This window comes from Alosa sapidissima, chromosome 9 (genome assembly GCF_018492685.1).
Source record: "Alosa sapidissima isolate fAloSap1 chromosome 9, fAloSap1.pri, whole genome shotgun sequence".
NCBI lineage: Eukaryota > Metazoa > Chordata > Actinopteri > Clupeiformes > Clupeidae > Alosa > Alosa sapidissima.
Genome location: NC_055965.1, coordinates 16334199 through 16478377, shown reverse-complemented (window position 1 = coordinate 16478377; position 144179 = coordinate 16334199). Strand labels below are relative to the sequence as shown.

General features: G+C 40.2%; 7 protein-coding genes and 2 long non-coding RNA genes across 25 annotated transcripts; 4 read left to right on the top strand and 5 right to left on the bottom strand.

Annotated features, from left to right (window-relative positions):
- The first annotated feature begins 7247 nt into the window (after positions 1-7247).
- LOC121718291 (B-cell receptor CD22-like) lies at positions 7248-14663 on the top strand. The gene is made up of 10 exons (XM_042103246.1): positions 7248-7261; positions 8059-8125; positions 8642-8974; positions 9056-9289; positions 9631-9963; positions 10161-10403; positions 11481-11574; positions 11744-11840; positions 13353-13555; positions 13969-14663. Exons 2-10 carry the CDS (start codon positions 8071-8073, stop codon positions 14060-14062), a joined length of 1686 nt encoding a protein of 561 aa, XP_041959180.1. The 5' UTR covers positions 7248-7261; positions 8059-8070; the 3' UTR covers positions 14063-14663.
- Positions 14664-15966: 1303 nt separating this feature from the next.
- On the top strand, positions 15967-31398 carry LOC121717982. The gene is made up of 17 exons (XM_042102707.1): positions 15967-16055; positions 16572-16904; positions 16986-17219; positions 17561-17893; positions 18091-18333; positions 19411-19504; positions 19674-19770; positions 21316-21514; positions 23929-24018; positions 24535-24867; positions 24949-25182; positions 25524-25856; positions 26054-26296; positions 27374-27467; positions 27643-27739; positions 30088-30290; positions 30704-31398. Exons 1-17 carry the CDS (start codon positions 16001-16003, stop codon positions 30795-30797), a joined length of 3309 nt encoding a protein of 1102 aa, XP_041958641.1. The 5' UTR covers positions 15967-16000; the 3' UTR covers positions 30798-31398.
- A 3174-nt stretch (positions 31399-34572) lies between these two features.
- On the bottom strand, positions 34573-46751 carry LOC121718355 (macrophage receptor MARCO-like). Of its 4 annotated transcripts, none has more exons than XR_006033910.1 (6): positions 46665-46751; positions 37575-37644; positions 36474-36674; positions 35286-35383; positions 34822-34936; positions 34573-34709 (listed from the first exon to the last, which is right to left on the bottom strand). XR_006033910.1 is itself a non-coding variant. In XM_042103379.1 (6 exons), exons 1-5 carry the CDS (start codon positions 42131-42133, stop codon positions 34895-34897), a joined length of 549 nt encoding a protein of 182 aa, XP_041959313.1. In that variant the 5' UTR covers positions 42134-42162; the 3' UTR covers positions 34573-34709; positions 34822-34894. The 4 variants fall into 4 exon arrangements, 3 of the variants coding, with proteins under 3 accessions (XP_041959313.1, XP_041959314.1, XP_041959315.1); XM_042103379.1 differs by lacking the exon at positions 46665-46751 and adding an exon at positions 41996-42162; XM_042103380.1 differs by lacking the exon at positions 46665-46751 and adding an exon at positions 41996-42162 and having other exon boundaries at positions 35286-35380.
- A 1247-nt stretch (positions 46752-47998) lies between these two features.
- On the bottom strand, positions 47999-63225 carry LOC121718309 (B-cell receptor CD22-like). 11 transcript variants are annotated; one of them, XM_042103308.1, is made up of 9 exons: positions 62262-62489; positions 54256-54419; positions 53265-53600; positions 52339-52593; positions 49827-50156; positions 49527-49608; positions 49309-49348; positions 48932-49010; positions 48208-48833 (listed from the first exon to the last, which is right to left on the bottom strand). In XM_042103308.1, the coding sequence occupies exons 2-8, from the start codon at positions 54308-54310 to the stop codon at positions 48948-48950; spliced, it is 1161 nt and encodes a 386-aa protein (XP_041959242.1). In that variant the 5' UTR covers positions 54311-54419; positions 62262-62489; the 3' UTR covers positions 48208-48833; positions 48932-48947. The 11 variants fall into 11 exon arrangements, with proteins under 11 accessions (XP_041959244.1, XP_041959242.1, XP_041959241.1 ...); XM_042103307.1 differs by having other exon boundaries at positions 48210-48856; XM_042103306.1 differs by lacking the exon at positions 62262-62489 and adding an exon at positions 63200-63225 and having other exon boundaries at positions 48211-49010; positions 54256-54328.
- LOC121718427 lies at positions 58308-77542 on the top strand. The gene is made up of 3 exons (XR_006033947.1): positions 58308-58318; positions 71455-71459; positions 77149-77542. It is a non-coding gene; the product is annotated as an uncharacterized LOC121718427 (long non-coding RNA).
- LOC121718343 (collagen alpha-2(IX) chain-like) lies at positions 63688-72296 on the bottom strand. 4 transcript variants are annotated; one of them, XM_042103363.1, is made up of 8 exons: positions 72184-72288; positions 71561-71689; positions 70966-71043; positions 69215-69364; positions 66692-66877; positions 65049-65148; positions 64370-64484; positions 63688-64245 (listed from the first exon to the last, which is right to left on the bottom strand). In XM_042103363.1, exons 3-8 carry the CDS (start codon positions 71033-71035, stop codon positions 64201-64203), a joined length of 666 nt encoding a protein of 221 aa, XP_041959297.1. In that variant the 5' UTR covers positions 71036-71043; positions 71561-71689; positions 72184-72288; the 3' UTR covers positions 63688-64200. The 4 variants fall into 4 exon arrangements, 3 of the variants coding, with proteins under 3 accessions (XP_041959297.1, XP_041959298.1, XP_041959299.1); XR_006033909.1 differs by having other exon boundaries at positions 66692-66919; positions 71561-72296; XM_042103364.1 differs by having other exon boundaries at positions 70966-71116; positions 71561-72289.
- A 4312-nt stretch (positions 77543-81854) lies between the features above and the next one.
- LOC121718333 (microfibril-associated glycoprotein 4-like) lies at positions 81855-86112 on the bottom strand. The gene is made up of 6 exons (XM_042103353.1): positions 85998-86112; positions 85112-85327; positions 84806-84902; positions 83149-83316; positions 82605-82881; positions 81855-82223 (listed from the first exon to the last, which is right to left on the bottom strand). The coding sequence occupies exons 1-5, from the start codon at positions 86031-86033 to the stop codon at positions 82616-82618; spliced, it is 783 nt and encodes a 260-aa protein (XP_041959287.1). The 5' UTR covers positions 86034-86112; the 3' UTR covers positions 81855-82223; positions 82605-82615.
- An 11587-nt stretch (positions 86113-97699) lies between these two features.
- On the bottom strand, positions 97700-105211 carry LOC121718428. Its single transcript, XR_006033948.1, has 3 exons — positions 105201-105211; positions 104243-104245; positions 97700-97879 (listed from the first exon to the last, which is right to left on the bottom strand). It is a non-coding gene; the product is annotated as an uncharacterized LOC121718428 (long non-coding RNA).
- Positions 105212-111577: 6366 nt separating this feature from the next.
- LOC121717981 lies at positions 111578-114628 on the top strand. Its single transcript, XM_042102706.1, has 3 exons — positions 111578-112355; positions 112657-112814; positions 112937-114628. Exons 1-3 carry the CDS (start codon positions 111578-111580, stop codon positions 114623-114625), a joined length of 2625 nt encoding a protein of 874 aa, XP_041958640.1. The 3' UTR covers positions 114626-114628.
- The last annotated feature ends 29551 nt before the right edge of the window (positions 114629-144179 follow it).

Sequence of the window (144179 nt, the reverse complement as noted above, 5' to 3'; positions counted from 1 at the left end):
GTTTACTTGAATGTTATGTTTGTCTGTGGACTTAAATTGGTAAAATGTCTTGTCTTCACCGTGGGATAGTGAGAAACGTAATTTCGATCTCTTTGTATGTCTGGAACATGTGAAGAAATTGACAATAAAGCTGACTTTGACTTTGACTTTGACTTTGACTTTGATAAGGGTAGGATGATTTTCACATGAAATGTAATTCCCATTTCTTCTTGAAGCTGAAATAAATCTGAGAATGTTTATCAGACAAGATTGGTTTTTAATGCAGGTACGTTAATCTTATACAAGTTACGTATATCAATAGCCTACGACCTAGGTAAAATAATGTTAGGCCTACGGTTAACATTGGTTGAGTGATGGAGGCCAATTTGATTAGGCTATTGGTGTATTTGTAGAAAACCATAAATGTGGTTACCAAGCAAATTGATATCAGCGCTGTAATTGACCTAATTGTATCTTTTTTGAGGATGTGAAATACCTTAACCACTGTTTTCTGCCTGTCTTTTAAAGTTATCGTACTGTCAATATAATTATTGTCTAACAGTATAACTTGTATAAGACAGTAGATACAATAGTGGAATCTAACTGTGGAGTTAATGGACTCCCTGGTCCTGCTGGACCACCTGGATTTCCTGGACCACCTGGATTTCCTGGATCTCGTGGTCTCCCTGGACTTGATGGACCACCTGGATTTCCTGGATCTCGGGGTCTCCCTGGACTTGATGGACCACCTGGATTTCCTGGATCTCGTGGTCTCCCTGGACTTGATGGATTCCCTGGTCCTGCTGGACCTCCTGGACCACGTGGTCTCCCTGGTTTTGCAGGAACTCCTGGAATCCCAAGTATACCAGGAAATGATGGAGAGCCTGGCCGTCCAGGATTGGGCACCTGTTCTGATCGAGGTTTGAATTCTGGTAGTTAAACAGAGTGTGTTTTCTACATTTGTATTATTTGCAAGAAGCTTTTTGAGTGAGGAACTCAGGAACAATCAGGCTTCAGTCAATGAGGATACCTTTAAGTAATTCTACTCGGAATGTTAATTAATTTTGATATGCTATCTGAACCTTGCTGTGTCTAGAAAAAAACGTCTTGTCTCGCACGTACAATGTTGCCCAAGCTGTCTGTTTTTTAACTTCTTCGGTGGGAATGTCCTACGGGAAAATAACATGGGGATTTTGAATTATCGCACCTGTTAAACTCTCGCGGGGATGAAAAAGTCTGAAATGCAGACGTTTTCCTGAACACACTTTTGTCGTCTGCCTTCGAGTGGATACTGTGATCTCCGGTAGGGCCTACATGAAGGCAGATTTTTGCTACCCCAGAACTAACTGTCTAACTAACTTAATGGCAAGTTGCATTGCATGTTAGGGGTAATCTGGGTACCCAGAAGTTCGCATCTGGGGTAACAAAAATCAAAGTGTGCTGCCTTCACGTAGCCTACTGGAGATCACAGTATCCACTCGAAGGCAGAGGACAAAAGTGTGTAGAGCAAAACGTTTGCATTTCTGATTTCTTCATCCCCTTGAGAGTTTAACAGGTGTGATAATTCCAAATACCCATTTTATTTTCCCATAGGAAAGATCTCAAGATACCGGATCTCCTTATATGGGCGAAGATGGTAGCTTTTTTGTCGGCGAACTTCAAAGGTCTATGGCACATGGGAATGACAAGGACCGCCCCCGTGATTATGTTGTTTTTCCCACCGCGAGTGTTCATGTGCTTTGTCGTCGGAATGTGTGAAAAACATGGATGCCACAGCAAAGGTTAAAACATACGCTCACAATAAATAAACAACTGTATTTGCTTAACAATATAGTGTAAGACGCTTGTGAAAGAAAGGTATGCAGCTTTCAAGTGACAAAAATGGCAAATTTCCTAGTTATTGGGATTTGTCCAAAGCGAACATTAAAATTGTTGGCCACATGGACCACAAACGAACTACAACATGACAACAAAAGTCATGACGAGCCCCTAACTGGGAAATATGGGAAATTGGGAAACTCTGTTAGCAAAACCTAGCCGCAATTTCCCACCTTTGATTTCCACATTAAGTGACGTGAATGATGCGGAACGATGGCGTTTTCACTGGGGAAAAGGTTTTTGCGATGCCCATGAATACACAGTTAGCCCAAGTAGCAGTGCTTCACCTGTGCTTCGCTCCAATATAGTCCCAAGTCAATACCTGCTTAGCAAACCGCCTCGTCTTAATCTACACTGCTATTTACTCTTTATAAATAAGCAGGCCACAAGAAGTAATTAGGGATTATTGTTTTTTGTTGGCTCACTTTTACTCACGACATGCTTCCGGCGACAAGAGATTCACAATGCTAAGCTTAGCTAGCGGGGGTGCTGAAACAATAAAAACATTGCATGCACAGAGACAAAAATGCTTTTAATCACTTACATCTAACTAGGGGAGACGGTGAATAAACCAATTTAATAAAACGGTGGTGTGTTCCTTTAAGAATTACCTTAGCTTAGCACACTACATTTTCTAGTTCAACACACAACATCTTGCTCAACACTGATTTTCTATGAATATAACTGTGTGATTGTGTGTGTGTCTTTGTGTGTCTTTGCATTTCTGTCTTTGTATGTGTATTTTTTGTGTACTAGATCAAAATGAACACATGGATTGCCACAGTAGGGTGTGTTCTTGCAGTTCTGGATGCTGCTGCCCTAGTTGCTGTTTTTGTTTTCATCATGATGAAGAAGTAAGTACCAGCTGCAGCATTACACAAAATACAGTTGTTTAGTTGCATAATGGAAGCATAATGGAAGCATGGCTCCAGAGGATCTGATTTTGAGTAACTTGGAAAAACTAATGTAATAAAAAGGAAAACATAATTTGACAGTTTCTCATGTAGACTAACTACCTATAGGTATAACTATTGTGTTGTATTTGTTAAGGGTACAGGCTTCCCCCACTTTGTTTGTTTCCAGTTTTCGGAGCCTGGGCTGCCTATAGAGACCAGTTCTTTTTTTACAGTATACTCACTGAATGTGCAGCTAGCGGATTGTTGCTGAATGTGACAAACATTTTTACGGGCTTAACATTGCGTACAATCACTGACACCACGTTTGCCATTTAGTAACTTCCATGATTTGTTTATTTTTACAGGGGAAATGCAGCAGCGAGAGACTCAGGAGCACAGAGCCCTGATGTGGACCCTCCTGATGACACGTACACAGCTCTGAATCCCAGGACAAGAACACCTGAATATGACACTCTTGATGTAAGTCCTCCACATAAACAGGTGGACAAGTTGAATGGATTGACATCGCTTTCACAAATTATGTCATTGTCATGTTTTTTTTCAAACTTTCAAAGCTGTATATTGATTACGTACTTCCTGTTGTAGCATTTTAGGAATCCACCCAGTGCTTGTGGCCGAAGCCCTAGATGAAACGTGCGCCTCTGCAAACTCCAGCTCATATTGAAGTGCAGTCAACTCCATACTCCTCCAGATGACAGCCGACAGGGGACAGTATTTTGCAAACACACACACTTATCACAGGCGCACATGCCCGTATGTGTGTGTGTCTGTGTGTGTGTGTGTGTGTGTGTGTGGAGAGAGAGAGAGAGAGAGAGCGAGAGAGAGAGAGAGAGAGAGAGAGAGAGAGAGAGAGAGTGTGTGTGTGTGTGTGTGTGTGTGCGTGTGTGTGTGCGAAGTGTTCTTTAAATATTTTTGTTGTTGTTAAAATTATGGATTAAGTAAAGTAAAGTATGTTTACTAGCAGGGAGATACCCTTATTTTATTATTTTTTTTCAACTTAAAATTTTATATATTTTCTTCCACTTCCATGATGGCTGATGGCACACAAAAACACAGACAGACAGACATACACACAGACACACACACACACACACACACACACACACACACAGACAAACAGACACACAGACAGACACACACACACACACAGACATACAGTACAGACAGACACACACACACACACACACACAGACATACAGTACAGACAGACACACACACACACAAAGACATACAGTACAGACAGACACACAGACAGATACACACACACAGACAGACAGACACACACACACACACACACACACACAGACATACAGCACAGACAGACACACAGACAGACACACACACACACAAAGACATACAGCACAGACAGACACACAGACAGACACACGCACACACACAGACATACAGCACAGACAGACACACAGACAGACACACGCACACACACAGACAGACACACAGACAGACACACGCACACACAAAGACATACAGCACAGACATACAGCACACACACACAGACAGACACACAGACAGATACACACACGCACACACACACTGACTGAATTTTAGTGTGCACTGCAGCATGGCTCCTCCATGCCCCAACACGTCACGCATGACTTACATTTACAGAGCAGAACACAATATCCCTTACTAATCAGTAACAGAGCAGAACACAATATCCCTTACTAATCAGTAACAGAGCAGAACACAATATCCCTTGTAGGTACAGTATTTTTTACTAATCAGTAACAGAGCAGAACACAATATCCCTTGTAGGTACAGTATTTTTTACTAATCAGTAAAAAAGCCATGTCAGTGGTTTGGAAATAATGATTTATTTTGATGTGGCTCCATGCCCGCTGCTACAGGCAATAAACCATTTTGTTAACAACGATCTAGCTCAAAACTCATCCGATTAATGTAAGTTTTTCTCTCAGCGAAAGTTTGACCTCATTATCATCCATAAATAAACAAGTTGTTTTTAACTCCGGATCTTACCTTTAAGGCTGTTTTAAGGATTAAAATCTGAAGCTCAATTTGAGTCTGGAAATGTGTAAATAATATGAATCCTAATGAAGATGACTATGACTCACCAGTGTGAAACGTATTGTATGACTTTGCAAACATGTGCCCTGATTTCATAATGCACTGGAGTAAAGATGCACTTGTAAAGAATTGTTCAATTAATGCACTTGTAAAGAATTGTTCAATTAATTAAATTTCCAACTTTTCTGGACAACGGTCATTAAAAGGTTCTCAGAAAGATGACAGTTAAGCTTTGTCTCTGATTTTGTGGACACTTCCATTGCACCATTGCATACCATTCAGTACTATTAGCATTGACTTCAGTACACGCTGAATAAAATATACGCATGAGGACTGTGTGCCCCCTTTCAGGGTTTGCACTATAGAAGATATACAACATCTCCCTCCTCTGGACAGAGGCTGAACGACCCTCCAATTGTCTCATGTCATGCTTGACCTGCTAAAAACCTCTGCTTTCTGCTTGCAGTGAACAATGAAATAATATGGAATACTCTGTATGATCTTGTAATTGTACAGTGTCCTTGGGTACCAATTGAAAGGCACTTTTCTAAATGTTTTATTTTTATAATATTTTTTATTTATTATTATTATTATTATTATTATTATTGAACACACAGGACTCTATTTTAACAGTTTAAGCTCAAAGTCTGAAGTGTGATGTGCATGATCATTTCAGGCGTGTCTGAATCAAATTATGCTGTCTTAACAACAGTGAAAACTGTCGTTGCACCAAGCGCATGGTCCAAAAGGGTTGTTCTTATTTTTCTTAATTATTCATGGCCGTTATTTGCACTTAACATCCATTAAACCAATGAGAGAGTAAATATTCTCTTTAAGAGCAAGGAATGCAAAATCAGTGTTTTCATATTTTGAATGAGTGAATCTCTGCAAAAGGAATCTGCTTGCATGTGAGAATGTGTATGCAAACACCAGGATTCCACTAAAGCTTGCTTGGCTAAAATGTGTGGCGGGAGTTTTAAACCTCTGTGGCCATGGCTACATATTTTGGTGAAACCTCTACATGTATTTTATCAGCAAGCTGAAACGTGCACTCCCTGTGAGATATATGGAACTTGAACATTGATTATACAAAAAGTAATTGCTATGTCTGTATGTATGTGTGTTTCTATGTACCCTTTTTATCTGGACTTACAGTTTCTAAATATAAAACTTCATAAAACTCTTTCTGGACAAAAAGACACCATAGTTTATATTTCCCCCAGTAGTCTCAGCTCACGTTGACCTGCTAAATCATTTTGCAGTGAACAATGCAAGAATAGAAATGATAGTGTGTACGATCTGAAGTGAACACACACCTACACACTTCAGATGGGGGTGTGAAGAAAAAATAAAGCCTATCCATAAAGCTTGTGCTATTTATATTTGTGTCACAACCAGTCATGGGTGTGTCTCAAAACAACATACAGTATAACTTTAGCATCAACCACAAGCTTCTCTATTATGACTCTTGTGTTTGTGTGAGACTGTTTTGTTTTGAATCTATGATCTTCCTTGTCAAAAAAGAAAGGCATTATTAAAGATAGACACAATTCTTTTTATTATTATGTTCCTCTTGCCCCACCTGTCATGTCTCTATTCCCCACTAGTGGGGCCCGCCCCACACTTTGAGATCCACTGGTGTAGAGGAATTAAAATGATGCATTTTGTATATAAAATGTAATTCATCATCTCAGGCTGTTCACTCCAACTAGTCCCTCCCTGTGGCCTGCTGTCTGAGCTTTGTGTAGTTTCGCTGAGAATGGAAAACATCCACAACATGTGTGATTATAAGCAGAGACTTTCTAATGAGGAGACACAGCACTCAATAAATCCTCTATAGAAATGCATGGGGCTAGTTTCTAACGCCGTTGTCTACACATATCCCACCCCTTCCTCGGCAAAACATTGACATGTGAATACATTGAGACAATCATATGGTGTGTTGTGAAGACATCGTGCCAATCATGTGTTGTGATCTCGCCGTTGGAGCAAGGTTGGTGTCGTGAAGCCTTGCGCACGAGCATTTCTGCCGAATAGGATGCCCGATGAGTACCCAAAAAAGCTTTGCAATATGGCCTCTGTGGAGGGACTTGCCTAAAAGGACTTTAGTTTAAGTAAGCATAAGTAAAGCAAAGGCCTGCAATAGAGGAATTGTCTCTATCTGCAGGGCAAATGCAATGGTTTGAAGTGCAACGGTTCAAACGTTTGAGGTGGCATCCAAATGAGACACTTTGTATAAATAGATAGAGGTTGACAAAGGGCCTAACTAATGAGTAACACATAAACGGCTAGTTAACACAGGCCTACACATAAAAAAGAGGAAGTCGTGTAGACTAGCTGACAGCACACCAACAGATCCCCCTCCTCTGTTATTGACACATCCATAATTATGGTCATGATCATTTGAAGCCACAGCAAGTCCTTACAACAGCCATATTCAGCCGGTAAGTCTAAGTGTTTTTGGACACTTACTTTTCTGTGAACATTTTTACTCTTGCAGGGCATTTCTCAGGACCTTGAATAATTGACGCTTCAGGCCTTTAACCGTTAGAAGCAGGAAGGAAACATTTAGCCAGTAAAAACACCTTTTGAGTTTTTGCATGTGTTTATAGATGCAATAAACATATATTGATGCAGTCATTTTCTTTTACGGTAACTCTTTCTTTCCATGAAATGTGGTTTTTAGGGCAATTTAAACAAGAGCTCTAATTATTTATTTACTTGTCACTAATTGATTGATGTCAAGTGTTGCTTATCATGCCCCCTGCTTTCACGACAAGTGACTCAGTGGAAAACTGTCTAGGGCCATGGCTGGGTTCAGCCAGTATGCACAACTTTTGAAAACTGAAACACATGACAGTGATTTTGAAGTTTGTGTGCTTTCTTTGGCATGTGTTTATCCCTTGTTTGATTAAATAATTTCCTTTTATAGTAGCTCTCTAAAAAGAACTGTTGCCTCGATGGTTCTTTGAAGCACTGAAAAAGGTTCTTCTATGGCATCGCTCTGAAGAACCGGTACTGGCCCCATTATTTTTTAGAGTGTAGCTCTCTAAAACATTTTCTAAATGCCATGGTCAACAAAACACCCTCTTATGAATTATTGATTTGCAATTAAGTGATTGATGACAAGATTTGCTTTCAGTATCTTATTGTAAACTTGTCTGTAAATTGTACTGTGTCGGTAACATTCATGTGCATTTTATTTGTAAAATGATTGACTTTGAATTGTCTTTGGCTGCAGGATGACACAGCCATGTATTCACATGCAGCCTGCATTGGTGTGATGGTGTTTCTACTCTTCTGTCCAGGTTAGACACATTTCATTAGACCCATCATGCACCCTGTCTTCACTTCAAGTGACCCTCAGTGGAAAACTCTGTAGGGCCGTGGTTGGGTTCAGCTTCCTCTTATTCAGTTTAGCTCATGCTTTGCACTTCACCATATCTGAAGCACAACTTTGCATATTTTCCTTGCACACATTTAGAGTAGCATGACTGGACAAATCAATTGAGTATAAAGAGATGAATAAAATGATGTTGCAGTATGTTGCCCATACCTACACTAGGAGTAACCCTCATGGATGACATTGGACACAAACATCATGTAAAATGAATGCCATCTGTAGCCATGCCCAATGCTCACGTCAGTTCACTGGTGCACATGGTTCAACTATTATGGTCAAATATCACAATTAGCTTTACAGTGGTTTCTGTTTCAGATCCAAGAGCAGCACTGATAGAGAATTGTCTCCTCACATAAATATTACAAATGTGGACTCCATACAGTTTGTGTTGCCTGAACGAAGCCATTTCCATTGTGCACAGGTGCTTCTGGAGTGCCTGTCTGGAGGGTCGACTTTACCACTGAAGGAAAATGTGTCCCTCTGGGTTCATCAGTAGATATAGGATGCTCCTACACATATCCCAGTGATAACAAAGTTGAAACAACTCTCTGGTTGATACAAGACACATTAGTGGATTTCAGCAGCGCTCCTCATCAGGGACGTCTGATGTATCTGGGTGATAATCATAACAACTGCACCCTGAGAATAACAGATGTGAGACACAGTGATGCTGGAGAATATAAGTTCAGATTTATTACTAATACACCAGTTGGGAAATGGACTTCTAAATCAGCCTTTACTCTCTCTGTTGCAGGTAATGCAATAATTCCACTGAAAAGAGGAAATAATTGAATATTTGTGAAACCTGAATAATTAACAGTCTCATTCTTTTCAGCTCTGCAGGTAGCTATGAGTCCTGCCTGGGTGACAAAGGGACAGACATTGACACTGACCTGCAGCACCACCTGCCCTCTGAGTACCAACCCCACCTTCACCTGGTCCAAACCTCTTTCCAGCCAACCTATTATCAGGGGCAACACCCTGACTCTGACCTCAGTGAGTGAGATAGATGCAGGCAGTTACTCCTGTGCTATAAAAGGACTTGAGGATCATCCCTCTTATTCAGTGTGTAAGTAAACTCCATAACTATTTCACTCACTGTACACCCCTATGGATATTACCTAGTGCCTCATTACATTGGATTTCTACTTACTATCTGGTATAGCTGTTTGTACAGTAAGTCTGATAGATAAAATATGCTTCAACTGAGACAATTTTACTTGAATTGCCTGGAGAGGGAAATTTAGGCTTAAGGCTTTAGCTCACAAATATTCACCAATATTAATAAAGTATACAAGATATATAAGAATGTCAAGATTACTCTTCATAGCACTTCATTATACCAACAAATATCTAAATTAAAAAATAATTATGGAGGACTAGTCATCTCAATGTTCACTTTCATTTCAGGTGTTCTGGGTTGCTGGAGTGTGACCTATAATACTCCTCAGAGTATCTGTGCTGTGGAGGGGTCATCAGTGGACATGAGCTGCTCCTACTCGTATCCAAATAATGTGACAGTGACTAAAACTTTCTGGCATAAACAAGGGTCTGTGGAGGATTTAAAGAATACGGGGGCATATAAGAATCGTGTCACATATCTTGGGAACACCAGGAATGAGTGTGGACTGAAAATAGAAAGTGTGAGAGAGAGTGACTCAGGAGAATATCAGTTCCAGTTTATAACAAATGATCCCAGAGGAAACATGTCTGGAAGTCCTGGTGTTACTCTTTTGGTTTCATGTAAGTTCCTATAATCTAATGTGTTCATAAACTCATGTTGGTGTTGATGAGAAATAAATAATGTTCTGTTCCTGAGGAAACATGTCTGGAAGCCCTGGTGTTACTCTGTTGGTTTCATGTAAGTTACGGCTTTTCTAACTCATGGATGAATAAACTCATGTTGGTGTTGATGAGAAATAATGTTCTGTTCCCTTCAGCTCTGCAGGTCATGATGAGTTCTGCTGCAGTAACAGAAGGAGGAACTGTATCCCTGACCTGCAACTCCACCTGTCCTGCAAACAACATCACCTACACCTGGTTCCAGAACAGAGCACCTCTTACCCAACACACATCCAGAGATCTGATCCTAGACCCAGTCAACAGTGATGATGCAGGCAATTACTCCTGTGCTGAAGGAAATGAAAAATACCCCTCACCTGAAGTGACCCTCAGTGTCCAGTGTAAGTATACAAGATACACTCATGACTTCTCGTATCTTCTGATAGCACTGCTCTCTGTTTTTCATTACTTTTCCTTTTATGACTATATGACAATAATCTACTTGAACATGAACTTGCATCTGAACAGAAGTGCTTTTCATGTTGCTTTCTGTTTTGTAATAAAAAAATAACGGCAAACTCAGAATTACTCAATAGTGTGTAATAAAGTTTTTATTGTTGATACAAATGCCCCAAGAAACACCGCAGCATGGGTCAGTCCCTCTGGTAACATAGCGGAGGACAGTTCAGTGAATCTCACCTGCAGCAGTGATGTGAAACCACCTGTGTCTAAATACACCTGGTACAAGAGCAATGGGAACAAATCCTTATTCTAAAACGGGTAGTTCCGGTCCTTGATTATGATTGCTGATTCGCGTTCGATGCCATTGTAAAATGCAGCATAAACATACACCTTGACCGCATTTCATTCTATATTACTACGCTACCATAACTTCATACAAAAGTTAAAGTAGCTGCATCTCGACGTTGCTTGGCAACCATTCAGATAGACAGTTTTTTTGGCGGAAGAACGATTATCTATAAATAAATCGTTATATTTATCGTTGCTGTGCCTTTATTTTATGAAATCTTGCCAGATAGTAACTGTTTAAAAAAAGCAATAAGCCACTCGAGTCAGTACAGTAGGTTTCACTGATTTTAGAACACCTACGCCCCTTATCTGTTCTAAAATCAGCGTAACCTAGGCTACGGCCGCTTAATTTAGAAGCAAAGGGGCACATCTGACCCTCACAGTAACGTTAGCCTCTGGTAATGGTGGAGTTTACTGTCAGGTACACAATGAAGTGAGCTCCCAGAACTCTACTGGGCTAGAAGTCAATGTGATAGGTATGGTGTAACAAAGCGCTTTTTAATTGTAAATTGTTTTGTTTTACATACATAACAATGTTTTCAAAAATGTAGTCTGTGTACTGTACACATAGTGTCAGTAAACACTGTTTTTTGATAGAGTAGTTGATCAGTTGATTTGTGATGATTGATTGATTTGACCTTTTGTCTTTGTGTTTGTATTTCCTGCAGCTGGTGCAACACCACTGAATAGATTTCTTCTCATAGCGGTGGGAGTTGTACTGGCTGTGACTTTTACCATGGTGACTGGGATTGTTTGTTTTAGGTGCAACTCAGTGTTTTAAACTCCTAAACATTCATAATAACACATTTCACACTGTGGTTAACATTTAGTACAGAATGTTGTCCATTAATGTGTGTGTGTGTGTGTGTGTGTGTGTGTGTGTGTGTGTGTGTGTGTGTGTGTGTGTGTGTTGGGTGATGTAACTTCATAGAAGGAAGAGGAAGACATCCACGGAGGGCACAGGAAGACAGACATCAGATGACAGAGGGATGAGCATGCAGAGAGAAGGAATGCAGGACACTGAGCAGGTTAGTCAGTCGTGCACAGAAAAGGCTTCCTGTTGTGAGGACTGTCCAGAGGACTGTCATTAATATGTGTTATGATATCAGTGATGTTTAATCTTCTATGTGATAATATCAGTGATGTTTAATCTTCTATGTGATGATATCAGTCATGTTTAATCTTCTATGTGATAATATCAGTGATGTTTAATCTTGTCTATGTGATAATATCAGTCATGTTTAATCTTCTATGTGATAATATCAGTGATGTTTAATCTTGTCTATGTGATAATATCAGTGATGTTTAATCTTGTCTATGTGATAATATCAGTGATGTTTAATCTTGTCTATGTGATGATATCAGTCATGTTTAATCTTCTATGTGATAATATCAGTCATGTTTAATCTTCTATGTGATGATATCAGTCATGTTTAATCTTGTCTATGTGTTATGATATCAGTCATGTTTAATCTTCTATGTAATAATATCAGTCATGTTTAATCTTCTATGTGATGATATCAGTCATGTTTAATCTTGTCTATGTGATAATATCAGTGATGTTTAATCTTGTCTATGTGATAATATCAGTCATGTTTAATCTTCTATGTGATAATATCAGTCATGTTTAATCTTGTCTATGTGATAATATCAGTCATGTTTAATCTTCTATGTGATAATATCAGTCATGTTTAATCTTGTCTATGTGATGATATCAGTCATGTTTAATCTTCTATGTGATAATATCAGTGATGTTTAATCTTGTCTATGTGATGATATCAGTCATGTTTAATCTTCTATGTGATGATATCAGTCATGTTTAATCTTCTATGTGATGATATCAGTCATGTTTAATCTTGTCTATGTGATAATATCAGTCATGTTTAATCTTGTCTATGTGATAATATCAGTCATGTTTAATCTTCTATATGATAATATCAGTCATGTTTAATCTTGTCTATGTGATAATATCAGTGATGTTTAATCTTGTCTATGTGATAATATCAGTGATGTTTAATCTTCTATGTGATGATATCAGTGATGTTTAATCTTCTATGTGATGATATCAGTCATGTTTAATCTTCTATGTGATAATATCAGTGATGTTTAATCTTGTCTATGTGATAATATCAGTGATGTTTAATCTTGTCTATGTGATAATATCAGTCATGTTTAATCTTGTCTATGTGATGATATCAGTGATGTTTAATCTTGTCTATGTGATAATATCAGTCATGTTTAATCTTCTATGTGATAATATCAGTCATGTTTAATCTTCTATGTGATAATATCAGTCATGTTTAATCTTGTCTATGTGATAATATCAGTCATGTTTAATCTTCTATGTGATAATATCAGTCATGTTTAATCTTGTCTATGTGATAATATCAGTCATGTTTAATCTTCTATGTGATAATATCAGTCATGTTTAATCTTGTCTATGTGGCATCTGCCTTCCTATGTGATGATATCAGTCATGTTTAATCTTGTCTATGTCACATCAACCTTTCCTCAGCACTCTAGTTTCTCTCCACACTCAGCAGGGAGACTCCAGTCTCGTCTACAACGTCTCTGCAGTGACCAGGACCTCTGACCAACAACACAGAGTGGACTCAGTAGATCAAGATGACGTAGCCTACGCCAGTGTCCAGTTCAAGACCAAAAACAAGGATGGCGTCCCGGACTCTACAGCTGGGGAGGAGGCTTCAGTGAACGTCCTTAGTCCCTCTAGTGGTGCCAGTATGTAAGTACACTTCTGCTGAACCCACACTACAGCGTTTAGCACAGAGCTACTCACTGCCACCTGCTGGCTGTGGAGAATGGAGGAACATTATAGAAACACTGAATTTGGTTTATGCACGGAACACTCTTTAGCCAGCTTATATGTCTCTGGTGAAGTGTCAGCTGTGTTTTTTTGTTGTTGTTGTTTTCCATCTTCCATGCATACATTGTTTTTTGCCTTTATTGGTGATAACCGTGCTCTTTGGGTATAGCTGCAAGGCATATTTGTTTATAATGAGCTCATCCCTAAAACAGGATCACAGCAAGACTATGGCTGCTTTTAATCCTGAAGGCTAAATCCACTGTGTGTGTTCTCTCTCTCTCTCTCTCTCTTTCTCTCTCTCTCTCTCTCTCTCTCTCTTTCTTACAGAGCAGAGGAGGATGCTGTGATCTACAGCACCGTAAACAAACCCAGACGCTGAACACAAAGGACCACAGTCAGTGCCTGATGACCTCATTAGTGACCTGACCATCTGTGCATCTGCAGTGCCAACACAGGGCCAACCTGCAGCTATAGAACTAGAAGGAATATTTCATGTATAACATTGCATGCATTCATGAGTTTGGATGAACGGGTGAATAGGGATCATTATTTTTAGCTGTTTGCATTAGATTTGATGTACTTGCAATCCTTTATGTTGCCTTTTGTATTCAGTTGCCATGTAAATACAGTGAATTCAATATGATGTATGTAACAGTGCGTTATATATTGTGGAAATTATTGTAATATTGTTATTGTATTTAATGATCATGTTTTCTTCTATCTTTTCAGTAATATTCAGATATTGCAAATGTACTTCAGTGTGTGTAATAGACATTTATTGAATACATGCAATATTATTTCATATGTTTTCTTTGTGCTTATATTTGTGTAGTGTATGGAGATACTGACACAATCAAAATGTGTTTTAATTTTGTATTAACATATATGTTTTATATTAGATTTCATGTGATGTAATGATTGGCTATGGAAATTGTGTAAACTCCAGAAGTGTTGTGAAGAGTGATGCTGTGAAGAGTGAAGTTTGGTGAATCATAAGTGATGTATGTTACCTTGGTTAGCTAATTAAAGAGGATATCTAAAAGAACCTTGCTCAGTATATTGCATTTTTTGTATATACAAGACAAGTTTTGGCGATCAGGATGGGATTTCCTCTTTATTTTTTATGTGCAGCAGGTTGATCCCATTTTGACCAGGTAATACTAGTTAACTTTTGAAATGTGCTAGCAGCTAACATACAATATGGCACTGTAGGAAACGGCAAAAACATTTGAAAACTATAACGAAAGGCTCATGCAATTTGTTTAGAGCAAGACCGGCAAAGAGCTGTATTTTGTCTGTGGTCGAACCAAATACTTTTACCTCATGTAAAGAATTGATATCACTGAAGATATTTAGCCAATTTGCAAGTCTGCTAGAAGTGTAGCACAGTGTCAGAGCACTTGCGAGGAGACCACATTGGACAATGAGAGCCCAGGGCCAGTGGGTAAGAGTTATTTGCGGCGCATATGGGCGCAGCACCAAAGCAATGGTAAAAATAATAATTAAAAAAATAAATAAATAATAAATAATTATTTTTTTGGTATTTTCTATATGTCGCTGCTGTTGTGCGTTTCTAAATAATTTCTGCATTTCCTCAATGTTATATAACATTTTAGAGGATGAACAGGCTAGAGTAGGCGCCCTATCTCATAGATTCCACCATATAATTTTGACATAGAAGAGGGAGCCGGGGCGCTGTGAGCGCTGAGTGAGCAGGTATGAGTAGTGAGTTGTTGTCTAAAAGATGGATAAAGCAAAAAGCTGTCGAGGGCTAAAAAAAGAAACAGAAAGAGGAAAAAGGAGATGGCATGTCAAGGGATGCGACAGCAGTTAAATAAGTGGATGGTGAAAGGCAACAGGTAAGATGGATTTAGGGCCCTATTATCGTGTCAGTCTAAAACACATGGTCACTAGTCAAAAGCTTATTTAAAGCTGCAGTTGGCAAGTCTGACAGATTGAGGGGATTTAGCCAAAATTTTGAATGTTCATGCATGTCCCTCCCCCACTACCACCGAGCACCATAGATATATATAATAAAGGCTAGATGTCTCGTCCACGTTGCTGGCCAATGGAGGTCGACGTCCGTACCTCGCGGCATCTTGCCACAGTCAGCTCACTAACTCATAACATTGTGTTTCAATGGTGCATAAATAACAATAACTTGCTCAATTTTCTACCTATTTTCAGACGGTTTGGTTTGTTATAAACATCGGAGATGTAGTTATGACACTGCATACTAATAAAAAATTAGTCTTAGTAATAGTAATAGAGTCTGTAAATTGTACTGTGTCGGTAACATTCATGTGCATTTTATTTGTAAAATGATTGACTTTGAATTGTCTTTGGCTGCAGGATGACACAGCCATGTATTCACATGCAGCCTGCATTGGTGTGATGGTGTTTCTACTCTTCTGTCCAGGTTAGACACATTTCATTAGACCCATCATGCACCCTGTCTTCACTTCAAGTGACCCTCAGTGGAAAACTCTGTAGGGCCGTGGTTGGGTTCAGCTTCCTCTTATTCAGTTTAGCTCATGCTTTGCACTTCACCATATCTGAAGCACAACTTTGCATATTTTCCTTGCACACATTTAGAGTAGCATGACTGGACAAATCAATTGAGTATAAAGAGATGAATAAAATGATGTTGCAGTATGTTGCCCATACCTACACTAGGAGTAACCCTCATGGATGACATTGGACACAAACATCATGTAAAATGAATGCCATCTGTAGCCATGCCCAATGCTCACGTCAGTTCACTGGTGCACATGGTTCAACTATTATGGTCAAATATCACAATTAGCTTTACAGTGGTTTCTGTTTCAGATCCAAGAGCAGCACTGATAGAGAATTGTCTCCTCACATAAATATTACAAATGTGGACTCCATACAGTTTGTGTTGCCTGAACGAAGCCATTTCCATTGTGCACAGGTGCTTCTGGAGTGCCTGTCTGGAGGGTCGACTTTACCACTGAAGGAAAATGTGTCCCTCTGGGTTCATCAGTAGATATAGGATGCTCCTACACATATCCCAGTGATAACAAAGTTGAAACAACTCTCTGGTTGATACAAGACACATTAGTGGATTTCAGCAGCGCTCCTCATCAGGGACGTCTGATGTATCTGGGTGATAATCATAACAACTGCACCCTGAGAATAACAGATGTGAGACACAGTGATGCTGGAGAATATAAGTTCAGATTTATTACTAATACACCAGTTGGGAAATGGACTTCTAAATCAGCCTTTACTCTCTCTGTTGCAGGTAATGCAATAATTCCACTGAAAAGAGGAAATAATTGAATATTTGTGAAACCTGAATAATTAACAGTCTCATTCTTTTCAGCTCTGCAGGTAGCTATGAGTCCTGCCTGGGTGACAAAGGGACAGACATTGACACTGACCTGCAGCACCACCTGCCCTCTGAGTACCAACCCCACCTTCACCTGGTCCAAACCTCTTTCCAGCCAACCTATTATCAGGGGCAACACCCTGACTCTGACCTCAGTGAGTGAGATAGATGCAGGCAGTTACTCCTGTGCTATAAAAGGACTTGAGGATCATCCCTCTTATTCAGTGTGTAAGTAAACTCCATAACTATTTCACTCACTGTACACCCCTATGGATATTACCTAGTGCCTCATTACATTGGATTTCTACTTACTATCTGGTATAGCTGTTTGTACAGTAAGTCTGATAGATAAAATATGCTTCAACTGAGACAATTTTACTTGAATTGCCTGGAGAGGGAAATTTAGGCTTAAGGCTTTAGCTCACAAATATTCACCAATATTAATAAAGTATACAAGATATATAAGAATGTCAAGATTACTCTTCATAGCACTTCATTATACCAACAAATATCTAAATTAAAAAATAATTATGGAGGACTAGTCATCTCAATGTTCACTTTCATTTCAGGTGTTCTGGGTTGCTGGAGTGTGACCTATAATACTCCTCAGAGTATCTGTGCTGTGGAGGGGTCATCAGTGGACATGAGCTGCTCCTACTCGTATCCAAATAATGTGACAGTGACTAAAACTTTCTGGCATAAACAAGGGTCTGTGGAGGATTTAAAGAATACGGGGGCATATAAGAATCGTGTCACATATCTTGGGAACACCAGGAATGAGTGTGGACTGAAAATAGAAAGTGTGAGAGAGAGTGACTCAGGAGAATATCAGTTCCAGTTTATAACAAATGATCCCAGAGGAAACATGTCTGGAAGTCCTGGTGTTACTCTTTTGGTTTCATGTAAGTTCCTATAATCTAATGTGTTCATAAACTCATGTTGGTGTTGATGAGAAATAAATAATGTTCTGTTCCTGAGGAAACATGTCTGGAAGCCCTGGTGTTACTCTGTTGGTTTCATGTAAGTTACGGCTTTTCTAACTCATGGATGAATAAACTCATGTTGGTGTTGATGAGAAATAATGTTCTGTTCCCTTCAGCTCTGCAGGTCATGATGAGTTCTGCTGCAGTAACAGAAGGAGGAACTGTATCCCTGACCTGCAACTCCACCTGTCCTGCAAACAACATCACCTACACCTGGTTCCAGAACAGAGCACCTCTTACCCAACACACATCCAGAGATCTGATCCTAGACCCAGTCAACAGTGATGATGCAGGCAATTACTCCTGTGCTGAAGGAAATGAAAAATACCCCTCACCTGAAGTGACCCTCAGTGTCCAGTGTAAGTATACAAGATACACTCATGACTTCTCGTATCTTCTGATAGCACTGCTCTCTGTTTTTCATTACTTTTCCTTTTATGACTATATGACAATAATCTACTTGAACATGAACTTGCATCTGAACAGAAGTGCTTTTCATGTTGCTTTCTGTTTTGTAATAAAAAAATAACGGCAAACTCAGAATTACTCAATAGTGTGTAATAAAGTTTTTATTGTTGATACAAATGCCCCAAGAAACACCGCAGCATGGGTCAGTCCCTCTGGTAACATAGCGGAGGACAGTTCAGTGAATCTCACCTGCAGCAGTGATGTGAAACCACCTGTGTCTAAATACACCTGGTACAAGAGCAATGGGAACAAATCCTTATTCTAAAACGGGTAGTTCCGGTCCTTGATTATGATTGCTGATTCGCGTTCGATGCCATTGTAAAATGCAGCATAAACATACACCTTGACCGCATTTCATTCTATATTACTACGCTACCATAACTTCATACAAAAGTTAAAGTAGCTGCATCTCGACGTTGCTTGGCAACCATTCAGATAGACAGTTTTTTTGGCGGAAGAACGATTATCTATAAATAAATCGTTATATTTATCGTTGCTGTGCCTTTATTTTATGAAATCTTGCCAGATAGTAACTGTTTAAAAAAAGCAATAAGCCACTCGAGTCAGTACAGTAGGTTTCACTGATTTTAGAACACCTACGCCCCTTATCTGTTCTAAAATCAGCGTAACCTAGGCTACGGCCGCTTAATTTAGAAGCAAAGGGGCACATCTGACCCTCACAGTAACGTTAGCCTCTGGTAATGGTGGAGTTTACTGTCAGGTACACAATGAAGTGAGCTCCCAGAACTCTACTGGGCTAGAAGTCAATGTGATAGGTATGGTGTAACAAAGCGCTTTTTAATTGTAAATTGTTTTGTTTTACATACATAACAATGTTTTCAAAAATGTAGTCTGTGTACTGTACACATAGTGTCAGTAAACACTGTTTTTTGATAGAGTAGTTGATCAGTTGATTTGTGATGATTGATTGATTTGACCTTTTGTCTTTGTGTTTGTATTTCCTGCAGCTGGTGCAACACCACTGAATAGATTTCTTCTCATAGCGGTGGGAGTTGTACTGGCTGTGACTTTTACCATGGTGACTGGGATTGTTTGTTTTAGGTGCAACTCAGTGTTTTAAACTCCTAAACATTCATAATAACACATTTCACACTGTGGTTAACATTTAGTACAGAATGTTGTCCATTAATGTGTGTGTGTGTGTGTGTGTGTGTGTGTGTGTGTGTGTGTGTGTGTGTGTGTGTGTGTGTTGGGTGATGTAACTTCATAGAAGGAAGAGGAAGACATCCACGGAGGGCACAGGAAGACAGACATCAGATGACAGAGGGATGAGCATGCAGAGAGAAGGAATGCAGGACACTGAGCAGGTTAGTCAGTCGTGCACAGAAAAGGCTTCCTGTTGTGAGGACTGTCCAGAGGACTGTCATTAATATGTGTTATGATATCAGTGATGTTTAATCTTCTATGTGATAATATCAGTGATGTTTAATCTTCTATGTGATGATATCAGTCATGTTTAATCTTCTATGTGATAATATCAGTGATGTTTAATCTTGTCTATGTGATAATATCAGTCATGTTTAATCTTCTATGTGATAATATCAGTGATGTTTAATCTTGTCTATGTGATAATATCAGTGATGTTTAATCTTGTCTATGTGATAATATCAGTGATGTTTAATCTTGTCTATGTGATGATATCAGTCATGTTTAATCTTCTATGTGATAATATCAGTCATGTTTAATCTTCTATGTGATGATATCAGTCATGTTTAATCTTGTCTATGTGTTATGATATCAGTCATGTTTAATCTTCTATGTAATAATATCAGTCATGTTTAATCTTCTATGTGATGATATCAGTCATGTTTAATCTTGTCTATGTGATAATATCAGTGATGTTTAATCTTGTCTATGTGATAATATCAGTCATGTTTAATCTTCTATGTGATAATATCAGTCATGTTTAATCTTGTCTATGTGATAATATCAGTCATGTTTAATCTTCTATGTGATAATATCAGTCATGTTTAATCTTGTCTATGTGATGATATCAGTCATGTTTAATCTTCTATGTGATAATATCAGTGATGTTTAATCTTGTCTATGTGATGATATCAGTCATGTTTAATCTTCTATGTGATGATATCAGTCATGTTTAATCTTCTATGTGATGATATCAGTCATGTTTAATCTTGTCTATGTGATAATATCAGTCATGTTTAATCTTGTCTATGTGATAATATCAGTCATGTTTAATCTTCTATATGATAATATCAGTCATGTTTAATCTTGTCTATGTGATAATATCAGTGATGTTTAATCTTGTCTATGTGATAATATCAGTGATGTTTAATCTTCTATGTGATGATATCAGTGATGTTTAATCTTCTATGTGATGATATCAGTCATGTTTAATCTTCTATGTGATAATATCAGTGATGTTTAATCTTGTCTATGTGATAATATCAGTGATGTTTAATCTTGTCTATGTGATAATATCAGTCATGTTTAATCTTGTCTATGTGATGATATCAGTGATGTTTAATCTTGTCTATGTGATAATATCAGTCATGTTTAATCTTCTATGTGATAATATCAGTCATGTTTAATCTTCTATGTGATAATATCAGTCATGTTTAATCTTGTCTATGTGATAATATCAGTCATGTTTAATCTTCTATGTGATAATATCAGTCATGTTTAATCTTGTCTATGTGATAATATCAGTCATGTTTAATCTTGTCTATGTGATAATATCAGTCATGTTTAATCTTCTATGTGATAATATCAGTCATGTTTAATCTTGTCTATGTGGCATCTGCCTTCCTATGTGATGATATCAGTCATGTTTAATCTTGTCTATGTCACATCAACCTTTCCTCAGCACTCTAGTTTCTCTCCACACTCAGCAGGGAGACTCCAGTCTCGTCTACAACGTCTCTGCAGTGACCAGGACCTCTGACCAACAACACAGAGTGGACTCAGTAGATCAAGATGACGTAGCCTACGCCAGTGTCCAGTTCAAGACCAAAAACAAGGATGGCGTCCCGGACTCTACAGCTGGGGAGGAGGCTTCAGTGAACGTCCTTAGTCCCTCTAGTGGTGCCAGTATGTAAGTACACTTCTGCTGAACCCACACTACAGCGTTTAGCACAGAGCTACTCACTGCCACCTGCTGGCTGTGGAGAATGGAGGAACATTATAGAAACACTGAATTTGGTTTATGCACGGAACACTCTTTAGCCAGCTTATATGTCTCTGGTGAAGTGTCAGCTGTGTTTTTTTGTTGTTGTTGTTTTCCATCTTCCATGCATACATTGTTTTTTGCCTTTATTGGTGATAACCGTGCTCTTTGGGTATAGCTGCAAGGCATATTTGTTTATAATGAGCTCATCCCTAAAACAGGATCACAGCAAGACTATGGCTGCTTTTAATCCTGAAGGCTAAATCCACTGTGTGTGTTCTCTCTCTCTCTCTCTCTCTTTCTCTCTCTCTCTCTCTCTCTCTCTCTTTCTTACAGAGCAGAGGAGGATGCTGTGATCTACAGCACCGTAAACAAACCCAGACGCTGAACACAAAGGACCACAGTCAGTGCCTGATGACCTCATTAGTGACCTGACCATCTGTGCATCTGCAGTGCCAACACAGGGCCAACCTGCAGCTATAGAACTAGAAGGAATATTTCATGTATAACATTGCATGCATTCATGAGTTTGGATGAACGGGTGAATAGGGATCATTATTTTTAGCTGTTTGCATTAGATTTGATGTACTTGCAATCCTTTATGTTGCCTTTTGTATTCAGTTGCCATGTAAATACAGTGAATTCAATATGATGTATGTAACAGTGCGTTATATATTGTGGAAATTATTGTAATATTGTTATTGTATTTAATGATCATGTTTTCTTCTATCTTTTCAGTAATATTCAGATATTGCAAATGTACTTCAGTGTGTGTAATAGACATTTATTGAATACATGCAATATTATTTCATATGTTTTCTTTGTGCTTATATTTGTGTAGTGTATGGAGATACTGACACAATCAAAATGTGTTTTAATTTTGTATTAACATATATGTTTTATATTAGATTTCATGTGATGTAATGATTGGCTATGGAAATTGTGTAAACTCCAGAAGTGTTGTGAAGAGTGATGCTGTGAAGAGTGAAGTTTGGTGAATCATAAGTGATGTATGTTACCTTGGTTAGCTAATTAAAGAGGATATCTAAAAGAACCTTGCTCAGTATATTGCATTTTTTGTATATACAAGACAAGTTTTGGCGATCAGGATGGGATTTCCTCTTTATTTTTTATGTGCAGCAGGTTGATCCCATTTTGACCAGGTAATACTAGTTAACTTTTGAAATGTGCTAGCAGCTAACATACAATATGGCACTGTAGGAAACGGCAAAAACATTTGAAAACTATAACGAAAGGCTCATGCAATTTGTTTAGAGCAAGACCGGCAAAGAGCTGTATTTTGTCTGTGGTCGAACCAAATACTTTTACCTCATGTAAAGAATTGATATCACTGAAGATATTTAGCCAATTTGCAAGTCTGCTAGAAGTGTAGCACAGTGTCAGAGCACTTGCGAGGAGACCACATTGGACAATGAGAGCCCAGGGCCAGTGGGTAAGAGTTATTTGCGGCGCATATGGGCGCAGCACCAAAGCAATGGTAAAAATAATAATTAAAAAAATAAATAAATAATAAATAATTATTTTTTTGGTATTTTCTATATGTCGCTGCTGTTGTGCGTTTCTAAATAATTTCTGCATTTCCTCAATGTTATATAACATTTTAGAGGATGAACAGGCTAGAGTAGGCGCCCTATCTCATAGATTCCACCATATAATTTTGACATAGAAGAGGGAGCCGGGGCGCTGTGAGCGCTGAGTGAGCAGGTATGAGTAGTGAGTTGTTGTCTAAAAGATGGATAAAGCAAAAAGCTGTCGAGGGCTAAAAAAAGAAACAGAAAGAGGAAAAAGGAGATGGCATGTCAAGGGATGCGACAGCAGTTAAATAAGTGGATGGTGAAAGGCAACAGGTAAGATGGATTTAGGGCCCTATTATCGTGTCAGTCTAAAACACATGGTCACTAGTCAAAAGCTTATTTAAAGCTGCAGTTGGCAAGTCTGACAGATTGAGGGGATTTAGCCAAAATTTTGAATGTTCATGCATGTCCCTCCCCCACTACCACCGAGCACCATAGATATATATAATAAAGGCTAGATGTCTCGTCCACGTTGCTGGCCAATGGAGGTCGACGTCCGTACCTCGCGGCATCTTGCCACAGTCAGCTCACTAACTCATAACATTGTGTTTCAATGGTGCATAAATAACAATAACTTGCTCAATTTTCTACCTATTTTCAGACGGTTTGGTTTGTTATAAACATCGGAGATGTAGTTATGACACTGCATACTAATAAAAAATTAGTCTTAGTAATAGTAATAGAGTCTGTAAATTGTACTGTGTCGGTAACATTCATGTGCATTTTATTTGTAAAATGATTGACTTTGAATTGTCTTTGGCTGCAGGATGACACAGCCATGTATTCACATGCAGCCTGCATTGGTGTGATGGTGTTTCTACTCTTCTGTCCAGGTTAGACACATTTCATTAGACCCATCATGCACCCTGTCTTCACTTCAAGTGACCCTCAGTGGAAAACTCTGTAGGGCCGTGGTTGGGTTCAGCTTCCTCTTATTCAGTTTAGCTCATGCTTTGCACTTCACCATATCTGAAGCACAACTTTGCATATTTTCCTTGCACACATTTAGAGTAGCATGACTGGACAAATCAATTGAGTATAAAGAGATGAATAAAATGATGTTGCAGTATGTTGCCCATACCTACACTAGGAGTAACCCTCATGGATGACATTGGACACAAACATCATGTAAAATGAATGCCATCTGTAGCCATGCCCAATGCTCACGTCAGTTCACTGGTGCACATGGTTCAACTATTATGGTCAAATATCACAATTAGCTTTACAGTGGTTTCTGTTTCAGATCCAAGAGCAGCACTGATAGAGAATTGTCTCCTCACATAAATATTACAAATGTGGACTCCATACAGTTTGTGTTGCCTGAACGAAGCCATTTCCATTGTGCACAGGTGCTTCTGGAGTGCCTGTCTGGAGGGTCGACTTTACCACTGAAGGAAAATGTGTCCCTCTGGGTTCATCAGTAGATATAGGATGCTCCTACACATATCCCAGTGATAACAAAGTTGAAACAACTCTCTGGTTGATACAAGACACATTAGTGGATTTCAGCAGCGCTCCTCATCAGGGACGTCTGATGTATCTGGGTGATAATCATAACAACTGCACCCTGAGAATAACAGATGTGAGACACAGTGATGCTGGAGAATATAAGTTCAGATTTATTACTAATACACCAGTTGGGAAATGGACTTCTAAATCAGCCTTTACTCTCTCTGTTGCAGGTAATGCAATAATTCCACTGAAAAGAGGAAATAATTGAATATTTGTGAAACCTGAATAATTAACAGTCTCATTCTTTTCAGCTCTGCAGGTAGCTATGAGTCCTGCCTGGGTGACAAAGGGACAGACATTGACACTGACCTGCAGCACCACCTGCCCTCTGAGTACCAACCCCACTTTCACCTGGTCCAAACCTCTTTCCAGCCAACCTATTATCAGGGGCAACACCCTGACTCTGACCTCAGTGAGTGAGATAGATGCAGGCAGTTACTCCTGTGCTATAAAAGGACTTGAGGATCATCCCTCTTATTCAGTGTGTAAGTAAACTCCATAACTATTTCACTCACTGTACACCCCTATGGATATTACCTAGTGCCTCATTACATTGGATTTCTACTTACTATCTGGTATAGCTGTTTGTACAGTAAGTCTGATAGATAAAATATGCTTCAACTGAGACAATTTTACTTGAATTGCCTGGAGAGGGAAATTTAGGCTTAAGGCTTTAGCTCACAAATATTCACCAATATTAATAAAGTATACAAGATATATAAGAATGTCAAGATTACTCTTCATAGCACTTCATTATACCAACAAATATCTAAATTAAAAAATAATTATGGAGGACTAGTCATCTCAATGTTCACTTTCATTTCAGGTGTTCTGGGTTGCTGGAGTGTGACCTATAATACTCCTCAGAGTATCTGTGCTGTGGAGGGGTCATCAGTGGACATGAGCTGCTCCTACTCGTATCCAAATAATGTGACAGTGACTAAAACTTTCTGGCATAAACAAGGGTCTGTGGAGGATTTAAAGAATACGGGGGCATATAAGAATCGTGTCACATATCTTGGGAACACCAGGAATGAGTGTGGACTGAAAATAGAAAGTGTGAGAGAGAGTGACTCAGGAGAATATCAGTTCCAGTTTATAACAAATGATCCCAGAGGAAACATGTCTGGAAGTCCTGGTGTTACTCTTTTGGTTTCATGTAAGTTCCTATAATCTAATGTGTTCATAAACTCATGTTGGTGTTGATGAGAAATAAATAATGTTCTGTTCCTGAGGAAACATGTCTGGAAGCCCTGGTGTTACTCTGTTGGTTTCATGTAAGTTACGGCTTTTCTAACTCATGGATGAATAAACTCATGTTGGTGTTGATGAGAAATAATGTTCTGTTCCCTTCAGCTCTGCAGGTCATGATGAGTTCTGCTGCAGTAACAGAAGGAGGAACTGTATCCCTGACCTGCAACTCCACCTGTCCTGCAAACAACATCACCTACACCTGGTTCCAGAACAGAGCACCTCTTACCCAACACACATCCAGAGATCTGATCCTAGACCCAGTCAACAGTGATGATGCAGGCAATTACTCCTGTGCTGAAGGAAATGAAAAATACCCCTCACCTGAAGTGACCCTCAGTGTCCAGTGTAAGTATACAAGATACACTCATGACTTCTCGTATCTTCTGATAGCACTGCTCTCTGTTTTTCATTACTTTTCCTTTTATGACTATATGACAATAATCTACTTGAACATGAACTTGCATCTGAACAGAAGTGCTTTTCATGTTGCTTTCTGTTTTGTAATAAAAAAATAACGGCAAACTCAGAATTACTCAATAGTGTGTAATAAAGTTTTTATTGTTGATACAAATGCCCCAAGAAACACCGCAGCATGGGTCAGTCCCTCTGGTAACATAGCGGAGGACAGTTCAGTGAATCTCACCTGCAGCAGTGATGTGAAACCACCTGTGTCTAAATACACCTGGTACAAGAGCAATGGGAACAAATCCTTATTCTAAAACGGGTAGTTCCGGTCCTTGATTATGATTGCTGATTCGCGTTCGATGCCATTGTAAAATGCAGCATAAACATACACCTTGACCGCATTTCATTCTATATTACTGCGCTACCATAACTTCATACAAAAGTTAAAGTAGCTGCATCTCGACGTTGCTTGGCAACCATTCAGATAGACAGTTTTTTTGGCGGAAGAACGATTATCTATAAATAAATCGTTATATTTATCGTTGCTGTGCCTTTATTTTATGAAATCTTGCCAGATAGTAACTGTTTAAAAAAAGCAATAAGCCACTCGAGTCAGTACAGTAGGTTTCACTGATTTTAGAACACCTACGCCCCTTATCTGTTCTAAAATCAGCGTAACCTAGGCTACGGCCGCTTAATTTAGAAGCAAAGGGGCACATCTGACCCTCACAGTAACGTTAGCCTCTGGTAATGGTGGAGTTTACTGTCAGGTACACAATGAAGTGAGCTCCCAGAACTCTACTGGGCTAGAAGTCAATGTGATAGGTATGGTGTAACAAAGCGCTTTTTAATTGTAAATTGTTTTGTTTTACATACATAACAATGTTTTCAAAAATGTAGTCTGTGTACTGTACACATAGTGTCAGTAAACACTGTTTTTTGATAGAGTAGTTGATCAGTTGATTTGTGATGATTGATTGATTTGACCTTTTGTCTTTGTGTTTGTATTTCCTGCAGCTGGTGCAACACCACTGAATAGATTTCTTCTCATAGCGGTGGGAGTTGTACTGGCTGTGACTTTTACCATGGTGACTGGGATTGTTTGTTTTAGGTGCAACTCAGTGTTTTAAACTCCTAAACATTCATAATAACACATTTCACACTGTGGTTAACATTTAGTACAGAATGTTGTCCATTAATGTGTGTGTGTGTGTGTGTGTGTGTGTGTGTGTGTGTGTGTGTGTGTGTGTGTGTGTGTGTGTGTGTTGGGTGATGTAACTTCATAGAAGGAAGAGGAAGACATCCACGGAGGGCACAGGAAGACAGACATCAGATGACAGAGGGATGAGCATGCAGAGAGAAGGAATGCAGGACACTGAGCAGGTTAGTCAGTCGTGCACAGAAAAGGCTTCCTGTTGTGAGGACTGTCCAGAGGACTGTCATTAATATGTGTTATGATATCAGTGATGTTTAATCTTCTATGTGATAATATCAGTGATGTTTAATCTTCTATGTGATGATATCAGTCATGTTTAATCTTCTATGTGATAATATCAGTGATGTTTAATCTTGTCTATGTGATAATATCAGTCATGTTTAATCTTCTATGTGATAATATCAGTGATGTTTAATCTTGTCTATGTGATAATATCAGTGATGTTTAATCTTGTCTATGTGATAATATCAGTGATGTTTAATCTTGTCTATGTGATGATATCAGTCATGTTTAATCTTCTATGTGATAATATCAGTCATGTTTAATCTTCTATGTGATGATATCAGTCATGTTTAATCTTGTCTATGTGATGATATCAGTCATGTTTAATCTTGTCTATGTGATAATATCAGTGATGTTTAATCTTGTCTATGTGATAATATCAGTGATGTTTAATCTTCTATGTGATGATATCAGTCATGTTTAATCTTGTCTATGTGATAATATCAGTGATGTTTAATCTTGTCTATGTGATAATATCAGTCATGTTTAATCTTCTATGTGATAATATCAGTCATGTTTAATCTTGTCTATGTGATAATATCAGTCATGTTTAATCTTCTATGTGATAATATCAGTGATGTTTAATCTTGTCTATGTGATGATATCAGTCATGTTTAATCTTCTATGTGATAATATCAGTGATGTTTAATCTTGTCTATGTGATGATATCAGTCATGTTTAATCTTCTATGTGATAATATCAGTCATGTTTAATCTTCTATGTGATGATATCAGTCATGTTTAATCTTGTCTATGTGATAATATCAGTCATGTTTAATCTTGTCTATGTGATAATATCAGTCATGTTTAATCTTCTATGTGATAATATCAGTCATGTTTAATCTTGCCTATGTGATAATATCAGTGATGTTTAATCTTGTCTATGTGATAATATCAGTGATGTTTAATCTTCTATGTGATAATATCAGTGATGTTTAATCTTCTATGTGATGATATCAGTCATGTTTAATCTTGTCTATGTGTTATGATATCAGTCATGTTTAATCTTCTATGTGATAATATCAGTCATGTTTAATCTTCTATGTGATGATATCAGTCATGTTTAATCTTGTCTATGTGATAATATCTGTGATGTTTAATCTTGTCTATGTGATAATATCAGTCATGTTTAATCTTGTCTATGTGTTATGATATCAGTCATGTTTAATCTTCTATGTAATAATATCAGTCATGTTTAATCTTCTATGTGATGATATCAGTCATGTTTAATCTTGTCTATGTGATAATATCAGTCATGTTTAATCTTCTATGTGATAATATCAGTCATGTTTAATCTTGTCTATGTGATAATATCAGTCATGTTTAATCTTCTATGTGATAATATCAGTCATGTTTAATCTTGTCTATGTGATGATATCAGTCATGTTTAATCTTCTATGTGATAATATCAGTGATGTTTAATCTTGTCTATGTGATGATATCAGTCATGTTTAATCTTCTATGTGATGATATCAGTCATGTTTAATCTTCTATGTGATAATATCAGTGATGTTTAATCTTGTCTATGTGATAATATCAGTCATGTTTAATCTTGTCTATGTGATAATATCAGTCATGTTTAATCTTCTATGTGATAATATCAGTCATGTTTAATCTTGTCTATGTGATAATATCAGTGATGTTTAATCTTGTCTATGTGATAATATCAGTGATGTTTAATCTTCTATGTGATGATATCAGTGATGTTTAATCTTCTATGTGATGATATCAGTCATGTTTAATCTTCTATGTGATAATATCAGTGATGTTTAATCTTGTCTATGTGATAATATCAGTGATGTTTAATCTTGTCTATGTGATAATATCAGTCATGTTTAATCTTGTCTATGTGATGATATCAGTGATGTTTAATCTTGTCTATGTGATAATATCAGTCATGTTTAATCTTCTATGTGATAATATCAGTCATGTTTAATCTTCTATGTGATAATATCAGTCATGTTTAATCTTGTCTATGTGATAATATCAGTCATGTTTAATCTTCTATGTGATAATATCAGTCATGTTTAATCTTGTCTATGTGATAATATCAGTCATGTTTAATCTTCTATGTGATAATATCAGTCATGTTTAATCTTCTATGTGATAATATCAGTCATGTTTAATCTTGTCTATGTGGCATCTGCCTTCCTATGTGATGATATCAGTCATGTTTAATCTTGTCTATGTCACATCAACCTTTCCTCAGCACTCTAGTTTCTCTCCACACTCAGCAGGGAGACTCCAGTCTCGTCTACAACGTCTCTGCAGTGACCAGGACCTCTGACCAACAACACAGAGTGGACTCAGTAGATCAAGATGACGTAGCCTACGCCAGTGTCCAGTTCAAGACCAAAAACAAGGATGGCGTCCCGGACTCTACAGCTGGGGAGGAGGCTTCAGTGAACGTCCTTAGTCCCTCTAGTGGTGCCAGTATGTAAGTACACTTCTGCTGAACCCACACTACAGCGTTTAGCACAGAGCTACTCACTGCCACCTGCTGGCTGTGGAGAATGGAGGAACATTATAGAAACACTGAATTTGGTTTATGCACGGAACACTCTTTAGCCAGCTTATATGTCTCTGGTGAAGTGTCAGCTGTGTTTTTTTGTTGTTGTTGTTTTCCATCTTCCATGCATACATTGTTTTTTGCCTTTATTGGTGATAACCGTGCTCTTTGGGTATAGCTGCAAGGCATATTTGTTTATAATGAGCTCATCCCTAAAACAGGATCACAGCAAGACTATGGCTGCTTTTAATCCTGAAGGCTAAATCCACTGTGTGTGTTCTCTCTCTCTCTCTCTCTCTTTCTCTCTCTCTCTCTCTCTCTCTCTCTTTCTTACAGAGCAGAGGAGGATGCTGTGATCTACAGCACCGTAAACAAACCCAGACGCTGAACACAAAGGACCACAGTCAGTGCCTGATGACCTCATTAGTGACCTGACCATCTGTGCATCTGCAGTGCCAACACAGGGCCAACCTGCAGCTATAGAACTAGAAGGAATATTTCATGTATAACATTGCATGCATTCATGAGTTTGGATGAACGGGTGAATAGGGATCATTATTTTTAGCTGTTTGCATTAGATTTGATGTACTTGCAATCCTTTATGTTGCCTTTTGTATTCAGTTGCCATGTAAATACAGTGAATTCAATATGATGTATGTAACAGTGCGTTATATATTGTGGAAATTATTGTAATATTGTTATTGTATTTAATGATCATGTTTTCTTCTATCTTTTCAGTAATATTCAGATATTGCAAATGTACTTCAGTGTGTGTAATAGACATTTATTGAATACATGCAATATTATTTCATATGTTTTCTTTGTGCTTATATTTGTGTAGTGTATGGAGATACTGACACAATCAAAATGTGTTTTAATTTTGTATTAACATATATGTTTTATATTAGATTTCATGTGATGTAATGATTGGCTATGGAAATTGTGTAAACTCCAGAAGTGTTGTGAAGAGTGATGCTGTGAAGAGTGAAGTTTGGTGAATCATAAGTGATGTATGTTACCTTGGTTAGCTAATTAAAGAGGATATCTAAAAGAACCTTGCTCAGTATATTGCATTTTTTGTATATACAAGACAAGTTTTGGCGATCAGGATGGGATTTCCTCTTTATTTTTTATGTGCAGCAGGTTGATCCCATTTTGACCAGGTAATACTAGTTAACTTTTGAAATGTGCTAGCAGCTAACATACAATATGGCACTGTAGGAAACGGCAAAAACATTTGAAAACTATAACGAAAGGCTCATGCAATTTGTTTAGAGCAAGACCGGCAAAGAGCTGTATTTTGTCTGTGGTCGAACCAAATACTTTTACCTCATGTAAAGAATTGATATCACTGAAGATATTTAGCCAATTTGCAAGTCTGCTAGAAGTGTAGCACAGTGTCAGAGCACTTGCGAGGAGACCACATTGGACAATGAGAGCCCAGGGCCAGTGGGTAAGAGTTATTTGCGGCGCATATGGGCGCAGCACCAAAGCAATGGTAAAAATAATAATTAAAAAAATAAATAAATAATAAATAATTATTTTTTTGGTATTTTCTATATGTCGCTGCTGTTGTGCGTTTCTAAATAATTTCTGCATTTCCTCAATGTTATATAACATTTTAGAGGATGAACAGGCTAGAGTAGGCGCCCTATCTCATAGATTCCACCATATAATTTTGACATAGAAGAGGGAGCCGGGGCGCTGTGAGCGCTGAGTGAGCAGGTATGAGTAGTGAGTTGTTGTCTAAAAGATGGATAAAGCAAAAAGCTGTCGAGGGCTAAAAAAAGAAACAGAAAGAGGAAAAAGGAGATGGCATGTCAAGGGATGCGACAGCAGTTAAATAAGTGGATGGTGAAAGGCAACAGGTAAGATGGATTTAGGGCCCTATTATCGTGTCAGTCTAAAACACATGGTCACTAGTCAAAAGCTTATTTAAAGCTGCAGTTGGCAAGTCTGACAGATTGAGGGGATTTAGCCAAAATTTTGAATGTTCATGCATGTCCCTCCCCCACTACCACCGAGCACCATAGATATATATAATAAAGGCTAGATGTCTCGTCCACGTTGCTGGCCAATGGAGGTCGACGTCCGTACCTCGCGGCATCTTGCCACAGTCAGCTCACTAACTCATAACATTGTGTTTCAATGGTGCATAAATAACAATAACTTGCTCAATTTTCTACCTATTTTCAGACGGTTTGGTTTGTTATAAACATCGGAGATGTAGTTATGACACTGCATACTAATAAAAAATTATAACTTAGAAATGTTCAAGCATCTAGATTATAGCTACGTTAATAGTGTTTGTAAGAAACCAAACCGTTTGTAAATCCGTCAAGATTTCAGCGAGATAAGAGTATTTGTGTTCGTGCAGATCACTCACCTTACATCAGATTACCTTACATTACCACAGAGCCCACCAGATAGCTTGCCTGTGACAAGATGGTCGCCGGTGATGCCGTTAGACTTCGCCATAAGACATCTAGCCTTTATTATGTATATCTATGCCGAGCACCCTCTTATCGAGTTTGTGCTCTTCAGTGCGCACCAGACTGCACCAGACTGTAATTGGCAGTCAGATCTCACACAGCCCTGCTCTGGTTGGTCCAGAAGAACTGGGAGCTGTGGATTTTTGCAAAACAAATAACAGGCTCTAGGTGGAGGTAGAAGTGCGGGTTATTTTCTAAAACCGGCTGATTTATGCTGTTCTGTTGGAGCATAGTGTTTGTTTCAGTGAATATGATCAAAAAAATCTTGCCAACTGCAGTTTTAAGTTAGTTTCAGATGGCCTCTACTATGGTGGACCCTCCACATGAACGTGCAAATGGAGTGAAAAGGAACGATAGTAACTCAGAAAGGGCTTACATTTCCCAGAGTGCAGTGTGCATGTACTAGAGATATAAAAATAACATGGATGTAGATGATGAAGTCAGGTTTTTCTGCATAACTTAATATGCATCTTAAACATGGTCCCCGAAGACCAGCGTAGAAACTTTGAAATTATTCAATTAATAACATTATATAGGCCTACAATGGTAGAACTTAGATATAACCTTTTTTTTAACAGGTCTGTGGGGAGGGGCCACTGGGAGTGAGAGTTGGCCTCTCCATGTAGTGATCTTGCACTGTATTTTATTTCATGTACTGGTCCTTGTCCATCTGTGTTGTAATGCTGTTCAAATAATGGCCATAATAATCTATGATATGACCTAATATGCTGAGGAATTTTTTTTTTTTCACATACAGGGCATTTCAGGCCACAGATATAACCTAGGGGACACAATGAAAATAAATTAACACTCCCCTCAATGTCAACACTATTTCTTTGCATTGATGTGCGACTTTAGAGTTGACGAACTCTGGTGATATGCAAATTCCTTGCTGCAGACATTGCAGAGGACTTTATTTTTATCAACACCATCAGGCCGTTTTTTAAAAGTAAATTTTCTTCTGTCTTCTTCATTTTACAGTCTAATGATTACTGACTAGAACGGCTCGGGGTCAAAGATCATACGGAGTCGATTAATATGCGCTATTTTTTTTAATCAGTTATTTTTTCTCAAATTAAAGCAACACCAAAGAGTTTTTTTATACCTTAAAATAATGTTTCCAAAATCGTTTCAGTGGTTCATCAACTCATAACAGGGTGAACGGCAATTCTGCATTCGCTTCGCGGCCCTCAATCGGCTATAACCACACTATGTACGTTTGCTAGATCGGGTAGCGGATCTGTAGTTCGATGGAATGAGACATAAGAAACTACAAATTTGACTTGCATCTGATGTCGCAATACATCGTATTTTTATAAGTCATGCAAAATATTCTACCTTGTCTGTGGACATTGTTATTTGCAAAGCCGGTGCTGGATAAACAAATAGCATGCGTGCGACAGAGGGAAAGCTTTTTTGGTGTTGCTTTAATTAATTGAAATTAATCACTTATTTTGACAGCCCTAATGCAGAGTGTTTCTCAGCAGCTTATATACACCAAGTTTGGGAGAAGGAAAATGCCTCAGACTAGTTTTCTTTTACTTTCACTTTGAATTGTTTGAACATGAACATAAAATAAACATGAACATTTCAACATGTAAGAAAAGTTTACATTTTTACAGCAGAAGAAAATTGAAGCAAAGATACAAGTGAATGCAACACTGCTTGGACCCTTCACACACACACACACACACACACACAGACATGTGTGCCTATGTCTGTGTTTTTAAAACACTGTCCCCTGTCGGTTGCTATCTGGAGGAGTATGGAGTTGGTTCAACATGAGCTGGAGTTTGCAGAGGCGCACGTTTCATCTAGGTCTTCGGCCAGGGGCACTGGGTAAATTCCTAAAATGCTACAAAAACAGGAAACCTAATTAATATACCAGCTTTAGTAAAGAAAATTACATACAGTAATGTGAAAGTGATGTCAACCCATCAGTCCGCCTGCTTATGTGATGGACTTACATCAATATTTTCATAATCAGATGTTGTTATCCTGGGATTCAGAGCTGTGTATGTATCATCAGGAGGGTCCACGTCAGGCCTCTTTGCTCCTGAGTCTCTGGCTGCTGCATTTCCCCTGTAAAAATAAACAAATCATGGAAGTTATCAAATGGTAAATGTCTGTGGTTAACCTCTTTGTTAAAACTACAGTTATATACCTACTGTATACAGCTCTGGACAATAATTAAGAGACCACTGCACATTTTTCTGATGTCATGTTGAATGACAGTCATATTCAAAATTAAGAGACCGCAATCCTCTTAATTTTTTTCCAGAGCTGTAGTAGTTAGTCTTTATGAGAAACTGACCAATTTTTTTTTCTTTTTTCATTAAATGTATAAATTCAATCCACTTTATGTAAAATTACTCAAATCAATTAAAACCTTTCGCAAGCTACAGTATGCAAAGCTGTAGCCGGCACTTACATATTCCTCATTATGAACAAAACAACGGCAGCCAGGATAACACCATCCAGAATTGCAAGAACACACCCTCCCGTGGCAATCAATGCCAGTTTGATCTACTACACAGAAAAATACACATACAAAGACACAGAAATACACCGACAGTTACACACGGCCACACACTTTTAAGTTATGGTAAGTTATGACATGCTCTTCCTAAGGTTTCCACACAGTGAAACACTTTGCAAATTCCGCCAAATTTCGCCTCAGGACCAGTAGCGCAGCCAGAAATGTTCAAATAGGTGGGCACAGAAAATAACGGGTGGTAAAAGCCAATTTGATTGAACAAAAGAGAGGCTTATGAGATAGCCTACACCATACAAACAGTAATCATAGGCATGTTATATTTATGGCATAATTTTGGAATTTATTGAACGTATTTGATCACAGCTGAGAAATTACGCAGGAACATTTTCAACTGGAGCAAAACAACGCATGAATGTAGCTTCACGCGTCACATGAAACACAATTTACACAATAGATTGACCATATTGGACAACTGCAAAGCCTTATCATAGGCAGGTTACATTCATGACATGAAAAGTGGAATTTATTGAACAAAAACGACAAATTAAGCAGTCGGCTAAACATTTTAAACGTGCGCTAAACTGCATGAACTCAGCATTGGTGTGTCGCATAAATTAAAACACAAATTGAAACAACAGCTTGACCATTGGACAATCCTACTGCAAAGCCTGCATGCAACATTTATGACATAAAAAGTGGAATATGATTGCATTTCATCACACCTGACTATTAATGCTTATACTTAAACAGAGCTGCCGGCTGTTCGTGATATGACTGATTCTTGAGCTCTCAACACAGTGTTGACTTGCAGTGTTGACTCGTCTTTTTCAGATGGTGAACGTAAACTAAGGAAAGCCCTCTAATTGGACGGGCAAGACTGACAAGTAGACGGGCCTAGGCCCATCCAGACCCGCCCGTGGCTACGCGTATGCTCGGGGCATGGACGGCAAGCCGTTTGGCTGTAGTGCCTGGCAAGCAAGCTAATTGGGCTAATCAGCTAGTTCAAAAGTTGAATTATTTAATGAAGATATCCAGGGGTCTTTATGTCTCAACTAGGTTGATTTTGCATATAAACAACAATTCATGTTCATAGAAAACAACTCAAGTAAAGATATTGTTCACCAGAACAAGGTACACCAGGAGGTCCATCTGCTCCAGGTGCTCCAGGATATCCATGTGGTCCAGTCATTCCAGGAGGTCCGATTGGTCCATCCTTTCCATGCATTCCAGGAGCTCCAGATGGTCCAGAAGGTCCACGTGGTCCAGGAAATCCAGGAAGTCCAGCAGGTCCACGTGGTCCAGGAGGCCCAGACTGACAAGCAGCTGTTGAAGATCCAGCTGACACTTACATCACACTCACACGACCCATAAATAGAAACAGTGACACATACAAAGATATCATGGTACTATCAACAGGATACATTAAGATTCAGGATTACGACCAGCCTTCACTTTTATGTGAATCATTGGTGTACAGTATATATATATATATATATATATATATATATATATATATATATATATATAGGACTGATTATTATTGGGTGACACTTTTTCATATACATTTGATGTCATTGTCCTTAAATTTTCTAATATTGTCTTTGATCATTCCTGTTTCATTAGTATTGCAATCTGATTCCATTGTTTTCAGGGATAGGCTATAGCAGCCTATAGTAACTACTTCAATATTGTAAACATATAACTATAGCCTATCAACACTATAGGCTATGATATACAATTCATGGCTAAATACAATTCATTCCATTATGTATTATTCGGTTAAAAAAATCTAATTGTGGATTTGAGGTAGGCATTAATTCTTTAATTCTTTGTCTTGACATTTTACCAGGTTTAACCAACCTTATGTATATCCTAACACTACCAATTCATTTTCTCACATTTCCAGTACAGATGTGGTCACTTAAAGGTACAGAAATTAACTGATTGTTGCCAACTGTTAATTTAATTGACAATTATTGTGGTTATTGGGTAATCCGTTTTTGTCCATCCATTTTTAGGGAAAACACCTCAAAATTATTTGATTGTAGCTTCTTAAATATCTTTCAAAACAAGCCATTTGAGGACATAGTCTTGGGCTTTTGGGAAATTTCAAAATGTTCTGGCATTTTATCAAAAACAACTAATCTATTAATCAAGAAAACAGACAACAGATTAATCAACTATGAGAATAATCATTAGTTAAAGCCCTACTGTATTACTTACAGTGAGGCAGGATCATCAGTAAAATGACAATAGGCATGTGTCTTCCTCTGCAATGCATGTCGGCAGTACTCTGTAATTCCAAAGCAGTTTTAAAGCATTATTACCCTTAACAAATGACACAAACTTATTCCTTATTTGGGGCAGCTGTGGCCTACCTACTGGTTAGGGCTTTGGGCTTGGAACCGAAGGGTTGCCAGTTCAATCCCCGACCAGTAGGAAAAATGTGGGCGGGGGAAGTGATTGAGCACTGCTCTCCCATGCCCACATCCATGGCTGAAGTGTATGAAGGTATATTGGGTGCAAAAGTGGCGAGCACATTTAACTGCAGATTTTGCATGTGCACACTAAAGTCATAAATGTGTAACAGTAAAGTTGAAGTTGTACATATTTTTTCTATATCTTGTTAAAAATAGGGGCTACGGGTTCACAAATCCTTTTTACAGGTACACAAATCCTATCCTGTGAGTCACAACTTTCAAGAGTCATGCACTCGACACTTTTGCTCCAATCGTTGCAGCGCAGTTGGTGCGAAACACATTTGCACATCTGTGTTTCATAATCTGAGAACATGCACAACATTCGTGCATTTGTAAACCCAAATGTGAACTAATGCATCCGAAGTTGTGCATCTGTGAAATAATTTCTCATTAATAAAATTCTACAGATCGCTTTGATTTTCTTGCACGACTACAAGTCAATTGATACAAGTGCTCGAATCTGCTTCTACGAGTACGATACTTTTGCTCCTGGCTAGGTGATATAATAGGAGCAAAAAGATTTGTATAGTGCACGTCGAGCGAAACGATCGAGAAAACAAGCGGCCGGATCTGGATCGCGCTCAGACTACCATTGCCTGTTCATAAAGTAAGTAACCTCAGCATGTTTCCTTATCAATGAAGGACACACGATTTATAGTTTTTCTTTGCACAAAGCGAGGAAAACATATTTGGTGCGGTGTTAAGTTTTACGACCTTATTATTCATAATGTCTGCAAAGCAAACAATTGCTAACTTGCCTAGCACTATCCAATAGTCTTCGTGCAAGATACAAGTCAGCTGTTCGAAAATTGCAGAACGATTGTGTCATATTGTGTGTCCTAACGATTTTGGACGGGCAGTGTTATATTTCTGTACTTCTAAACTAGTTATTATGACCGCCGCGCAGCGAAGCGGCGGTCATATAGGTTTAGTCAGATTTTTTTCTTTTTTTTTTTTTCTTTTTCGCATGCCCAAATTTCCGTCAATGATTCCCGGGACACTGAAAGACCGGGGTACACGAAACTTGGTGGACATGTAACCCCACATGGATAGCATGGAACCATCATTTTTCGTTTTGATCTGTAGCCCCCCCGCTGAATTGGACCCCCCGAAAGGAGGGTAGGGCAGACACAGTTTTCTGTGAATATCTCGAAAACCGTAGGGTTTAGGAGGACCATTTTTTTTTTGTATGTTGATCTCAAGGGGCCATGTCAACCCATTCCATAACCACTCATTTCATGTATAGCGCCACCTAGTTAAACACAAAAAAGTAAAAATGAGGTGGTGTAATTGAAGGTATCTGTGACCTAACATAGTCAAAACTGCACGAAATTGGAAGTGTAGGATCATTATGACACCCTCTGTATGCACGCCAAGTTTTGTAGAATTCCGTTCATGGGGGGCCACACAATAAATTAATTTATGTTACTATACACCAACTGGCCTGTAGGTGGCCGGAGACAGTTTTCTGTGAATATCTCGAGAACCGTAGGGCCTAGGAGGTCCACCTTTTTTTTTGTATGTTGGTCTTAAGGGGGCATGTCAACCCATCCCATTACCACTTATTTCATGTATAGCGCCACCTAGTTAAAAATTAAAAAGCAAAAAATTAGGTGTTTTCATCTCAATATCTCTGGCTGACAAGGTCAAAACTGCACGAAATTAAAAGTGTAGGATCATTATGACACCGTCTGAATGCATGCCAAGTTTTGTGTACTTTCGTTCATGGGGGGACTTACAATAAAATAATGTATGTGTACATTTAGTGACGTACACCAACAAGGATTCCCGGGACACTGAAAGACCGGGGTACACAAAACTTGGTGGGCATGTACCCCCACATGGATAGCATGGAACCGTCATTTTTCGTTTTCATCTGCAGCCCCCCCGCTGGACTGGACCCCCCGAAAGGAGGGTAGGGCAGACACAGTTCTCTGTGAATCTTTTATGGTATGTTGGTCTCAAGGGCCCACATCAACCTGGCTCATAATCACTAATTTGTGATTTGCCCCCCCCCCGGTAAAAAATGAAAATCAGTAGGATTAAAAGAAAGCCAAAATAAATATTCATCATCATCATCATGGCTGCATTTTCAGTATTGGCGAGAAGTAGTCGTTTGTCCACTAGATGGCGCATCGTTGCAGTGAGACGTAATTTTGTTGGAAGTTAAAAGTGGGTTGGAAAAAACAATGGACGCTTCATACAAGGACTGTAATTTACCGCAGCGAACATCTAATAAGGATAGGACGATGTTCACATGAAGTGTAATTCCCATTTCTTCTTGAAGCCGAAATAAATCTGAGGATGTTTATCGGACATGCTTGGTTTTTACTGCAGGTACGTTAATCTTGTAATATCAATAAGGACCTAGGTAATGTTACCGTTAGCGTTGGTTGAGTGATGGAGGCATTTGATTTATTGCATTTGTAGAAAACTATAAATGCGGTTATACCAAGCAAATGTATAGCAGCACTGTTTCTATCTTTCGACTGTCATTTATTGCACGTGCTACAAAATCATTCTGTGCAACGTTACACCGGTCTGATACAGTTTTGCCTATACATGCGTGAGACTGAGACGCCTGTTTATTTTGTTTTAAGAGCGTGCAGGGTGTGAGAGGGGAATCGATGTGCTTTGATTACAGCTTGGTAGTTGTAGTCTGTGAAATTAAAAAGCACGTGTGTGTGAAGTATCCAAACAATGACACCTTCATTTCATTATGGCTGCTTTAGCAAAACACCTTAAGCTACTGTGTAGTGGGTCCCATTTAGAAGTGGCTACTTCATTCGCGCTTTCCTTGACTCATGGAGCTGCGTGAATGTTATTACAACTTTTCGCCACGATATGACAGTTTAAGTCCGCTTGATACTGTAAGGCGTAAGCCATTGGTTTCCAAAGGAGATTTTATTTGTGTCGCCAGCATAGCCTATTGACAATTTATGTTGTAAATAGGCCTACCTTATAATCCTACCTGTAGCTTAGGGAAGCTAACAGCTTTCTATTAGGATCTAGTTTGTTAGTTACCGTTTTGTCATAACTCCCTGATGCATTTTTGCATTTAGAATAGCCAGAGCGTGTATATCTCAATCGGAAAATTAAACAATATCGGGTGCCTATGGACTAGGCTGGGTGAACCCAGCCTGATCTGCCCGCTATTTATTTTTTGATTTCTTAAAAGATTGAGCTTGGTCTGATGAAAGCCAGACTAGCCATGGACCTCAGTTAAACAATGCAAGGGAACATGAATCAGCCTATATTTGCACTAACAATAACGGACAAAAGCTCTTCAACTTTGGCCCGTTAAAATGTGTATGAACAGTCTAGCGACGCATTTCATCAAGGCCCATTTGGACATGTCAGTTATTTGCACCACTGGTTAGATGTAAAACAGCATTTCGTTTCAGACTAGGCTACTGTTACTTAATTTGTGCATTAACAATAACGTTTCAGACTACTGTTACTTAATTTGTGCATTGACAATAAAGTATTACATGAACTAAAGATGACTAAAATCTTATGTAGAAGAAGAAACATTCACAAAAAATCCATCCATCCAAAAATGACCTTTGTTTTTGATAGCTGTTGAAAACGGCATGGAACTGACAGAGATGTTTTTGTTTAAAAATACATAAAAAATAAATAAATAACATTATGCTGATACCTTTTGCTTTTCCCAAATACAATGTAGCTTACAGGTGTAAGTGACCTTTCATCAATCCAGTTGCAATGGATGAACTGTGATGAACTGCCCTACTTGTGATTGTTTAGAGATTTTAAAGGTTTTATAACAATTCTACATCTTCTTTGGCTATTCTACAATCTATTCACCTTTTCAGCACCAGTAGGGTACTTTCTGTGCAGCCGCACACACACACTCAGGCATGCCAAACAAGCATACACAAAAGTTTCAAGAGTGGGGGATGGAGTAAAATATGGAGACAAATTGAAGTGTGATTTATTTTCGCGGAACGGATGTACAGGACTGAGCGGCGGTCATATTTTGTACCGCTATGCGGTACATCTAGTTTATCTAGCGATAGCTAGCTAGCTTGATCTGGCACTGGAGGATTTAGCAAGCAGGTAAGCTAAGCTAAACGTAGCTGTCATGATAATGTAAACCAAGAAACAAGATAACTTTCTTCATATTATTATCATGTTACTTACCTTATGAGCAGGCAATGGTAGTCTGAGCGCGATCCAGGATCCAGATCTGGCCGCCTTGTTTTCTCGATCGATTCGCTCGACGTGCACACATACAAATCTTTTTGCTCCTATAGAGTGTCCCAGTGACGCCACTTCCATTTGCCTCCATGGGACCTATCTTTCAAAAAATTTTGAACGCCAGTCAATGGCGAAAAATAAATTATTTTCTGGTCCCGGTTGACTTGTGCCTTGAATTACCCATATGATGTTTGTCAATTTTAAAGACAAATTTTCATGTAAAGACATTTGCAGTTTGTTTCGTAACTATTGAATTACAACATTGTGAAAGATCGTAATTCCCACGACTACAAAACCATCAGTCGCGCTAGTGACGTTAGCTCATACACAGCCACACTAGATTGTACAAGCATACCAGCAACAGGTCTTAATTGGGCTTTCCTTGCCGATGAAAATACCATGAGTCAGAGGATTAAACACATCAGGTAAGTTGTATTCGTCCATAGACTGTGCATTAGATACTGTTAAGTGATATTGCAGGCAGCAAGATGCAACCATTAACTAGCATAACAGCTAATCATATCATATCGAGACGAGAGATGTAGTCCACTGAGCGGATTCGCACAAAACCAACATAACTTTTGAAGTCTATCGAACAACAGTACTTTCTTGACGTGAAAAATTATATTTTAAATTCACACACATCATATGTGAAATTCGTGGCACAATTCAAACTGGACCAAAAAATAATTGTTATCTCTCCATTAACTCCCGTTCATATTTTTTTGAAAGATAGGTCCCTTGTAGCGGAAGTAAAACGGAAGTCACTGGGACACTATTATATCCATAGACAGTAAAAGAAATGGACGAACAGACTCCGTCGTTTTCAATGGGAGGGCACTGAGTCAAATAGAACGATTTTTCAGTTGGTCCCCCCAGTACTGCGCAGACTCACACTTAACTTCATGACGTTAGCCATCGAACTGAATCTTGTAACTCATATGATAGATACACAGAAATTCTTCTCACACTTCCTTCGCCTTCAAAGTCATCAAAGTTAAACATTTATTTATGTATTATTATTAATATCATCCTCACCAAGTCGTGTTAATGTTGAAGCTACCATACATGATCATCTTCAAAAACAGTCAACAAAACAAAAAAGTTATAGCCTTGAAGCTAATCTTCTTTCCACTTTTCCGACCTACGGTCAATCCATCGAAAACCTCTGTAATGATTAGTGCCGTTTTAAAAAAAATTAGGTTTACTTTTTTATTATTATTAGGTTGTCTCTGTGTAATGCTTTACCTTAACATACGGTCGTGTATGCTAGGGTTTGCTTATGAGTTACCGTCATAGTAAGGTGGACTGAGCTTCTTATCCAAACAATACGGTTATCTCCCTACGGCGCGAAAGAGAGATTACGTCAAAGCTAGCTTCCCTCCAACCGAACAAGCTAACCATTCTTCTTACGGGTAACCAACGTTACGGACGAGGTAGTGGAGTCTGTTTTGCCTTTGTAGTGTTTATGTGGATTACACAGAAGCTACAATATCGGCACAGGATATATGTTATATGAAGTTATGGTATTTCAAAAAAATCCTAGAATGAATGGACTTCTATGGGAGTTAGCAGAGAGGTGGTCCCTCCAGCCTACGTCGATTCTTCTACTTCCGGGAATTCGCCTGCCCCCTTGATTATATCACCTAGCCAGGAGCAAAAGTATCGTCACTCATAGAAGCAGATTCGAGCACTTGTATCAATTGACTTGTAGTCGTGCAAGAAAATCAAAGCGATCTGTAGAATTTTATTAATGAGAAATTATTTCACAGATGCACAACTTCGGATGCATTAGTTCACATTTGGGTTTACAAATGCACGAATGTTGTGCATGTTCTCAGATTATGAAACACGGATGTGCAAATGTGTTTCGCACCAACTGCGCTGCAACAGAGACTTTCTAATGAGGAGACACAGCACTTAAAAAATCCTCCATAGAAATGCATGGGGTTAGTTTGTAACGCCAATATGGCCGTTGTCTACACATATCCCACCCCTTCCTCGGCAAAACGTCGACATGTGAATACATTGAGCCAATCATGTGGTGTGAAGTGAATACATTGAGCCAATCATATGTGGTGTTGTGAGGACATCTTCCCAATTATGTGTTGTGAACTCGCCGCAGGAGCAAGATTGGTGTCGTGAAGCCTTGCGCACGCGCATTTCTGCTGAATAGGGTGCCCGATGAGTGCCCAAAAATCGTTGCTATATGGCCGCTGAGTGGAGGGACTTGCCTAAAAGGACTTTGGCTGCAACGATTGGAGCAAAAGTGTCGAGTGCATGACTCTTGAAAGTTGTGACTCACAGGATAGGATTTGTGTACCTGTAAAAAGGATTTGTGAACCCGTAGCCCCTATTTTGTGTTAACAAGATATAGAAAAAATATGTGTCACGGGGATGATTGTCTGTGTTTGTTTGTTATGTCTGCTTGTGGCTTGTGGTATGACATGCTCTGCTCACCTGTCTTGGGTTATTATATGAGATAAGCACAGGCGTGGTGAATTGGATAATTATTGACAGCGTTTTTAAGCGACCGATAGGCATATTGCTGTTTGTTGACTGAACCAGCGCTGCTGCTACAGGCCTCTGTGTTGCCTATTGACCTACACCGGAGGTGCGACTTCTCGTCGCTCCTCTGCCAAGTTAAGTACATGCTCCTTAAATCTACACTAGATGGGCTGTGGTACAAGAGGGGACTGTTAACCTACTGCTGTCTGGATTGGGCTACTTCAAGATCACGTTAGAGTTGGACATTTAGAAAGAATATTCCCAGTATTATGGACTCAATTGCATCGTAATTGTGTGTGTTGCCGTGTAAAGCTTTATTGTTTTTTTTTTGGACACTGACGTGAAGATTTGCTGTGCGTGTGCTGTGCTGACCTCTCCTACTCTCTCACATTGAATTGTTGTTGAATTGTTGTGAATTGGAACATTGAACAATATTGGAGGCTTCCCTGTAAATGTCCTGTCTCCTATGCCCTCCGACTCGCATTAGTTTCTCTCCCTCTCTCTTCCTCCGCCAGTGTGCGTGCATCTGCTGTCTGCCGGACCCTGGTACCTGACGTCAGTCACGGTGTGACCCAGCCCCCTCACGAATCTGCCTGCGTTTGCTGCTGCGTCCTAGCTGGCTTCTTCAAAGTCCTTTTAGGCAAGTCCCTCCACTTGGCGGCCATATACCAACGTTTTATGGGTACTCATCGGGCACAGTCTTTGGGTCGAACTGCGCGTGCGCAAGGCTTCACGACACCAATCTTGCTCCAGCAGCGAGATCACAACACATGATTGGCACGATGTCTTCACATCACACTATATGATTGGCTCAATGTATTCACATCACACCACATGATTGGCTCAGTGTATTCACATGTCGACGTTTTGCCGAGGAAGGGGTGGGATATGTGTAGACAACGGCCATATTGGCGTGACAAACTAACCCCATGCATTTCTATGGAGTATTTTTTGAGTGCTGTGTCTCCACATTAGAAAGTCTCTGGCTTCTTCTCCCTCCTCTGTGGATCTATGGACTGTTGGATTCCTTCTCAATTAACTGAGTCATTTTTTTAGAAGAAACTTAAGTGACTGTATTTAAAATAAATCCTATATTTTTATATCGCAATTCCCTCTGACTCTGCTGTGTTGTGTGGTTACAGTAACTCTCCAGAAAAAGTTATTTACACATTGGTTACATATGTACAACTTCAACTTTACTGTTACACATTTATGACTTTAGTGTGCACATGCAAAATATGCAGTTAAATGTGCTCGCCACTTTTGCACCCAATATACCTTCATAGAAGTGCCCTTGAGCAAGGCACCTCACTGCTCCAAGTTAGTGTGTGCTTCACCTCACTGTGTGTTCACTGTGTGTCTCACTAATTCACAGATTGGATAATTGCAGAGGCCAAATTCCTTGTTTGGCCTATAGACCCTTTCAACAATAAAAACAAAAACAATGCTTGAATGTTCTATTTGGGCCCCAATCCACTTCCTCTACATTAAGATAACATATGGAATGTTAAAAAGGAAGTCTTGTGGGGCCAACTATGATGCTGATAATGGAACTCTCCATAGACCTGATTTACACATCAGACAGAAGACAATAAGCATGCCACCTGAACCAACATGTGCGATATTCTCAAATGTGAAACAGACTTTTCATTTATATGCACGAATCATAACTTTGCACAAACTTTTTTTTTTCTTTGTTTATCTACAAAAAATTATGATAAACACATGTCATTCCCACTAGTCCAGGTTATGCACTATGCAGAAACCCCTCCCAAATATAAAAGCTTTAACAGCTTTATCATCAATTACAGTATCAATAAAGACACAAGAAAGGTTGTTATATGGGGGCGTGTGACGAGGTTGATTTTTGCATGGCATAATCTTATGAAACAAAATACATAATGTGCAGGTTAGCGTCCTGCATGACAGCCTCTGCCATCAGTGAATGGGTGAATGTGAGGCATGACATTGTAAAGCGCTTTGAGTGCTCGGAGGTGTTGAATGACGCCATATAAATGCAGTGTATTTACTATTTACCATCAGTACATTATCATTATATTATCAGCGTTCACAGTAAGAATTCAATGATGACATTGTTTCTTACCTTAGATAAAACCCAGTAAAACCCCTCTTGTTTGGTATAATTAAATCTACTCCCTTGAGCAACTTCACTTGAGAATGGAATTGCATAATATATTAACTTGCACAACTGGTCAGCAAATTTCAGTGTACAGCGTTGAGTAAAGGGGAAGTTGTTCAGCGCCACACCTCCCTGCCTTACTACACACATACAAGTTTTTCCTGCTGTCCTCTTCAAACATATACTTCAGTACACTGACTGTAGTGACATAATCCAAAAACAAAAACCAGTTCATGTCCATAGGTTGTGTTTGTTTAGGCCAACTTGGAGCAACTTGTATTTGTTGTTAGGCCAACGGTCCCTACTCATAAATAAATGATAAATGTTTATCATTCTCTAACTTTCGAGGGCAGTTTAAAGAGTTGTGAGTCTTGGTAGCTTTAGAGTATATTGTACTGTTACGGATATTACTGTGGCCTGAGGGAGAGCAGCGGGCGGCACCATGACAACGTGCTTCCTCTTCACCCTTAGTAAGGTCATGGACAGGATGTTGCATCAGCATCAGCCATGATAGTACAAAGAATTCAACTTCAGTCCTGTCCTACACCCCTATAGTATAGTTTTTTTTTACCTTAAAGTATACCCTTTCAAAAATCATTTTGATGGCACATAAACTCTTAATAGGGCGAATGGCACTCTGAGCAGGTCTTATCGCTTGTAAAATAGGAACACAACACTGGGTATAGGTAGGAACAGTGACCTTTAGGTGTTCCTAAACAGTAAACAAATCTCCTAAAGGTTTTCCTAAACAGTAAATAAATCTCCTATAGGTGTTTCTAAACAGTAAACAAATCTCCTATAAACCCACACTCCCTGATCCTGTTGTGATTGATTGCCCTGGTAGGCCTTACTGTAAGTGTGCTCAAAGTGGGCAAAAACTTGGTGTGTTTTAGAACTGTTTTTTGTGTGTGTGTTTGCTTATGATTAATAAATGACTTTTGCTCAAAACTTCATTTTCATGTTGCAGTCTATGAGCTGGCTGTAGCATTCTGCTACTGAATTCACTCCAGAGGCGCCACCTACAGTGCATATACTGTATGATAGCACATAATGGAATCCATGTTTACATGTATTTCTAAAGCATAGTTCTGGTCCTTGATTATGAATGGCTGAATCACGTTCGATGCCTTTGAAAAATCCAGCACAAACAACCTTGACCGCATTTCATTCTTTGTTACTGTGAATAACTTGATAGAAAGGTGACTAGACGTTGCTTGGCAACCATTCAAGATAGAGGAAATATATTTATGAATGATTATGTATGAATAAATTGTTAAATTTCTCGTTGCTGTGCCCTTATTTTCTGAAATCTTGCCAGATATATATAGTAACTGTTCTGGAAAAGCAATAAGCCACTCGAGTTACACTGGTTACACTGATAAGAACAGCTAACAACTTTGCTAACCCGTTGTGCCCAGCTGATCTAAAATCAGCGTAAACCTACGGCCTCTCGGGGCTTATTTCCTAAGCATGTGACTGCATGCTTTTGTTTTAATGAGTTAAGTCAATGGGAAAGTTTGTAATGTACCATTTTTTTTATTTATGTTGGAAAACACATGCTTTAATTATGTAGGCCTATTGTTATAAAACAATATTAGCAAAACAATCATAACCTATGAACATGATTGTACATAGCCTATTAACATAAACAGTTAACAACACCATAGACTCAAAATAGTTGACTATATACATAATCATAACACACTGGCTTTGAAAACAAACAGCAGAATACAGAATATGATACAAATAGCACAACATAAACAATACTAAAACTGCAGTGAGCTAAATTATCACAGGCAATAGAAAAAAATAAAATAATATTTTTTCATTTTATCATGATGAATTGAAAAAAAATGAATGATAATGGAATTTCATACATCAATACATGATCACTTAAGTATGCATGTTATTTCTTGTGTTTACTTACAAAATTGAACTTGTATATGTCCACTTTATGCACGCACGCACACACGCACACACACACACACACACACACACACTATTCATGTGTATCTGTAAAATCCTTCTGCCTGTTGGTTAAGGAGTATGGAAGTGAGTAGGTTCAGCATGAGCTTGTGTCTACAGTGGCTTCCGTATTCATCATTGGACACAATGACTGGCTGGGATCCTGAACTGCTAGCAACAGGACACACAAACTATACGCAAATTAAAATGTAAAGAATAATATATTTCATTTACAATTCGTCTGCCTGTTTATGTCAAGGACATACATCAAGAGTGTCCTTCTCAGATGATCTTGCTCTGGGATTCGGAGCTATGCATGTGCCATAAGGAGGTTGCATCAGGCCCCTGCAGAAACAGAAATAAAACAGGACCGCAGTGTTACCCCGACCACAGTGTTAGGGTTAGAAACAACACTGTGCCTAAAAATACCAGAAGAGCATTTAGCTGAAGCCATTAAACCTATATCATGTCAGGTCAACAATATCATATGTAGTCAAGTTTGTTGTCATGACCACAGTGCCCCTAGCCTGGATACCAGACTCTCTGCCCCACTAGCCACAGCCCTTTATCACTTGTGCCCTAAAGGCAGCACTGTATGAAATTCAACACAGAAAGACAGAAAAGACAGTGTGGACTACAGCACCTGGGAATGCACTCCAGAGGCTCGCTCTGCTGTCCTTCTCCTAAAGAAACAATCAGAGTGAGTTATGCACTGAAGTAGTGAAGTGCAAACGCACCATTTGAGCCACAGAAACATCTGTCTGAACTGAAGTGTTTGTGTGTGTGTACAGTATGTGTGTGTGTGTGTGTGTGTGTGTGTGTCTGAGTGTGTCCATGTGTATGTAATGCTATTCCATTTACCACCAACACACGAAGCTCACTGCAATGGCCACAACAATGATGGCTGGGACTAGCACAGCTGATCGCAGTCCTGTGGTGACCTCTAGGGGGCGAAAAATGTCACATCGGTATTATTTTTTTTTTTGTTTTTACAAAAAAAAACACAATACAGGACGTCCACCATTCTTAGTGTCTCTATAAATGTCATGTGTATGACAGGTTGTGATCATTCTCATCGTCATTACTTGAGCTCAAATAAATTATAGAAATATGAAAACCAAGATACATTTCGTTGAGTACGCTGAATTTAAATGTACTCACTGTATACATTTAAAGGAAGAGTTGAAGATTCCGTCACTCCCACTATGTTTTCTGCCTTACAGTAATACTGGCCACTGTCGGCCACCTTGGCATCCGTGATGCTGTAATTCTGCCCAAATACCATCAGGGAGGATTTGGCTCCGATCTTCTTATACCAGGAGTAGTGGCGAACAGAGGGCTTGGCATCACTGCTGCAGGTCAAAGTCACTGAAGTGTGTTCCTTAATGGAGAGACTGAGCAATGCGGGGGCGTCCTTGCTGCAGATTACTGCCACTGAAGTACCTTCATTTATGTACAAGCTCAGCAATGCTGTGGTGTTTCTGGGAGCGTCTGTGTTAGAAATAAACAATGTCAATCATGTGTCTGGCCAACCTTGTTTCTGTTCACTTGTTTTGGATCCCCAAGACCTCTCTTAAGCGTACAGTACTGTGATTTTTTCCCATTGTGGTACATTGATAGCCTGGCCTTGGCCTGTCTACGTACTTCCGGTCGATTTCTTTTCCCTACAGTACTCCGTCTGAAATAGGTTGATTCACGCTCGTTTATTTCGGCAGTTGGGCAGCCGACCAACCAGCGAACAGAGGGCGTCCCTGAGAGTGATTACGTACCCAGGCATGGTGTTTCAATTACTACGTTTTGGAATACATCAACGTAGGGAGCGAAAAGGACTTATACTTATGAAATCTTTGAGCAAATGTAAATAATAGTTTAGCCTATTAACAGGAGTGTCATGAACAAAGTCACAGTGGAGTAGGATGTTATATCGTCAGCTAAACTTTAGTCATAGATTTTGTCACTTGAAATAGGCTACGAACGTACCCGAGTCAAACTGTAGTTTAGAAGGCTACATGGTCGGGTCAAAATCGCTTTTTGTCAAACACTAAGAAGACTCGACATAACTTGAAACTTTGATCGAAGCATCATCAGTGTCTCTACATATGAACTCGAGCATTAAGAACATTGTTCGTGTACACATAGTTTACTAAAAAGAAAGATTTTGGACAACTCACTCCTTGCAAGATGGCAAGATGGCAGCGAGCAGAAAAAACAAGTGAGTTGTTCAAAACCTCTCTTTTAGTAAACTCTGTGTACACCAACAATGTTCTCAATGCTCGAGTTCATGTGTAGAGACACTGATGATACTTCGATCAAAGTTTCATGTTGTGTCGAGCCTTCATAGTATTTGAAAAATAGCAATTTTGACGCATTTTGTATCAAAAAAGTAGTAGCCCTATAGGAATCCTATTCAAAAGGTAATTTCACCCGAAAACGACAACGCATACAAGCTTAAAAGTGGCGCTTTGGACGTACTTATGCATATGAAAGTTTGACTTGGGTACATTCACAAAACACTATATGATGCATTTTGGCGAGAGTTACGCAGATGAAACGTGTGATTGTTTGCTGATAAGATGCACCCGTGCTTGTTATGGGCGTGCTGCGTGCTGCAGAGAAACTTCTCTGTATGACGAAACGCCGGTTGTTAGTGATTGGTTCAAAGGAACTCCAAAGATTTTAAACCTCAAACTGTGCCCTCCCACCTGGAAATAAACGAACGCCTATGGATCTAGGCCAGACTCTCTGCGAAGTCAGAGAGTCTGGTTTCCAGGCTAGTACATTGATACATGGCAATTGTTTTTACTGTTTGTTACATTCTTTATGAACCAGTTCCATATTTATACAGTGCATCTACAGTTCTTTAGTAAATTTTTACATTTCAAAGTGAGGAATTATATATTATTTAAATGTATAAATGTATAATAAACATATAATTGGTTTTACAAGTTTTTGTTCTATAGCATTTTGAATTCATCTCCCCAGTGTTAGACTATGCTGTGTATGTATGTTTTGTGTTATGTCTGAAGAGTCTGTCTACAGAGAGCCAGACTTCCCTCTACCCCGACCTGGATAATCACAAATTACTTCACAGCAATTGTTGAATGGTCTATTTGTATGAAATCGTGTAATATTACTTTGCCAGCCTACATGGCTCTTCATACAGTAGATTATATTTGCTGGTTTATAAAAAAAAATTAACATGTGTTGTGTCCAGGGAGATGAGTGCAAGCCATGAGTGGCATTTCCGACAGTTGTGTAAAATAGAAATCCTATGCAACAGGGGGGAGCCCAGCAGCAAAAAGAAAGCCTGAAACGGCTACCAATTGCTTTAATGTATTTTGAATTCAATTTGACACTGATTAAAATGAATGATGATGATCACAACAATGTCCATCTGTGCTCACATTTAATGTGCACCAGCTATGACAAGTAAGGGATAACAGTTGCCAAGGTATTCCGATATACTGTATACCAAATTAATGGAGGAGTTGGAGGGCAAAAAGAATGGGTTTTCCTCCATCAAGTTCATTCATTCTGTAAATAAAATATAGGTTAATAACCTGATCTGGAACAGTGTGCCGTACACGGGCACAGTTCCTCTCGATAGGGGCGCTATAACCTCCACTCATTTAACTTCGTTAAAAGTTTTAAGCATTAACAAGTTCATACTTACATCTAACACTGAGGATCACAAAGTCGGACGGATGATCATCATGTCCCGTCACAGCACAGGAGTATCTGCCTTCATCTGTGACGCGGATCTTGTTGATGGAGAACGTGTTGTCTGGTGTGTGTGTGGTTGACACAGGTAGGCCGTTCTTGTACCAGATGTAGGTGGTGGAGTTGCCTAGACTGCAGGTGGTGCTGCAGGTCAGTGTAACACTCCGCCCTTCTGTCACTGTTTTTGGACTCATCATCACCCGCAGAGCTGAAGGGTATAAACAGCCATGTGATTAAATATTAATTTTGGATTCCATTTCCCATACTTTGAAATAAATCATTTGAAATAAAAAAAAAAAGTTCAGATGCGAAACCCTCTAAATCCGTCCGACCACTTTTCTTTTAAATGAGCATTTTTTTTATCAGGCTCCTATAGATTTTTGCCTATAAATTGATATTTCAGACCAGAAAGAGAGTGATATCTAGCGGGCTTTGAAGCAAAATGATTTGATTAATGTATACTATGTGTGGAGAGCATTCGCTCACCATCATTATATAATTTTTGACGGAAGTGGCGTTTAGAGGCTTTTGCATCTGAACTCCTCAAATATTCCACATGTATCCAACTATGATGAATAAACGGAGAGCGAAGCAGCAGAGCAGTGTTGGGCACATGACGGCGATGATGAGTTACCCATAGTAACGTCATTTTCTATATTTTTGATATGTTGCTGAGTATATCATAAACAGCAAAGAAAAGTGATTGATAATGACTGACTGACTATTATTGTGTTACATGCTTCAAATGTAAAGCACTTTGAGCTGCATTCTGTGTATGAAAGGTGCTATACAAATAAAGCTTTATTATTATTATAGTAACAAAATCCTGACATGAACCTTTTGGAGACAAAGCTATAAGTTAGACAAATCTGACATTACCTGTGACGGATAAAGTAACACCTGCCCCAGAAAATTCACTGCTATTTGTTCTAAACCAGAACTTGTATTTTTCTTTGGAATCGCTTTCCCTCAGACCATTAATTCTCAGTGAGCAGTTATTCTTTTTATCCCCAAGAAATTGGCCTCTGTTTTTGAAACGTTCACTTTCAGTCAGGCGTTTATCTTTGTCGCTGTACCAAGACACATCTGTCACAGTGTGTTCTTGGGGATATCTGTAAGTGCAGAAAATGGTTGCTGATGATCCAGTTAAAGCACATAATCTTGAAGGGGAGGAGACATTCCATGATCCTGCAGTGTTAGTACTGATGATGACACCTGAAATGGAAACAGAAATACATGTTAAATTGTTATGTATAAAAGAGAGGGGAGAGCATTTAAATTGTTATGTATAAAAGAGAGTGGAGAGCATTTAAATTGTTATGTATAAAAGAGAGTCGAGAGCATTTAAATTGTTATGTATGAAAGAGAGTCGAGAGCATTTAAATTGTTATGTATAAAAGAGAGTCGAGAGCATTTAAATTGTTATGTATAAAAGAGAGTCGAGAGCATTTAAATTGTTATGTATAAAAGAGAGTCGAGAGCAGTTAAATGGTGTTCGGGCAACAGAAGTTAATGCAATACAGTTGTAATGCAGCCATTACACGGACGGAACAGACCTGACAAAGCCTTGAAAAAAGGAAGAAAAGCCTGATGCTACCAATGAGATGAGTGTGTTCATTTACCTAATTGTTAAACAAAAAGGTATGAAAATTATATACCAGAATCCTGTCACATGGTCAAAATCGACAAAAAAAAAATCAAAGAATTCCACCTGCAGAAATGGACAAGCAATCCTCACATGTGCATCAGGGTTACAACAACCAACCATGAACCTAACTCTACTCTCTCTGAATTAACTCCTTTACAATGCTTGTTACCATATTCTCAGGGGAGGTGAGATGAATGACTGTGAAACTAATAAAATGTATACCTGGTAAAATCAGCAGGGAAAAGGCCAAAGATATGTGGTCTCCATTGTAGAACATTTTGGTTGTAGCCTACCCCTGTAATTCAAAAGCAAGTGTAGAGGTTGGGCCTATGCTATCTCCTCATACAGACTGCAGCAGTGGTGCCAGGTGAGCCCAATTGGATTCTCTAATTGGAGAAAGTAAAACAAAAAAGTCAAATTTATTTTACAGAGAACACCCAAAATGAGTCTCAAAGAGGGAGAATAGAAGCACTTTGATTTTCAAAGTCACTAAAGCAGTGGGTCTTTTACGCAGCACATGCTTAGTAGCAGGGCGAAAATACATCAACATGTATTTTAAAATAAAAAAAAAAAATATCTTAATTTTAAGTGTATCAAAATAAACTACAACATACAGTAGCCGCATGCATTAAAATACAATACTATTTTTGTGTTTTTTGTGGAAAATACTAAAAGTACTCTGTAACACTTTACTTGACAGTATCAACATAAGAGTGACATGACACTGTCATGACACATGAACCCCAACCCTAATCTCTAACCCTAATCCTAACCCTAACCCTAAACCTAATCCTAACTTGTTATGACAAAAACCGAATGTCACTTAACCACATGAATTCCAATACAAATGTCAAGTTTTTGCCTGAAATTGCACTGTGCCTACTTATGAGAGCATTGTTCCCACCTATTTTGGGGCCTACCATCAAATGTTTGACCTCTATAGAAAGCTGAACTTGTAGTTTTCGTAGGATACAGTCAAAAGAACTGTGTGATGTACTTTCACAGAGTTACAGGGGTAGAATATAGTTTTTTCTTTCTGTCGGATTACAAGCATCTCTGAACTGACCACATTTCAGCCCTCTAGGTCAGTTGATATCACTTTGAAACACAACTTAGCCCTAGCACTAGGTCTTGTGAAGCTGTGTGCAAAAGTAGATCAATATAGAATGAAAATATGAGTGCTTTAGATCATTATTTGCCAAGGTATGTTCATGTGTTTTGTAAAATGCCTATGGAAACTCCCCATAGGACTTTTGGTTATCCAAAATGCATACTGACAATCAAATGCTTACTGCACATGAACCCCTTTGTGTAGAATCATAATCCTGGTCTCCAATGAAAGGCAATAATAGAAGTGTTATGTCATATGCCACACAGTGTCATGTCACTCTATATGTCGATACCAGGGGCGTAGATTTGCGTGGGGACCGAAGGACGTGTCCACACCAATGTCAGATTACGACCCCACCAATGTCCCCACCAATATTCAGGTTGAAATGGGGGGGAAAGCGCTCACATGCGCTACACAAAGAGTTAAATACTTTCTCACTTTGCTGCGGATCATCTCGTACAGATCGTGTAATGTGCAGTAGCCTATAAGGGTAAATCGCGCTGATTTGAAGTTCCCTATAATAACTACCAGTGAGCCGCAGTCTCCTGCGCTGCGCTTCAGCTTCACTTCACTACAAGGCATATGAAGTGCGTCCAAATTCACCCATTCTTCAGGGCTTAAAATTCATTTTTCAAAATGGGGGGGAATTCCCCCCTTAGGTTATTCATGTAGGGGGGGATTTACACAATTTGGGGGGGAGGGGGGGTCGATTCTGATACCAAGTCAAGAATTGCGATTTCAATACTTCGATACTTTTTTTAAAAAAGTGTTTGATTTTGGGGCCCCCACCACCCTGACGTCATCAGTAATATATACTGTAGTGGGATCATTCACAACAGTGGACATCCTAGATTCTGCTTGACTCTCTCCACACACACAAACACACACTGAAAATGATAGCTTATGTGATATGTTTTTATCATATATTTTTGAATTCATATAGAGTGTATTTATTTAATAATGCATTTAGCATTTTACTAGTAATTACTAGTAGCTAAACATATTTAGTAATTTGAATGCCTCATATTGACGTTTAACCTATAACACTTAGGCATATCTTTAATGTGGTGTGTAGGTCCAATTGAGTGCACAATTAATTGAGTGCCTGTCACTTTAAGAAAATACGTGAGAGTAATTCTATAGAGTAATTAGCCCCCCTTCAACCTGACGGTTTTAGGCTATAGTCGCTAGTGAATAAAAGTTGTGCATAGTGCGGTATGTGTATGCAAATTATTATGTTTTCTATGTCATTATATACAATAAATGTTCAAAAAACTAACATGTCGAAGACAATCTTTCTGGGATCAAGTGTTGACGTGACCTGAGCTAGCAGGATCGTTACCAAGGAGCTCTTTCCAGATGTAAAAGTTTGCCATGGTAGCGTAGCCTATTTGCGTAAGCGCAAAGTGGTTCTCTCTCTCTCTCTCCGTGTGTGTGTGCGTCTGCATGAGGCTATGTTCAATTCAACTCGGTAGTTGATCAGTCCGGTCAATACGTTAGACCGGCACATCCGGGAACTTGACTTGTGACAAACGTTCCCGCCCCTTTCGGGGGGAAAACAAACAACCCCTCTCATTAACTCCAACGCAAATTAGGGTCAATAAACGTAATTCGTACAGAAATCGCAGGAGTAAATAATAACAAAAAATACCACAAATCAATATGACCACTCAATACATAACCACTTTGCCGGTCGTTGACCGTGAAAGATAACTACAAAAGCTTAATTCAATTAATATAAAAACATGTCCCTTCAGTCTCCCGAGTACGAAGTGGTGCAACAACCCCACTCAGTGACCAGAAGTGTCATACGGTCTTCTCTTCTTATGGCTTGTAGCCATAATTTTCTTCTGTCAGGATTTTTTTTGAGGACATGGCAGGCAAAAGAAACTCAGGGAGGGGTTCTTAGCTGTGTGGTTGGTACATGTCTACCGGTTCACTCTGGCTTGTTCTGAGGGAATGTTTTCCCCTCAAAAGGGGCATGGCGCAAACAATCTGCTCTGTGTGACGCGGGTCCGGTTGTAAGTATAGCACCGCATTCACGCCACTTAATGATTAGGCTATATTAACGTCATCAGACAGGCTGTAAAAGTGTATGCGGGAATTTCTCGCATTATGATGGCTAGAGTTGCGGGACTTGAACAAATTATGCGCAATGCCCGCAATCCCGCAGTGAAATTTAAGCCCTGCATTCTTATCTGTTGAACTCCTTGACCTCGAGTAGGCTACTCATCACACATGTGTCACATGAAAGAGCCTTTTCTCAGCTTTTAAACGGTGCTATAGCCACTATTTGCTGTGATAAACAGTTCGCGAGATTTAAACTTCAAGAGATTTAATAATTATTCTCTGTGCCCATCTCCACATCCATTCGTCTCGGTGGAATATCGTAGGCCTACACACTCTTCACGCAACACATGACAACCCATATATCAGAATAAACAGCAGACCTTACCGAACACAAAGGGTGTAATGCATTCCCGTGTATAGTTAGCTGTTCCAGAGTAATCCGGTTTTGAAATAAATTGTAGAAAAATTCAACATGGTCTTTCGGCTTTAAGCATTTCTTAAAACTGAGCTGTGCTTACATCGTCTAGATATCTGTAAATATTAGAATCAGAGAATATACAGGCAGCTATGGTTAAGAGTTGTCAATTTAGCCTTAATGATTCTTTTCACAAAATGCTAAGCATGCATGTATTTAAGTTTCTTAAAACTGAGCTGTGCTTAAATGGGTCAATGCATGATTTCATAACAGACCAAATAGAAAATAAATGTTAAATATAGCCCACATATGTATACATATTAAAATCAGATTATGTGCTACACAGTATAGATCAAGTTGGACAGTAGCACATTTTAATCATGGGTAGTTGGACAGTAGCACATTTTAATCATTTTATATATCTATAGTGGCTGGTGAAAGAGTTGAGTGGCTTTTCCTTTTTTTCCCCGGGGGATTAGTGGGTAGAGTCCCCACCAAAGCTCAGACCAAACCTACGCCCTTAGTCGATACTGTCAAGTAAAGGGAGCATGTAATCACTTGGAAAGCCTTCCATCTGTCTATTAAACCACTTTTTTGCCTGCAAGACATGCCATAAACCTTCAAACAGTTACATCTAAAAAACAACAAATTTATTAGACAGTGAACGCCCAAAATGAGTTTCAAAGACAGTACGTTAGCTTCAAGTAGTAAATACTGTATCAGAGACGCACTCAAAAAGTCACAACTGAACTTGTCAAGTGATAGGCCTACACCGTGTTGTTGTCAGAGACTTTCTAATGAGGAGACACAGCACTTAAAAAATCCTCCATAGAAATGCATGGGGTTAGTTTGTAACGCCAATATGGCCGTTGTCTACACATATCCCACCCCTTCCTCGGCAAAACGTCGACATGTGAATACATTGAGCCAATCATGTGGTGTGAAGTGAATACATTGAGCCAATCATATGTGGTGTTGTGAAGACATCTTCCCAATTATGTGTTGTGAACTCGCCGCAGGAGCAAGATTGGTGTCGTGAAGCCTTGCGCATGCGCATTTCTGCTGAATAGGGTGCCCGATGAGTGCCCAAAAAACGTTGCTATATGGCCGCTGAGTGGAGGGACTTGCCTAAAAGGACTTTGTTGTTGTTTCTAAATGTCTGTCACTTGCTGGTAATAAACTGGTAGCCTAGACAGCCAATCAACGGTTCATGCGTGTTCAGGGGCGGATCTAGAGATTTTTTCCTGGGGTGGCGAAGGGGTGGCATGAGGTTCCAGGAGGGGGCCATGGACATTATTCAAAACTTAAAATTCTACGGATTTCATTGAATATGTTTTGTTCTCTACATTACATTACACGAGGTGGGAGGCAAATCGGAGATGTAGCTGGCGTTTTGGATGATGTGGGTCTTAATATGTGAATTTCTTTCTCTGTGTAATCACTATACAGTCTGTGTAGTCTGTACTTAAATTATACAGTGTCAAAAAGCAATTCTAGGGTGGTTTGGAGGTATGTTCCCCCAGAGAATTCTTTTAAGAAATGACCCCTCAAATGATTTCTTCTAGTTAGTTTTGAGGGAATATGGATACATTTATAAAATAAGCCATCAATAGATTTAGGTTATACCTACCTAACCTAGATTTAGGTTAAATGGATTGAAACAAGATTCTGATGATTTGGGGGTATTTTTAAAACATGACCCCTCAAATGATGTCTTCTAGTGAGTTTTGAGGGAATATGGACAAATTCAGTCATACAAAATAAGCCATCAGTAGATTTAGGTATCTGAATTGAAACAAGATTCTAATGCAGGATTGTTGCAATGATAACCATGACTGTGACTTTCAAAAAATTTCCATCTGATTCAATAAAGACTAAGTAAGTACCTTCTTAGTCAAAACATTCTTTTTGGATTCATTATAATACAACAATTTAAAATGTACATAACAAGAATGTAATTATTAATCTACCACCTCACTAATAAACATGCAAACACACACACTGGTGGACAGTAACTAAGTACTGGGTATGGGTATCTAATTAAATTATTTAATTCTTTGGAAGGTTTTTACTTCAACCCCCACTACAATTAAAGGCCAAATATCTTTAGCAGGGATTAGAAACGGTTCAAAGAATGAAAATGAAAACCGGAAACGAACACAGTTTTTGGAAGGACGTAACTGAAAACGGGAGCAAAACCAATTGTTCCGGAGTGAAAACGTAATTTTCAATTTTAGATAACCGGTTAATAATGATATTTATCATTCTGATTAACCTTTGTTTGAATATTATTCAAAACTCCATAGGCTTGGAAAGTCACCTGCCCACACAGTGTTCCCCAGACCCCTTATAAGATGAATTTAGTCAGATGTTATGAATCGGTATCTCCCCTGCATAATTGGCTAGAAGTACTAGTTGATATCAATATCCAACACTATGTATGTAGTCTAAAGTACTGAAACAATTTGTGAAATAAGATACCAGAGACATTAGGCAAATATTTAGGCCTGTCATGCTGGTAGCACCATATATAGGTTAGGCTATTGCAAGGCTTAAAGCTATTATTAGGTCTTATAATATTATATAATATTATAAGACCTAATATTATATAGGTATTATAATATTATGATATCAAATAATGTTTTTGCTCAGAACGAACCTAAATGGAAATCAGTTCCCCTCAGTCCCTGATCTTTAGTGCCAAATTATGTTTTGCCATTCACAATTTAGGCTACTCACTCACTCACAAAGTGGTGAATAATGAAGTACATGTATACTGTATTAAAGTACCTTTATAAATATCCTATTAAGAAACGACCTCAAACACGAGTGAACAAGCAACATGTTCATTTCTTGAGGATACAAACTTCTGTGCTGGCCTCAGCTTGTTGGTTCATCTACCAGCAAATGATTGAAATCTATCACCCAATGGAACTGGACGATTTAACTGGAATCTAAGCAATTCACTCATGCACAAAGCTTCATATGTGATGTGCTTTGACATCATCAAACGTCTAGTCTAGCCTACTCTGAGTAGGGTTTGTTTGAAAATAGTAGGCTACTTTTACTTATTGTGATTGAGTAGAATTTCAGTCATGTAACTGTACTTTTACTTGTGTAGATTGATTTACACCGTCTATGAAAAGAAAGGAAAAAGAAAAACGCAACCGCCACCAGCTTGACACCGATTAGATATTCTAGTTTGATTTGACATGGGCCTATCGACCAAATTTAGATAGTCATCGATGCAGGGAGAGTGGATGCATGACAATTTTGAGAACCGTGTTGAATTATCACGTGTATTAATGGGTTGACATCGACAGCAGTATTTACAATCAAAGGTTATAAACTAGCGAAACACACAAATAGACTTTAGACTTCAAACGTTAAACGTTAAGTTACGCATGAGCATGCCCTTATTATCTGACCTGACCATCATCGAAAAATTCGATGAGACAGTCTTGCGGATGTAAATGACGTAGACTAACAGTGAGGTTGTTGCCGGGTTAACTGATTTATGGACTGACTATGGGTCTGATTATGGACTTTTTCGACTTGGTGGTCAAACTTACCACTTCGTTGTAGGCCTACAGACAGTTGACACATAGTTGCATGCACTGTGCAATCTGCTGCCAATGGTGAAATTTCGCGGGGGTCACTGCGCTGATGGTGATGGCATGGGTGAAACCATTGTGAGGGAGCGGGGGATTCTAAATCGGCGATTTCTGTTTGAGAGGAGTTTGGTGCAGGTTTCACACCTTCTCACAGTCCAACATGTATGAACATAAAATATACTTAAAAAAATATTATCTGATTTATAAATGGGGTGGCAACAGGGGTGGCAAGACTGGGTCCCAGGGGTGGCAGTTGCCACCCTTTGCCACCATGTAGATCCGCGCATGGCTGCGTGTTCATTTGACACTAACGTCACAGTATTTTAAGCTAGGCTACTCTCCATTCCTGAAGGGAGGCCATTTGGACAACATAATGTACAATAGAACAGCGAATCTGTGTTTCAATCTGAATTTAATAATGCAAAGTTCCCCCGTAAATCGCTAAAATAAGGCTAAAAGCGATACAAATGCGGTTGAGGCTACTTACAGGAAAGGGTGCGTCCGGATGTTTTAACAAGTGCCATACTGTCGTTACGAACTAACCCCATACATTTATATGGAGGATTCTTTGAGTGCTGTGTCTCCTCATTAGAAAATATATCCTACTAACGTGCCAATGTGAAGTTGGCATTAAACATTACATGCTCAGAATCATGCTGTAGGCTAGGTCTACTGTGATGGGAAAATTTGAGGATGCGCGTGCCTCTAGAAGTTGCCCAAAAAAGTTTAATTTGGGTTTCACCACTTTCGTGGACGACCAAAATGACTATTTTCTGGAAAACAAATGGGTTGTAATGAAAAAATCGTATCGTATCATATCATTCATTCCTCCAAAATACATTTCATTACGAAAACGCACAGTAGCCTAACGTTTGAGCCTTCCACTTTTACTGCACAAAATAAGCCTACTGGCGCAAGTGTCTGACAACATGGAAGGATCTTCTGTAGTCCGTACAGATAGTCATGTTTCTCTTTACCTCAATAACCTTAAACAATCAGTAGAAAGTTATTATTTTACCGTGTCCGAGCCTTTGTTGAAGTTCAGTTTCACTTTCCGTCTCTGTAGGCAGCAGTTTCTTAGTCTGTTTTTTAAGTTGTTTTTATTTTTGGTTTGTTAAGCAAACAACGTAGGCTAACCTAATAAGGAGATACCATTACGCAATAAATGAAGTCATTGGAGTTAGTGTTGTTTATAGGCTAATATGTAAGGAACAGTAGGCCTAGCCTACCAATTGTGTATTAGTAAGCTAACCTAACTTTAAATCAAATTCTAATTTCGTTTACTGTTAGAAAATAGACATGTTCTTACCTTCAAGAAAAACACTGCTGTTTTTTTTCTTCAGGTATACTTTTGGTAAAGTTAAAGTTAGATATTGCACTTATCACCTAGATTGGCTCTTTGTGCAGCTTCTCTTGAGAGTGGCCTTGCTCAACAGGAGAACCACAAAGGAAGATAAAACATTGGCCTACAACTTGTGCAACACATCATCCTCTTCATAAAGAACCGTACATGTGATTCAAGACACTGCACTTATACGTTAGAATTCAAGTTTTACTTATAAATTCCTCATATCTAACATCACAGAACACACATAATGATTTAGAGTGGATGTTAGAGAATAATATGTAGGACAGGGGTGGGCAAACTGCGGCCCGCGGGCCGGATCCGGCCCGCCAAGCACTTTCATCCGGCCCGCCGAGCATTTCATTTAGTTATCAGGCTGCTCGCTATTTTTTTCCTGCGATAGAGACGACGTTGGTTAGCTTTATGCCTACTGCAAACTACTTTTCACAATGTCAATGTCAAAACTACTTTTCACAATGTCAATGTCAAAACATCATGTTAAATAGTTTAACATGATGTTATCTCTAAGTTAACTCTTAGTTATCTCCTTTGCGGCAGATCTAACGTGAACATTATGCATTCCATTTAATTGGGAACGCGTCTGCACTCACGAGAGGGAGAGAGAGCCGCAGGTTCCAGCTGGCTTGTGATTGTTGATAATTGATATCTCCTTCTTATAAGAAAGGTTTAAAAGGAAATCATGAAGGCAACAGTAGTTCCCACTACTGACCATTTAAAAACTGTGAGAGGGCCCAGCCGTAGGTACAGCACTAGCCAAAGCGGAGCAGGCAGAAGATCATTGAGAAATAAACGTGAATTAAAGCGACTGTCTTAAAGCGACATCTTAAAGTGCACAATAAAAATCTTAAAGTGCACAATTTATACATTTGTTAAACAGCATAAAATTAACAGTATTTTTAAAACAAATTAGCAGTACTTTAAAACAAATACTTTTCATACTAAATTATAGGCTATAAAAAAAAAGTATTTTTTTATGCGTGTGTCGTGGCCAATGTGGCCCTTGAGCCAAAAAGTTTGCCCACCCCTGATGTAGGATCATTGAAATATGAGACATAGGTAATTACATGACACAAAGGTATATTTTCTGACCCTACAGAGGGGAGTTTAATCAAAGGTTTTTGGTGTCAGTATATTTTACTGTAACATTGCCACCAATAGGGGTACCAGTATACTTTTACTGTAACACTTGGGGTAACACTAACAGCCAGTGGAATGAGAGAGATCACAGGAAATGAAACGCGCACTTCCTCCTCACCATTTGTGTGGTCATAGACAGGATGTTGCATCAGTGTCAGTCAAAGAAGGGAATTCAACTTCAGGCCTGCCTTAAAGGCACAGACAGTACAGATACAGTACAGTGGTACAGTATAGGATTTTAATTAAATGTAAAATAATAATAATAAATTAAAAACATCTAATGTGTAATGTAGTTGTTAGTCTCCGGGAGTACACACACACACACACGCACACGCACACACACACACACACACACACGTGTGCCTGTGATCAGTGTCTGTGTTTGTAAAACACTGTCCCCTGTCGGTTGCCATCTGGAGGAGTACAGAGTTATGGTTTAACATGAGCTGGAGTTTCATCTAGGGCTTCGGCCACGAGCACTGGGTGGATTCCTAAAATGCTACAACAGGAAGTACGTAATCAATATACAGCTTTGAAAGTTTGAAAAAACATGACAATGACATAATTTGTGAAAGCGATGTCAATCCATCCAACTTGTCCACCTGTTTATGTGGAGGACTTACATCAAGAGTGTCATATTCAGGTGTTCTTGTCCTGGGATTCAGAGCTGTGTACGTGTCATCAGGAGGGTCCACATCAGGGCTCTGTGCTCCTGAGTCTCTCGCTGCTGCATTTCCCCTGTAAAAATAAACAAATCATGGAAGTTACTAAATGGCAAACGTCTGTAGTGTATCTGAGATAAGACTAAGATACAGTCATATACCTACATAAGTAGTTAGTCTGCATGAGACACTGACAAATTATGTTTTTTTTCTTCATTTATTATTTAAATTCATGAAAGACTTATGTAAAGTTCCTGTTCCTCTGGAGGGGCAGCCGTGGCCTACTGGTTAGCACTTCGGACCTGTAACCGGAGGGATGCCGGTTCGAACCCCGAGTAGGCACGGCTGAAGTTGGTGAAGTGTCCTTGAGCAACCCCTCACTGCTCCTCGAAGCGTTGATGCAGGCAGCTCACTGCGCCGGGATTAGTGTGTGCTTCACCTCACTGTGTGTACACTGTGTGCTATGTGTGTTTCACTAATTCACGGATTGAGATAAATGCAGAGACCAAATTTCCCTCACGGGATCAAAAGAGTATATATACTTATATATATGTATATATATATATATCCTCTGGAGCCATGCTTCCGTTATGCAACTAAAAGATTTCACAAGCTATAAAATGCTGCAGTTGGTACTCACTTCTTCCTCATGATGAAAACAACAACAGCAACTAGGGCAGCAGCATCCAGAACTGCAAGAACACATCCAACTGTGGCAATCAGTGTAGGTCCAGTATGATCTAGTACACATAGAAAGACAGACACACAGGCATGCACACACGTGTGAACACACACACACACACACACACACACACACATTTATGTTAAGTGATGCTTTAGACTGAAACACCTATACTTTATACTATAGCCTATTCAAAGTCCATTAATTTAGGTTCTATTTACAATGGATAGACACATACATTTTCAATAAAACAACCCTATAAAACAGAAAAGATAACAGACAAGCTTATTACTACATTAGACGTTGTGAGCAGAAATCACACCTGGATGGATGAATTCTGACCAAGACTTGAAGATATAGACAAGAGTGGAAAGTGGGAGGAAAATGTTAGTGGAATATCATCGGCGCCGAAATGAAAACGGACTGGTAACGCAGCTGACATGTCACGGGGAAACCCGTGCCTGTGTTTATCTGTCTGTGTCTGTGTCTGTGTGGTGGTGGCTGCGAGATTGGGAGGTGGGTGTGTCGTGTGACGTAAGAACTTACCTGGAGTCTGTTGTATGATCATTGGGATGCATTGAGGTAATTAGTCCACGCAGGTGTGGTGATTTAGGGGTGATGGGCCAAGTAGCATTTGAGTAGTCATGAGTCACTGGTGTGGGGTGTAGTGAGTGAGAGGGTGTCTGCACGTTCTGTGAACACTGTGGATGAGAGCTACAGTAGGCACAGCGCATAGTGGAGCCAGTTTTGGGTTGGTGACGACTAAAGTTTTGGACGCTTGACCCGAAGGGACGTTGCTGTGATCGAACCATTGGAAAGCAGTGACAACGCCTGTTCATTCACTGCAGGGGTGCGGCTTACAGTCGCCCTCTGCCAAGTTAAGTGCTATTGACTTCGTCATAATTGTTATAGGAGTGCAGCTTGCCCTTGCGAGGTTGTTGCCTGCTGATCGTGCTTCTACTATACTCTAGCGAAGGAGTGTCGTCCTGGTATCCTGTCCTGTCCAACGTGAGCCGGCCGCCGCTACGAACCAGCCTGCTGTGGAAATACTAACACGCCTGACTATTCACCTCGGGGGTGCGGTTTACATAAGCCGCCCTCTGCCAAGTTAAGTGCCGCTTTATCATAACCTTCCGACTCAAGTTTTTATACTTCATGTTTCATTCACACACACACACTAACATATTTATTTAGGAATTACATACATACACTGTGTAACTTATATGAACTTAGCTATTCCGTTTTCTGCTTTTGATTAAGTTGTCTGAGAGTTTCAGCTGTTACAAATGATGATGTGATGACAGCTTCTTTGAAGTCAGGTAAAGCACCATTGTCACTTACTGACCTATTGGTATTGCTAGTTGTAGGCTAAATAATGAAATCTGTATAGCCTAAGGTTGGACAATATGGCCCACAGCAGATACAGTATGGTTCTAGTTTGTTGGGTGTATTGTTTTAATAATAACATTTGTTTACGATTAGAAATGGTTAACTGGTGTCCACTGTTGAGACCAAACCTACACCTCTGAAACCCCATAGATGGATTTCCACAGTACAACTGGGCAGTATTTTTGGAGATCCCATTCAGGGGGTTCCCATACCTAAAGAGTGTCTCCAATCTTCAGAAAAGGCACAGTCTCCTGGTGCCCCTGGAGGTCCCTTTTGCCCAGGCTCACCAGAAGGGCCAGGAATCCCAGGAGGTCCTCTTTCTCCAGGTTTTCCAGGAGACCCAGTTGGTCCTCTATTTCCAGGAATCCCTGGACGGCCAGGGAGACCACAAAGTCTATCTGACGTTTGAGACACACACATTCACACACACACATATATGTCTATAAATACATACGCACAAATGCACGTGCACACACTCACACAAACAGAGAGAGATATGTTTAAACAGGTAAGTAATTTTGATATTGTACCATCCAATTCATTCCCACTATCTGTTCAGGCTGTGGACTATGGTCCGGGACAGAGCACCAGTTAGCAAGCAATCTTTTTTTATCTATGTCAGATTGGCTGGTGTTGTTTACAGTGGTTTTGCATGTAATTTACAGTAGGTAGAGCACTCAATGAATCCTCCATAGAAATGTATAGGGTATGTATGTAAATGTATGTAACACCAGTATGGCCATTGTCTACACATAATGCGTTACCAAGATGGCTGTGGAGTGGTAAGACTTGCGTAAAGGACTTGATGAATGCAATCTCTGCAATGCCTTCACAGACCGCCAGGGGCTGCGGACCACTTACTGAAAACCCTGATATCTCCATTTTTAAAGAATTTTCAGAATAAATGTTAATAGTTTATAACAATTCTACAGTTGTTTCATTGAAATGGAAGATATCTAGTTTTGGAACTAAACTTCTATTTTGTTTATTAGAATAAGTACATAGGGCTGGATGTACAGAGAAAGCGCTACACGGCCATGGCACCCTTGACAGGGACAACAAAGAAGCGATCATCCTCAGCTGCACACTGAATTACAGGCTCAGTCCCTGCCCTGTCATGCTTGATCATCCTTAAGCACACTATGTTGATATTTGATTTAGTTTATATAGTATATTAGTATTTACTGTAGTATTTTAGTATCATGTTTATCTTCTACTGTCTCTATTGTACAGTGGTGGTGTTTTTCTATATGTATATTACTTTTTCTGCTGTGTATGTGATGTCTATCTATCTATCTATCTATCTATCTATCTATCTAATACTGAGTTTTTCTATGTGCAGAAAGCAAACGCTGTGCTTTACTAAGCTGTCACTTCATTACGTAAACAGCACTCATCACTTGTCTGTCCCTGCCCCCTCTACAATGCTAATTGCACAGGCTGAACCACAAGCGCAGTTGAATAGAGTTAACCAATTGCGACATTAAAAAGAATCAAAGTTTAGCGTCGTTCATACATGATAATAAGATGTCAACGAACAGCGACATACAGAGTAGGCCTAGTAGTTCTACTAATCCACTTACAAATACTTGAACTATTTACTGCACGTAGACTAGGGGCTATGACTTAATACCCCAGTCAAGCAGATTGGGAAGTGTAGGCCTATATTGTGAACGTGAACATATGGTATTAGAAAGGCAAACAAAAGGTTACTTTTGACATAGTACAATGAAGAAAACCGATGTTCTGAATACTGATTCAGCTGCCTCTAAAAGTTTCTCTAATTGACGCATTTAACCGCAATGTGGATTACACCTGCTTTTAACAGGCACAAGTTTTTCACCACAAGATAAGACGTGCGCTGTTTTCATACATATGGCTGAATACCTAATCAATTGCTAGTAGCACTTCTCCTCCCCTGTGTTTGCTCGATACTCCCACTTTCCCCTGACCCTCCTATGGATGTATGACACGGAAAAGCACAAATACCCATTCTCAGCTCCAGCAACAGGCAGCCTGCGTTTTTTCCTCAGTGCGGCCTGTTTGTGCTAACCTGCCTCCGCCTGATGGATTGCTTTGCTCGACATATATATGGAAACTTTCCATTGGAGAACTTTTGGGAAGGGGCAAAAATACTGGTTAGCTGATTGGATAAATCATCTGTCTATCACCACCTACGCTGATTGGCGGTTCAAAACCAACGCTGATCAGCGGTTCGTTTGGCAAACAGCTCCTGATCTGCGAGTGGAAAAACGGAGCTTGCGAGATCAGGATGGTCTCATGAGGCTATGTTTGTCTAGCCTGGCTAGCGCCACCACTTCTCAATGAGACGTGGTCTGGGAACCAAACGTTCATTTTCTCGTATTTGAAAAAAATGCCCAGATCCGTTAATTGGGTGCCACGGATGTCTATCAAATGCGTCTGTGCATAGCTCATCATCGTCTTGCTTTCCCCCCTGTTCTGTGATTGGTTCCCTATCTCAGGCGAAAATTTGCTCCATGGTCTCCAGGCTGCCTTAGCAGCGTGAATCAAATCGCGCGCAAGGCAGCATGGGAACACCCAGGCTAATGTTTGTCCATACCTTGCCATGTTTTTATGTGCATGTTGTGAATCAAATGTGCCTGAAGTGGGCACAATAACTTTAGTACATCTGGCCCAGTGCTTAGCGCTCTTAATTGACTGAAGTCTGATTGCTTCTTGCTATGAAAATACAAATGTAGAAGAGAGTTACCTACCAACATCCAAACTTTTATCAGAGAAGGTGCACAATCCTGGACGCCCAGGTTCCCCAGGAAAACCATGGGGTCCAGCAGGTCCAGGAGGTCCAGGAGGACCAAGTGGTCCAGGAGGGCCAGGTAGTCCAGGATTTGAAGATCCACCAGACACTTAAATCACACACACACACACAATTTAGGGCTGATTATTAAAAAAAAAAATGTCATGGTTTCTTTTTCATTTCATAAAAAAAATATATATATATTATACAAACGCTATGATCGAACATGATAAGCTGAATTTGCCAGTGTATTGTATTTAATTAGCTTGGAAACCAGCCCGAATTTGTATCGCCTACAAAATTTGACGACCGGACAAATGGTCTGGAATCGCTCCATTGAGAATTCTCTGGACACGTCAGTACAGTTTGCCGGATATGATGTCAGACAAGGCTGCCCAAAGGTCAAACCCTGCCCTCTTTTTCTTCCTTATACTGCTGTAGACTGACAAGGACTTTGACAGTGACATTACAGTATATCAAGAAAGGTATAGGTACCTTCCAATACTATTGGACACAACGTATAAGCCCTGTTAAGATGTGTTCATGTGGGCTTTATATGATGATGAACAGTACAACATGTCAGTCATCAATGCCACCTGATCGTTTTTGAGTTGACTTTATTCATAACAAGATCGCTGCTGCTGGAGAAGCAAAATGAAAAGCAGACAACAGTGATAAAGGTATTTGACATACTCAAATTTTGTGGGTAGGGTACATTCTGGCTGGCTTTCAGGCTGGTTTGAAACAGGCCCTGTTATTCTGATAAGGATCTTTGAAACAAAAAGCTGCTTAAGAAAGTAAGCTCCATCTTGTCCGACTGTTCTCATCCTCTGCAACAACAGTTTCAGTTTCTACCATCAGGTTCACTGCTCAGACTCACTTGCTAAAACTAATACAAACACTCCTTTGTTCCTTCTGCTGTCTCTCTTCTAAACGCCAGGAGGAAAAGGTAGTTTACCCATTATTGATCAGGATGTGCATTAACGGTATGTTATTTATTATGACCACCGAGCAGCGAAGCTTTTTTTTTTTTTCTTTTTTCTTTTTCGCATGTCCAAATTTCCGTAAAAGAAACCCATTCCATATGCACACATGTGCATAAACAGATACACACGCACACACATACATTCACAGTAATCCTACGTATCACACATACTCACACAGTAGACATATATACGCATGCATGCACATACACACACAGGCACATAAACAGGCAAACACACATGCACATGCACGCACACACACCCACCCACACACACATAAACATAAACATGTACACGCACACATGCACACAATTCAAGAATTTCTCAGAATTATGAACAGGCAAGATGGGGGTGGGGTTTTATAAAATGTATATTACATGTGAAATCTATGAACTAATCATGTTTTGGTACTTGTTGTCTAGCAGATACCATTGAGAATTGAGTGTGCATAATGCAATACAGTGAGACAGTTAGAATCATATATGCCTTTCAGCGTGACTTATTTTTGTGGTAAACATGGACTTGGCGGCGGTCATATTTTGTACCGTTCTGCGGTACATCTAGTTATATGTATTTGTGTATTTTTGTAATTCTGTGTGCTCCTACTGCTGTGAAAACAATTTGCCCCACTGGGGGATAAATGCATTGATTGATTGATAAACTAATAGCCTGTCAACACTGTTTGGAATCAAGGAAGATAAAAATTTAAAGATAATACATTTCTTACCTGTGGAATACATTACAAGCAGAAATAAAACGATTACAGCTGCTTTTTGGTTTGCATGGACCTGGACCATCTTGAATGCTAAACAACAAGGGTCGCTTTTTAAAACCAAAGATTAAGATCATTGTGCACTTAAAAGCTGCATTGGAGCTTTCTGTTGTAAGACAAAATAATAACAATACAGCATTATGCTGATGCCATTGGCAACTGGAAACAACAAAACAACAAAAAGGTACTAACATAGACAGAACGGGTTATCAATGGTTCCTACAGGCTCAATAATAAGTAGCCTCAATCTACAAGTATGAGGAACATTCAAGAAAATGCTCAAAATGATTAAGGACGGATCAAAATGAACTGAATATCCATTTTGTAAACCTTGTCCTGAACATCTGTTGTGAACATCACATTCTATTTTTCACTGAAAAAAAAATCACCTCTTCACCACAATCACATCTTCTGGCTGTGATTAGGTTTTAAAAACATGAGTAGTAAAAGTGGCCCACTTTGTCATATTGACTGAATTACTGGGGATATTCTAAAACCGAAACAATAGATGTAATGTACCGTAATGTAATTTACGTATGGCCGTACTTACCACTGTGAAATCCAAGGATCAAAGAAGTTGTAAAACGAATGAGGACTGAAAGATTGTGTCGATCCAGCTTGTCATTTCCTTCCCCTTTTCCTTTGCTAGCTTGAGGTTTGCGGTTATATGATGAAATTACTGCAATTTCAGCACATATGTTTGGTCAAGATGCTCTTCCCTCCTGTGAACGTCCTCAACATAAACTGAACTCGGCTATTTGGTAATCAGAGAGGACTTGAGAAAACACACCAGAGATCTCACAATACACTTAACAAAATAATGTGGTAACTTTTGGGGACATCTGTTGTTGCACAAGGAGGGAATGCAAAAGCAAAATATAAGACACAACCCATCTCCCAAATTGTACTTATTATAACACGCATATATGTAGTCTGAAAATAGCTTGATTAGTGTGAAAGAGCTTGAGATTTATCAAAGTTCTTGCACAGGCTCATTGAAGGGCATAAGCAAGTGATGGCACCAAGATGTCCATGGAACCCTGTCATCATTTGCCTCAGTTGTGAACTTGTGTGAGTTGTGAGTTGTGAACTCACATAAATTCTACATAAAAAATATAAAATATTATAGGCTATATGTGGCCTGATGAAAATGGACAGCTAAGAGATACTGACCAGGCTATCAAAGTGGAAGATCTGTTCTAGTGAAATCCTTGTAAAAGATGGATAGACAGCCAAAAGACAGATAGACAGGCTGGAAAATACGTTGGATATGTTGAAGTACGTTCTATGACTCTATGGGCGTCATTTTAATAAACTCAGGTGTCGTCACAGACGCTGGCTACCGTGGGAATCCTTTGGCGCTGATCCTAAAATAATATAATAATAATAATAATATTTATTTATATAGCACTTTTCAAGCATTGAGCACAAAGTGCTTACAGACAAACATGAAGAGCATTTTTCTATGCACAAAGTGCAACAAAAGTGCTTCACACACAAGATCCAAACAAACAAATAACAAAAATTCCTAACGGAGCGGCGTAATCGCCAGCGTACCCGTCACACGTGAAACATACAGCATGTGAAACATTCAAGACGGATAACAAACAAACAAACAAAAACAAATAATACAATAAATAATGAAGACATTTCAAAAAGAAAACTCATGTTAACTTAGTCCAGTTGGTTGCATCTAGTTAACCGGCTGAATAGTCCAAGGGCAATGATGAAGGCACACCGCTGTGTCCAACCCGGAGAATTTAACGTTTTCCTGGCAGTCTGGAGAGCACTGGAAGCAATGAACAGTCTGAAGTCGTAGGTGATCCTACAGATCAGCAACTCGGTGAACATTGACAGCGACCGTTTGTTGTTCAGTGAGATCGCTGTCGTCAGAGTTCTTCAAACTTCCTTCTAACGTTAACGTTAGCCTACTCAATCCAGACTCCAGGCAGCAGAACATGGCAGCTCGCAGGTCAATCCAGTGGTCGCGGCAGCGGAGAAATCTCTTTCCGAAGCGCAGCGCCGTTCACGGATGGAGTACACCAGAGGCCCAGGACAAAAGCCAACGCCAACATTAGCCATGGCTAGGTCCTCAGCCCAATGGACTTTAACGTTAAGTTAACTGAACGTCACAGCATCAACAGACTTGTCAGCAAATAAAGGACTAAGAATAACACAAAAACTACCCAAAAATAACGCAAATAAAGAGAGAATACATTTAACTAGACAAAAAAAAAAAAAAAAAAAAAACAGAACATTACATAAAATTACGAACATTACATAAAAACAAACAAAAACATGATGCCAGACGGAGCGGCGTGTCTCGCCCTATCGTAAAATGTTATTAATATTTGTTCTGTAAAGTTGTAGGCTATGTTGAAATTACGAGAAACCCAATAGACCACACCATGTCTAGACCAATATATTGTATAAAGACAATGTCGAATTATTTCCGAGGGTAGCCTAGGCCTAAATTAGGCTAGGGCACTATCTGTCCATCATCCACCAAAACGAAGTTCAATAGGCCTATGTTGGGGATAGCGTTACTGTAATTTCGTTACTTTATTGGGAAACGAAGTAGTCTAAAGGTAAATTTAAATTTCAGTATTCTTTTTTTTTTCCTTTTTCGCATGTCCACATTTCCGTCAAGGATTCCCGGGACACTATAAGACCGGGGTACACGAAACTTGGTTAGCATGTAACCCCACATGGATAGCATGGAACCTCCTTTTTTCGTTTTGATCTGTAGCCCCCCCCGCTGGACTGGACCCCCCGAAAGGAGTGTAGGGCAGACACAGTTTTCTGTGAATATTTCGAGAACCGTAGGGTTTAGGAGGACCATTTTTGTTTTGTATGTTGATCTCAAAGGGCCATTCCATAACCACTCATTTCATGTATAGCGCCACCTAGTTAAACACAAAAAAGTAAAAATGAGGTGTTGTAATCGCAGATATCTGTGACCTAACATAGTCAAAACTGCACGAAATTGGAAGTGTAGGATCATTATGACACCCTCCGAATGCATGCCAAGTTTCGTGGACTTTCGTTCATGGGGGGCCTTACAATAAAATAATTGATGTGTACATTTAGTGACCGTACACCAACAAGGATTCCCGGGACACTGAAAGACCGGGGTACACGAAACTTGGTGGGCATGTAACCCCACATGGATAGCATGGAACCATCGTTTTTCGTTTTGATCTGTAGCCCCCCCGCTGGACTGGACCCCCCGAAAGGAGGGTAGGGCAGACACAGTTATCTGTGAATATCTTGAGAACTGTAGGGCCTAGGATGACCAATTTTTTGCGTATGTTTGCCTCCAGGGGTCATGTAAACCCATTCCATATGCACACATGTGCATAAACAGATACACACGCACACACATACATTCACAGTAATCCTACGTATGACACATACTCACACAGTAGACATATATACGCATGTATGCACATGCACACACACAGGCACATAAACAGGCAAACACACATGCACATGCACGCACACACACCCACCCACACACCCACACACACATAAACATAAACATGTACACGCACACATGCACACAATTCAAGAATTTCTCAGAATTATGAACAGGCAAGATGGGGGTGGGTTGTATAAAATGTATATTACATGTGAAATCAATGAACTAATCATGTTTTGGTACTTGTTGTCTAGCAGATACCATTGAGAATTGAGTGTGCATAATGCAATACAGTGAGACAGTTAGAATCATATATGCCTTTCAGCGTGATATGCCTTATTTTTGTGGAAAACGTGCTGGACTGAGCGGCGGTCATATTTTGTACCGCTCTGTGGTACATCTAGTTAAAATATGGATTAGCCCTAATGTAGGCTACATTATTTCATAGAGATGTGCGTAGTATGGACCCTTTCAAGAGAGTTCCATTATCAGCATCATAGTTGGCCCCACAAGACTTCCTTTTTAACATTCCATATGTTATCTTAATGTAGAGGAAGTGGATTGGGGCCCAAATAGAACGTTCAAGCATTGTTTTTGTTTTTATTGATGAAAGGGTCTATAGCCTACAGCACGCATTCTCTCTCTGCACCTCTCTCCCTCAAACGGGTTCAGCCTGCATCTCCTAAGAGGTACAAACTTTTGACAAAACCTAAGCAAATCAAAACGGTGGCTTGTGCAATAACTGTTCATGCAGACTTCAACTGGCGCGGTAGCCTACACAACTTTGTTCAAAATTGATACAAGTTGACTTTGCAAAGTTAGTATTATAGCCTATTTATTCAAACGGCTAAGGAATTAACTGTAGCTTAATTTGTGGAGGTCGAAGAGAAAGCACCTGTTTGACATAGGCCAACGGTAGCCACGGACGGGCATAGGCCCGTGTACTTGTCAGTCTTGCCCGTCCGATTAGAGGGCTTTCCTTCGTTTACACTCACCATCTTAAAAAGACGCGCAAATAAACACTGCGCTGAAAGCTCGAGAATCAGTCAAATCGCGAACAGCCACACAACGTGAGTTTTACAACGCGTTTAATTGTCAGGTGTGATGAAATGCGTTCATATTCCACTTCTTACGTCATAAACGTTGCATGCCTATGGAAAGGTTTTGTGGTAGGATTGTCCAATGGTCAAGCTGTTGCTTTAATTTGTGTTTTAATTTATGCGACACACCGATGCTCATTAGTTTTGCGCAAGTTTAAAACGTTTAGCCGACTGCGTAATTTGTCATTTTCGTTCTATAAGTTCCACTTTTCATGTCATGAATGTATGAATGAATGTAACATGCCTATGATAAGGCTTTGCAGTTGTAAAATATGGTCTATTGTCTCAATTGTGATCAAGGGCGTAGGTTTGGTCTCAGCTTTGGTAGGGACACATCCACAACTCCTGTTGTCACAATACCAACATTATTGTTTCAATACCAATAGCAAGTGAAGAATCTCGATTTCGATACTATTGCGATTTTTTAAAATTTGATTTGGTTGGTGTGATTTGTGAGATCATTCACATCAGTGGCAATCAGAATTTGATTGACCCTCCACACACACACACACACACACACATAGAAAGTGATGGTTGTCATAGGTTTCTTTTTCATATTTTGGAATTCATATAAACTATACATTTATATTGATAATTATTTATAGTAATTTATGATCTACATGATTACTAATAGCTAAACATAATTTAGTAATTTGATTACATCATGATATTAAAATTATTAGGCTACACTTGTCTATATCATCACATTTGGTGTGTAAATCTAATTGAGTGCCTGTCACTTTAAGAGGAACGTGAATGCTGAAAAATAGTTTCGCAAGTGCAAGGATATGTGGATTCAATTCAGCATGTTTGCTATGTCATTAGATAAAATAAATGTAAAAAAAAAACTAACAAGATTACAGAAGCTAGGCCTACTGTAGGCCTACTGTAGCGTGTATGTCAGATAACCCTCCCCCTCCCCCCCTCTGTTTTTCAGCAAATCATATGACGACGTTCCTTGTACTGTTGTGCTGGCTGTCGGAATGATCAGCAGCACAAATAAGTTCGCTAAAATATTGGTGGGGACAATTTTGTCATCTTAAAATATTGATTAGGACTAGTCCTTAGCGTCCCACCCTAAATCTACGCCCATGATTGTGATTCATGTGACGCGCGCACCGATGCTGGGTTCATGCACTTGGTCAGCCTAGAACAGGAACATTTTGGAGAGGGAATGAGAGAATGAACGCACGCAAAAAAACACTTTTTAATTAAACGTAAATAACAGGACTATAGCTAATTTATAACTCAAGAAAATTGTTTTCAATTAACATATCATTGCACAAATTAAGTTCAACGGTTAGATTTATCTGGACGTGTTTTAAGTTGGCTGCAGGCTGTAAATAGGCTAATGATTTTTGAAAACAAACTTCTGTGGTCATATGCATTTTACATAGGCAAGCAGGACAATTTGGGAGTTTTTGACTGCATGGAAACGATACAAATTAGTGTCAAGCACGGTTGTGTTTAGCCTAGGCCTACCATTTGCACTTATTTAAGTTATGAACATCAGACGCTTGAGTGAAATCTCGACCTTATTAGTGATTGATAGCCTATCTTATGCGCTGTACAGGCCGTGAACAAAGGGTTAACTTATAGCCTACAGGTAGAAAAAAGAAAAATGGTGATAATATAACGTTAGCTAAGTTAGTTTGCCTGCTAGCTAGCTTATCAGTATGCTATAAAGTCTCTCAATGGGAATTTATGTGATCTATTTACCAGTGCAATAGCTACTTCTGTCTAAATTATAGGCTATTTACCTCTCCTTATTCAGTGTAAACTTGGAAAAAGATCAATCGGGCCTTTCACACTGTCAGTTCTTGCAGTTCATTACCAAGTAAAAAAAAAAAAAACAGCTGGCAACGTTAAAAACAGCTGTTCAGGTGGGCTCATAGAATTGGAACTGTATATGAAATTTTGCGCTGAGCTTATTAAAATGGCGCCCTGTCAGGCTCAGAGCGTACTTCATGCGCATGACGTAACTGATCTATCTTGCTCCGCTCTAGAATCTTTGCTACTACTGTATCTCTATCCTTACGAGCCAGGGCCCAGTTCCCTGAAAGCATCTTAAGCCTAAGAGCGTCGTAAAGTCCCTCTTACGAACGTCTTAAGATTTGCCGACTGTTTCCCGAAACCATCGTAGCTTAAGAGCGTCGTGAAAACACTCGTAGATCTACGAGTGCTCCAGAGTAGGCCTACTCGTTACCGGCTAAGAGCGTCTTAACAGTACTTCTCACTGAGCTCACCAACAGGACATACAGAGGAATTACAACTTACAATACATAATCCAATTTATGTTCCCATTCTTTATTGTGTTTACCTGTGATGAATCAGATTTTAGCGTGCAAAATAGCCTACATTTAATGGTCATAATAATGTGATGAAAAGCGGACAAAAATGCAATCAAGTTATGAAATCTAAGCCTACACATGTCCTCTCTTTCTTACTCGACTTCTTTCTTATCTTCAAACGTGTTCTTAAGTGACACCACGAAAAATTATCGTAAGAGGGACTTTACGACACTCTTAGGCTTAAGATGCTTTCGAGGAACTGGGCCCAGACCCACATCAAGATGTAGGGTCTGGGAACTTACGATTGGCAGCGCTCAATCCGATAGGCGGGATGAACGCTTGTTTTTCAAATTTCCTCTGCAAGCAATAGGATAGCACTACAACTCATGAGTCCCATTAATTTTCCCACCAGCATAGCTAGTTGGCTAGTTGATCAAACTTTTGCCAATTTAAAAATGCTTAACTTGAGTGATTAAAAGACTGCTGTTCGCCAGCGGCAGCATCCATCTTCTTTGTTTTCAAGTAGCAGGAAATTCATGCGTAACCATCGCCTACTCTACATGATGTGATTGGCCTGATAGAATTTCATTTTCCAGCTCGCAAGCCAATGGAGAGACTACCCTGGCTGCAAATTACATTTGCTGACGTGAGGGTGCGTCTAGATTTCTAGGCTAGGACTCATACTCATACTGAGCACATGGACATGGTCCCTGGGTGCCTTCTATTAGCTGCCTACCTGAGTGTCACTGCTTGGATGGGGAAAAACAATACCTTTGCCATACGACTATTAGTTACATTTACATTACATTAGGTTGACGCATTTTTAACCAAAGCGACTAACAACATGGTTAACAGTTTTTAAAGCAATTCTCTCAACAATTATAGGACAATTTAAAAAAAGCTCTAGTGCAATAAGAATAAGTGCATCAGTGAGTGCTGTTTTTTAAACAATCGAGTGTCAGTTCTAGTCAGGTGGTAAGTGCTAGGATCAGCAAGACTAGTTATTACTACTAACTAGTTACTAACCCCTAACCCTAAATAAGTGAGAGAGCAGTTGTGTTAGGATGGAATTAATATAGTGATATGTCAATTAAATATAATTTGTGTTACAACCTGGTACATTAATAAAGTCAAACAGCACCATAGACCACCATCTACAGTTCTACATTTCTGCCTTGACATTAAATAATTATAACTTGTGCAGCATTGCACTGTCTCTCCCTACAAGCTTTAAACTTGGCTTGACTCATTCCCATAGATAGGGGTACTGATTGATTTTAGGTTTTGGGATACTATGTTATGTTTCCAAGCTGATATTCACTTTGAAAACTGGTTCTCTTTAGGTGAAGATTGTTTTTTCCATGTTCTAGTTCTGTTGTCTTTTACACTGTAAAATACATGTTCATTCTGACACTTCAATAGACATCCCATGTTGGCTTTCATTTGATACCATTTCTATGTATATGGTCTTTGTGGCTGTGGAGATATTCAACATTTATTGTTGGCATGTCGTGTTGAGCAGGAAACCAACAAATTGGCCTGACATTGCTTTAAGTCATACACACACACACACACACACACACACACACACACACACACACACAAAATCACCTTGACAACCACCCTAATGATCATGCTTGTACATAAATTGGATTATATTGCACATTTGCCCAAAATTACAGTAGGTAACATGGAAGAAAATGAAAGCACTTGCTTTTACCACTTATAAGAATATAGTGTTAAAATGGACAAAAAAACATTTTCTAAGATGACAACCTGGCTAGAACCCATGTTGAGGGGTTAAATATTAATACTGGATAGGTTGTATGCTTGTACCAAAAAGTGTCCGACAAAGTTTTAATATCAGTTTTGGCCCCCTGACTAAACTAGCCAACTAGCTCCACTGGTGGAAAAATGCATGGGACTCATGAGTTGCAGCGCTATCCTATTGTGTGCAGAGGGAATTTGAAAGGCAACCGATTATCCCGCCCCTCGGACTGAGCACTGCGAAAGGTGAGTCCCCAGACCCTACATGTTGATGTGGGTCTGGCTCGTCAGGCTATCTGAGTCCTGGTCAGGGACACAAAAGAAGAGTTTACTGTTTTGGTAATGAATACCTTCCCAATACAAAGCATGCATGCATGCATCCAAGGGCATAATATAAATCTAATCTACAAAACATGCATGCATGCATCCAAGGGCATAATATAAATCTAATCTACAAAACAGGAAAAACAATATCATGCCAAATAATCTGAAACAATATAGTTGCATATAATGTGGCAAAACTCAATAATAATGATGTGAGTACCTAAGTATTCTTGCACCAAGCTGCACAGGCACATCCACATGCCCCACTACAAAATATTCCACTTTTTTCACCTGAGTTGGTGGTAAAGTATTTACATTGGCTTTCACTTTCCAAAACAGGGCACAGCGAACATCATGGATTGAAGTGCTGGTCGTTTTGGGATCATACAGTTTGCAGACAAACTGCTCTGCTGAGGATAGAATAGCTGGACTTGGTACTTCATCCTCACCAAAGTTGTGGAGAAGATGAAGGCACAACGTCATGATGCCACAACCAAAGGGTATGAGAGGCTCATCATTCAATGCAGTGACACAGCCCAGGAATTTGGATGAAAGCAGGAAGAAGATAAACCTGCCAAGAAACCACACTACATTAAAGTGCATGATATTAAAATGTCAAATGAGATTCTGGATGGTCTGTTGGCATTTCATGCCATCACTGGATGTGACACTACCAGTCAGTTCACTGGAATAGGAAAAAGGATTCTGTGGAAAGTGTTCCAGCAGTGCCCTCATCTTCTCCACAACTTTGGTGAGGATTAAGTACCAAGTCCATCTATTCTATCCTCAGCAGAACAGTTTGTCTGCAAACTGTATGATCCAAAAACGACCAGCACTTCAATCCATGATGTTCGTAACATCCTTTAAACCATTGGTTCTCAAAGTGGGGTCCGCAGCACATTGTCAGGGGGTCCCTGACAAAGTTTGCTGCAAAATATGAAATTGTTTTATATGGCGAAAAATGACACAATAGGCCTACATTTGACAAAGAAACAACAATCCTTTAAAAAAATCCTACATGTCAAAGTTTGCTAACATGACTATTGTGGTATTAGCACTCTATGCTTTTAAAATACATAAAACATAAGCATCTAACAGAAAAAAAGACTATACAGCTACATGATTAACTTAAGTTTTATGTGTTGCGATTATGAGGGGTCCTTGGAGAATTTTCCACTCCATGAGGGCCCAAAAGTTTGAGAACCCCTGCTTTAAACCAATGAGAATGACATATGTCATTCCCTTTATATTTAACAGCAAACAGTGCATCGGTATTCAGCGGCACATTTGAAGAAATCTGCTTGCATGCGAGACTGCATGTAACAGGGATTCAACTAAACCTTGTTTTTCTAAAACCTGTTTGTGACTAGCAGAGTACTGTAACAGTACATGCATCTGCACTCGCTTATTATTTGAACACATAGGCAAAGTGAAACTAACTTGACCGTTGTCTCGTGGTCAAAACAGTTCTACAGTTAATTACTTTCACTATTGACTGAGGGGTTACCATCGAAAACATAGCCTGAAAAAAGAAACACTTACCCCAATAATGTTCAAATGACTGAATAAAAATCCTAAGGATATTTATCCTGTAGAGGAGTTGCTGCTTACATCTCATGACAGTGCATCTTCAGCTGTGCTTTATATGTGCCTTTCGCAATAAACCTTAGTCAGTGGTCTAATGATTTTCAGAGGGTGTAAGATAGCAATTTTTAGATAATGCGCCTGACCACAGCTTATGACATTATTTGCCACACCCCTGGGCACAACCTTTAATAAAAGTGTAGCGCAAGGCGAAAAATTCCTCACTTTATATCCTGACTATTGAGTGCAAGATAAGAATAGGCCTTGTGTCACGCTTTGCACCACCTTGCGCCAGGTGCACGATATGGCTCGTTGTGGTTGAAGTAATACAGTTGGCAAACAAAATAACAAGTGGAATTTAAGAGAAAGTATCACCTTTAATGTCTTTCATTTTGCCATAGTCTCACAATCTGAAAAAGAAAAATCACATTGATGCTAACAGAAGGCAAGGCAAGGTAAATTTATTTGTATAGCACATTTCTTACACGGTGGCAATGCAATGTGCTTCACACAAAAACAATGATAACAAATGAAAAATAAAAATATGAGAAAGAGAGAGAGAGATTCCATGACCAATTATGCTTCAGATAGAAACACCCTCTTGATTTCATGTTGGACACACAAACAAACAAGTGGAATTGAAGAGAAAGCAGCACATTTAAAGGAACCATATAATATTGTGGCCAAAACTGGTATTACAATCACTTTCAAATTACTGTAGAGCGGAGTATCCCCTCCCCCCTGACTCGAGGTTGCCAACCCGGATGCCGAAACACTACTGACTTTGTGATTAGTAGATAGGTGGAGGGTGCCACATCAGGCCAAAAGACAACATGACATGACAAAACACAACATTAACATCAGTTTTTAAATGACAAATATCCTGGCCGGACTACTGTTGTCAGTGATATAAGTATTTGAAATGAACATGATTTCTTAATGTCTAGTGACATATCAGGGCCATTTTATGATTAATTGAAATACATTTTTTACATATGGTTCCTTTAATGCCTTTCATTTTGTCATTGTGTCATAGTTAAGTCAAGTTTATGCTAACACAACATTTTGATCTGAGAGAAAGAGACAGAGAGAGAAAGAGAGAGAGATTAGATTGTTAATTACGCCTCAGATAGAGCCACCTTCTTGATTTTCATCCTGATGGACTTTAGAGAGTAATAAGGGCCTTTCCAGAAGGTCCAATTGATTCCGGTACCATACTCCACACTCTCCTTCCCCTTGTACAACCCGTTGGGGTTGGCGTAATATGGGCAGCTATTGAACCAAAAGCCTCCATCATAGTCGTCTGCACAGTTGGAGTTTCTGTTGTCTTGGTCTTTGTCATAGGTTGAGAACTTCCATCCATTCGCATAATATAGACTATCACCTAAAAGACACATTTACAAAACTGTTTTTTTTTTTCATGACAAGACAAACTGAATGGATGTGCAAAGCTACCTAATTGAGCTATGTGATTCATTGAAATGAGTGAAATTGCATAGCCTGCCCCATATTAAAAGACATTTAATAGGAAAAAATGTAGCCTACTTGTCAACCAATGACAATCACACTGCGACATAAAAATAAAGTGCTCAGAAGATATGTCATGTTGATGAGACAATACTTTTGATCATCCTGAAAACCCCAAACTCACCCGCTCCACCATTGATGTATCCGTCCAAGTGAATCGCGTAGCCATCGCCCTCTGAGTCAATGGAGAAGGACAAGTATCGGGCGTAGGCGCTGCCCCCCTCCCAGTCCTCCATGTCCACCCTCAGCTCGTACTTACCCCTCCAGGTGAGGCTGAAAATAGTCTCCAGACCTGCAAATGTGACGACATTCATGTGTGTCAGGGATTCAGAACTGCTGACTGGATTTTAGAACTCTTCCTGTTTCATGAAGGCCTGTAACAATTGACTGTAATGTGTCCAAAACAACGAAAATTATATTTTAACCCTTCGAAGTCATCATGTCGCCTACGACATGAAAACGCACCGTCCGAATCAACACGAATATCTCCGCGAAAAGAGCAGGGATAGCACTTTCAAATGATAGGCCTACCATGGTTGGGTGTGTAACCTGTCGGGATCGCAAAATAAACTGTTTCTTAAAAATACAGAAAAGTAATGTGTATTTTTGGAACATTCCATTGTAATCGACCAGGTTTTTATCATGATGTCTAACATAAACTCAACTAACATAAGTAAAACATTGCCATGAATCTACTACCCACAAAATACCACAACACTTTGCTTACAAGGCAGTAATCTTGACCAATCAGAGCATGTAAACAACCAGGTCAAGACGGAAGTAGGCCTAAGTTCCACTCGGCAGCGCTCGGGTTCATCCGTGAAGGCGGGAATAGACAAACAACAGCGATTTACGGCGAAATCAAACGAAGCAGATAACATGGACAAAAAATGTGCTGATACAAAAATAACACAATTTTAAACTGTACTCACTTATCTGCTCAGAAGAACATACAGTCTGTTGATTGACACATGCATTGCCATATAAACTCATCTAATGGGTGTCTAGTTTTTTGGCCCTTTTAGATGTCTTCTCTGGTAGGCCTATTTGAGATGTTTTCTTTGTTTATTTTAGTTTGGTATGCATGTGAATGAATAATATAATGATCAGAAAACAGTTCATTGACAATATTTTGTTGCTCTACTTCAAGATTGAACTTTTAAAATAAAAAAAAAACGCTTTTTGTATTTTTGGGGTGGTTTTAGATAGGGTATGTCTACACATTATATATTTCTAAAAAAAAAAAGAAGAATAAAATGATACCAAACACTTAGGGCAGAAATATGTATGGCAGTGATAAAAATGACTAAAACCGAGGGTATGCTAAAATGGTCAAAATGGGCTGCGACTCCCGTTAAGCAAGGACCAAATGAAACACACCAGAGAGGTAGCTCCCAGAGAAACTCCACACAGAGTGTCTTTTCTGTTTCGGGGAATGGCTGCCCCCACTTAGTTTGTTTCCAGTTTTCGGAGCCTAGGCTGCCTACAGAGACCTGTTCTTTTTTACAGTATACTCAAGGGCATCTAGCAAATCCTGAAGAGATGTTTTTGTTATTGGCTTGAAATTGTCACTGACTGCACCTTTAATGTGGCTAACATGTGATTGAATGCATGTATTTGAGATGTTACATGGCACTCCAGAGATTGATGTCAGTGCAATTATATAAATCTCTTGATTTACTCAGTTCACTTCAGTTAATGAATATGAAGATATAGAAAACAGAGTGTAACTGAGAAGTCTGTTTTACTTAGGTGAAAGTGTCAAGCTGCAGTGTGCTTACCCAGCCAGTACTCTCCGTTCTTGTTCCCAAAGCCCTCCTTGTAGTGATCCCAGGGCTGGTAGAAGTTTACAGTGCCATCCATTCTTCTCTGGATCACCTGAAGAGGCCCACCATAAAAGTGTGTCAATCTTGTTTTTCACATTTAGTGTAGCCTACATATACAATAGGCTAAGAGATAATAACCAGGAGTTTATTTTTAAGCTACTGTATACAACCTTTAAGCTCTTCCATTTTGCATTTTCCATTTCACACCTCCTTTTCAATCCAGTCAATTGATATTGCTACTGATTGTTTTGAAAGTTTTACCGTCCACTGTCCATCTTTGTGATTCTCATCCTCTGTACACCCCATGTCACAGTACACCTCCACAGGCTTGTCGGCTGTCGTTGGGTAGATGGTGTAAACCCCGTTGTGCACGGACCCATTTTGGTAGATGTCCTCACAGTCCAAGGGCAACAGGCTTCGACCGACAGGGTGGGAGTTCACCACCAGGGGGAGCAAGAGAGCTAAGAAGGAGCAGAGCTGCACGGAAAGACAATAACAAGCAAGAAGCGGTTGGGGAAATTAAGCTGGTTTTTAGTGTTATGATGTCATGATCCACAGATTCATATATTTGTGTTATATTTCCAGTCAGGTTTATTTGGCAATAGCCAATTTAACATTTTACCAAACTATAATTAACTAACAAACTAACAAAATAACTAAATAGCACACCCAATCAGTAACACTTTATGATAACTTCGCACTATTCAGCATTTAAAGTATTAAATACTTATGTGTCCCTTATTTGTAAAACATTGTTCCTATATTAAGTCTCTTAGTTAAGGATCAGACAGTCATTAATGGTTTGGATAAAAATGTCTGCTAAATGAATAATTGTAAATGTAACCTTTACACATCATGGAAAGTTGATGTGTAGTCAACAAATGCTTAATAAATGCTTAACAATAGGCCTCTCAATCGCTTACTGGTGGTTTCCCGTTGTAAGCTGATTTTTTTGTAATTAACTATTTATTATAGTATGTTGCCCGTTTTTAAAAATCTAATGTTTTTACAATATTTCTTGAAGTAATATTGGTGTTACACTGTTGTGAAAACTATGTCCTAATGCTGTGGTAGCCTACCCTTGCCATTTTAAACTTGAATAAATGAATTTTGAATCTAACTGCTGATAACAAAAGATGACACTCACCATGTTAGATGTAAGTTTCTGATCACTGAAAAACATGTACTATCTAATGCCTCGGTTCTGGTCACTGAAAAACATGTACTATCTAATGCCTCGGTAGAAGATCTTACTTGTTTCCTAACTGCAGAATGAGTGATGGATTTCCCTTTAAATAGAAGCTAGAGCAAGTGAAAAAAAAAAAGAAAATCTGGAAAAAAAAACTGAAAAAACAAGATAAACTAGTGATGATGATATTATGTCATGTATAATGTATGTGTTTGTATGAGAGAGGAGGGAGGAGTTCAAATGATTTGTAATTACACCGTTGAAGGAGAAATTTTGGATTACTAACATTTTTATGAAATAGAAGTGATTATTAATAATTTTACATGTATTCGAAGTGAATACTAATCTACATGTATTACATAGAAGTGATTAACATTTTATTTTCTTATATTCTTTGTATGCTTTCTATACATTCAATACTGTGCATCAACTTTGTCTGTCATTTGCTCTCTCCATGTCATGATTTCTAATAAAGGTCATGCGACCCCCTTTGTCACGAGTTAAGGGTATTCTGCCTTAAGCAGTAATATTAGGAATATCCCGGCAGGAACTAGACTATGGCAAGAGAATGCTGAAGGATGTATATGTATTGTATTGACCAATTATCTACTTACTTGGAGTAGCCACATGACTTGTGTATGGTGCATGGATCACATGCTATGTCCAAGAAGTGTATATGTATTGTTGTATTTCTGCATGTATGAGGATTTTTTGGAAAAGACCATTGTACTCATGTGATTTGTATTACCAATGTAATTAACATGTATAAGATGGGGCTTCGCCCTAGAGAACTTTGAGTAGTGTTACTGGAACATGCTGTTGCTAGTGACCTGCTCCCGGTATCGTGAATAAACCTGCAGTGCTTCCTCACACCTGAGTGTTGCTTGGATATTTTTGACCTCACCGTTGCATCTTATTTGCTGTAATGATGTAATGTTTTCTTTGTGTACACTTTGAAACACATACTTTGAACCCCTTCAGCCAAATAATGATATTGTATTTTTAAATGCATTCCAAGGCAGGATAAAATGATTTTCAATGCAATGAACATTTAGGCCTCTGAAAGTAGGCTATATAGGCTACAGTAGGCTAACAATAACCCAGAAACATTACATTACCTTGCAATGATACAAGGATTTACACTTTTTCATAGAATTATTCTTAAAGGAAAACACTACCATTTTATGAAATTTGGATATTCACTGTCTCCCCTAGAGTTAGATAAGTGAGCAAAAGCATTGTTGTCTCCGTGCATGCATTGTCTTAGTCCTGCAGTACCCCCCGCTAGCTTAGCTTAGCATAGTGAATAGAATCTCTCCTCGCCAAATAGCATGTCTTGAGTAAAAGTGAGGCAACAAACAAAATCCCTAAATACTTCTTGTGGCTTGCGTATTCACGATGAGTACAAATTGCAATGCAGATTAAGACGAGGCAATTTCCTAGGCAGGTATTGACTATATTGGGCCGAAGCACAGGCAAAGCACTTCTTCTTGGGTGCAGAAGTCGAGGAGTAATCTATAACCATGGATGCCTCTCAACTGTCATGCTTGCTGCTGCAGGCTGGACAAGACAACAGTTTGTGACAAAATACGAATAGTAAATACATCTTAACTCACCAAACCGAAGGGCTATGTTTTCGTTGTTTCGCTCAGACCTTATTTGAACCACTGACTTGTAGCTCGTAGGCCTACTTACCCCTCCAGGTGAGGCTACATAATATTTTAAGCAAGGACCAAACAAAGCACACCACAGATGTAGCTCACCTCCCTTCAGTATTCCCAGAGTACCCCCACTTGCTGCTTACAGAGACGAGGGACATGGTTCTCAGTACCAATTTCAAGTTTTTGTCTGAAATTGCACAGCCAAAGGTCAAACATTTGATGATAGGCCAAACTAAAAACCAGACTGAGACCAGGGCTCTCAAGTTTTGAGGACAGGCAAGAGTGAGATTTTGAGGCCAATTAAGATTATGCTTATAAGGGGTTCATATGCAGTAAGCATTTGATTGCCAGTATGCTTTTTGGATAACCCAAAGTCCTATGGGGAGTTTTCATAGGGCATTTTACAAAATGCATGAGCATATCTTGGCAAATAATGGTCTAAAGTACTCATGTTGTCATTCTATATTGATCTACTTTTGCACACAGCATGACAAAACCTAATGCTAGGACTCAAGTCATGTCATATCAAGTCAAGACCTAGAGGGCTGAAATGTGGTCAGTTCGAAGGTGCTTGTTATCCGGTAGAAAAAGAAAAGAATAATCTAGCCTTTGTAACTTTGTGTCAGTACATCACACAGTTATTCTAATTGTTTTCCAACAGTGCCTCAGCTTTCCAGGCATTTGATTATTGGCTAAAGTATGTAGGAGCAATGACCTCCTAAGTCAAAATGAGGCAAAAGTATAATTTATAATTGCTCAGATTTGCAAAAGAAAAGATTTGACACATGGCACTAACAATTCAATAATGGGCCTTTTCACCACCTCTGAGCATCCACTAACCTGGACCTTTTAGGGGGCTTTCCTCTCAGGGTGAATGAGAGGATGCTTAATTGCTTTTTACCCGACATTTTTGAATACAGATGCAGTGGTTAATGCATCCATGGCCAGGATATAATTATATAATATGACATGATTTTAAAAGTGACCTATAACAATAGGCTATATGCAATAAGCTGCTATTCAAACGAACACTTAAATTATATTGTTCTTAAACAACGAGTAGGAAAACTATAGTAACTAATGAGAGATTGAAATTAATTAAGTTATTACCTGATTATCCTGTTCTCTTCCACCTCTAGTTGGTTCTCTTCCAACTCCACCTCGTTTACCACCTCCGCTATGCATTCACCGAAGGCCGAGACTGCTCACGAAACTGAAACTCAAAGTTCGCCCGGCAACAAAACAAAACTATTTCCTGATTGGTTGAGAAACCCTATTTTCTGATTGGCCGATAGGTTAGTAACTGAACAGCGCACAGTGAATGAGCGCACAGACAACAACGTTGTGTGACACGTTTGTAAAATATAGCCCTTAGGAATTTCTGTGCGGGCAAGTTAAGTTTCTCGGAGTGAGAAATGCCATGTGTGGCGTGTGAGCGTGTGAAGTCATTGAAATGCGTGTGTCTCACGCTCAATGCGTCTTGGGTAATTATGAGAATAACTATGTAATACACTGACACAGAGTTACACAGGCCTGTGTAACTCTGTGTCAGTGTATTACATAGTTATGATGTTAATTACATAGTTTTATCATGTTAATATTTACTATAGAATATTGTTTTTTTCTTTCTGCCAGATTACAAGCATCTCTAAACTGACTGCATTTCAGCCCTCTAGGTCAGTGTTTCCCAAACTTTTTTTCTGGGGACCCACTTTTTAAAAATGACAGACAGACAGACAGACAGACCATCGCGACCCATTTCACTTCAAATCTACCCTGCAACCACCAATATTGTTTTAGGCCACAGGTTCTCCAACTTTTCTATGCCTTCCCCAACCATACATTGATATCTGATAGATCCTGCTTTGAACACGGTTGTGTTGCATTTTGAGCACCATCAGCGTGAAAAGTTGGAAACGACTACTGAAAAGATTGGGGAAATTCTCGGATGTTGCGCAGTCGTCATTCGTCAGCATCTAAGCTGTTCCTGTATTTCTAAAAAAAAAAAATTGTACGTTGCGTTGCAGACAAATGGGTCCATAACACTGTGGACGTCAATTCCGATGTAAACAGCAAATAACTCAAGTCGTTATATTGTATTGTTGTATTATATATATATATATATATATATATATATATATATATATATATATATATATTATATTGTATAGTCGTTATATCAGAACAAGAGGCTTTTGCGCAATAGCCGGAAGAATGCGCCTTTACTTTGGAGTTAGCGAGGTAGAAAACGAGAGGAATAGTGTTTAAAATGTCCATTTAAATTGTAGCCTAATATAATGCACTGTTGTGCATTTTAAATCAGAAATAAGAATGTGAGGAGGTTGCTAACTTTAAAGATTGCATCTACAATCGAAACTATCTACATGCAAATTGAATGGTCTTATGTCCGGTCTATGGTTGTCTGCTTTAGTTGACAGCATGGTCACTAGATTTTAATCGGTAAAGTTGAGGAGCTGGTATCTGTTAATGTTCGTGCAAATAGGCGGATTCATGTCCCTTGTAGTTTGCAACTGCGAGGTACATGGCAGGCGCCCCACAGAACAGTTTCATTTTGAGAGGTAGATCCATGCTCTGGCACCCCCTCTGCGATGCATTCGTCCCCCAGTTTCATGCGCCAGTTTCATGAGCTTTTATGATAAAACCGTGACTGTGGTAGTTAACATCCTAATAGAAAACTGTTAGCTTTCCTGGTATCAAATGACAAATGGTATCAGTTAGGCCTATAACACAACATACATTGTGCTGGCGACCCAAATAAAATCTCCCGCGACCCAGACTTTGGGAAACACTGCTCTAGGTAACTTCACATGACTTAAAAACACAACTGAGCCCTAGCACCAGGTCTTGTGAAGCTGTGTGTAAATGTAGATCAATATAGAATCAACATATGAGTATTTTAGACCATTATTTGCAAAGGTATGCTCATGCGTTTTGTAAACCCAAATGGTAACCCAAAATGCATACTGACAATCAAAGGCTTACTGCATATGAACCCCTTTGTGTAGAGGCATAATCTTGGTCTCAAATGAAAGGTAACACTCTGAATTTTCATGCTTGTATTGGGATTGTATTTCAGGGTCTCTGATATGGAATGACTACACTAAATATTGAAGAATTACACAAAAATATAAATCTTTGCCATTTATATTTCAATTCAATTGCTGTGTTTAAGATGGACTATACATCTACACAACTATTGGATGAAACAGCATGGATATTCCATTGCTATGGTTTCTTGTGGACATTTCAAGACTCAATATGCTGCATCTACTTATTGCTAAGATTATATGCAACTTCACTTAAACTATACAACTACAGGATACTTTGGGATAAGATTATACAATACTGCAGCTAGAAGGTAGGGAAGCAGAGGAGGGGGAGTAGGGCATTTTTGATTAATTTTCAAGGTCATTGTGAGACAGGAAAGATTTGAGGTGGGAGATTGTTCTGAGCTGATAAATATTTTTGACAACAGAGCTAATCTGTTTGTCAAAGCAGAGGTCGGAGTCGAGGATGACACCCAGGTGTCTGGCATGGGGTTTGACAGATGGGGTGAGGTGGCCTAAATTTTGCACTACATCATTATATATATATATATATATATATATACACATTAACTCCCTTCAAGTTGGTACTTAGAGATGCAACTTCACTTAAACTATACAACTACAGGATACTTTGGGAGTAGGGCATTTTTGATTCAATTTAATCCTGATGTGACTGAGTGCCATCACTACGGTTGAGTATGCGCTCTGACTGTCATACCAATGGGCCTGGCTTTTTGGCGTTGTGGTCAAGCTCCACATTTAGTACTACGGAGACCTGGGTTCATGACCAGGAGGGGTCACTGCTCTCTCCTTTCGCCACACTGACCATAATCTGAAAATCCCCTACAGGGCTGAGGCAACATGATCTGAGAAGGTTAGTTGGTTGTCGAGAACAACTCCTACATTTCTTGCAGTCCTAATGCTATTACAATAAAACAATTTATGTACAGTATGGGGAGGGGGACATTTTGAGCATTATTGAATATTGGTTGGGGCTTACCCTGCTCAAAGTGTATTATGATTACAGCTACATGGAGAAGCTTTTTTGAGTATCTTTGTGTAGTGTTCGTTGCATGAGCGTTGCACAGTGCTACTCTGCCCCAATTCTGTCACTCACCTCAGTGACAGACTTGTTTGCCCTGTTTGGCTTCACTTGTTTGCCCTCTAGTTGCTCTCTAGCACGGGAAAGCCCCAGAGGACAATTACTCAAATATTGTTCTTGTTCTTGTATGTTGCTAATGAGGAATACCTTCTCCTTACCATGCACAATACATAGTTTTATATTGTATATCGGTGAACCAAGTATATGGCTGATACATTGAGGGAAAGGTAATTCAACCACCTAAACTACATATTCTAAAAGCCTACACTCTAGATGTGACTTAAAACATAGCATATAAGTATATAAGTATATATACTCTTTTGATCCCGTGAGGGAAATTTGGTCTCTGCATTTATCCCAATCCGTGAATTAGTGAAACACACTCAGCACACAGTGAGCACACAGTGAGGTGAAGCACACACTAATCCCGACGCAGTGAGCTGCCTGCTACAGCGGCGCTCGGGGAGCAGTGAGGGGTTAGGTGCCTTTCTCAAGGACACTTCAGCCGTTCCTACTGGTCGGTGTTCGAACCGGCAACCCTCCGGCGTCTCACCTTCATCCATAACATACTCGATACATAATCAAATTCACTCTTTAACATTGTAAGTAAGTAAGTTTAAAGCTACATTGTGTACTTTTTTGAGTTAATTCTTAGCAAAAACCCATTTGTTCTTTCAAAAATATGTGCTTATTCATGTGTAATTATTTCCACCTACTAATCAAAGTATTCTCGTAAGTGTAGAATCTGCTATTCCAAATACATACGCACGAGTCGCGCGAATGGCTGAATCCATGTTGCGCCTCCATCTTTGAAATACATTCGCCAACGAGGGACATTCCTGGAAATTCAGCTCCGCCTTTCGCGCTTGTAGGCAACACTCATTGCCTGATTAACGTTCCACATACTCGACGCACCCGACATGTAGCGTGACAATGTGACGTCACAGAAGCGCCGTAACGATTTATACTCGCGCGTCGTGGTCACGACACTAGTTGCAATATTCTCCTCAACAGAGGTGTCGCTGTTGTGAAAAGATTAATGCTAACTACGTTACACAGCAGAAGAAGCTGCATTAAGAAACACTAGTAGCAGAGAATGTAAACGGGCTCTGCTATTAGCTAGCCTCTGTGATGGTACTTCAGACTTTGGTTGCTACTATTCACAACTACCACCATCATTATCATTTAGTTTCCAAGGTGTGCGCACAGGTAGATAGATAGATAGATAGATAGATAGATACTTTAGTCATCCCGAGGGAAATTTTAATAATTTAAACAGTTTAGTTAGTTGGCTAGCTAGCTAGCAGCTGGCTGAGTTTGTGTAATTTCCTGAAGTGGAAAGAGATTTTGTTCAGGCCTTAATAGATATCCTTTGTTTGAAAATAAATCGTTTCTATTCTTTCCTCTTAATTCCATGTGTTGCAACTCTCGCTGGTAACTTTATTAACTTATCCAGCAAACTATTACAAATTCACGACTGTAACAAAACACTGCAACTCTCGCTTGCCCTCGAACTAGTCCATCTTCCTGTTTCCGCTTTGTCGCGCTCGTCTGAAAAAAAATGAGTGGTGCGCTACCTCGCGCTACCTGGCTAAAATCCTGGCGCGCCATTAAGATCTACGTCATTTTGACGTCACGGTGTCGCGCTACCGATCGGGTGCGTCGAGTATGTAGAACGCCTACTTACGGTACCGATCCACTTGCACGACACTTCATTTTGTCGTGTCGCATTCCACTCTAGTCCTATGGGTGACGTCAAGCGACTTTAACGCGCCCGCAAAGCATTCCGGGAAGGCAGCGCTGCATTTGAAAATATGTCGCGCGTCAAAAAGCTGGGCGAAGCCCATCTTTATGCAAATGAATCCGTTGAACGCGAGGCGACTCTCCAATGAAAGGACGAGGTTGTAGGTCCTTTGTTCTACCACAACGGTGCATGTGAAACTTTGGTTCCGCTTACAAGACAAATAATGTTTTAACGATCTCTTCCACGACCACCTAGTAGTCCATAAAACAAACGAAACTAGGATTTGGATGAATATATTGACTGTTGGTGTTTCTGTCGTCACGGTAACGATCCACTTGCACGACACTTCATTTTGTCGTGTCGCATAGATGTCGCGCTGCCTCCCCACGTTCAGTCGTGTGTGGGCGTTTTGTTTAAAATGTCAGTTACCAGCTCATACTCTGTTCGTTTTAACGTATCTTAAGTGTTTTTCCACAAATGGACCACAATTTTAAGCATGTACTTAACAGTATACAACACATTAATAGCCTAAACAAACTATGCAAGCCATTTGGAAATCTTGTTTTATTTAAACTACTCAATGCAATCTCAAATCCTCACCAGAAACACCAACAGTCAATATATTCATCCAAATCCTAGTTTCGTTTGTTTTATGGACTACTAGGTGGTCGTGGAAGAGATTGTTAAAACATTATTTGTTTACAGGCACCGTTGTGGTAGAACAAAGGACCTACAACCTCGTCCTTTCATTGGAGAGTCGCCTCGCGTTCAACGGATTCATTTGCATAAAGATGGGCTTCGTCCATCTTTTTGACGCACAACATATTTTCAAATGCAGCGCTGCCTTCCCGGAATGCTTTGCGGGCGCGTTAAAGTTGCTTGACGTCACCCATAGGACTAGAGTGGAATGCGACACGACAAAAAGAAGTGTCGTGCAAGTGGATCGGTACCGTGACCATGGCCTAATTCTGTGATGTACTGCCTGTGAATCTGGAGAAAACCTTCATCTAGGCAGTACTGTGTGAAGTGAGGCAGAAGGCTCACACAGGTGGCAGGGAGATATTTTCAACACAACATTACAACATTATAGTTAGGTGATATAAATTCCAGAGATGTCCCTGAGGGTCAGGGAATTTATCCCTTATCCTACACACACAGCTTGGGATCACTCTTCTATTACCCTGTCCTAGAGACCCATGCTGCCAGAAAATGAAATGTCTGTAGGTAGCATATCTGAACTCTATTGTCATCACCTGGCTCTCTTACATGGCCTAATTCTGTAATGTACTGCCTGTGAATCTGGAGAAAACCTTCATCTAGGCAGTACTGTGTGAAGTGAGGCAGAAGGCTCACACAGGTGGCAGGGTTTTGTCCACAGCATTTTCTCTCCCGATCGGTTGGCATGTCTCAAGGCATCCCTGGCACAGGTGGGGGGACGACATGTCTGCACTGATGCATCAAACACCAGACCTGGCTGCCTCACTAGCAACTGTGTGGTGAGGTTCCTGTGCTCTTGCAGGCTCATTCCATCCACAAGTCTCTGAAGAAATAAGACACAAGAAATAAGATCAGATAGTCTTGTTTAGGTAGCAAAGTTAGATTATTAGCAGAATAGTAGTAATAGTACTCTGTGTCATTTTTCAAGTGTTCACACAAAATGATGAAGAATACTATGTGTATGGACAATGAAAAGGTGGAAATGTTGTTGTGTAACATTTTCTATAGACCATAATGTAATCATATGTGTCGTGATTTCACTGGCAGACAACTCGCATCATGCAGTTGACTGGCAACAGCTAGAAATTGCTACATATAAATGGAGATACAAACAGGCAGGGAAGCTACACCAAGCGCGTAACTGAAACGTTCCGTTCACAACGTGTAAAATCAATTTTAGAAGAATGGTCTATTTCTTTTCTGGTGTAGTGGCAGCAGACGCAACGCAAACGAACGTGCCTGGTGCAGCTTCCGAGCTAATTTCGGTGTCATTGACATTGATACTGTTCAGAGAAATATTAAAAACACAAACCTCCGTTGCTTCTTTCCTTTCTCATCTTTGGATAGTCTTACTTTTTCTTTGCCTAGGAGGTCTCACCGATCCTCTGCCACCGGCTCTTGGCTTTTCTTTACCTTTCCCTCTTCCTTTACCTTTCCCTCGCACCTCCTTTGCATCGACTGATCTCTGACTCTGCTCACTGAGAAAAATAGTAGGCTACGCTGTAAACATGGCCTTTACACTATTAATCTCGCACATACAGAATAACGATAGCACTGATACTAACATTAGCATGCATTCGTTTGGGAACCTGATAGCTGATGCTAGCAATGAAATAGTAACCTACCAAAATAACGAAGGGACATTCCAGAATTAGAGGACATTTGGTGTCCCCCCCCCTGATATTTCAAATACTCAAGTCCAAAATAACAAAAATGTTCACATAACCTGCAAGTGAAACTGTCATAAAGCAAAACATAATAATCTGCTGGGGAAAAGTGGTTCCTTTACATGATTAAAAATACTGATTAGTTCTGGAACACCCCTTAAAATGGGTTTTTTATCCTGTCCCCGGCTCCTGATGACCAACTTTTAAATCAAATTGAACAGCTAAAATAAGTCTTTAATATATTATCTTTTGCAGTATTTTGTGGATACGCATCTATTGTATCTGTAAAAAAGAATTGATTTGAATATAACATATTTTGAATACTATTTATTGTGCCATGAAGTTGTGTCCCCGAATGTGCACGCAACCCTGTTACCAATATCATTTTTGCCTGGCTAATAAAGGGTTAAAATATTATGTCATATTACAAACAAGAAATGACATCATCCAATCATTTTCAAAAAACATGGGTAGACAAAAGGTGAGTGTCCTCTTCCAATTTTAATATATTTTCAAACTTTTCTGGGATAATTGAGTACGTAAAGCTTAACCACGCAACCCTGTTACTCATGTTTTCAGATTAATGTTGAATAATTTCAATTTTTATTTTCTGTATTTGTATAACCACATTGGTCCTTGACCTTGGTAAAATAGCTAAATTTTACAGCTAGCTTCTGTTCATAAGGTAGATGCTATATTAGCATTAATTCGCAACCCTGTTACTCGCAACCCTGTTACTCTAATTAAAGTAACATGTTTATTATCATAGTTATCAGGGTATTTTTTGTTAACTCTGACATATTTATGATTAAATATGCTGAGTTAAATTATAAAAATGAATTTATTTGTATAATTAAACATTATTTACATATTTTAAATAAATTGCCAGATTTTCTTCTGTTAGTACAGCTTCATTGCAGCATAGTGGGCTAAAATACATGTTGAGATTCAATTACAGCTGAAAATAAACACATTTTGGTTAGATATTTGTGATTATTTGCAATAGATAGGCCTAATATCAGAATTTGTAATGGATTTCTACAGATTTATGATGTTATGACTCAATTTGAAACCCTGTTACAAAAACATTTTTATTAAAACAAGGATAAATAATGGTAAGTAATTTTGCTATCACACAAAAAATTACATCAATAGTCCTTAGAACAGATTTTACAATAGATACTGGAATTATTAAAAACAACTGTATGTCACTGTTCAAATGGAAGATAATTAATTTGATAGTCTAATTAACATATATAATATATATTAACAATCTTACCTGAAATCATATGACTATTCAGTGTAAAATGACTTCCTTTATTGGATGAAAAAGGATTTACTGAAAAATATTTAAAAATGTTACTTTTTTCATGCTATTTTGTATTTGTAACAGGGTTGCGTAACTACATGTACACAGCAAATAAAACATATGAGGTGGAAAAAGTACCGTTGATGCCTTAGCTTGACAAATCATATAATTTAGAAGTTTATGACCTATATTTCTTAAATATTCAACATAAAATGTTAAAATAGAAAATAATTATTTAAGAAGTGTAAATGCCAAAATGTCCTCTAATTCTGGAATGTCCCCGAAAACGTAAAACTATTATTCACTTTACATAGAGGTCATAACCAACATGTTTACTGGCTATATACAGTAACTAAATGCAACGTGTAATTGTTTTCTAAAGTATCACTGGAAGGAACACTGGACGAAGTCGTAGGCCTAGTACTGGAAGCCATGTTAACCTTGGCATGAAACGGCCACCGTAGGAGTTAAAATGCGCTCGGAATGGGAGGGGCTAGAAAGTAATATTCTGTTGGTTGTCATATAGAATTTCACCGCTAGATGGGAGAAGTTCTTACACAAGGTAGCTTTAACTAATAAAGCACATTTAAACACAGCATAAACTGATCAAAGTGCTGTACAGCGAATAACTAAAGTTAAAGACTAAGACAAATAATACAGAAAAACACATTAGACCAATAGTCATAAGAACATAAAAACATAAATAAATGGAAACCTTCAATATCAGGGCACACAACAAAGACATACATATGATGAGCAGGAGTACAGGGTTAGGGAGCAAGGAAGGCCAGGGAGTAAAGGTGGGTTTTTAGCTGGGCCCAGCAGTTATAATATCATTAATAATAATAATAATAATAATGATGATGACAATACTTACAGTATTACAACAATAGGCAGTAATTTCAATAGGCCCTAGGCTATGTATGCTTTTTAAATATATATATATATATATATATATATATATATATATATATATGTCATGAGCCCTCTCACTCCACCGGGTTACCACCTTAATTGGTTTCCATTATCTTCCACTCTGCTCACCACTCTCTCTACTCAGCCTAACTAGCTCCACCTGTCCCTGCTCTGCTCTGCTCTAATTACTCTGCCAGCTGCGCTGCATTACCCACTAACCTCTCCCAGTATTTAAAGCCCTGTCTTTCAGCTCTCCTTTGTCAGATCGTCTGCAAAGCTCACACCCGGAACCTGTTTGTTCGCGCTTTTGGCTGACTCTTGTTTTGTAACCCCGGACCTGCCTGAATCTTGGCTACTCTTCTGCCCCAGAGAACCAGACCTGCTTTCTGCCGTAACGACCCCTGACTACTCTTTGATCCCGGTAACTCTGACCAGCCTTCTGCCTTGCTACTACGAATTCGGATTTCCCTTAAACGGTACTTCTGCCTCGTTTCATCTGCCTGTTGTGTCTGTGTGCCCCCCCCAGGACTTCCGGACCACCCACCACCGGCGTCATAGGACGCATCGCTGCCTCTGGGGGGGATACAGACACAGACACAGCACATTGGACAGAACCCCTGTAATCCCTGTTATTCCCGGTAACCCCAGGAGCCTTCACTCACTCCCTACTTCACTTTTCCCTTAAGTTTAATAAACTTTCTGGTGTGACGCAATTGTGGTCCTCTGGTCGTCTGTCCGAACCCTGACAATATATTAGGCTATTAATAATAATAATAATAGGCATAATGATAATTTTAATAATAACGTCTATTGAACGTAGCCTACTAATTAGCCTAATCAGTGAAGCATAAATCGCCAACCGAGCAAATGTGAACAAATAAGTTACACATTTAATGAAACACACCAAATAGCCTACATATAGGCTAAATACTGGCCAATATTTTCATTTGTTGTAGCGTGACAAGGTGGTGTGAAAGGATAGACCTCTGCACTTTGGATCTTGTAGTCGTAGGTTCGAGCCTGGATAATAATCAATTAACAATGGTGTTGGAATCTTGGATAGGCTCAATCACTAAATATTCCTATGATCGTTTAGAACCTGTAGTCCTAGTTTTAACTACTGATTGGAGACCATATGCTTACTAGCCTAGGCTTAGGATAGATGTATATTATGTTCTATGAAAATTGGCATGGTAAGATTAGATTCAACTTTATTGTCATTGTGCAGAGCACAAGTACAAATACAACCAAATACAGTTTGCATCTAACCAGAAGTGCCAAAAAGGCAGAAAAGTGCAATGTGATATATAAAGTATAGACAGGTGGTGCATAGACAGGACAAGACATATAGTGCAGTGTAGACAGTAGTATACAGTTGGTTTGCAGAAGGTGGTTTAGAGTAATATAAATGAAATATAAATATGTGCAGTATCTTAGCAGTTACCTTACAGTAAGAGCAGAATAAATATGGATATGTAATATGAACAATGAACAACATGTTGTTGTGTAAGTGCTTTGGGTTTCACTCTGTTCTAAAAGCGCTATACAAATGAATACTTTATTTTATGATTGCCCTTCATTTCACTGGAATATTTTCATGCCTTTATGCAGCATTTTTCCAATGTTGCCCTTGTTATGTGTTTTCATTGTGACACTGAAAACTGAACACTGTTTTTTTTACCATTACTTTTCATCCATTGTAGTTATGAAGTTGTGTGTTGAATCACAACCACAAAATGACAGTTCACATAGCACAAATGTTTCAATGTTCAAATGGTTGAAGGATCTACGCCAGCTGTACCAACATACACACACACACACACACACACACACACACACACACACACACACACACACAGTGTTACTGTAGGTGCTGCTCATGTTGTTGCCTTCTGCTGCTGAAATAGTAGAAAAGTCTATACTGTTGTTTTCAAATGCATGTCTATATTCCCTGAGTGCACTGACATTTCAAGACCTACTTTATTCCATCAACCCCCTATGATAATACAAGCATGTCAACTGCTCCATCTAGGAGCCCAACAGCGCGGCAGAGGTGCGGTACAACAACGCCCATAGCCGGACCCGCGTTGTTGTGGAGAGGGCCCTGGGCATGTGGAAAGGTGTGTGAGCAAATCCGCTGGTGGCCTGAAGCTCCATCCTGCAAAGGCGTGCAGTGTAGTTTTGGTGGCGGCGCTTCTGCAACATGGCCCTTCAGGATCACATCCCACTGCCGGCTGATGAGGAGCTGTTAGTGGAGGAGGTGGAAGAGGTCATTCCAGTGGCTGCTCACACCTTCCTACTGGCCTGGAAGCACACTGGGAATTAGTTGCACATATGTTTGGCCCCTAAACACCCAAACCCCACAATTCCCTGCCACATTGCCCTTTTGTTTATGTTTTTTACATTTCTTTTAGTTTGGTGGGGGTGAGGGGGTAAATGTACTTCACTTTCCCACCATCACTTTCTCCCCATGATCCCTCCCACACACACACACACACACACACACACACGTTTCCTATGAGCCATGACACAGAAAATATACAAAATACAAAATACACAGATTGAAAGGTCACAAAGCAAATGCATCTTACAATTTTTCCGCCTCCAATGACAGGCCTACCCATACCTGGGCCATGAAGGACAAGTTAAATCAGTGAAAATCATGTCACATTTTGACACTGACCACAGCACTCTGCATGCTCACTTAAGTCCCAGAGGTCTTATGTTCAAAATTCTCCAAGCGAGAGGCTACTCAACTTCACAGCAGCATTCTCCAATGTCACTGTACCAACATAATTCAGCTATGTGTTCAAATATCAAGATCATATAATAACTAAGAGTAGCCTAACTTCTACACCCGCTAAACATAGCTTGTGATCAGACAAGATACAACACAAAACCCACACCACAGGCATACTCACCTCACGCCCATCGACTCAGTCTTGAACCCGACCTCTCTCATGTAAAGCACACGCTACATCTCTGCCACAGCACAGTCACTTCACCACATCATAATGGGCTGTAGAGTCCATATACCGTTAGCTATGTGTATGATAAGCAGATGCTTCATCCAAACACACTTAACATACGACTACAATGTAACGTTATCCTTTTATAACAATTACAATGCTAGCCTCACGTAACAATACCGTTGGCATTCAAAAGCTTTATCACCAGATAACTTAACGGGTGTTCAAAAGAATCTGTGCTGACACATTAGCATTAGGCTACATGTAAATTCACGAATAATAACAACACATGATTGCGGTCACCATAACACTTCACCACAGGCCGCTCTGTTGTAGGCTAACGTCACAACACTTCACTTTCGACTGTACCACATAACGTTGTCCAGTAATGTGCAATTGTAGCCTCCAGCAATGCTATGGTATGGTATCCCACAGCAATGTTATGGGATCGTTTAATGGCTACCTCTCATCCATCTGTCCGCTGCGTGTTCCGTCATCAGGGTTACGTCGTCTCCAGCAACTATGGTTCTTACTACATAGGCTACTACAGGTCGAGAGGTGTAGCTGTAACTACACAACTTTACGATAGTGGTTGCGAACGTTAGTTGCTTCTATGGTTTTGGGAAACACTGACGCAGTGTCACGATGCATCGTACTACTTACGAACTGTAAGTTCCACCACCATAGTTCACACTATCGTTTTGGGGAACAGTTGTGCCGTACTTACATAGTTGCAACCATGTTAGTTGCTACCGTAGTTAGCAACGATGCTTTTGGGAAACGCACCCCAGAATGGGGGTGATATGTTCATGCCTCCTGTTGCCAGTTAGAACATGTGCAGCTGCATTTTGGACCAGCTGCAAACATCTAAGTGAGGATTAGGGGAGGCCAAGGTAGAGGGAAAAATCCAGCCGTGATGTAATAATGCATGGATAACTTTTTCAAGGTCATTGTGACACAGGAAAGATTTGAGGTGGGAGATTGTTCTGAGCTGATAAATATTTTTGACAACAGAGCTAATCTGTTTGTCAAAGCAGAGGTCGGAGTTGAGGATGACACCCAGGTGTCTGGCATGGGGTTTGACAGATGGGGTGAGGTGGCCTAAATTTTGCACTACATCATTATATATATATATATATATATATATATATATATATATATATATATACACATTAACTCCCTTCAAGTTGGTACTTAGAGATGCAACTTCACTTAAACTATACAACTACAGGATACTTTGGGAGTAGGGCATTTTTGATTCAATTTAATCCTGATGTGACTGAGTGCCATCACTACGGTTGAGTATGCTCTCTGACTGCCATACCAATGGGCCTGGCTTTTTGGCGTTGCCGTCAAGCTGCACATTTAGTACCCCCGAGACCCCCGGGTTCACGACCGGGAGGGGTCACTGCTCTTTCCCTTCGATGCACTGACCATAATCTGAAAATCCCATGCGGTCAATTTGCTTCTTCTACCTTGACAACATATTGAGCCACAATAAATATTTAAGAGAAAAAATTAACATTATCATAAGAAAGTAACATTTAGCCATAATGCCTACCCAAGTTACCTTGCAACACTGGTGAGTGTTGTTGATTAATACCAAAAATGTGCAGTGTGGTTATTATTCTGTTTTTCTTTTTTTATTATTTAGTCTATAATATACTGTAATATTGGTATTATAATATTGGCTAAATGACTTGACTTTAAACTGTTCATTTTAATGTTAATGTAATGTTTATCGATGTCATTCATTGTAAGTTGCTTTGGACAAAAGTGTCGTCTGAGAACCATTGAACAATTCTGAACAAATCATCATGCCCATAGCGGAACTATATATTTTCAAAATTGTTTTCTCTTAAACTACGTGTCCTATCTAGATTGTTTCATATAAACATATTACAGTGAAAAGATCAAATGGTCAAGATCCAATTTAAACATTTGAAAAGCTTTGTGTAGTGTTTGGTGCATGAGGATTTAGACGGCACAGCGCCACTCTGCCCCAATTCTGTCACTCAGCTGTGCGGCAGACTTGTTTGCCCTGTTTGCGTGTTTGCCCTCTCCAGCAGCTCACTGGAAACACATCACTGGAAAGCCCCACACTGTCAAATGTTGCTGAAGTGTTGTTCTTGTTCTTGTTCCAGTTCATTCCTTTAATCTGTAGCGATATCCCTATACACAATTCAGGGCAGTCTCATCCACATACTTAAAATATGTGCGTGTGGGGGGACTGTAAATCAAGAGAATAATGCGGAAGATGGTACTCAAGATTTACGTGAAAATGAAGACAATCTAAGAGATGAGGAAGCAACCAATGGTGTCTGTGCAGCAACTGCTTGCCAATGACAACTGAGAACGATAGTTTTTGTTGTAAAGAGCTCCAGGGTAGATCAAACTATCATAGTGTATGATATAAAACGTAGGCTATTCGGTATAATTGATTTCATAATCATCTACCATTGTAATTTGCTTCATGAGAATATACAGTAAAACGCTATGCTTTGATATATTATATTTACAATTTCTGATGATTCATGAGATATTAAGGAATGAAGTAATACATAAATCATGAAATATTGAATTCATGATAATTCATGGACCCTTCATAAAGTGTTACCAGAAGTTATTTCAGTTCTGGTGTGACCCAGTGTTTAAAGTTTCACTGTCTTCTTGGGGATAATGAGCCCTCTCAAAAACAAACATATCCTGCTTCTGCAAGCGCAGCATTGTTGATGTCTTGCAACAAGATAATTATCGTATGACCTTTCCTCTATCTCATGTTCTTCATTCTCATCTCACAACTGCACTCTCATGTCTGCTCTGTATTTTGGGAAACACTGACGCAGTGTCACGATGCATCGTACTATGTAAGTTCCACCACCAGTTCACACTATCGTTTTGGGGAACAGTTGTGTCGTACTTACATAGTTGCAACCATGTTAGTTGCTACCGTAGTTAGCAACGATGCTTTTGGGAAACGCACCCCAGAATGGGGGTGATATGTTCATGCCTCCTGTTGCCAGTTAGAACATGTGCAGCTGCATTTTGGACCAGCTGCAAACATCTAAGTGAGGATTAGGGGAGGCCAAGGTAGAGGGAAAAATCCAGCCGTGATGTAATAATGCATGGATAACTTTTTCAAGGTCATTGTGACACAGGAAAGATTTGAGGTGGGAGATTGTTCTGAGCTGATAAATATTTTTGACAACAGAGCTAATCTGTTTGTCAAAGCAGAGGTCGGAGTCGAGGATGACACCCAGGTGTCTGGCATGGGGTTTGACAGATGGGGTGAGGTGGCCTAAATTTTGCACTACATCATTATATATATATATATATATATATATATATATATATATATATATATACACATTAACTCCCTTCAAGTTGGTACTTAGAGATGCAACTTCACTTAAACTATACAACTACAGGATACTTTGGGAGTAGGGCATTTTTGATTCAATTTAATCCTGATGTGACTGAGTGCCATCACTACGGATGAGTATGCGCTCTGACTGTCATACCAATGGGCCTGGCTTTTTGGCGTTGTGGTCAAGCTCCACATTTAGTACTACGGAGACCTGGGTTCATGACCAGGAGGGGTCACTGCTCTCTCCTTTCGCCACACTGACCATAATCTGAAAATCCCCTACAGGGCTGAGGCAACATGATCTGAGAAGGTTAGCTGGTTGTCGAGAACAACTCCTACATTTCTTGCAGTCCTAATGCTATTGCAATAAAACAATTTATGTACAGTATGGGGAGGGGGACATTTTGAGCATTATTGAATATTGGTTGGGGCTTACCCTGCTCAAAGTGTATTATGATTACAGCTACATGGAGAAGCTTTTTTGAGCATCTTTGTGTAGTGTTCGTTGCATGAGCGTTGCACAGTGCTACTCTGCCCCAATTCTGTCACTCACCTCAGTGACAGACTTGTTTGCCCTGTTTGGCTTCACTTGTTTGCCCTCTAGTTGCTCTCTAGCACGGGAAAGCCCCAGAGGACAATTACTCAAATATTGTTCTTGTTCTTGTATGTTGCTAATGAGGAATACCTTCTCCTTACCATGCACAATACATAGTTTTATATTGTATATCGGTGAACCAAGTATATGGCTGATACATTGAGGGAAAGGTAATTCAACCACCTAAACTACATATTCTAAAAGCCTACACTCTAGATGTGACTTAAAACATAGCATATAAGTATATAAGTATATATACTCTTTTGATCCCGTGAGGGAAATTTGGTCTCTGCATTTATCCCAATCCGTGAATTAGTGAAACACACTCAGCACACAGTGAGCACACAGTGAGGTGAAGCACACACTAATCCCGACGCAGTGAGCTGCCTGCTACAGCGGCGCTCGGGGAGCAGTGAGGGGTTAGGTGCCTTTCTCAAGGACACTTCAGCCGTTCCTACTGGTCGGTGTTCGAACCGGCAACCCTCCGGCGTCTCACCTTCATCCATAACATACTCGATACATAATCAAATTCACTCTTTAACATTGTAAGTAAGTAAGTTTAAAGCTACATTGTGTACTTTTTTGAGTTAATTCTTAGCAAAAACCCATTTGTTCTTTCAAAAATATGTGCTTATTCATGTGTAATTATTTCCACCTACTAATCAAAGTATTCTCGTAAGTGTAGAATCTGCTATTCCAAATACATACGCACGAGTCGCGCGAATGGCTGAATCCATGTTGCGCCTCCATCTTTGAAATACATTCGCCAACGAGGGACATTCCTGGAAATTCAGCTCCGCCTTTCGCGCTTGTAGGCAACACTCATTGCCTGATTAACGTTCCACATACTCGACGCACCCGACATGTAGCGTGACAATGTGACGTCACAGAAGCGCCGTAACGATTTATACTCGCGCGTCGTGGTCACGACACTAGTTGCAATATTCTCCTCAACAGAGGTGTCGCTGTTGTGAAAAGATTAATGCTAACTACGTTACACAGCAGAAGAAGCTGCATTAAGAAACACTAGTAGCAGAGAATGTAAACGGGCTCTGCTATTAGCTAGCCTCTGTGATGGTACTTCAGACTTTGGTTGCTACTATTCACAACTACCACCATCATTATCATCTAGTTTCCAAGGTGTGCGCACAGGTAGATAGATAGATAGATAGATAGATAGATACTTTAGTCATCCCGAGGGAAATTTTAATAATTTAAACAGTTTAGTTAGTTGGCTAGCTAGCTAGCATCTGGCTGAGTTTGTGTAATTTCCTGAAGTGGAAAGAGATTTTGTTCAGGCCTTAATAGATATCCTTTGTTTGAAAATAAATCGTTTCTATTCTTTCCTCTTAATTCCATGTGTTGCAACTCTCGCTGGTAACTTTATTAACTTATCCAGCAAACTATTACAAATTCACGACTGTAACAAAACACTGCAACTCTCGCTTGCCCTCGAACTAGTCCATCTTCCTGTTTCCGCTTTGTCGCGCTCGTCTGAAAAAAAATGAGTGGTGCGCTACCTCGCGCTACCTGGCTAAAATCCTGGCGCGCCAGCAAGATCTACGTCATTTTGACGTCACGGTGTCACGCTACCGATCGGGTGCGTCGAGTATGTAGAACGCCTACTTACGGTACCGATCCACTTGCACGACACTTCATTTTGTCGTGTCGCATTCCACTCTAGTCCTATGGGTGACGTCAAGCGACTTTAACGCGCCCGCAAAGCATTCCGGGAAGGCAGCGCTGCATTTGAAAATATGTCGCGCGTCAAAAAGCTGGGCGAAGCCCATCTTTATGCAAATGAATCCGTTGAACGCGAGGCGACTCTCCAATGAAAGGACGAGGTTGTAGGTCCTTTGTTCTACCACAACGGTGCATGTGAAACTTTGGTTCCGCTTACAAGACAAATAATGTTTTAACGATCTCTTCCACGACCACCTAGTAGTCCATAAAACAAACGAAACTAGGATTTGGATGAATATATTGACTGTTGGTGTTTCTGTCGTCACGGTACTGATCCACTTGCACGACACTTCATTTTGTCGTGTCGCATAGATGTCGCGCTGCCTCCCCACGTTCAGTCGTGTGTGGGCGTTTTGTTTAAAATGTCAGTTACCAGCTCATACTCTGTTCGTTTTAATGTATCTTAAGTGTTTTTCCACAAATGGACCACAATTTTAAGCATGTACTTAACAATATACAACACATTAATAGCCTAAACAAACTATGCAAGCCATTTGGAAATCTTGTTTTATTTAAACTACTCAATGCAATCTCAAATCCTCACCAGAAACACCAACAGCCAATATATTCATCCAAATCCTAGTTTCGTTTGTTTTATGGACTACTAGGTGGTCGTGGAAGAGATCGTTAAAACATTATTTGTTTACAGGCACCGCTGTGGTAGAACAAAGGACCTACAACCTCGTCCTTTCATTGGAGAGTCGCCTCGCGTTCAACGGATTCATTTGCATAAAGATGGGCTTCGTCCATCTTTTTGACGCACGACATATTTTCAAATGCAGCGCTGCCTTCCCGGAATGCTTTGCGGGCGCGTTAAAGTTGCTTGACGTCACCCATAGGACTAGAGTGGAATGCGACACGACAAAAAGAAGTGTCGTGCAAGTGGATTGGTACCGTGACCATGGCCTAATTCTGTGATGTACTGCCTGTGAATCTGGAGAAAACCTTCATCTAGGCAGTACTGTGTGAAGTGAGGCAGAAGGCTCACACAGGTGGCAGGGAGATATTTTCAACACAACATTACAACATTATAGTTAGGTGATATAAATTCCAGAGATGTCCCTGAGGGTCAGGGAATTTATCCCTTATCCTACACACACAGCTTGGGATCACTCTTCTATTACCCTGTCCTAGAGACCCATGCTGCCAGAAAATGAAATGTCTGTAGGTAGCATATCTGAACTCTATTGTCATCACCTGGCTCTCTTACATGGCCTAATTCTGTAATGTACTGCCTGTGAATCTGGAGAAAACCTTCATCTAGGCAGTACTGTGTGAAGTGAGGCAGAAGGCTCACACAGGTGGCAGGGTTTTGTCCACAGCATTTTCTCTCCCGATCGGTTGGCATGTCTCAAGGCATCCCTGGCACAGGTGGGGGGACGACATGTCTGCACTGATGCATCAAACACCAGACCTGGCTGCCTCACTAGCAACTGTGTGGTGAGGTTCCTGTGCTCTTGCAGGCTCATTCCATCCACAAGTCTCTGAAGAAATAAGACACAAGAAATAAGATCAGATAGTCTTGTTTAGGTAGCAAAGTTAGATTATTAGCAGAATAGTAGTAATAGTACTCTGTGTCATTTTTCAAGTGTTCACACAAAATGATGAAGAATACTATGTGTATGGACAATGAAAAGGTGGAAATGTTGTTGTGTAACATTTTCTATAGACCATAATGTAATCATATGTGTCGTGATTTCACTGGCAGACAACTCGCATCATGCAGTTGACTGGCAACAGCTAGAAATTGCTACATATAAATGGAGATACAAACAGGCAGGGAAGCTACACCAAGCGCGTAACTGAAACGTTCCGTTCACAACGTGTAAAATCAATTTTAGAAGAATGGTCTATTTATTTTCTGGTGTAGTGGCAGCATACGCAACGCTAACGAACGTGCCTGGTGCAGCTTCCGAGCTAATTTCGGTGTCATTGACATTGATACTGTTCAGAGAAATATTAAAAACAACCTCCGTTGCTTCTTTCCTTTCTCATCTTTGGATAGTCTTACTTTTTCTTTGCCTAGGAGGTCTCGATCCTCTGCCACCGGCTCTTGGCTTTTCTTTACCTTTCCCTCTTCCTTTACCTTTCCCTCGCACCTCCTTTGCATCGACTGATCTCTGACTCTGCTCACTGAGAAAAATAGTAGGCTACGCTGTAAACATGGCCTTTACACTATTAATCTCGCACATACAGAATAACGATAGCACTGATACTAACATTAGCATGCATTCGTTTGGGAACCTGATAGCTGATGCTAGCAATGAAATAGTAGCCTACCAAAATAACGAAGGGACATTCCAGAATTAGAGGACATTTGGTGTCCCCCCCCCCCCCCCCCCCCCGATATTTCAAATACTCAAGTCCAAAATAACAAAAATGTTCACATAACCTGCAAGTGAAACTGTCATAAAGCAAAACATAATAATCTGCTGGGGAAAAGTGGTTCCTTTACATGATTAAAAATACTGATTAGTTCTGGAACACCCCTTAAAATGGGGTTTTTATCCTGTCCCCGGCTCCTGATGACCAACTTTTAAATCAAATTGAACAGCTAAAATAAGTCTTTAATATATTATCTTTTGCAGTATTTTGTGGATACGCATCTATTGTATCTGTAAAAAAGAATTGATTTGAATATAACATATTTTGAATACTATTTATTGTGCCATGAAGTTGTGTCCCCGAATGTGCACGCAACCCTGTTACCAATACCATTTTTGCCTGGCTAATAAAGGGTTAAAATATTATGTCATATTACAAACAAGAAATGACATCATCCAATCATTTTCAAAAAACATGGGTAGACAAAAGGTGAGTGTCCTCTTCCAATTTTAATATATTTTCAAACTTTTCTGGGATAATTGAGTACGTAAAGCTTAACCACGCAACCCTGTTACTCATGTTTTAAGATTAATGTTGAATAATTTCAATTTTTATTTTCTGTATTTGTATAACCACATTGGTCCTTGACCTTGGTAAAATAGCTACATTTTACAGCTAGCTTCTGTTCATAAGGTAGATGCTATATTAGCATTAATTCGCAACTCTAATTAAAGTAACATGTTTATTATCATAGTTATCATGGTATTTTTTGTTAACTATGACATATTTATGATTAAATATGCTGAGTTAAATTATAAAAATGAATTTATTTGTATAATTAAACATTATTTACATATTTTGAATAAATTGCCAGATTTTCTTCTGTTAGTACAGCTTCATTGCAGCATAGTGTGCTAAAATACATGTTGAGATTCAATTACAGCTGAAAATAAACACATTTTGGTTAGATATTTGTGATTATTTGCAATAGATAGGCCTAATATCAGAATTTGTAATGGATTTCTACAGATTTATGATGTTATGACTCAATTTGCAACCCTGTTACAAAAACATTTTTATTAAAACAAGGATAAATAATGGTAAGTAATTTTGCTATCACACAAAAAATTACATCAATAGTCCTTAGAACAGCTTATATGCAAATTTTAGAACAGATACTGGAATTATTAAAAACAACTGTATGTCACTGTTCAAATGGAAGATAATTAAGCCTTTGATAGTTAGTCTAATTAACATATATAATATATATTAACAATCTTACCTGAAATCATATGACTATTCAGTGTAAAATGACTTCCTTTATTGGATGAAAAAGGATTTACTGAAAAATATTTAAAAATGTTACTTTTTTCATGCTATTTTGTATTTGTAACAGGGTTGCGTAACTACATGTACACAGCAAATAAAACATATGAGGTGGAAAAAGTACCGTTGATGCCTTAGCTTGACAAATCATATAATTTAGAAGTTTATGACCTATATTTCTTAAATATTCAACATAAAATGTTAAAATAGAAAATAATTATTTAAGAAGTGTAAATGCCAAAATGTCCTCTAATTCTGGAATGTCCCTGAAAACGTAAAACTATTATTCACTTTACATAGAGGTCATAACCAACATGTTTACTGGCTATATAACTAAATGCAACGTGTAATTGTTTTCTAAAGTAACCTCATCACTGGAAGGAACACTGGACGAAGTCGTAGGCCTAGTACTAGAAGCCATGTTAACCTTGGCATGAAACGGCCACCGTAGGAGTTAAAATGCGCTCGGAATGGGAGGGGCTAGAAAGTAATATTCAGTTGGTTGTCATATAGAATTTCACCGCTAGATGGGAGAAGTTCTTACACAAGGTAGCTTTAACTAATAAAGCACATTTAAACACAGCATAAACTGATCAAATCCACACTATGGTGGTGGAACTTAATGGCAAGCAGTTGCTGCACAGACACCATTGGTTGCTTCCTCATCTCTTAGATTGTCTTCATTTTCATGTAAATCTTGAGTACCATCTTCCGCATTATTCTATGGTAGCTTCAGCGAAAGTTCTACTAGGAAGACTCGTAGTGTAGCCTTACTCCTCCCATGCTTACAGTACACGGAGCCAATCTTAACTGCCTACTTTCGGGAAAGCCCCGCAATCTGATCATTCACTCATTTAATCAGCGCTAGCCTATAGGAATTCAGTGGGCACTTTAAATATGTACCACCTAACACTGCTTCTACTTCTCAGTACGCTGACCTTGACGTCCTATTGCAGTCGTCTTTGTTGCTCTGAACGAATCACGAAGTTTCAACCTTACCTTGCCAATCTAGGGGCCAAACTCACGGACCATGTCTGTCGGTTCTCCTCTGCTCCAAATCGAGTCGTCTGACTCGGACGAAGACGTCGTTCCTCCAACCCAGCCCAAGAGGAGCGTCAGGTCGATCCAGGCCAAGTCCGACTGGGCCCGTTTCTCCGCTGTCGATATCGCGGCGGCGTTGACGGAGGCGGGGATTCCCTTCGACGCCGGCCTGCGGAAGGGTGACCTCGTGCTTCTCGCACACAATGCCATCGGCAGTCCCGCTGTCCCCGTTGCGGCTGGTCCGTCGGGTCCCGCTCCTGCTCCCGCCGCTGAACCCGCGGCCGACCCGGAGGAGCCTGAGCGGCCTCCGAGGAAACGCCGTGCCAAGGCCAGACACGTCGCCCCGGCGCCGCGTGGGCGGCCACCTGCCGCTCGGCCCCCGGCCACTCCAGCCCCGGCTACCCCTGCCCTGGTCGCTCCGGCCACGCCTCAGCCCATCCTGGATGCTGTTCTCTCCCTCGCTGCTTCGGTGAGGGCCATCGATTCCAGGATTCAGGCGCTGGAGACCCGGCGCCCGGCCCCTTCGTCGTCCTCGCCTCCCACGGCGCCTCCGGCTCTCGCCTCTCTCCAGTGGCCGGCCTCCCTCCCGGCCCCGAGCTGCAGCGCAGCTATTCCGCCTGCAGCGTCTGCCGCTGTTTCCCTCGGCGCTCCGGCCGTGCCTGTCTTCAGCCTGGCATCGGCTATCCCTGCTCCTCCGCTGGGTAGGGGCTTCGTTGCTCCCTCCGCGGTCTCAATCTCTCCGCAACTCCGGCAGAACATCATTCAAGGTAAAGACGTTAATCTCACTTCCTTGTTATTGCCATCTCCACTTCCTTGTTATTGCCATCCTCAAAAATTCCGACCCGAGGCTTTCAAAGAGCCTGTTGTTCTGTGACTTCGTGATTGCCTTCGGCATGTACCGCGATGTCCTCTGCAGTGCCTTCCCTGATCGCCGACTGGAACTGGACACGTATCTCGCCATGATGGCCGATTTTAATCAGCGTTATGGGGGTGCGCTGTTCTATCAATATCACAACTCGTTCTCCGCAAAGTCTGCTTCCTACATTTCCCTCTACAATTCCCGTTTAGACTGGTCCGTCGTCGACACGGAGCTGCTGGTGAGGCACTTCAGCGGTCAGCGATCGCTCAGCTGCAATATTTGTAGCTCCCACGGCCACTCGGCCAGTCTGTGTCCTCAGACAGTCTTCAGCGCACCTTCCGTTCCGGCCACTGCCCGGGGCGACGGCGTAAGGGCTCCTCTCGATAGGCAAGGGCGGCCCGTTTCCTATTTTAACGGGCTCGCTATCTGCAACAATTTTAACGAGGGCGTCTGCTCCCATACTAACTGTCTTTTCTCCCATGTCTGTAGCCAGTGCAAGGACCCTCATCCAAAGTCCGTCTGCCCCCGTCGCGTAAGGCCTCCGCGGGGAGGAAAGGTGGTTTCTGCAAAGAAATTCTAGCGTCTCCCCCGTCCACGCCTATTAATGTATCCGTTTTGTCATATTATCTCTCTGCCCATCCTGACTCTGTGTTTGTTGATTTTTTGCTCACTGGTCTCTCTCAGGGGTTTAGGGTTGGTGTCCTGTCCCCCGTCTCTGACTCGTACGTGGCTAGGAACCTGCAATCTGCCCTGGCCGAACCTTCTGTCGTGTCCGAACTCCTGTCCAAGGAACTTAATAAAGGCCCTTTCTCTGTCCCTCCTTTCTGCCCCTTCCGCGTTAATTCCCTCGGCGTGGCCACTCGGAAGTACTCCGGTAAGAAAAGGCTGATTTTTGACATGTCCTCGCCTCACTCCGACATCTGGTCCAGCGTTAATGAAATGATTCCCCTCGATTCCCCGTTTTCACTCCACTACGCTTCCGTCGACAATGCCATTTGCCTTATTAAAATCGCCGGCAGGGGCGCTCTCCTGGCTAAGGCCGACATCACAGACGCGTTCAAGGTTATGCCGATTCATCCCGCTGATTGGCCGTTGTTCTGCGTTAAGTGGCAGTCCAACTTTTATTTCGCCGTGCGGCTCACGTTCGGCTGCAGGAGTAGTCCCCACATTTTCAATTGTCTGTCGGAAGCGCTGTGCAGGATTTTGCTCAACGTCTGCCGCCTCCCGTTCGTCCTCCACCTCCTGGACGATTTCCTGCTAATTGATTTCCCCGCGGGGTCTAGTTCAGGTCTGGACGTCCTTCGCGCTGTATTCTTGGAGCTCGGTGTCCCTCTGTCGGCGGAGAAGACCCTGGGCCCCGTTCACTCTCTCGAATTTCTGGGCATTATCCTCGACTCGGTTGCAATGCGGGCCTCTCTCCCGGGGGAAAAATTAGCTAGGATTCGCGAAGTGTCCGCCTCATTTCTCTCCGTGGGCACGGTGGCCAAGCGAGACCTTCTCTCTCTCTTGGGTCATCTCAATTTTGCCATGCGCATCATTCCGCAGGGTCGCTCCTTTATTTCTCGCCTGTTAATTCTGGCCCACTCCGTTGTCAATTTATCCGACCCCGTCGTGCTCGACCTGGGTTGTCAGTCGGATCTTGGTTTCTGGTCTAAATTGCTTGCTGAATGGAACAGCATCTCATTTTTCTATAATGATCACTCTGATTCGTCTGTCTCTCTTGAGCTGTTCACGGATGCCGCTCCGTCTCTCGGTTTTGGGGGATTGTATAAAGACGCGTGGTTCGCAGAAAGATGGTCGGACGAATTTATGGCATTCGCCTCCGATGCTGCCTCGTCCGCCCTCTTCGAGCTGTATCCCATCGTGGTAGCCTGCGTACTCTGGGGTACCCACTGGTCAAGAAAGCGCATCACTTTCTTCTGTGACAACGAGGCAGTAGTGGCCATCGTAAACAAAGGTCGCTCTCGCTGCCCTAAAATAATGTCCCTTTTAAGGAGGCTCACCTGGCACTCTGTTATACACAATTTCATCGCAAATGCCATTCATGTCCCCGGATATTTTAACGTTCAAGCTGACGCCCTCTCTCGTCTCCGTTTGCAGGAATTCCACCGGCTCTGCCCTTCAGCCAACAAAGTGTCCACACCGTGTCCTCGTTTCGCCGAGCTGATCCTGGATTAAATCCTCTTTGCCTCAGTTCACTATTAGAGAAAGCCAAAACGTATATGTTAAAAGGCGTTGCTAAGTCCACAATCAAAGCCTATAATTCAGCCTGGTCCTGGTTCTCCATATTTTGTCAGCACCATCACACACCCATCCTCCCAGTTCTCATTTCTACCGTCTGCGCTTTCCTGGTCTACTGCCTTGATTACCGCGGCCTCAAACTTGCGTCAATTCGCAAAACAGTCGCCGGTTTACAATTCCACGCCAGGCTTCACGACCCCGGTTTCCCTAGTCTGTTCTCCAACCCACAAATACGCCTTCTCCTCAAAGGCTTCCAAAATTCTTCCCCGCGCTCCATTGACACTCGCCTCCCCATTACGGCGGATATTCTAAACATCATGGTGGCGGTGCTTAAACGCGGCTACCACTCAGAGTACGTTGATAGCCTGCTGGAGGCCGTCTTCCTCTCGGCTTTCTATGGCTTCATGCGGTGCGGAGAATTCACTACAAATTCTCTGTACGACCCCACACGTAATCTCTCTCTCTCTGATCTTTCCTTTTTCCCCACTTATTTCACCATTTGTCTGAAATATTCTAAAACCGATACTTCTGGTCGTGGTACTACTATTTCAATTGTAAAAATAAACAATGCATTATGCCCGTTCGCCTCCATGGTTCATTACCTTAAATTACGGCCTCATACTTCACCAGTTTTCCCCCTATTTATCACACCAGACGGTCAGGCCATGACTCGTCGCTGGTTCAGCAGCCATCTAGCTAACGTGCTGCTCAAATGTAACCTCTCTCCAAAGAGGTTCACTTCACACTCATTCCGCATTGGCGCAGCCACGACTGCCGCCCAAAAAGGGCTGTCCACGTCATCCATCAAAACGCTAGGAAGGTGGTCATCCGACGCCTACACATCATACATCAGACTAACGCCTCATGATGTTTTCGATGCTCAGAAATTACTCTCTCACGCTAACTCAGGTACCTCTTTACCTTCTCAAATTCTGGTGGCAGTGGTTAAATTCTGGCATTCGCCTGCACTAATCGCCGTAACGTATCGGGGCCCAGCATGCCGGTAGCTCGCGGTGATTTAGTCTCAGCCACGGGCCTGTTGCCCTCTTCACTGGTTGCTCGTTCGACGCTTATGGTTCAGGTCAATACTCGCCGGTTGCCCGGCTCGTGATGCTCGTCTAGGTTGCCCGAGACGCTGGTTGCCCAGTTTGGTCCAGGTTGCCCTGGATGCCGGTTGCCCGGCCATCACTTGGTCTAGGTTGCCCTAGACGCTGGTTGCCCAGCTCACTGTCCAGGTTGCCTTGGACGCCGGTTGTCCGGCTTGTGACGCTCGTCTAGGTTGCCCTAGACGCTGGTTGCCCAGCTCATGGTTCAGGTTGCGCCGTACGCCGGTTGCCCGGCTCGTGACGCTCGTCTAGGTTGCCCTAGACGCTGGTTGCCCAGTTCGGTCCAGGTGGCCCTGGATGCCGGTCGCCCGGCCGTCACGTTGGTCTAGGTTGCCCTAGACGCTGGTTGCCCAGCTAATGGTCCAGGTTGCCTTGGACGCCGGTAGCCCGGCACGTCTCGTGGTCTAGGTTGCCCTAGACGCTGGTTGCCCAGCTCGCATAAGCACTAAAGTCCAAGTTGCTCTGGATGCCGGTGGCCTGGCTCGTCACGATGTACTAGCTCGCTAGTCACTGGGCGCCCAGATCGTGAAGTGCTTATGGTCCAGGTTGCCCTGGACGCCGGTTGCCCGGCCGCCGCATTGGTCTAGGTTGCCCTAGATGCTGGTTGCCCAGCTCGTCAAGCTTCTAAATCCCACTAAAGCGAAAGCATGCTGCGGGCCCCACTACAACCATAGGTTATGGTTAACACCTAGCTACCTTAAAATTCTGTCGGCGTCCTGGCACGTCATCACCCCGGCCCAGTCATGCCGTTTAATTCATCTTGTATGTATACTAATGTCTCTGCTCCTCTCAGAACCAGATTACTGAGTCACCGCCCCGGCGGTCATCGCTCATCCTTTTGGGGGTAGACTCCCCGCCCCTGCCTTCATCCATCGGCAGGAGACGAGATCCGCTCATCGCTGGACGGATCCGAGACGGGGCCTACGCCAAAGACTGTTACCTACCTATTCAGGACTCTATCATGCTTGTATCCAAGCTGTTCCGTTACTCATTAAATTGTTAACTGATTCTATTCTGTCTACTGAGTCTTTCTGGTAGAAATGGTAGCTTCAGCGAAAGTTCTACTAGGAAGACTCGTAGTGTAGCCTTACTCCTCCCATGCTTACACGGAGCCAATCTTAACTGCCTACTTTCGGGAAAGCCCCGCAATCTGATCATTCACTCATTTAATCAGCGCTAGCCTATAGGAATTCAGTGGGCACTTTAAATATGTACCACCTAACACTGCTTCTACTTCTCAGTACGCTGACCTTGACGTCCCCTCCACCTCCCCTCCAGCCACCTCTGCCAGCAGTCCACGTCAATCGGGCATGGTCTGCCTGCCACACCATCTTCTTTCAGCCACCGCCACCAGTTGGTCCCCGTCTCGTCGTGGGGTGTAGGCTCCCCGCCCCTGCCTTCATCCATCGGCAGGAGACGAGATCCGCTCATCGCTGGACGGATCCGAGACGGGGCCTACGCCAAAGACTGTTACCTATTCAGGACTCTATCATGCTTGTATCCAAGCTGTTCCGTTACTCATTAAATTGTTAACTGATTCTATTCTGTCTACTGAGTCTTTCTGGTAGAACTTGATTTACAGTCCCCCCACACGCACATATTTTAAGTATGCGGATGAGACTGCCCTAAACTGTGTATAGGGATATCGCTACAGATTAAAGGAATGAACTGGAACAAGAACAAGAACAACACTTCAGCAACATTTGACAGTGTGGGGCTTTCCAGTGATGTGTTTCCAGTGAGCTGCTGCAGAGGGCAAACACGCAAACAGGGCAAACTAGTCTGCCGCACAGCTGAGTGACAGAATTGGGGCAGAGTGGCACTGTGCCGTCTAAATCCTCATGAACCAAACACTACACAAAGCTTTTCAAATGTTTAAATTGGATCTTGGCCATTTGATCTTTTCACTGTAATATGTTTATATGAAACAATCTAGATAGGACACGTAGTTTAAGAGAAAACAATTTTGAAAATATATAGTTCCGCTATGGGCATGATGATTTGTTCAGAATTGTTCAATGGTTCTCAGACGACACTTTTGTCCAAAGCAACTTACAATGAATGACATCGATAAACATTACATTAACATTAAAATGAACAGTTTAAAGTCAAGTCATTTAGCCAATATTATAATACCAATATTACAGTATATTATAGACTAAATAATAAAAAAGGAAAAACAGAATAATAACCACACTGCACATTTTTGGTATTAATCAACAACACTCACCAGTGTTGCAAGGTAACTTGGGTAGGCATTATGGCTAAATGTTACTTTCTTGTGATAATGTTAATTTTTTCTCTTAAATATTTATTGTGGCTCAATATGTTGTCAAGGTAGAAGAAGCAAATTGACCGCATGGGATTTTCAGATTATGGTCAGTGCATCGAAGGGAAAGAGCAGTGACCCCTCCCGGTCGTGAACCCGGGGGTCTCGGGGGTACTAAATGTGCAGCTTGACCGCAACGCCAAAAAGCCAGGCCCATTGGTATAGCAGTCAGAGAGCATACTCAACCGTAGTGATGGCACTCAGTCACATCAGGATTAAATTGAATCAAAAATGCCCTACTCCCAAAGTATCCTGTAGTTGTATAGTTTAAGTGAAGTTGCATCTCTAAGTACCAACTTGAAGGGAGTTAATGTGTATATATATAATGATGTAGTGCAAAATTTAGGTCACCTCACCCCATCTGTCAAACCCCATGCCAGACACCTGGGTGTCATCCTCGACTCCGACCTCTGCTTTGACAAACAGATTAGCTCTGTTGTCAAAAATATTTATCAGCTCAGAACAATCTCCCGCCTCAAATCTTTCCTGTCTCACAATGACCTTGAAAAAGTTATCCATGCATTATTACATCACGGCTGGATTTTTGCCTCTACCTTGGCCTCCCCTAATCCTCACTTAGACGTTTGCAGCTGGTCCAAAATGCAGCTGCACATGTTCTAACTGGCACCAGGAGGCATGAACATATCACCCCCATTCTGGGGTGCGTTTCCCAAAAGCATCGTTGCTAACTACGGTAGCAACTAACATGGTTGCAACTATTTAAGTACGACACAACTGTTCCCCAAAACGATAGTGTGAACTATGGTGGTGGAACTTACATAGTACGATGCATCGTGACACTGCGTCAGTGTTTCCCAAAACCATAGAAGCAACTAACGTTCGCAACCACTTTCGTAAAGTTGTGTAGTTACAGCTACACCTCTCGACCTGTAGTAGCCTATGTAGTAAGAACCATAGTTGCTGGAGACGACGTAACCCTGATGACGGAACACGCAGAGGACAGATGGATGAGAGGTAGCCATTAAACGATCCCATAACATTGCTGTGGGATACCATACCATAGCATTGCTGGAGGCTACAATTGCACATTACTGGACAACGTTATGTGGTACAGTCGAAAGTGAAGTGTTGTGAAGTTAGCCTACAACAGAGCGGCCTGTGGTGAAGTGTTATGGTGACCGCAATCATCTTTGTTATTATTCGTGAATTTACATGTAGCCTAATGCTAATGTGTCAGCACAGATTTTTTCGAACACCCGTTAAGTTATCTGGTGATAAAGCTTTTGAATGCCAACGGTAGTTATGTGAGGCTAGCATTGTAATTGTTATAAAAGGATAACGTTACATTGTAGTCGTATGTTAAGTGTGTTTGGATGAAGCATCTGCTAATCATACACATAGCTAACGGTTTATGGACTCTACAGCTCATTATGATGTGGTGAAGTGACTGTGCTGTGGCAGAGATGTAGCGCGTGTGCTTTACATGAGAGAGGTCAGGGGTTCAAGACTGAGTCGATGGGTGTGAGGTGAGTATGCCTGTGGTGTGGGGTTTGTGTTGTATCTTGTCTGATCACAAGCTATGTTTAGCGGGTGTAGAAGTTAGGCTACTCTTAGTTATTATATGATCTTGATATTTGAACACATAGCTGAATTATGTTGGTACAGTGACATTGGAGAATGCTGCTGTGAAGTTGAGTAGCCTCTCGCTTGGAGAACTTTGAACATAAGACCTCTGGGACTTAAGTGAGCATGCAGAGTGCTGTGGTCAGTGTCAAAATGTGACACGATTTTCACTGATTTAACTTGTCCTTCATGGCCCAGGTATGGGTAGGCCTGTCATTGGAGGCGGAAAAATGGTAAGATGCCTTTGCTTTGTGACCTTTCAATCTGTGTATGTATTTTGATGTCATGGCTCATAGGAAACGTGTGTCTGTGTGTGTGTGTGTGTGGGAGGGATCATGGGGAGAAAGTGATGGTGGGAAAGTGAAGTACATTTACCCCCTCACCCCCACCAAACTAAAAGAAATGTAAAAAACATACAAAAAAGGGGAATGTGGCAGGGAATTGTGGGGTTTGGGTGTTTAGGGGCCAAACATATGTGCAACTAATTCCCAGTGTGCTTCCAGGCCAGCAGCCTGATGTAATAATGCATGGATAACTTTTTCAAGGTCATTGTGAGACAGGAAATATTTGAGGTGGGAGATTGTTCTGAGCTGATAAATATTTTTGACAACAGAGCTAATCTGTTTGTCAAAGCAGAGGTCGGAGTCGAGGATGACACCCAGGTGTCTGGCATGGGGTTTGACAGATGGGGTGAGGTGGCCTAAATTTTGCACTACATCATTATATATATATATATATATATACACATTAACTCCCTTCAAGTTGGTACTTAGAGATGCAACTTCACTTAAACTATACAACTACAGGATACTTTGGGAGTAGGGCATTTTTGATTCAATTTAATCCTGATGTGACTGAGTGCCATCACTACGGTTGAGTATGCTCTCTGACTGCCATACCAATGGGCCTGGCTTTTTGGCGTTGCGGTCAAGCTGCACATTTAGTACCCCCGAGACCCCCGGGTTCACGACCGGGAGGGGTCACTCCTCTTTCCCTTCGATGCACTGACCATAATCTGAAAATCCCATGCGGTCAATTTGCTTCTTCTACCTTGACAACATATTGAGCCACAATAAATATTTAAGAGAAAAAATTAACATTATCACAAGAAAGTAACATTTAGCCATAATGCCTACCCAAGTTACCTTGCAACACTGGTGAGTGTTGTTGATTAATACCATAAATGTGCAGTGTGGTTATTATTCTGTTTTTCTTTTTTTATGATTTAGTCTATAATATACTGTAATATTGGTATTATAATATTGGCTAAATGACTTGACTTTAAACTATTCATTTTAATGTTAATGTAATGTTTATTGATGTCATTCATTGTAAGTTGCTTTGGACAAAAGTGTCGTCTGAGAACCATTGAACAATTCTGAACAAATCATCATGCCCATAGCGGAACTATATATTTTCAAAAAAAATGTATCTTAAACTACGTGTCCTATCTAGATTGTTTCATATAAACATATTACAGTGAAAAGATCAAATGGTCAAGATCCAATTTAAACATTTGAAAAGCTTTGTGTAGTGTTTGGTGCATGAGGATTTAGACAGCACAGTGCCACTCTGCCCCAATTCTGTCACTCAGCTGTGCGGCAAACTTGTTTGCCCTGTTTGCGTGTTTGCCCTCTCCAGCAGCTCACTGGAAACACATCACTGGAAAGCCCCACACTGTCAAATGTTGCTGGTGTTGTTCTTGTTCTTGTTCCAGTTCATTCCTTTAATCTGTAGCGATATCCCTATACACAATTTAGGGCAGTCTCATCCGCATACTTAAAATATGTGCGTGTGGGGGGACTGTAAATCAAGAGAATAATGCGGAAGATGGTACTCAAGATTTACGTGAAAATGAAGACAATCTAAGAGATGAGGAAGCAACCAATGGTGTCTGTGCAGCAACTGCTTGCCAATGACAACTGAGAACGAGAGTTTTTGTTGTAAAGAGCTCCAGGGTAGATCAAACTATCATAGTGTATGATATAAAACGTAGGCTATTCGGTATAATTGATTTCATAATCATCTACCATTGTAATTTGCTTCATGAGAATATACAGTAAAACGCTATGCTTTGATATATTATATTTACAATTTCTGTCAATTTCTGATGATTCATGAGATATTAAGGAATGAAGTAATACATAAATCATGAAAGATTGAATTCATGATAATTCATGTACCCTTCATAAAGTGTTACCAGAAGTTATTTCAGTTCTGGTGTGACCCAATGTTTAAAGTTTCACTGTCTTCTTGGGGATAATGAGCCCTCTCAAAAACAAACATATCCTGCTTCTGCAAGCGCAGCATTGTTGATGTCTTGCAACAAGATGTTGTTCTTGTTGTTGTACGTTTCTAAAGAGGAATTAGAATTGTTTATAAGACAAGGTGAACTTTAGTCCATGGGCCAGACCATATCTTGGTATTGGTTCATGTTCAACACATATTTCATTTTTTTATATTATTGTGTTTGGTATATTTTCTAAGGTTACACCGAAGCCTTTCATTCAAGCCCTTTTGTAAATACATATGACAAGGGCAATTCCATGGAAAATTATGTTTTTTGTAACATCCATAACGCCAATAAAATGTGATGGTATTGTATGATATGAATGATTACATGAAATTTGAGCATTTGCTATTTGCTATGTACATGACAAAAAATGCACACAAGATTAATTTTATCACATCATACAAATGCCAAGGCATTTCACTGGCGTTATGGATATCACAAAAAGTCCATTTTCCGTGGAATTGCCCTACAGTAGACAATGGAGCTCTTCAAACTTTAAACACACACACAATTTCCGCCTTAATCATATTTTATTTTTGTCTTGGTGCATTAAGAAACATCAGAGAAACCTGGAATACTGACACGACGATTCAGGAAATGTATAATTTATGAGTAAGGCTATTTGCACCCCTGGTACAAGAAGACATATATTCCGGGATATTGAACATATTTAACATTCTCTAACCATATGATTTCGAATTTGTGCAGTTTTCAGCACAAAAACTCATTTTTTCGTTTGCTCTTTTGCATTGCTCTATGCTGTTCTATGGTGCTTTCTGCCTCTTGGTTGCGCACGCCTGTTTTTGTGACGTTGCATAGAAATATGTATTCGTACCCTGGTGCAATTAGAAGTGAATTCTATTTGTACCCCGGTGCACACAGCAATGTGTCCTATTAGTAGCCTAGCCCGTCTGGCAGGGGCGCAGGAGATATTTTGAAAGTGAGGGGGACCAAATTGTGAACACAAACCCATAGTGAGATCAGATTTCCAGATATCGGATCGCTACCTCTGGTCCACTTTCGACCATAAACTTGCCAGAATATTAAGATAATACCATTGATTGTTTTCAAAATATTTTTTGAAAAAATGGTCAAAACTGTGAGATGAGCACAACGCCAGATCTGCCCTCAGACCAGCTTCTTGCTATGTGCAATTCTACTTTTATTTATTTATTTTAGATTTATTTCTATTTGGGCCAATGGTAGAAAACTCTAAAAGCAACATGGGATGTTGATATTTTATCAAGCCATGAATGAATCATCATGCCTATCCAAACATAGACTACATGATCAAATAGCCTAGTTAGGCCTATACTTAAATTGTCTGGTATAAACCAAATCAACTCTCCACTATGTGTTTGCAGTTAATATTTATGCAACGTTAGAACATGTTGGCTTAACAAGTTACCAGTCCAGAACACACAGAATTGCAAAATTGCAACAGAAAGTTTACTTTATAATAATCAACTACTATTTGTTTCAACAGCATTTAAACAAAGCTATAATAAAATTAAATATAATTTATAAAATTAAAAAATAAATACTGTTACTGTAGTAACTGTACCACATTATCCCAAGCTTCAAAGAGCTCCCCACGTCTGTGACAGGCAGACGTGATGCCACTAAATTCTCACCTTGTTTATACACACTGAACGCGTAAGAACGCTAGGTCCATCACTCTGGGGTGTAGCCTGCTCTGGATGTATGCACCAAGGTAACTGACATATCCAATTTGTGTCTTGAAATTATGTTTGAAATAAATGTCTTAGAACAACAACGTTTGGTATAGACTTGTATTTTATAGGCTAGTTAGGGTAGTAAAACGAGTTGATCAGTAGGCTAGTTGAGTTTGTTATCAATAAACATAACAGCTAATGTCATGTTGAGCAGGAGACTAGGCTACCATAAATCCTCAAATTATGCCCGGGATTGATTCTATATAGTTGGACAAATAATGGCAGGTTCCCATATAGGCCTACAAGACGGGGTAACAATTGCCATCAGTCCACCAGCACTAGAAGACATTGTTTCGATTTAAGTCAATGAAATAACACCTCTTCTAAAAATTTTATTATATTGTTGGTTGGATTAATAGCCTACGGTTGGCAAAGAAAAATCGTTTTCCTACCATGGGTCTCCAACACACATTATCAAGCTCACTCTCTTGCCGCCCCTTTCGAGGTAATTGCCGGCTGAAGCCTAGCCTACTACATTTAAACACAATTGTTTCGCGACTCAAGGCATAAATAAAAAGTACTAGAGAGATATAACATCCACCTTCTGTCAAGATGATGGATGGGGGGCCCCCTAATTAAGGTCAGAGGTCAAATTATAAATTCGCTGATTCAAGGGGGCGTTACCTTCCAGATCATTCTTGATCACGTGAGGTAGGCGTATCTTATGACGTCATGATGGGGAGGTCTTATTTTCTGCAGGCGTGTCTTATGACATCATACAAAGGGGCGGGACCGTTCTTGTTTTTCTGGAACTTTCAGCAACATCGGCGTAACTTTGCTTTGTGCCTTGAAACCGTAAAAAGTGTAGAGTTTTTTTTTTAAAAATGTATAAAAGAAGTAATTTTTTTAGTTTTTAAAATGTATTAATGTATAAGAAGTTTTTAAAATGTATTATTGAAAAATAAAAAGAAATTAAAATAAAAGTCTGTAAAGCACAACCAGAGAGTGTGTGAGAGGGACAACCGTGTTGAACAGTTAATTTTTGTTGCCGGGGGCCTGTGCGGCGTGCGTGGCTTGCGAGGGCTCTGAACTCGGGGGAGCTTGGGATTCCTTAGGATTCCTTAGGATTACCCGGACCTAGTAGCGGGCAGAGGCAGGCAGGCAGGCAGGCAGACAGAGTCCCTGGGATGGGACTCTGCGCGCGCGAGAGAGAGAGAGAGAGCCTGAAGTCTGGAGCTCTTAGTCGCACGTCTTCTCCCTCCGACGGTTTGGCTGAAAGTGACTGAAAAAGCGGGAAGGATTAGGGGCGTGATCAAACAAATGGGGAGGAATCAAAAATGCCTGTGGGCCGGGCTAGAGGCTGACTGTACAGGCACAGCAGGGGGTAGAGGTTGACCTTGCACATGCACATGTATGTTGCAAACGTAGGGGCATTCCTTAACCATCGAGTCACGCTACGTCATCAAGCACGAGGTTCGCAAACACAGAGAGGATAAAAGGAGCAGATGCAATCGAGCCCCGGTAACCTTTTTAAAATTCTCCTTCTCTGCAGCATCAGCGCGCATAAGAGGTGAAACCTAGGCTAGCCATTGTGTGAAAATGGCTGAGCAGATGCAAACGGGCACTGGGTAACCTTTTTAAAATTCAGCTTTAAGCCTTATGCCCTGCGATTGAAAGTTCAAGCACAATAGAGGGTGGTGTAGGATTACATACATGTAGCCTATGTTGCAAACACAGACATTCCTTAAGCATTAAGACACGCTGCGCCATCAAGGACGAGGGTCGTAAAAACAGAGAGGATAAAAGAAGCAGATGCAAACGGGCACTGGGTAACCTTTTTAAAATTCAGCTTTAAGCCTTATGCCCTGCGATTGAAAAGTTCAAGCACAATAGGGGTAGTAGGATTACATACATGTAGCCTATGTTGCAAACGTAGGTATTCTTTAAGCATTAAGACACGCTAGGCCAAGCGCAGAGGCTCGTAAACACAAAGAGGATAAAAGAGCTAGAGAGAAAGAGCGGCAGTGCTAGCGGCAGTGAGGAAGAGGCGCTCACTATTGATATGGATGCTGTTGCGGGGCCGTCTAGCGAAGCAGTCACTCCTCAAAACAGGATTTCTAAACCTGACGAAGACCTGGCGAACGCTCCGGCAAGGAAAAAACCGAAGCCCATTTTTACCTCCAGATATCAAGATCCTCCTCCCAACGAGTTAGGAGGAAAAGAGAGATGGTGTAATATCATTTTAGGCTACGACTTTTATTTTCAATTGGGGCAACTGAGTCTGTAGACCTATAGTCTACTGTGACGGGACAGATCGAGGGAGCTCCTCCAAAGGACCCCATCATTTTGAGATCTTATGACTTTAAAACGTGTCAAGGAATCATCGGTAACTGTTTGAAAGGTAAAACGGAGGGAGAAGAGAGTATCTCTGCGGTGTGGTGCTCTGTACCTACAAATGATGAGAACGTTGTCTATCAGGTGTTTTTGTTGCCTGAAGAATGAAGCTCCGCCGTCTTTCTTTACACTCTCTCGTCAAGTGGGTGAGGATGAGGAAAAGGCTACAGTGTAAATTGTGATTAGTTCGCTTTACTTAAAAAACTGTGAAAACCTGTTGCCTTAGAAAAAGTAAGTAAATTAACTTGGTAAAGTTTGTTGTACTGTATATTGTATAATATTCTGAGTTGTAAATTCATACGAAAGTTGTTGTTACTCACACACTCACAAACAAACACACACACACACATCCATATGAACATGTAGACACACACACAACAAAATGTAGTCATTCAAACTAACTTGAGCTTCAAACTAACTTGCTTGCTTAGGCTACTTAAAGATTATTAAGTAATTATTCCAGTTGTTAATACACCTTATATAGCACATTAACTTCCACAATTTTGCATTGACATAGAATGTAATGCTAAACTGTTTTCATTCATATAATGACAAGATTTACCACAAACATTACAGAGTGTGCACCCTGCATGTATGAAACTCAGGCTTTTAATACACATTTTTAGTTTGTGCAGAAGGTGATGTTGGAGTTAGCCTTAAGGGGTTGCATGAGAAATGTATGTTAGATTGTGTAAAATACCCTATAGGGTTTATAGGCATATTAAGGCCTGCATCTGCATAATCTATCTTTAATAATCAATTTTTCTGATTTTTCATAAAGCCAGATTGTATTTGAGTATATACTGTAGACATATCAGCCTCACTACTTTAACTAAAGCAAACATTTTATATTCAACAGTTAATATTGAGATTGGATGTCAGTTGTCAATAAAAGACTGCGTCGTTACATTCCTTGTGTCACTGATTCCTTGTGTCCTTGTCTTCTGCCTCACACATTCTTTATACATAGCGCCGAACCCTCATTATAGCCCCAAAATGAACACGGAATTCCACTAAACGTAGCATTCTACCTTGTTTTGAAGGGACTGGTTGTTTTTTGAATGGTCTGGCACTTGCCTAAAGCTAGCCTCTAGTGTGAATTTGGTGAGGTTTCACGTGTACTCTTCAGTTTAGAGATTGAGGCGTCTGATGCTCTGTGTTTCCGTGTGATAGTGAGGCCTTGCTGTTCCGGACAGTATTATTTGGCGACCTTCAACATTTTATCCATTCCTACTTGTGATAATAAACTGTATAAAATAATAAACTCTCTCCTTTAATCCTTAATAATAAGCCTAATAAGACTCATTTCCATAACGTTACACTTTCTTCATGGAATGGTGGGCATTTCATTCATTCATCATTACTCTGTAAGCATTCTTGCGTGCGTTCATTTCTGAACAGAATTCACAATTAAATTGACAGATTCACATTGTCAGATTCAGATGTTTTTTTTTGTAAAATGTTTATGTGCACCGAGTAATACTTACTTGACTTACTTACTTAGTATAACTTAGATATAACTTCATCTAGATAAGTTCCTTTACTTGTCTTTTCCAGGCAATCGGTTTCCAAATTGTTTAAAGTGTAGTTGTATAGTTAACACATCAGATTTTACAGCGTACATTACTGTGTGTACATGATTCAAGTGTAATCGGATCATTTGGTGTGTTTGTGATTTGACAACAAAATAGAGTTTCATTTTAAAACAAGTGTTTCATTTTGTAAAAGATCCGAGGGATTCTGTTATTTGGCTGTGGCGGCTGTGTGTTAATTGTGTTTTTCGAAAAAAATTGAATTTGAAATTTCAAAATTCTGCTTAAGCAATGGAAGGAAAAAAAAACTGTAACAACAGTTCTGCTCACACCGTTCTCTAAAAATTTGCTCCACGATCTTACGAAGCCCCCTTTAGTCAAATAAATCTCCTCAGGTTGTAATTTTAGGCTATTCTCTTTTGACAACTCAACTGTTTCCACAACTTTGTTTTCTGGAGATTTTAATCATTTTACATCTCTGAATGACAATATATCTTGTTTTATACTTTGAGAATCCCCACATTTTTTTGTTTAGATCAGAAAACCGCATCGGAAATCAGTTTCCGTCCTTTAATAGAGCATTGTTCAATTTCCAATAACCTCATAGTGATGGAAAATCTGAGGGGTCTGTTTATCCGGACAAATAGCAGACTGGGGAAACGTAAGACATGATCAATCCACGATTTGAGCGTTATGTTTTTTTATTTGACATAGTGATGTCCAAACCTCCTGCACATATCTGTACATACAGTACTGTGCATATCCGTCTATATGGTTTTCTTATAATCATTTCTTATAATATATTCTGTAAATAAGCTGCAAACATCTATAGTATTCTTACTACTATTATAAAGTTACTGCTACTTCATTGCACATATCTGTAGCCTACATGTTGTTCATACATTGTTCATATGCTATATAGGCCTGCTGCTAATACGCTGCACATATTTACCTTCTGGGTTTACCTTCTGTAAACCAGCTATTCTTTTCAATTTCTTGTCCTGTCCGTCTATAATTTATATATCACATTGCACTTTCCTGCTTTTTTTACACTTTTGGTTAGACGCAAACTGCATTTCGCTAACTTTGTACTTTGTATATAAATAAATACTTACTTACTTACTTAACGGAGCGCACAAACTTTCTTTTCAAAATGGCGGACATAGCATTTTTCTAATTTTTATAGCGACGCAAGGGGTGATTGATGAAATTTTTGGGGGTGTGTTAGTTTTTAACAGTGTTTCATTGGTTGATAACAGTTCAGGGGGGAGTGTTGTAACATAAAGACATAAAAAGCATCGGGTAGGTGTGTACCGAGTAACTAACTTTCAAGACAGTCAAACCAATAACTTGTCAAGAGTTTCTGGACCTGTATTTACAAGGATGGCCGAATCGCATACACCAAGAGTATCCGTTTCCAAGAAAAGAGTTACGCTCACGTCGGTTAGCAACAGGCTAATGGATCCTGAAATAACTTTTGCAGCAAAAAGAGGAAAGCCGGAAACATTCGTAAACTTTTTTCATAAACCGAGCAATGCTCTGGAATACCAATGGATGTTGAGTGATGGTCGCATAGGAGGCTATGTTTTTGACAAAGAAGAATGCAGTGTGAAGCTATATGTTTTGGCTTCACCGTATTTGGTGTTTTCAGAGGGGATGCTACACATCTCATTTTGTGCTGTCGATTGGATAATGTTTAGGGATATTTGGAGTGATCTTGAACTACCTGTTTCGGATAGCACCTTCACAGCATCATGGAATAGTTCGGTCTATACCAAATGTTACCATATTTATGCTAATTGTCTTGAAATAGAACCACAGGGGTTCATTCATCTGTGTAGTGATGACTACAGAATAGCAACATATGCTGAAGCAATATTTACTGCAGAAAATGATGTAGAGAAATTCGTACAAGGTCCTAAAGTGAGGTATCTATGGAAAGACATGCTTGTTTTAAGTAATGTTTTCAAAAAGGTTGATAGATTGTTCAAATGTAGTGTTGGCTTGGATAGATACCAAAGGATCAAGAGGCGTCTTTTCCCGATGCGTTGCCTTGATCTAGCCAACAATTGTGAATCGTCAGCTTTGGAATCAACGCCCCTCGTTTACGAAGCTTAAACAGTGAGCATGCAAAGGGTCACTTCAGTCTCAGCGATAACTTGAAACTTGAAATGGCTGAAGAGTATGTTTGACTTAACGAAATGACAGACATACAAGAAGAAGAAAATGCTGAAACACCAATGATTGTCTCGTCAACAAATACCTGTGAATCCTCTGAAGCTACCGGATTTGGTTGTCACTACCTTACAACATCCTAAAGGCGTGTGTGTGCAGCATTCTACAGCATATCATCGCTGAGAAGTTATGTGAGAATTGTTTCGGCGGTGAAGTCCGGATGCCTACTACTAGCAGAAGCACATAGGGGATCTAAAAAACAGAGACTTTTTAAGCCAGAATTGTTACAAGTCATCACGAGTGTTTTCCAGACGTAAGGAATTCATGCAAACCCTCAAAATTCCTGGGGTGCTGTAGAGGCCCTTGTGTATGAAACATTACAATCAAGGAAAACATTGCTGAAGCTCTGGATTAAAGCTCTGGACTGTTGGTGTGAAAAATACTTTTTTCAAAAGATCATTGTGTTAGAAACAGGCAATCAAAAGATTCTGACTTTTCAAGATTCTGTTATAGCCTACCATAGAATTTGCAGTGCTTAATGCCCTTAAAAACAAATAATGCTTGCTAGGTCATTGTCTGAAGACTGCTCTAACCTATTGTATGTAGAGTAGGGGCCTCCATTAACAAACCATATCACGTAACAGTATGTGAAATTTGAAAAAACATACCATAGACAACATATAATAGCTGTATGTACATATACTGTAGATGTTTGTATCATTAATTTGTATGAAAATGTGTTTTTTGTATTTATAGATAGCTTTTAAACTAGTTTGATACTTTACCATTGTAAATGTGTTTGTGTGGGTGACAATAAATGTTATCAAAATCAATATTTGGTGAAAAGGTTATCATGACGGACCCTCTAAATGCGGTTTACTATACACCATCCAGTGAGGGGTCTTTCAACGATAAAACAAGATTAAAAGAAGCTGTATTTAAAGATACAGGTGTACGTTTGTCTGACAAAGATGTCACCGACTGGTTATCTGTCGAGGATTCTTATACACTTCACAAAAATATGCATGTTAATTACAAGATAATTGTTTTGAAACAGTTTCAAGCAGACTTGGTGGATATGCCTATATACTCAAAGTAGAATGATAACTTTAAATATACGTTCACACACAGACATTTTTAGCAAATATACCTGGGTATGTATGAAAATAATAATTGTATAAATAGTTGAATCCATTTTAAAGGAGGAGGGCCTCAGAAATGGCATTCAAACGGACCGTGGGGCACATAGTAAAAAATAAAGTCATTACCAGTAGGAATTATGCATCACTGACATCATCTTAAACCGTCATCTAGTGCCCCTACTCATGCTAATTCATAATAATACATTGTATTGTTCTGAAAACTGGATTGTAAACTGTATTTATGACGTGAAGAACAGATAACAAATAACAATTGTGAGCACTGTGGCAAACATTCAATAAGAAACATATTGGTTCAATTAGCAATAGGCTATCATTAAATGGTGTTCAAATGCTATTGTTGAAATGCTAATTGACTATTGTGATAGATGTTAAGGAAAGGATGTTTTGTGTGTTTTATCTATCTTTTCCCATGTAAATGTTAAGTTTTTTGTGGAAGCCAGCTTTCACAAACATTAGCTATCATTTTCCTAACTAGCAGTGTTAGCTCATAGATATGAGCATAGACTAACATGGTAAGCCAAACATATGCGCTAATTCAAAAAGGATGGTAACGTTATAACATTAGTGTTGGTGAAAGAAGCCTGGTATGTGGATGCATGCAGTAAGCATGATCAGGGCTGTACGTTAACTTTTTTGCAAGTAACACCGGTGCTACAGAGGTTAAAAGTTTTGTAGCACCAGCCATAAATTCTGTTTCATCGGAATAAAATCAATTCAAAATCATCAATTGTGGTTGGGATCTAGGGCTACTGCAACTGGATTGATAAAAGGTCATGTAGTTGTAAACATCTCACCCGGCTACATTGTGTTTGAGAAGAGCAAAATCTATCAGTATGGTATGATATGACATGCTATTTTGTTGTTGAATTTATAAAAAACAAAAAAATAATCCCTGTCAGTTCCATGCAGTTCAACTTTTCAACGGGTATCAGAAAGAGAGGTCATGCTACTCCGTCTTCAGTGTCCCGCTGGCGAGACGGTTATCCCCCCTCCCCCACCTCCCCCAACATTCTAAACCAATTGTATGCACCGTATTGCTATGTAGCATGGTAATGGTATACACCATTTGAAAGCTTGGACTCTTGGGAATCCAAACATGACAACTTTTCATGTACAATCTGTATAGTGCTTTACATTGTCAGATTAATCTTACTATGTCTCACTTAAATTTCATCAAAAATGCCCTCCTCCCCCTCTATCACCTTTGGTGCTTCCCTATCTTCTAACTGCAGTGTATATCCTTAGCAATAAGTAGATTCAGCATATTGGGTCTTGACATATTCACAGGAATCCATAGAAATGGAATCTTCATGCTGTTTTATCCAATATTCGATGTGCAGATGTATAGTCCATCTTATACACACCCATTGAAGCAACAAAGAAAATGGAACAAAATGAGACTTTTGTGTAATTGTTCCATATTTTGCGTAGTCATTCTATATCAGAAACCCTGACATACAATTCAAATAGTCTACAAGAAACTTCAGAGTGTTATCTTTCATTTGAGACCAAGATTATGCTTCTACACAAAAGGGGTTCATATGCATGTAAGCATTTGATTGTCAGTATGCATTTTGGATAACCAATAGTCCTATGGGGAGTTTCCATAGGGCATTTTACGAAACGCATGAGCATATCTTGGCAAATAATGGTACCCACATTTTCATTCTATATTGATCTACTGTTGCACACAGCTCCACAATACCTGGTGCTAGGGCTCAGTTGTGTTTCTAAGTCGTATCAAGTGAACTAGAGGGTTGAAATGTGGTCAGTTCAGAGATGCTTGTAATCCGACAGAAAAAAAAATCTATATTCTAGCCTTTGTAACTCTGTGTCAGTACAGTTATTCTGATTGTTTCCAAAGAAACTACAGTGTCTCTGTCTAACTACAGTGTCCAAAGAGGTCAAGCATTGGATAGGCCCAACTAGGTGGCCTCTGAAGCAGGCGCTGTGCAATTTCAGACAAAAATTTGAAATTGGTATTGAGAATGAAGCGGTTCATTTTTCTTATACGCATTGTAAGTCAGTTCATATATTTTTGAGTAAGTAGAAGATGTGCTGAAGATTTTGTTCCACTAAGATTAAATTCACATTTAGTTCATATTTCTAAGTTTTTAGATTAGAGTATGTTCAACTTTATTGTCATTGCACGGGTGAAATATTATTTTTCATCTAACCAGCGGTGCAAATGAGAACTGACATGTCAAACATTTGCCAATATTTTTGAGACGGTAAAAAGCTGATTTACACTAGTTATTGCTTTCATGTGGCTGTTGAAATTTATATCACTGTCAATTAATACACCCATTTCTAACAGTATACTTTGCTTTCAACCCTTTTGTGTCAAGGAGTGTGGCAACCCAAAGTCTTTCCTCCATTTTACCAAATATTATTACTTCCGTCTTGTCTTTGTTCAGCTGAAGAAAATTTTGAGACATCCATTTGTTCATTTGCTCAATACACTGACAGAGATTCTAGGGAACCATAGTCATTTGGCGACAGAGCTGTACCGTTTTTTTCAAGTGTTTTGTAGTCTAAGCTGAACTCTGTTCTCTATCAAGTTAAGTTTCCCTCTATTTGTAGCTGGAAATTCCTGATGTTGAAGTAGTAATTGAGCAGATATGTTGACTGATTTTGTCAATTTTACCTTTGAAAAAGATGACTAGTTGAGAGAAGTTCAGGCATTTATTTTGAGGCGGGATTTGTTAACTTCTTGACAGTTGAAAATAGAAAATAGTGTTATTTTAACTTCTACTGATGATGTTAGAAAAGAAAGTCTATCTTCCTTTGCATACGTCAGAGTTATACTGTATGTGCGGAGCATCTCTTTATGGATCTCAATGCGGATCTGAAGTTTGTATTTACGCCATTTTCTTTCGGTCTTCCTACACTCTCTTTTTAGGAGTTTAACCGCTGGATTTTGCTTCCATGGTGCTTTGTTTGTCCTTAACTTTCCTGAATTGTAATGGAGCAATGTCATCCATAATGGTTGCCATTTTTGTGTTAAAGTCATCCAATTAGTCTTCTACCGTCTGAAAGTAGACTTGACGTCTGTGAAAGTGCTTGCTCAAAGAGAGCCATTTATGATTCTCCTTTTTTTGTCATCATAGAAATGTTATTGGGAACATAGACATTATAAAAGAACACAGAAATGATCGGGTAAGGTCAGGTCTTTAACAGTTGTAGAGACATTGAGACCCTTTGTGATAACAAAGTCGAGGGTATGGCCGAGAGAGTGTGTTGGCCCCCTGTACATTAATTCCTTGGCATAATTGTTTTCAGGATTATCCACATGTAAGTTTAGATCCTCTGATATAATCTGATAAGACTGACTGATAAGACAGTCAAACTCTATGCAAATGACTGACAGCATATCACCTAGCTCTTCAAGAAAGACTTTAGCTGAATGTTTTGAAGACATGTAAATTGTCAATAATAAAATCTGAGGAGAAGACTTGCAGTAATGTGTGCACACACAGGTATTCAAATGATGTAAAGTCACCGATGATGACTACCCAGTTGGAAGGATTGGAGTGTGTTTTCTGATTTATTTATTTATTGGTGATGGTATGAACATATTGTATGTTTTTACAGGCTTGCTCATGTTTCCCAAGGCTTGTGCATTGTTTTCTGAGATACTACTCTAAAATGTTGCTAAATGACTCATTACATCATACTTAAAGAAACACATTATTCACCTAAATTCTATGGTCTATGGCTATGAATCCAAACATGAAAATAAGATAATAGATAATAGCTTCTGCAAAGTTACTGCAATGACTTTGAAAAGTAATTTTGTAAAATCAACCAATGAAACACTGTTAAAAACTAACACACCCCCAAAAATTTCATCAATCACCCCTTGCATCGCTATAAAAATGAGAAAAATGCTATGTCCGCCATTTTGAAAAGAAAGTTTGTGCGCTCCGTTAAGTAAGTAAGTAAGTATTTATTTATATAGCACATTTTACATGCACAGGGTGCAACACAAAGAGTGCGGTAGGACTCGAATACATGCACTGCAAATTTGCCAGTGATTTGTCAAGTAGATTCAACTTGAATTGCTGGGTCTTAGATTAGATTCAACTTTATTGGCATTATGCAGAGTACAAGTACAAAGTTAGCGAAATGCAGTTTGCGTCTAACCAGAAGTGTAAAAAAAGCAGGAAAGTGCAATGTGATATATAAATTATAGACGGACAGGACAAGAAATTGAAAAGAATAGCTGGTTTACAGAAGGTAAACCCAGAAGGTAAATATGTGCAGCGTATTAGCAGTAGGCCTATATAGCATATGAACAATGTATGAACAACATGTAGGCTACAGATATGTGCAATGAAGTAGCAGTAACTTTATAATAGTAGTAAGAATACTATAGATGTATGCAGCTTATTTACAGAATATATTATAAGAAATGATTATAAGAAAACCATATAGACGGATATGCACAGTACTGTATGTACAGATATGTGCAGGAGGTTTGGACATCACTATGTCAAATAAAAAACGTAACGCTCAAATCGTGGATTGATCGTGGATTGATCATGTCTTACGTTTCCCCAGTCTGCTATTTGTCCGGATAAACAGACCCCTCAGATTTTCCAACACTATGAGGTTATTGGAAATTGAACAATGCTCTATTAAAGGACGGAAACTGATTTCCGATGCGGTTTTCTGATCTAAACAAAAAAATGTGGGGATTCTCAAAGTATAAAACAAGATATATTGTCATTCAGAGATGTAAAATGATTAAAATCTCCAGAACACAAAGTTGTGGAAACAGTTGAGTTGTCAAAAGAGAATAGCCTAAAATTACAACCTGAGGAGATTTATTTGACTAAAGGGGGCTTCGTAAGATCGTGGAGCAAATTTTTAGAGAACGGTGTGAGCAGAACTGTTGTTACAGTTTTTTTTTCCTTCCATTGCTTAAGCAGAATTTTGAAATTTCAAATTCAAATTTTTTTTTCCGAAAAACACAATTAACACACAGCCGCCACAGCCAAATAACAGAATCCCTCGGATCTTTTACAAAATGAAACACTTGTTTTAAAATGAAACTCTATTTTGTTGTCAAATCACAAACACACCAAATGATCCGATTACACTTGAATCATGTACACACAGTAATGTACACTGTAAAATCTGATGTGTTAACTATACAACTACACTTTAAACAATTTGGAAACCGATTGCCTGGAAAAGACAAGTAAAGGAACTTATTTATGTAAGTTATACTAAGTAAGTAAGTCAAGTAAGTATTACTCGGTGCACATAAACATTTTACAAAAAAAAACATCTGAATCTGACAATGTGAATCTGTCAATTTGATTGTGAATTCTGTTCAGAAATGAACGCACGCAAGAATGCTTACAGCAATGATGAATGAATGAAATGCCCACCATTCCATGAAGAAAGTGTAACATTATGGAAATGAGCCTTATTAGGCTTATTATTAAGGATTGAACGAGAGAGTTTATTATTTTATACAGTTTATTATCACAAGTAGGAATGGATAAAATGTTGAAGGTCGCCAAATAATACTGTCCGGAACAGCAAGGCCTCACTATCACACGGAAACACAGAGCATCAGACGCCTCAATCTCTAAACTGAAGAGTACACGTGAAACCTCACCAAATTCACACTAGAGGCTAGCTTTAGGCAAGTGCCAGACCATTCAAAAAACAACCAGTCCCTTCAAAACAAGGTAGAATGCTACGTTTAGTGGAATTCCGTGTTCATTTTGGGGCTATAATGAGGGTTCGGCGCTATGTATAAAGAATGTGTGAGGCAGAAGACAAGGACACAAGGAATCAGTGACACAAGGAATGTAACGACGCAGTCTTTTATTGACAACTGACATCCAATCTCAATATTAACTGTTGAATATAAAATGTTTGCTTTAGTTAAAGTAGTGAGGCTGATATGTCTACAGTATATACTCAAATACAATCTGGCTTTATGAAAAATCAGAAAAATTGATTATTAAAGATAGATTATGCAGATGCAGGCCTTAATATGCCTATAAACCCTATAGGGTATTTTACACAATCTAACATACATTTCTCATGCAACCCCTTAAGGCTAACTCCAACATCACCTTCTGCACAAACTAAAAATGTGTATTAAAAGCCTGAGTTTCATACATGCAGGGTGCACACTCTGTAATGTTTGTGGTAAATCTTGTCATTATATGAATGAAAACAGTTTAGCATTACATTCTATGTCAATGCAAAATTGTGGAAGTTAATGTGCTATATAAGGTGTATTAACAACTGGAATAATTACTTAATAATCTTTAAGTAGCCTAAGCAAGCAAGTTAGTTTGAAGCTCAAGTTAGTTTGAATGACTACATTTTGTTGTGTGTGTGTCTGTATACATGTTCATATGGATGTGTGTGTGTGTGTTTGTTTGTGAGTGTGTGAGTAACAACAACTTTCGTATGAATTTACAACTCAGAATATTATACAATATACAGTACAACAAACTTTAACAAGTTAATTTACTTACTTTTTCTAAGGCAACAGGTTTTCACAGTTTTTTAAGTAAAGCGAACTAATCACAATTTACACTGTAGCCTTTTCCTCATCGTCACCCACTTGACGAGAGAGTGTAAAGAAAGACGGCGGAGCTTCATTCTTCAGGCAACAAAAACACCTGATAGACAACGTTCTCATCATTTGTAGGTACAGAGCACCACACCGCAGAGATACTCTCTTCTCCCTCCGTTTTACCTTTCAAACAGTTACCGATGATTCCTTGACACGTTTTAAAGTCATAAGATCTCAAAATGATGGGGTCCTTTGGAGGAGCTCCCTCGATCTGTTGTTCAGTCATAGTATACAGACTCAGTTGGCCCAATTGAAAATGAAAGTCGTAGCCTAAAATGATATTACACCATCTCTCTTTTCCTCCTAACTCGTTGGGAGGAGGATCTTGATATCTGGAGGTAAAAATGGGCTTCGGTTTTTTCCTTGCCGGAGCGTTCGCCAGGTCTTCGTCAGGTTTAGAAATCCTGTTTTGAGGAGTGCCTGCTCCGCTAGACGGCCCCGCAACAGCATCCATATCAATAGTGAGCGCCTCTTCCTCACTGGCGCAGACACTGCCGCTAGCACTGCCGCTCATTCTCTCAGCCATGTTTGCTCTTTCTCTCTAGCTCTTTCTCTCTAGCTCTTTTATCCTCTTTGTGTTTTTACGAGCCTCTGCGTGTCTTAATGCTTAAAGAATACCTAGGTTTGCAACATAGGCTACATGTATGTAATCCTACACTACCCCTATTGTGCTTGAACTTTTCAATCGCAGGGCATAAGGCTTAAAGCTGAATTTTAAAAAGGTTACCCAGTGCCCGTTTGCATCTGCTCCTTTTATCCTCTCTGTTTTTACGACCCTCGTCCTTGATGGCGCAGCGTGTCTTAATGCTTAAGGAATGTCTGTGTTTGCAACATAGGCTACATGTATGTAATCCTACACCACCCTCTATTGTGCTTGAACTTTCAATCGCAGGCCATAAGGCTTAAAGCTGAATTTTAAAAAGGTTACCCAGTGCCTGTTTGCATCTGCTCAGCCATTTTCACACAATGGCTAGCCTAGGTTTCACCTCTTATGCGCGCTGATGCTGCAGAGAAGGAGAATTTTAAAAAGGTTACCGGGGCTCGATTGCACCTGCTCCTTTTATCCTCTCTGTGTTTGCGAACCTCGTGCTTGATGACGTAGCGTGACTCGATGGTTAAGGAATGCCCCTACGTTTGCAACATACATGTGCATGTGCAAGGTCAACCTCTACCCCCTGCTGTGCCTGTACAGTCAGCCTCTAGCCCGGCCCACAGGCATTTTTTGATTCCTCCCCATTTGTTTGATCACGCCCCTAATCCTTCCCGCTTTTTCAGTCACTTTCAGCCAAACCGTCGGAGGGAGAAGACGTGCGACTAAGAGCTCCAGACTTCAGGCTCTCTCTCTCTCTCGCGCGCGCGCAGAGTCCCATCCCAGGGACTCTGTCTGCCTGCCTGCCTGCCTGCCTCTGCCCGCTACTAGGCCCGGGGAATCCTAAGGAATCCTAAGGAATCCCAAGCTCCCCCGAGTTCAGAGCCCTCGCAAGCCACGCACGCCGCACAGGCCCCCGGCAACAAAAGTTAACTGTTCAACACGGTTGTCCCTCTCACACACTCTCTGGTTGTGCTTTACAGACTTTTATTTTAATTTCTTTTTATTTTTCAATAATACATTTTACAAACTTCTTATACATTAATACATTTTAAAAACTAAAAAAAAATACTTCTTTTATACATTTTTACAAAAAAACTCTACACTTTTTACGGTTTCAAGGCACAAAGCAAAGTTACGCCGATGTTGCTGAAAGTTCCAGAAAAACAAGAACGGTCCCGCCCCTTTGTATGATGTCATAAGACACGCCTGCAGAAAATAAGACCTCCCCATCATGACGTCATAAGATACGCCTACCTCACGTGATCAAGAATGATCTGGAAGGTAACGCCCCCCTGAATCAGCGAATTTATAATTTGACCTCTGACCTTAATTAGGGGGCCCCCCATCCATCATCTTGACAGAAGGTGGATGTTATATCTCTCTAGTACTAAATCATGCATAATTAAACAATAACTCAATTTAGGCTACTTGGCTACGCAAATATTTTCCTATTAGGCTACAGCACAACCCCATACAATGAATGGCTGCCTTGTCTCGCAATAAACAGCGGCGCTTGTTTCACTTGAATGTCACAATCCCGACATTTTTTCAACTGCATGAAACATAACCGTGAACCATCAAATATCTCCCAGATTTCAGTGCCCATCAGTCTAAACATTTAGCAATATAATCAAACAGTTCAGAAGTAAATTAAATCCCAAACCAAACCGAAAATGTTATGCTGTGTCCAGGGGTTCATATAATCCATCCATGCCATGCCCGTCAAAAGTTTGGAATAACCTAATTGACTGACAACGACTTGTTTGTGATTTTTAATAATATTTTTGCATGGTAGGAAATGTATTAAAATTCTGTTTTGGGGTCCCTCAGACCCTGCCACAGATGTGGTCCCCCCCAATGTTGACATCATGACTACGGCCTTGATTCAAACCCCAGTCTCCCGCATGCTATCCGTAATCTGTGAACACTGCACTATCCTCTTCCACAAGAAAATGGTGTTTGCGGGTAAACTTATAGTTTATAGGCCTGAACGTCATATATATATTGGGGTAGCCATGGCCTACTGGTTAGCACTTCGGACCTGTAACCGGAGGATTAAACAACTGCCACCACTGTCCATCGACGGAGATGCTGTGGAGAGAGTGAGCAGCACAAAATTTCTGGGGGTGCACATCAGCGACGACCTCTCCTGGACCACCAACACAGCATCACTGGCGAAGAAAGCCCAGCAGCGCCTCTACTTCTTGCGCAAATTGAAGAAGGCAAGTGCCACGCCTCCCGTCATGACTACATTCTACAGAGGGACCATCGAGAGCATCGTGTCCAGCAGCATCACAGTGTGGGGCGGAAGCTGCACAGATCAGGGCCCACTTCCCCGAAAGCATCTTAAGCCCCTCTTACGTCCCTCTTACGAACGTCTTAAGATTTGCCGACTGTTTCCAGAAACCATCGTAGCTTAAGAGCATCGTGAAAACACTCGTAGATCTACGAGTGCTCCAGAGTACTCGTTACCGGCTAAGAGCATCTTAACAGTAGGCTACTTCTCACTGATCTCACCAACAGGACATACAGAGGAATTACAACTTAGAATACAAAATCCAATTTACGTTCCCATTCTTTATTGTGTTTACCTGTGATGAATCAGATTTTAGCGTGCAAAATAGCCTACATTTAATGGTCATAATAATGTGATGAAAAGCGGTCAAAAATGCAGTCAAGTTGAAACGAGACGTTGCCAGAATAGTTTGACATTATCTTTGCTAAGTGAATATTTTATTAGGCCTATGAGGTAAAAAGCAGAGAAAGCAACATGTGGTTTAGTCTGTAGCCTACTGCATCAAAATCTAAGCCTACACATTTCCTCTCTTTCTTACTCGACTTCTTTCTTATCTTCAAACGTGTTCTTAAGTGGCACCGCGAAAAATTATTGCATGGTGCAACAATCTAATCTTAAAATAATTACAATTATTTATATCTCTGTGTGGTATATAACCTACTTGGGATGCTTACATGCAGATGTCAAAGTGTTTTTATTTTCGTATTGATGTGAATTAATGTGTAGATCCGAAGTTTAAATGGTAGGCCTATAGCTGTGACGTGCAGTCACCTGACATCACCGTCAAATCAGAGGATATTTCAGAACTATTAACGTGGACAGCTCCCCTTAAGAGCATCTTAAGAGCTGTGCATGCGCGTTCACGCTACGAGCATGTTCGGGAAACAGTCGGAAAAAACAAACGAACGATCGTAAGATGAATCGTAGAAAACCCTCTAAGAGCGTGTCTCCGTCGTTATCGGGGAAGTGGGCCCAGAACAGGAAGACCCTCCAGCGCATTGTTAACACAGCTAAGAGGATCATTGGAGCACCACTCTCCTCCCTGCAGGGCATTTACACCACCCGCCTCACCCGCAAAGCACTAATGATTGTCAAGGACACAACCCACCCTGCACACGAACTGTTCAGCCTCCTGCCCTCTGGAAAGAGGTACAGGAGCCTCCGCTCCCGCACCACCAGACTTGCAAGTAGCTTCATCCACCAAGCAATCAGGATGCTGAACACTCTACCCACTCTCCCATCCCATCACTGACAGCCCCCCCCCCCCCCCTTTGAGCAAGGCACCTAACCCCTCACTGCTCTCCGAGCGCTGCTGTTGATGCAGGCAGCTCACTGCGCCGGGATTAGTGTGTGCTTCACCTCACTGTGTGTACACTGTGTGCTGTGTGTGTTTCACTAATTCACGGATTGGGATAAATGCAGAGACCAAATTTCCCTCACGGGATCAAAAGAGTATATATATACTATACTATTCACGAAATTTCTGTTAACTAACAAACTGACGGTTGTATGTGTTCACTGAACCAAGAGTATTGTAATAAAGTTTAGTGCCTAGTGACGCTAGTAACTCCCCACGGTGACCAGTGAATATTGCTGCCACCACCTTTAATTAACCCGGTCTGGTCCGGTAAAAACACTGAGCATTACAGGCGGTCTGAAGGAAATAACAATGATCTTTATTTACTTTAACAAGTCCTAAAAGTGGCCCACGTTGGCCAAACAGCAACACACACATTAGGTAATCACAATAGGTCTGAATAAAATTAAGAACACACGTGAATGGGTAATAGGCCTACGTTAAGACAGGCTACAATTCATCAATTCAACACTGCAATAATAAAAGTCAACGCCACATTTCTCCAGTAATAAATACCACGTAGAAATACACTCCACACACTACTAGGCTAGTTACTTAGAAAAACAGGTAGGCTACTTTCAATACACACGTGATAAAGTCAGACGCTAAAAGGAATACACAGCTGTGGTGGCCTTAGCCGAACGATAGTCCAACAACACACACACGCACGTACACACATGCACCCACACACACACACAATTACAAAGTTATTAAAAGTGGACTTCCCTGTCCGGGTTCAGTGAGACCCCGTCGTCTCACTGAAAAGCGGGTCGCAAGTGTCTCTGGTCACACGCACATTCAGGGTAGCTCACTGGCATTCCCCTACACTGGATTCTGGCTACCTTAAAACCAAAGCCCCGCTGTCTTCCTCCGGGCCAATAAGTGGTTCCCCGGTATCTTCAGCGCCGGTGGTGCTAGCCGACCATGAACGAGTCCAACCCTCAAGTCCCCAAAGTCCATGCGAACCCAGGAGCTCCCTACGGCGTGATTCCAGTCTCAACCCAAAAAAAACTCAGCAACCCTCCCCCCCTTAAAACTATCAGTTCATTAGGCTCAGGTGTTTGAACACAGCCATTGCTGTTAATTACCGATCTCCAGCACCTGCGTTGTAAGTGGTGTCAGTCAATTCCCCCGTTTCTCAACACTACTCCCCCTCCAAAGAAATGGACTCGTCCCCGAGTCCCGATGAAGACAGGATATAATCCCGTGACCAAACAGGGGGTCTCCGAATGCGCTCCGGCCGACCCGGGCGTCCATCAGTACTGCGTCCGACAAACAAAGCCCACCACCAGCGGGCCCTGGGTGTGGAGCCAGCCCCCCAACAGATGAGGAAGACCCAACAGGCAGAAGAGGCGCACCGGCGGCAGGCAGGAGAGGCGCACCGTCGGCAGGCAGGAGAGGCGCACCGTCGGCAGGTAGGAGAGGCGTCCTGGCAGCAGGCAGGAGAGGCGCACCGTCGGCAGGCAGAAGGGGAGCATTGACAGCAGGCCAGCGAGGTACTCCAGCAACAGGCCGGAGAGGCGCCTCGGCAGCAGGCGGGAGAGGAGTCCCGGCAGCAAGCGGGAGAGGAGTCCCGGCAGCAGGCGGGAGAGGAGTCCCGACAGAAGGCAGGAGAGGCGTCCCGGCAGCAGGCGGGAGAGGCGTTCCTGCAGCAGGCAGAAGGGGAGCGTCAACAGCAGGCCGGAGGGGTGCTCCAGCAGCAGGCCGGAGAGGCACCCCAGCAGCTGGCAGAAGAGGTGTCGCAGCAGCAGGCAGGAGGCGCGCCCCAGCAGCTGGCAGAAGAGGTGTTGCAGCAGCAGGCAGGAGGCGCGCCCCGGCAGCAGGCAGGAGAGGTGCCCTGGCAGCAGGCAGGAAGGGAGCGCTGACAGCAGACGAAGCCGGCAGACCAGGCGGCCCGGCCGAGGACGCCGGCAGAGGAGGCGCTCCGGCAGCCGGCCCAAGAGACCGCCGGAAAACCTGGTCCGATTTATTCCTGGGTCTCACATCCCTTCTTTTGGGCCGCAACGAACTAGTCGTAGGCTGTTCCGCTACCACGTCTGTTGGTTGGCCTTTTGCTTCTAGAGTGGAAGGAGACGCGCATGGTTTCAGTTGATTGAAATGCATCACGCTGTCAGAGACCCCCCCTTCTGGTCGTATCCGATAGAGCACATCAGATATCCTTTCCACAATTCTATACGGGCCTTTAAACCGTCCTTGCAATTTCGGGCTTACCCCCTTTTTGAGTGCCTTATTCTTTAACCAAAACCAGTTCCCCTTCAGAATAGAACTGATATTGTGCTTTAAAATCAAAATTAGACTTCTGATTTTCTGAAGCCCTCGCCTGATGTTTTCTTACAGCTTCAATTACTGTGGCTAAGCTTTCAGTTATTCTCTCCACATAAGCG

Excerpts from the sequence above, each read along its gene's own strand:
- LOC121718291 (XM_042103246.1), top strand. The coding sequence starts at position 8,071 with ATGTATTCACATGCAGCCTGCATTGGTGTGATGGTGTTTCTACTCTTC. Across the intron at positions 9,964-10,160 it reads TGTTACTCTTTTGGTTTCAT|CTCTGCAGGTCATGATGAGT; the intron begins GTAAGTTCCTAT and ends TGTTCCCTTCAG. Across the intron at positions 10,404-11,480 it reads AGTGACCCTCAGTGTCCAGT|CTGGTGCAACACCACTGAAT; the intron begins GTAAGTATACAA and ends TATTTCCTGCAG.
- LOC121717982 (XM_042102707.1), top strand. The coding sequence starts at position 16,001 with ATGTATTCACATGCAGCCTGCATTGGTGTGATGGTGTTTCTACTCTTC. Across the intron at positions 17,220-17,560 it reads TCATCCCTCTTATTCAGTGT|GTGTTCTGGGTTGCTGGAGT; the intron begins GTAAGTAAACTC and ends CTTTCATTTCAG. Across the intron at positions 18,334-19,410 it reads AGTGACCCTCAGTGTCCAGT|CTGGTGCAACACCACTGAAT; the intron begins GTAAGTATACAA and ends TATTTCCTGCAG.
- LOC121718355 (XM_042103379.1), bottom strand. The coding sequence starts at position 42,133 with ATGGAAGTGGCGTCACTGGGACACTCTATAGGAGCAAAAAGATTTGTA. Across the intron at positions 36,675-37,574 it reads ACTGATGATCCTGCCTCACT|CTGCTTGTCAGTCTGGGCCT; the intron begins GTAAGTAATACA and ends GATCTTCAACAG. Across the intron at positions 34,937-35,285 it reads TTGTTCATAATGAGGAATAT|GGGAAATGCAGCAGCCAGAG; the intron begins GTAAGTGCCGGC and ends TTATTTTTACAG.
- LOC121718309 (XM_042103306.1), bottom strand. The coding sequence starts at position 54,310 with ATGTTCTACAATGGAGACCACATATCTTTGGCCTTTTCCCTGCTGATT. Across the intron at positions 52,594-53,264 it reads TGTTACTTTATCCGTCACAG|CTCTGCGGGTGATGATGAGT; the intron begins GTAATGTCAGAT and ends TATACCCTTCAG. Across the intron at positions 49,011-49,308 it reads CCTCTGGAGTGCATTCCCAG|GGGCCTGATGCAACCTCCTT; the intron begins GTGCTGTAGTCC and ends CTGTTTCTGCAG.
- LOC121718343 (XM_042103364.1), bottom strand. The coding sequence starts at position 71,035 with ATGGTCCAGGTCCATGCAAACCAAAAAGCAGCTGTAATCGTTTTATTT. Across the intron at positions 64,485-65,048 it reads GTTTTCATCATGAGGAAGAA|GGGAAATGCAGCAGCGAGAG; the intron begins GTGAGTACCAAC and ends TTATTTTTACAG. Across the intron at positions 64,246-64,369 it reads CTGAATATGACACTCTTGAT|CATTTTAGGAATCCACCCAG; the intron begins GTAAGTCCTCCA and ends TTCCTGTTGTAG.
- LOC121718333 (XM_042103353.1), bottom strand. The coding sequence starts at position 86,033 with ATGTTTTTCAGTGATCAGAAACTTACATCTAACATG. Across the intron at positions 84,903-85,111 it reads ACAAAGATGGACAGTGGACG|GTGATCCAGAGAAGAATGGA; the intron begins GTAAAACTTTCA and ends GGGCCTCTTCAG. Across the intron at positions 82,882-83,148 it reads ATACATCAATGGTGGAGCGG|GTGATAGTCTATATTATGCG; the intron begins GTGAGTTTGGGG and ends TGTGTCTTTTAG.
- LOC121717981 (XM_042102706.1), top strand. The coding sequence starts at position 111,578 with ATGTCTGTCGGTTCTCCTCTGCTCCAAATCGAGTCGTCTGACTCGGAC. Across the intron at positions 112,356-112,656 it reads CCGGCAGAACATCATTCAAG|ACTGGTCCGTCGTCGACACG; the intron begins GTAAAGACGTTA and ends ATTCCCGTTTAG. Across the intron at positions 112,815-112,936 it reads CCACTGCCCGGGGCGACGGC|CCAGTGCAAGGACCCTCATC; the intron begins GTAAGGGCTCCT and ends CCATGTCTGTAG.